This window comes from Spea bombifrons, chromosome 11, assembly GCF_027358695.1.
Source record: "Spea bombifrons isolate aSpeBom1 chromosome 11, aSpeBom1.2.pri, whole genome shotgun sequence".
NCBI lineage: Eukaryota > Metazoa > Chordata > Amphibia > Anura > Pelobatidae > Spea > Spea bombifrons.
In genome coordinates, this window is record NC_071097.1 from 26,722,222 (window position 1) to 26,844,117 (window position 121,896).

The following is a 121,896-nucleotide window of genomic DNA, read 5'->3' on the forward strand; positions in this document are numbered from 1 at the left end:
TTCATTCCAATCTTCTAGCTTGCCTTCCTCCCAAACAAACACACCAAATAAATCAATTGGAGTGAATTAAACCCAGAACCTCAAAAACAAAATCCAACATCTCAACCATTGCACCACAAATAACAGGTATAAGGCCCTACAGAAACAATCCTTTAGTTTTTACAGTCCTTTAGTTAGCCTGACTCCCGAACAAATGCACTAAATAAAGAAGGGTGGCTTGTAAGGGCAAAGACAAGATGGCTTATGTTTTGGTCTATGTGCTTACTTAAAAACAAAAAAAAACAGACACAGACACAGCCTTAGGAAATTGAACTCAAGACCTCAAGTCCAACACCTTAGCCATTAGGCTACAGGCAATGGATGCAAGGTTGAGGAAAACAATCGTTTAGTTTTTCACCCCAATACAGTCCTTCTAAACAAGCACACTAAATAAACTAAAGAATGGTGACTTGTAGAGGTAGAGACAAGATGGCTTAAATTTTGGTCTACGTGGTGATCCACGTAAAAAATAAGCCTTAGCGAATCTATGTGCTTACTTAAAAACAAAACAGACAGCTTAGGGGAATTGAACTCAGGATCTAAAGCCACGAAGATCAACAACTTAGCCATTAGGCCACAGAGACAGGGCATAAGGGTTGGAGAAAAATAATCTGTTAGTTTTTCACCCCAATACGGTGCTTTAGCTGGTCAGACTTCCAAACAAATACACTAAATAAACTAAAGAATGGTGGCTTGTAGGGGTAGAGACAAGATGGCTTAAATTTTGGTCTACATGGTAATTCACGTAAAAAATAAGCCTTAACGAATCTATGTACTTACTTAAAAACAAAACAGTCGCAGTTGGAGCCTAGGGGAATTGAACTCATGTCCTCAAGACAACAAACCTAACACCTTAGCCATTAGGCTACAGAAACTGGACATATGTGGGTTAGAAAAATGATCATTTAGTTTTTCACCCCAGTCCTATAGCTGGCCTGACTTCCAAACAAACACACTAAATAAACAAAAGAATGGTGGCTTGTACGGGCAGAGACAAGATGGTCTACGTGGTGAGCCTTAGGGTAATCATCTCTGACCTGGAGTAGTGGTTAAGGTGTTGGACTTCCATTCGGTTGTTTGTGAGTTCAAATCCGGCTACAGCCATGGCAAAACCGGTAAACTAACCATGTTGCAATTACATTGTTGCCCATAAATTCAACTCATTATTAATGATTCCTTTAACAATTTAATAATTCATAATAATTAATAAATAATAATAAAGTGCCAATAAATCTCCATGATTGTTGTCAGCCCCCCTGATTGGCTGAGCCTAGTCGGCTGACTCCAGCAACCAATCAGCAGCCAGCCCAGGTTCGCCTCTCCCTGATTGGTCAGCCCTGGTCAGGTGACACCATCCGCCAATCAGGAGGCTAGGGCTGAGGGGCAGCCCCTGATTGGCTGAGCCTAGTCAGCTGACTCCAGCAACCAATCAAAAGCCAGAGCCGGTTCGCCTCTCCCTGATTGGTCAGCCCTGGTCAGGTGACACCACCCGCCAATCAGGAGGCTAGGGCTGAGGGGCAGCCCCTGATTGGCTGAGCCTAGTCAGCTGACTCCAGCAACCAATCAGCAGCCAGCCCAGGTTCGCCTCTCCCTGATTGGTCAGCCCTGGTCAGGTGACACCACCCGCCAATCAGGAGGCTAGGGCTGAGGGGCAGCCCCTGATTGGCTGAGCCTAGTCAGCTGACTCCAGCAACCAATCAGCAGCCAGCCCAGGTTCGCCTCTCCCTGATTGGTCAGCCCTGGTCAGGTGACACCACCCACCAATCAGGAGGCTAGGGCTGAGGGGCAGCCCATGATTGGCTGAGCCTAGTCAGCTGACTCCAGCAACCAATCAGCAGCCAGCCCAGGTTCGCCTCTCCCTGATTGGTCAGCCCTGGTCAGGTGACACCACCCACCAATCAGGAGGCTAGGGCTGAGGGGCAGCCCATGATTGGCTGAGCCTAGTCAGCTGACTCCAGCAACCAATCAGCAGCCAGCCCAGGTTCGCCTCTCCCTGATTGGTCAGCCCTGGTCAGGTGACACCATCCGCCAATCAGGAGGCTAGGGCTGAGGGCAGCCCCTGATTGGCTGAGCCTAGTCACCTGACTCCAGCAACCAATCAGCAGCCAGCCCAGGTTCGCCTCTCTCTGATTGGTCAGCCCTGGTCAGGTGACACCATCTGCCAATCAGGAGGCTAGGGCTGATAGGCAGCCCCTGATTGGCTGAGCCTAGTCAGCTGACTCCAGCAACCAATCAGCAGCCAGCCCAGGTTCGCCTCTCCCTGATTGGTCAGCCCTGGTCAGGTGACACCACCCGCCAATCAGGAGGCTAGGGCTGAGGGACAGCCCCTGATTGGCTGAGCCTAGTCAGCTGACTCCAGCAACCAATCAGCAGCCAGCCCAGGTTCGCCTCTCTCTGATTGGTCAGCCCTGGTCAGGTGACACCATCTGCCAATCAGGAGGCTAGGGCTGAGGGGCAGCCCCTGATTGGCTGAGCCTAGTCAGCTGACTCCAGCAACCAATCAGCAGCCAGGGCCGGTTCCCCTCTCCCTCATTGGGGGAGTGTTGGTGACACTCACATATTTATCAGTGTATAAACCATACAATGGTTCAAATTTGATCTAACATGATACTTACGGGCATTTTGGATTTTCTTATGTTTCAAATCTGTACTTTGATTACATACCTATGCTATAATGAACAAAACATTGTATAATTATTAATAAACGATAAATAAATATAAATATTAATAAACGAAAGAAGGGTAGCATGTACACTACAGACACTAGCAAACCTGTCCCCTGCAAACAATCCATTGGTTTTTTACTTCATTCCAATCTTCTAGCTTGCCTTCCTCCCAAACAAACACACCAAATAAATCAATTGGAGTGAATTAAACCCAGAACCTCAAAAACAAAATCCAACATCTCAACCATTGCACCACAAATAACAGGTATAAGGCCCTACAGAAACAATCCTTTAGTTTTTACAGTCCTTTAGTTAGCCTGACTCCCGAACAAATGCACTAAATAAAGAAGGGTGGCTTGTAAGGGCAAAGACAAGATGGCTTATGTTTTGGTCTATGTGCTTACTTAAAAACAAAAAAAAACAGACACAGACACAGCCTTAGGAAATTGAACTCAAGACCTCAAGTCCAACACCTTAGCCATTAGGCTACAGGCAATGGATGCAAGGTTGAGGAAAACAATCGTTTAGTTTTTCACCCCAATACAGTCCTTCTAAACAAGCACACTAAATAAACTAAAGAATGGTGACTTGTAGAGGTAGAGACAAGATGGCTTAAATTTTGGTCTACGTGGTGATCCACGTAAAAAATAAGCCTTAGCGAATCTATGTGCTTACTTAAAAACAAAACAGACAGCTTAGGGGAATTGAACTCAGGATCTAAAGCCACGAAGATCAACAACTTAGCCATTAGGCCACAGAGACAGGGCATAAGGGTTGGAGAAAAATAATCTGTTAGTTTTTCACCCCAATACGGTGCTTTAGCTGGTCAGACTTCCAAACAAATACACTAAATAAACTAAAGAATGGTGGCTTGTAGGGGTAGAGACAAGATGGCTTAAATTTTGGTCTACATGGTAATTCACGTAAAAAATAAGCCTTAACGAATCTATGTACTTACTTAAAAACAAAACAGTCGCAGTTGGAGCCTAGGGGAATTGAACTCATGTCCTCAAGACAACAAACCTAACACCTTAGCCATTAGGCTACAGAAACTGGACATATGTGGGTTAGAAAAATGATCATTTAGTTTTTCACCCCAGTCCTATAGCTGGCCTGACTTCCAAACAAACACACTAAATAAACAAAAGAATGGTGGCTTGTACGGGCAGAGACAAGATGGTCTACGTGGTGAGCCTTAGGGTATTCATCTCTGACCTGGAGTAGTGGTTAAGGTGTTGGACTTCCGTTCCGTTGATCGTGAGTTCAAATCCGGCTACATCCATGGCAAAACCGGTAAGCTAACCATGTTGCAATTACATTGTTGCCCATAAATTCAACTCATTATTAATGATTCCTTTAATAATTCATAATAATTAATAAATAATAATAAAGTGCCAATAAATCTCCATGATTGGTGTCAGCCCCCCTGATTGGCTGAGCCTAGTCGGCTGACTCCAGCAACCAATCAGCAGCCAGCCCAGGTTCGCCTCTCCCTGATTGGTCAGCCCTGGTCAGGTGACACCACCCGCCAATCAGGAGGCTAGGGCTGAGGGGCAGCCCCTGATTGGCTGAGCCTAGTCAGCTGACTCCAGCAACCAATCAAAAGCCAGGGCCGGTTCGCCTCTCCCTGATTGGTCAGCCCTGGTCAGGTGACACCACCCGCCAATCAGGAGGCTGGGGCTGAGGGGCAGCCCCTGATTGGCTGAGCCTAGTCAGCTGACTCCAGCAACCAATCAGCAGCCAGCCCAGGTTCGCCTCTCTCTGATTGGTCAGCCCTGGTCAGGTGACACCATCTACCAATCAGGAGGCTAGGGCTGAGGGGCAGCCCCTGATTGGCTGAGCCTAGTCAGCTGACTCCAGCAACCAATCAGCAGCCAGCCCAGGTTCGCCTCTCCCTGATTGGTCAGCCCTGGTCAGGTGACACCACCCACCAATCAGGAGGCTAGGGCTGAGGGGCAGCCCCTGATTGGCTGAGCCTAGTCAGCTGACTCCAGCAACCAATCAGCAGCCAGCCCAGGTTCGCCTCTCCCTGATTGGTCAGCCCTGGTCAGGTGATACCACCCACCAATCAGGAGGCTAGGGCTGAGGGGCAGCTCTTGATTGGCTGAGCCTAGTCAGCTGACTCCAGCAACCAATCAGCAGCCAGCCCAGGTTCGCCTCTCCCTGATTGGTCAGCCCCGGTCAGGTGACACCATCCGCCAATCAGGAGGCTAGGGCTGAGGAGCAGCCCCTGATTGGCTGAGCCTAGTCACCTGACTCCAGCAACCAATCAGCAGCCAGCCCAGGTTCGCCTCTCTCTGATTGGTCAGCCCTGGTCAGGTGACACCATGTGCCAATCAGGAGGCTAGGGCTGAGGGGCAGCCCCTGATTGGCTGAGCCTAGTCAGCTGACTCCAGCAACCAATCAGCAGCCAGCCCAGGTTCGCCTCTCCCTGATTGGTCAGCCCTGGTCAGGTGACACCATCTACCAATCAGGAGGCTAGGGCTGAGGGGCAGCCCCTGATTGGATGAGCCTAGTCAGTTGACTCCAGCAACCAATCAGCAGCCAGCCCAGGTTCGCCTCTCCCTGATTGGTCAGCCCTGGTCAGGTGACACCACCCACCAATCAGGAGGCTAGGGCTGAGGGGCAGCCCCTGATTGGCTGAGCCTAGTCAGCTGACTCCAGCAATCAATCAGCAGACAGCCCAGGTTCGCCTCTCCCTGATTGGTCAGCTCTGGTCAGGTGATACCACCCACCAATCAGGAGGCTAGGGCTGAGGGGCAGCTCTTGATTGGCTGAGCCTAGTCAGCTGACTCCAGCAACCAATCAGCAGCCAGCCCAGGTTCGCCTCTCTCTGATTGGTCAGCCCTGGTCAGGTGACACCATCCGCCAATCAGGAGGCTAGGGCTGATAGGCAGCCCCTGATTGGCTGAGCCTAGTCAGCTGACTCCAGCAACCAATCAGCAGCCAGCCCAGGTTCGCCTCTCCCTGATTGGTCAGCCCTGGTCAGGTGACACCACCCGCCAATCAGGAGGCTAGGGCTGAGGGACAGCCCCTGATTGGCTGAGCCTAGTCAGCTGACTCCGGCAACCAATCAGCAGCCAGCCCAGGTTCGCCTCTCCCTCATTGGGGGAGTGTTGGTGACACTCACATATTTATCAGTGTATAAACCATACAATGGTTCAAATTTGATCTAACATGCTACTTACGGGCATTTTGGATTTTCTTATGTTTCAAATCTGTACTTTGATTACATACCTATGCTATAGTGAACAAAACATTGTATAATTATTAATAAACGATAAATAAATATAAATATTAATAAACGAAAGAAGGGTAGCATGTACACTACAGACACTAGCAAACCTGTCCCCTGCAAACAATCCATTGGTTTTTTACTTCATTACAATCTTCTAGCTTGCCTTCCTCCCAAACAAACACACCAAATAAATCAATTGGAGTGAATTAAACCCAGAACCTCAAAAACAAAATCCAACATCTCAACCATTGCACCACAAATAACAGGTATAAGGCCCTACAGAAACAATCCTTTAGTTTTTACAGTCCTTTAGTTAGCCTGACTCCCGAACAAATGCACTAAATAAAGAAGGGTGGCTTGTAAGGGCAAAGACAAGATGGCTTATGTTTTGGTCTATGTGCTTACTTAAAAACAAAAAAAAACAGACACAGCCTTAGGGAATTGAACTCAAGACCTCAAGTCCAACACCTTAGCCATTAGGCTACAGGCAATGGATGCAAGTTTGAGGAAAAACAATCGTTTAGTTTTTCACCCCAATACAGTCCTTCTAAACAAGCACACTAAATAAACTAAAGAATGGTGACTTGTAGAGGTAGAGACAAGATGGCTTAAATTTTGGTCTACGTGGTAATCCACGTAAAAAATAAGCCTTAGCGAATCTATGTGCTTACTTAAAAACAGAACAGACAGCTTAGGGGAATTGAACTCAGGACCTCAAGCCACGAAGATCAACAACTTAGCCATTAGGCCACAGAGACAAGGCATAAGGAGTGGAGAAAAATAATCTGTTAGTTTTTCACCCCAATACGGTGCTTTAGCTGGTCAGACTTCCAAACAAATACACTAAATAAACTAAAGAATGGTGGCTTGTAGGGGTAGAGACAAGATGGCTTAAATTTTGGTCTACATGGTAATTCACGTAAAAAATAAGCCGTAACGAATCTATGTACTTACTTAAAAACAAAACAGTCGCAGTTGGAGCCTAGGTGAATTGAACTCATGTCCTCAAGACACCAAGCCAAACACCTTAGCCGTTAGGCTACAGAAACTGGACATATGTGGGTTGGAAAAATGATCATTTAGTTTTTTACCCCAGTCCTATAGCTGGCCTGACTTCCAAACAAACAAACTAAATAAACAAAAGAATGGTGGCTTGTACGGGCAGAGACAAGATGGTCTACGTGGTGAGCCTTAGGGTAATCATCTCTGACCTGGAGTAGTGGTTAAGGTGTTGGACTTCCATTCCGTTGTTTGTGAGTTCAAATCCGGCTACAGCCATGGCAAAACCGGTAAACTATAAATGTTGCAATTATATTGTTGCCCATAAATTCAACTCATTATTAATGATTCCTTTAACAATTTAATAATTCATAATAATTAATAAATAATAATAAAGTGCCAATAAATCTCCATGATTGGTGTCAGCCCCCCTGATTGGCTGAGCCTAGTCGGCTGACTCCAGCAACCAATCAGCAGCCAGCCCAGGTTCGCCTCTCCCTGATTGGTCAGCCCTGGTCAGGTGACACCATCCGCCAATCAGGAGGCTAGGGCTGAGGGGCAGCCCCTGATTGGCTGAGCCTAGTCAGCTGACTCCAGCAACCAATCAAAAGCCAGAGCCGGTTCGCCTCTCCCTGATTGGTCAGCCCTGGTCAGGTGACACCACCCGCCAATCAGGAGGCTAGGGCTGAGGGGCAGCCCCTGATTGGCTGAGCCTAGTCAGCTGACTCCAGCAACCAATCAGCAGCCAGCCCAGGTTCGCCTCTCCCTGATTGGTCAGCCCTGGTCAGGTGACACCACCCGCCAATCAGGAGGCTAGGGCTGAGGGGCAGCCCCTGATTGGCTGAGCCTAGTCAGCTGACTCCAGCAACCAATCAGCAGCCAGCCCAGGTTCGCCTCTCCCTGATTGGTCAGCCCTGGTCAGGTGACACCACCCACCAATCAGGAGGCTAGGGCTGAGGGGCAGCCCATGATTGGCTGAGCCTAGTCAGCTGACTCCAGCAACCAATCAGCAGCCAGCCCAGGTTCGCCTCTCCCTGATTGGTCAGCCCTGGTCAGGTGACACCACCCACCAATCAGGAGGCTAGGGCTGAGGGGCAGCCCATGATTGGCTGAGCCTAGTCAGCTGACTCCAGCAACCAATCAGCAGCCAGCCCAGGTTCGCCTCTCTCTGATTGGTCAGCCCTGGTCAGGTGACACCATCTGCCAATCAGGAGGCTAGGGCTGAGGGCAGCCCCTGATTGGCTGAGCCTAGTCACCTGACTCCAGCAACCAATCAGCAGCCAGCCCAGGTTCGCCTCTCCCTGATTGGTCAGCCCTGGTCAGGTGACACCACCCGCCAATCAGGAGGCTAGGGCTGAGGGACAGCCCCTGATTGGCTGAGCCTAGTCAGCTGACTCCAGCAACCAATCAGCAGCCAGCCCAGGTTCGCCTCTCTCTGATTGGTCAGCCCTGGTCAGGTGACACCATCTGCCAATCAGGAGGCTAGGGCTGAGGGGCAGCCCCTGATTGGCTGAGCCTAGTCAGCTGACTCCAGCAACCAATCAGCAGCCAGGGCCGGTTCCCCTCTCCCTCATTGGGGGAGTGTTGGTGACACTCACATATTTATCAGTGTATAAACCATACAATGGTTCAAATTTGATCTAACATGATACTTACGGGCATTTTGGATTTTCTTATGTTTCAAATCTGTACTTTGATTACATACCTATGCTATAATGAACAAAACATTGTATAATTATTAATAAACGATAAATAAATATAAATATTAATAAACGAAAGAAGGGTAGCATGTACACTACAGACACTAGCAAACCTGTCCCCTGCAAACAATCCATTGGTTTTTTACTTCATTCCAATCTTCTAGCTTGCCTTCCTCCCAAACAAACACACCAAATAAATCAATTGGAGTGAATTAAACCCAGAACCTCAAAAACAAAATCCAACATCTCAACCATTGCACCACAAATAACAGGTATAAGGCCCTACAGAAACAATCCTTTAGTTTTTACAGTCCTTTAGTTAGCCTGACTCCCGAACAAATGCACTAAATAAAGAAGGGTGGCTTGTAAGGGCAAAGACAAGATGGCTTATGTTTTGGTCTATGTGCTTACTTAAAAACAAAAAAAAACAGACACAGACACAGCCTTAGGAAATTGAACTCAAGACCTCAAGTCCAACACCTTAGCCATTAGGCTACAGGCAATGGATGCAAGGTAGAGGAAAACAATCGTTTAGTTTTTCACCCCAATACAGTCCTTCTAAACAAGCACACTAAATAAACTAAAGAATGGTGACTTGTAGAGGTAGAGACAAGATGGCTTAAATTTTGGTCTACGTGGTGATCCACGTAAAAAATAAGCCTTAGCGAATCTATGTGCTTACTTAAAAACAAAACAGACAGCTTAGGGGAATTGAACTCAGGATCTAAAGCCACGAAGATCAACAACTTAGCCATTAGGCCACAGAGACAGGGCGTAAGGGTTGGAGAAAAATAATCTGTTAGTTTTTCACCCCAATACGGTGCTTTAGCTGGTCAGACTTCCAAACAAATACACTAAATAAACTAAAGAATCGTGGCTTGTAGGGGTAGAGACAAGATGGCTTAAATTTTGGTCTACATGGTAATTCACGTAAAAAATAAGCCTTAACGAATCTATGTACTTACTTAAAAACAAAACAGTCGCAGTTGGAGCCTAGGGGAATTGAACTCATGTCCTCAAGACAACAAACCTAACACCTTAGCCATTAGGCTACAGAAACTGGACATATGTGGGTTAGAAAAATGATCATTTAGTTTTTTACCCCAGTCCTATAGCTGGCCTGACTTCCAAACAAACACACTAAATAAACAAAAGAATGGTGGCTTGTACGGGCAGAGACAAGATGGTCTACGTGGTGAGCCTAAGGGTATTCATCTCTGACCTGGAGTAGTGGTTAAGGTGTTGGACTTCCGTTCCGTTGATCGTGAGTTCAAATCCGGCTACATCCATGGCAAAACCGGTAAGCTAACCATGTTGCAATTACATTGTTGCCCATAAATTCAACTCATTATTAATGATTCCTTTAATAATTCATAATAATTAATAAATAATAATAAAGTGCCAATAAATCTCCATGATTGGTGTCAGCCCCCCTGATTGGCTGAGCCTAGTCGGCTGACTCCAGCAACCAATCAGCAGCCAGCCCAGGTTCGCCTCTCCCTGATTGGTCAGCCCTGGTCAGGTGACACCACCCGCCAATCAGGAGGCTAGGGCTGAGGGGCAGCCCCTGATTGGCTGAGCCTAGTCAGCTGACTCCAGCAACCAATCAAAAGCCAGGGCCGGTTCGCCTCTCCCTGATTGGTCAGCCCTGGTCAGGTGACACCACCCGCCAATCAGGAGGCTGGGGCTGAGGGGCAGCCCCTGATTGGCTGAGCCTAGTCAGCTGACTCCAGCAACCAATCAGCAGCCAGCCCAGGTTCGCCTCTCTCTGATTGGTCAGCCCTGGTCAGGTGACACCATCTACCAATCAGGAGGCTAGGGCTGAGGGGCAGCCCCTGATTGGCTGAGCCTAGTCAGCTGACTCCAGCAACCAATCAGCAGCCAGCCCAGGTTCGCCTCTCCCTGATTGGTCAGCCCTGGTCAGGTGACACCACCCACCAATCAGGAGGCTAGGGCTGAGGGGCAGCCCCTGATTGGCTGAGCCTAGTCAGCTGACTCCAGCAACCAATCAGCAGCCAGCCCAGGTTCGCCTCTCCCTGATTGGTCAGCCCTGGTCAGGTGATACCACCCACCAATCAGGAGGCTAGGGCTGAGGGGCAGCTCTTGATTGGCTGAGCCTAGTCAGCTGACTCCAGCAACCAATCAGCAGCCAGCCCAGGTTCGCCTCTCCCTGATTGGTCAGCCCCGGTCAGGTGACACCATCCGCCAATCAGGAGGCTAGGGCTGAGGAGCAGCCCCTGATTGGCTGAGCCTAGTCACCTGACTCCAGCAACCAATCAGCAGCCAGCCCAGGTTCGCCTCTCTCTGATTGGTCAGCCCTGGTCAGGTGACACCATGTGCCAATCAGGAGGCTAGGGCTGAGGGGCAGCCCCTGATTGGCTGAGCCTAGTCAGCTGACTCCAGCAACCAATCAGCAGCCAGCCCAGGTTCGCCTCTCCCTGATTGGTCAGCCCTGGTCAGGTGACACCATCTACCAATCAGGAGGCTAGGGCTGAGGGGCAGCCCCTGATTGGATGAGCCTAGTCAGTTGACTCCAGCAACCAATCAGCAGCCAGCCCAGGTTCGCCTCTCCCTGATTGGTCAGCCCTGGTCAGGTGACACCACCCACCAATCAGGAGGCTAGGGCTGAGGGGCAGCCCCTGATTGGCTGAGCCTAGTCAGCTGACTCCAGCAATCAATCAGCAGACAGCCCAGGTTCGCCTCTCCCTGATTGGTCAGCTCTGGTCAGGTGATACCACCCACCAATCAGGAGGCTAGGGCTGAGGGGCAGCTCTTGATTGGCTGAGCCTAGTCAGCTGACTCCAGCAACCAATCAGCAGCCAGCCCAGGTTCGCCTCTCTCTGATTGGTCAGCCCTGGTCAGGTGACACCATCCGCCAATCAGGAGGCTAGGGCTGATAGGCAGCCCCTGATTGGCTGAGCCTAGTCAGCTGACTCCAGCAACCAATCAGCAGCCAGCCCAGGTTCGCCTCTCCCTGATTGGTCAGCCCTGGTCAGGTGACACCACCCGCCAATCAGGAGGCTAGGGCTGAGGGACAGCCCCTGATTGGCTGAGCCTAGTCAGCTGACTCCGGCAACCAATCAGCAGCCAGCCCAGGTTCGCCTCTCCCTCATTGGGGGAGTGTTGGTGACACTCACATATTTATCAGTGTATAAACCATACAATGGTTCAAATTTGATCTAACATGCTACTTACGGGCATTTTGGATTTTCTTATGTTTCAAATCTGTACTTTGATTACATACCTATGCTATAGTGAACAAAACATTGTATAATTATTAATAAACGATAAATAAATATAAATATTAATAAACGAAAGAAGGGTAGCATGTACACTACAGACACTAGCAAACCTGTCCCCTGCAAACAATCCATTGGTTTTTTACTTCATTACAATCTTCTAGCTTGCCTTCCTCCCAAACAAACACACCAAATAAATCAATTGGAGTGAATTAAACCCAGAACCTCAAAAACAAAATCCAACATCTCAACCATTGCACCACAAATAACAGGTATAAGGCCCTACAGAAACAATCCTTTAGTTTTTACAGTCCTTTAGTTAGCCTGACTCCCGAACAAATGCACTAAATAAAGAAGGGTGGCTTGTAAGGGCAAAGACAAGATGGCTTATGTTTTGGTCTATGTGCTTACTTAAAAACAAAAAAAAACAGACACAGCCTTAGGGAATTGAACTCAAGACCTCAAGTCCAACACCTTAGCCATTAGGCTACAGGCAATGGATGCAAGTTTGAGGAAAAACAATCGTTTAGTTTTTCACCCCAATACAGTCCTTCTAAACAAGCACACTAAATAAACTAAAGAATGGTGACTTGTAGAGGTAGAGACAAGATGGCTTAAATTTTGGTCTACGTGGTAATCCACGTAAAAAATAAGCCTTAGCGAATCTATGTGCTTACTTAAAAACAGAACAGACAGCTTAGGGGAATTGAACTCAGGACCTCAAGCCACGAAGATCAACAACTTAGCCATTAGGCCACAGAGACAAGGCATAAGGAGTGGAGAAAAATAATCTGTTAGTTTTTCACCCCAATACGGTGCTTTAGCTGGTCAGACTTCCAAACAAATACACTAAATAAACTAAAGAATGGTGGCTTGTAGGGGTAGAGACAAGATGGCTTAAATTTTGGTCTACATGGTAATTCACGTAAAAAATAAGCCGTAACGAATCTATGTACTTACTTAAAAACAAAACAGTCGCAGTTGGAGCCTAGGTGAATTGAACTCATGTCCTCAAGACACCAAGCCAAACACCTTAGCCGTTAGGCTACAGAAACTGGACATATGTGGGTTGGAAAAATGATCATTTAGTTTTTTACCCCAGTCCTATAGCTGGCCTGACTTCCAAACAAACAAACTAAATAAACAAAAGAATGGTGGCTTGTACGGGCAGAGACAAGATGGTCTACGTGGTGAGCCTTAGGGTAATCATCTCTGACCTGGAGTAGTGGTTAAGGTGTTGGACTTCCATTCCGTTGTTTGTGAGTTCAAATCCGGCTACAGCCATGGCAAAACCGGTAAACTATAAATGTTGCAATTATATTGTTGCCCATAAATTCAACTCATTATTAATGATTCCTTTAACAATTTAATAATTCATAATAATTAATAAATAATAATAAAGTGCCAATAAATCTCCATGATTGGTGTCAGCCCCCCTGATTGGCTGAGCCTAGTCGGCTGACTCCAGCAACCAATCAGCAGCCAGCCCAGGTTCGCCTCTCCCTGATTGGTCAGCCCTGGTCAGGTGACACCATCCGCCAATCAGGAGGCTAGGGCTGAGGGGCAGCCCCTGATTGGCTGAGCCTAGTCAGCTGACTCCAGCAACCAATCAAAAGCCAGAGCCGGTTCGCCTCTCCCTGATTGGTCAGCCCTGGTCAGGTGACACCACCCGCCAATCAGGAGGCTAGGGCTGAGGGGCAGCCCCTGATTGGCTGAGCCTAGTCAGCTGACTCCAGCAACCAATCAGCAGCCAGCCCAGGTTCGCCTCTCCCTGATTGGTCAGCCCTGGTCAGGTGACACCACCCGCCAATCAGGAGGCTAGGGCTGAGGGGCAGCCCCTGATTGGCTGAGCCTAGTCAGCTGACTCCAGCAACCAATCAGCAGCCAGCCCAGGTTCGCCTCTCCCTGATTGGTCAGCCCTGGTCAGGTGACACCACCCACCAATCAGGAGGCTAGGGCTGAGGGGCAGCCCATGATTGGCTGAGCCTAGTCAGCTGACTCCAGCAACCAATCAGCAGCCAGCCCAGGTTCGCCTCTCCCTGATTGGTCAGCCCTGGTCAGGTGACACCACCCACCAATCAGGAGGCTAGGGCTGAGGGGCAGCCCATGATTGGCTGAGCCTAGTCAGCTGACTCCAGCAACCAATCAGCAGCCAGCCCAGGTTCGCCTCTCTCTGATTGGTCAGCCCTGGTCAGGTGACACCATCTGCCAATCAGGAGGCTAGGGCTGAGGGCAGCCCCTGATTGGCTGAGCCTAGTCACCTGACTCCAGCAACCAATCAGCAGCCAGCCCAGGTTCGCCTCTCCCTGATTGGTCAGCCCTGGTCAGGTGACACCACCCGCCAATCAGGAGGCTAGGGCTGAGGGACAGCCCCTGATTGGCTGAGCCTAGTCAGCTGACTCCAGCAACCAATCAGCAGCCAGCCCAGGTTCGCCTCTCTCTGATTGGTCAGCCCTGGTCAGGTGACACCATCTGCCAATCAGGAGGCTAGGGCTGAGGGGCAGCCCCTGATTGGCTGAGCCTAGTCAGCTGACTCCAGCAACCAATCAGCAGCCAGGGCCGGTTCCCCTCTCCCTCATTGGGGGAGTGTTGGTGACACTCACATATTTATCAGTGTATAAACCATACAATGGTTCAAATTTGATCTAACATGATACTTACGGGCATTTTGGATTTTCTTATGTTTCAAATCTGTACTTTGATTACATACCTATGCTATAATGAACAAAACATTGTATAATTATTAATAAACGATAAATAAATATAAATATTAATAAACGAAAGAAGGGTAGCATGTACACTACAGACACTAGCAAACCTGTCCCCTGCAAACAATCCATTGGTTTTTTACTTCATTCCAATCTTCTAGCTTGCCTTCCTCCCAAACAAACACACCAAATAAATCAATTGGAGTGAATTAAACCCAGAACCTCAAAAACAAAATCCAACATCTCAACCATTGCACCACAAATAACAGGTATAAGGCCCTACAGAAACAATCCTTTAGTTTTTACAGTCCTTTAGTTAGCCTGACTCCCGAACAAATGCACTAAATAAAGAAGGGTGGCTTGTAAGGGCAAAGACAAGATGGCTTATGTTTTGGTCTATGTGCTTACTTAAAAACAAAAAAAAACAGACACAGACACAGCCTTAGGAAATTGAACTCAAGACCTCAAGTCCAACACCTTAGCCATTAGGCTACAGGCAATGGATGCAAGGTAGAGGAAAACAATCGTTTAGTTTTTCACCCCAATACAGTCCTTCTAAACAAGCACACTAAATAAACTAAAGAATGGTGACTTGTAGAGGTAGAGACAAGATGGCTTAAATTTTGGTCTACGTGGTGATCCACGTAAAAAATAAGCCTTAGCGAATCTATGTGCTTACTTAAAAACAAAACAGACAGCTTAGGGGAATTGAACTCAGGATCTAAAGCCACGAAGATCAACAACTTAGCCATTAGGCCACAGAGACAGGGCGTAAGGGTTGGAGAAAAATAATCTGTTAGTTTTTCACCCCAATACGGTGCTTTAGCTGGTCAGACTTCCAAACAAATACACTAAATAAACTAAAGAATCGTGGCTTGTAGGGGTAGAGACAAGATGGCTTAAATTTTGGTCTACATGGTAATTCACGTAAAAAATAAGCCTTAACGAATCTATGTACTTACTTAAAAACAAAACAGTCGCAGTTGGAGCCTAGGGGAATTGAACTCATGTCCTCAAGACAACAAACCTAACACCTTAGCCATTAGGCTACAGAAACTGGACATATGTGGGTTAGAAAAATGATCATTTAGTTTTTTACCCCAGTCCTATAGCTGGCCTGACTTCCAAACAAACACACTAAATAAACAAAAGAATGGTGGCTTGTACGGGCAGAGACAAGATGGTCTACGTGGTGAGCCTAAGGGTATTCATCTCTGACCTGGAGTAGTGGTTAAGGTGTTGGACTTCCGTTCCGTTGATCGTGAGTTCAAATCCGGCTACATCCATGGCAAAACCGGTAAGCTAACCATGTTGCAATTACATTGTTGCCCATAAATTCAACTCATTATTAATGATTCCTTTAACAATTTAATAATTCATAATAATTAATAAATAATAATAAAGTGCCAATAAATCTCCATGATTGGTGTCAGCCCCCCTGATTGGCTGAGCCTAGTCGGCTGACTCCAGCAACCAATCAGCAGCCAGCCCAGGTTCGCCTCTCCCTGATTGGTCAGCCCTGGTCAGGTGACACCATCCGCCAATCAGGAGGCTAGGGCTGAGGGGCAGCCCCTGATTGGCTGAGCCTAGTCAGCTGACTCCAGCAACCAATCAAAAGCCAGGGCCGGTTCGCCTCTCCCTGATTGGTCAGCCCTGGTCAGGTGACACCACCCGCCAATCAGGAGGCTAGGGCTGAGGGGCAGCCCCTGATTGGCTGAGCCTAGTCAGCTGACTCCAGCAACCAATCAGCAGCCAGCCCAGGTTCGCCTCTCTCTGATTGGTCAGCCCTGGTCAGGTGACACCATCTACCAATCAGGAGGCTAGGGCTGAGGGGCAGCCCCTGATTGGCTGAGCCTCCAGCAACCAATCAGCAGCCCTGGTCAGGTGACACCATCTACCAATCAGGAGGCTAGGGCTGAGGGGCAGCCCCTGATTGGCTGAGACTCCAGCAACCAATCAGCAGCCAGCCCAGGTTTGCCTCTCCCTGATTGGTCAGCCCTGGTCAGGTGACACCACCCACCAATCAGGAGGCTAGGGCTGAGGGGCAGCCCCTGATTGGCTGAGCCTAGTCAGCTGACTCCAGCAACCAATCAGCAGCCAGCCCAGGTTCGCCTCTCCCTGATTGGTCAGCCCTGGTCAGGTGATACCACCCACCAATCAGGAGGCTAGGGCTGAGGGGCAGCTCTTGATTGGCTGAGCCTAGTCAGCTGACTCCAGCAACCAATCAGCAGCCAGCCCAGGTTCGCCTCTCCCTGATTGGTCAGCCCCGGTCAGGTGACACCATCCGCCAATCAGGAGGCTAGGGCTGAGGGGCAGCCCCTGATTGGCTGAGCCTAGTCACCTGACTCCAGCAACCAATCAGCAGCCAGCCCAGGTTCGCCTCTCTCTGATTGGTCAGCCCTGGTCAGGTGACACCATGTGCCAATCAGGAGGCTAGGGCTGAGGGGCAGCCCCTGATTGGCTGAGCCTAGTCAGCTGACTCCAGCAACCAATCAGCAGCCAGCCCAGGTTCGCCTCTCCCTGATTGGTCAGCCCTGGTCAGGTGACACCATCTACCAATCAGGAGGCTAGGGCTGAGGGGCAGCCCCTGATTGGATGAGCCTAGTCAGCTGACTCCAGCAACCAATCAGCAGCCAGCCCAGGTTCGCCTCTCCCTGATTGGTCAGCCCTGGTCAGGTGACACCACCCACCAATCAGGAGGCTAGGGCTGAGGGGCAGCCCCTGATTGGCTGAGCCTAGTCAGCTGACTCCAGCAACCAATCAGCAGCCAGCCCAGGTTCGCCTCTCCCTGATTGGTCAGCCCTGGTCAGGTGATACCACCCACCAATCAGGAGGCTAGGGCTGAGGGGCAGCTCTTGATTGGCTGAGCCTAGTCAGCTGACTCCAGCAACCAATCAGCAGCCAGCCCAGGTTCGCCTCTCTCTGATTGGTCAGCCCTGGTCAGGTGACACCATCTGCCAATCAGGAGGCTAGGGCTAATAGGCAGCCCCTGATTGGCTGAGCCTAGTCAGCTGACTCCAGCAACCAATCAGCAGCCAGCCCAGGTTCGCCTCTCCCTGATTGGTCAGCCCTGGTCAGGTGACACCACCCGCCAATCAGGAGGCTAGGGCTGAGGGACAGCCCCTGATTGGCTGAGCCTAGTCAGCTGACTCCGGCAACCAATCAGCAGCCAGCCCAGGTTCGCCTCTCTCTGATTGGTCAGCCCTGGTCAGGTGACACCATGTGCCAATCAGGAGGCTAGGGCTGAGGGGCAGCCCCTGATTGGCTGAGCCTAGTCAGCTGACTCCAGCAACCAATCAGCAGCCAGCCCAGGTTCGCCTCTCCCTGATTGGTCAGCCCTGGTCAGGTGACACCATCCGCCAATCAGGGGGCTAGGGCTGAGGGGCAGCCCCTGATTGGCTGAGCCTAGTCAGCTGACTCCAGCAACCAATCAGCAGCCAGCCCAGGTTCGCCTCTCCCTGATTGGTCAGCCCTGGTCAGGTGACACCACCCGCCAATCAGGAGGCTAGGGCTGAGGGGCAGCCCCTGATTGGCTGAGCCTAGTCAGCTGACTCCAGCAACCAATCAGCAGCCAGCCCAGGTTCGCCTCTCTCTGATTGGTCAGCCCTGGTCAGGTGACACCATGTGCCAATCAGGAGGCTAGGGCTGAGGGGCAGCCCCTGATTGGCTGAGCCTAGTCAGCTGACTCCAGCAACCAATCAGCAGCCAGCCCAGGTTCGCCTCTCCCTGATTGGTCAGCCCTGGTCAGGTGACACCATCTACCAATCAGGAGGCTAGGGCTGAGGGGCAGCCCCTGATTGGATGAGCCTAGTCAGCTGACTCCAGCAACCAATCAGCAGCCAGCCCAGGTTCGCCTCTCCCTGATTGGTCAGCCCTGGTCAGGTGACACCACCCACCAATCAGGAGGCTAGGGCTGAGGGGCAGCCCCTGATTGGCTGAGCCTAGTCAGCTGACTCCAGCAACCAATCAGCAGCCAGCCCAGGTTCGCCTCTCCCTGATTGGTCAGCCCTGGTCAGGTGACACCACCCGCCAATCAGGAGGCTAGGGCTGAGGGACAGCCCCTGATTGGCTGAGCCTAGTCAGCTGACTCCAGCAACCAATCAGCAGCCAGGGCCGGTTCCCCTCTCCCTCATTGGGGGAGTGTTGGTGACACTCACATATTTATCAGTGTATAAACCATACAATGGTTCAAATTTGATCTAACATGGTACTTACGGGCATTTTGGATTTTCTTATGTTTCAAATCTGTACTTTGATTACATACCTATGCTATAGTGAACAAAACATTGTATAATTATTAATAAACGATAAATAAATATAAATATTAATAAACGAAAGAAGGGTAGCATGTACACTACAGACACTAGCAAACCTGTCCCCTGCAAACAATCCATTGGTTTTTTACTTCATTCCAATCTTCTAGCTTGCCTTCCTCCCAAACAAACACACCAAATAAATCAATTGGAGTGAATTAAACCCAGAACCAGGGGCGTACCTAGAGTATTTGGCACCCGGGGCGGATCCTGTAAGTGGCACCCCCCCACACCCAAATGTAAAGACATCTACAAAATTACCGTATTTGCTCGATTATAAGACGACCCCGATTATAAGACGACCCCCCAAAATCTGAATATTAATTTAGGAAAAAAAGAAAAAGCCTGATTATAAGATGACCCCATAGGAAAAAAGTTTTACCAGTAAATGTTAATTCATGTAAACTATTTGTTTGTTTTTAATTTCCTTTTATTTACCAACCTGCCCTCCAGTTATGCACATCTGCCCCCAGGCATGCCTTATACCCTCCCTATATGCCACTCTGTCCCATGATATGCCTTTTAACCCCCTATATGCCACTCTGGCATATAGGGGGTTAAAAGGCATATCATGGGACAGAGTGGCATATAGGGGGACACTTACATACTCAGACACTACCCACCCAGACACTTACCTACCCACTGAGACACTTACACTTCCCTACCCACCCAGACACTTCCCTACCCACCCAGACACTTACCTACCCACCCAGACACTTACCTACCCACTGAGACACTTACACTTCCCTACCCACCCAGACACTTACCTACCCACTGAGACACTTACACTTCCCTACCCACCCAGACACTTACCTACCCACCCAGACACTTACACTTACCTACCCACCCAGACACTTACCTACCCACCCAGACACTTACACTTACCTACCCACCCAGACACTTACCTACCCACCCAGACACTTACACTTACCTACCCACCCAGACACTTACCTACCCACCCAGACACTTACACTTACCTACCCACCCAGACACTTACCTACCCACCCAGACACTTACACTTACCTACCCACCCAGACACTTAACTACCCACTCAGGCACTTCACTCACCGTGATGCCTCAGCAGGCGCTTGCTGCAGCTCCCACGGGATTTCAGCATGACGCTATGTGACCCCGCTAGGCCCCGCCTCCTCCAGAAAATTGAAGAGGTCTGTGCAGGGACAGCGCGGTACCGCCGGGTTCCGGTCTTCTGGAGGAATCTCCCCAACCGGCTCTGCTTCCCCACAGTGGGCGGGCTATCCCGGGAAGGTATGCGCTTATGCAACCTCGGCTGCTGCCGGCACTTTCGCCGGCGCTCGGTGATAGACGCCGGCAGCAGCTGAGGTTACCATACAGGAGGATCCAGGTCCCCTGCAGCGATGCGGGGGATCTGGATCTTAGTCTAATAGTCAGACCTCATTTGAGGTCTGATTAGAAGACGACCCCGATTACAAGACGAGGGTTATTTTTCAGAGCATTTGCTCTGAAAAAAACCTCGTCTTATAATCGAGCAAATACGGTATGTTGGCAAGAATATTTATTGCACCAATTTGTAAACTGTGTGTCAACTGTAAACAACCAGAAATCTGAAAAAATAAATTAATAACTTATGAGTAAAATAAATACATTTAAATAACATTTACTGAACATATAATCGTGCTTTCTTTAATAACCCTCCAAAAAAAACAGCGTCCACATTGCCCACATAGAACCTGACCAGCACCCAAATTACACAGACATAGGACGTGCCATCTTTGCCCCCAAACAGCCCAGCATGAGTCAGCATTGTTCCCAAACAGCCGAGTGTACGCCATCTTTGTCCCATGAACACGCTACCTGTGCCATCTTTGTCCCATAAACACCCTGCCTGTGCCATCTTTGCCTTTTTGACAAATCAGCTATACACCTATGATTAACACAAACACTTTTACAGTCACTCACTAATTCACTTTCATTCACACAATTCATTCACACAATCGTTTATTCTTTCACACAAATTATTTACACATATTCATTGATGCATTCTCACAAATTCATTAATTCTCTCACTCATTCACACAATTCATCCACACATTAATCCATTCATTTTCGCTCTCTCATTCTGACTCTTTATTTCAATATTCTTGCTACCCTCCTTTCTCCCTATCTACCCATTCTCACCCCTTCTGCCCTATCTACCCCTTCTCACTCCCTTCTCCCTATCTACCCCCTATCCCCCCCGTCTCACTCCCTTCTCCCTATCTACCCCCTCCTAACTATCTACCCTCTCCCCCCTTTGAAGTTCACTTACCTTTCAGGAGTCCTGCGGTGGGGGTGCAAGGCCTCTGTCTCCCAGCTCTGCCACTGTATGGAACAGTATAGAGTGATGGGAGTTATGATGTACTTTAGAGCAGAATTATATAATGAAAAAGACATTGGAAATGGTACAGCATAACACCCATCACTCTCACACATTTACCAATCCACACTTACCATTCCACAGATTCCACACATACCAATCCACACTTACCAATCCACAGATTCCACACATACCAATCCACACATACCAATCCACAGATTCCACACATACCAATCCACACTTACCAATCCACAGATTCCACGCATACCAATCCACACATACCAATCCACACATACCAATCCACAGATTCCACGCATACCAATCCACAGATTCCACACATACCAATCCACAGATTCCACACATACCAATCCACACATACCAATCCACACTTACCAATCCACGCTTACCAATCCATACTTACCAATCCAGATTCCACACATACCAATCCACACATACCAATCCACAGATTCCACACATACCAATCCACTCTCACTGAATGATTTCCTACCTTTCCTCTTTTCTTCTTGCAGCAGTCAGCTCCTTTTCTTCCTCTTCGCTCCTCTTCTTCTGTCTTCTTCCGGTTCAGAGGGCACGGACGGCGGTGGGCGCGGCTTCAGTGTTGCTTCAGCAGCAGTTACTTGCCGCGCGGATCGCGAGGGAGCGGTATCGGAGGTCTTTAACAGACCTCCGGCTCCCTTGAGTGATTTTAAGCCGGTTCAAGGGAACCGGCTTAAAATCACTCAAGGGAGCCGGAGGTCTGTTAAAGACCTCCGATACCGCTCCCTTGCGAGCCTTCTCCTCCAGCGGCGGACATTACTGTCCATCTCTGGAGGGGTGCCGGGTGCCGGCAAGTTGGCACACCCCTGATGAGCGGCACCCGGTGCGGACCGCCCCCCCGCCCCCCGCTAGGTACGCTACTGCCCAGAACCTCAAAAACAAAATCCAACATCTCAACCATTGCACCACAAATAACAGGTATAAGGCCCTACAGAAACAATCCTTTAGTTTTTACAGTCCTTTAGTTAGCCTGACTCCCGAACAAATGCACTAAATAAAGAAGGGTGGCTTGTAAGGGCAAAGACAAGATGGCTTATGTTTTGGTCTATGTGCTTACTTAAAAACAAAAAAAAACAGACACAGACACAGACACAGACACAGACACAGCCTTAGGGAATTGAACTCAAGACCTCAAGTCCAACACCTTAGCCATTAGGCTACAGGCAATGGATGCAAGTTTGAGGAAAACAATCGTTTAGTTTTTCACCCCAATACAGTCCTTCTAAACAAGCACACTAAATAAACTAAAGAATGGTGACTTGTAGAGGTAGAGACAAGATGGCTTAAATTTTGGTCTACGTGGTGATCCACGTAAAAAATAAGCCTTAGCGAATCTATGTGCTTACTTAAAAACAAAACAGACAGCTTAGGGGAATTGAACTCAGGACCTCAAGCCATGAAGATCATCAACTTAGCCATTAGGCCACAGAGACAGGGCATGAGGGTTGGAGAAAAATAATCTGTTAGTTTTTCACCCCAATACGGTGCTTTAGCTGGTCAGACTTCCAAACAAATACACTAAATAAACTAAAGAATGGTGGCTTGTAGGGGTAGAGACAAGATGGCTTAAATTTTGGTCTACATGGTAATTCACGTAAAAAATAAGCCTTAACGAATCTATGTACTTACTTAAAAACAAAACAGTCGCAGTTGGAGCCTAGGGGAATTGAACTCATGTCCTCAAGACAACAAACCAAACACCTTAGCCATTAGGCTACAGAAACTGGACATATGTGGGTTAGAAAAATGATCATTTAGTTTTTCACCCCAGTCCTATAGCTGGCCTGACTTCCAAACAAACACACTAAATAAACAAAAGAATGGTGGCTTGTACGGGCAGAGACAAGATGGTCTACGTGGTGAGCCTTAGGGTATTCATCTCTGACCTGGAGTAGTGGTTAAGGTGTTGGACTTCCATTCCGTTGTTTGTGAGTTCAAATCTGGCTACATCCATGGCAAAACCGGTAAGCTAACCATGTTGCAATTACATTGTTGCCCATAAATTCAACTCATTATTAATGATTCCTTTAACAATTTAATAATTCATAATAATTAATAAATAATAATAAAGTGCCAATAAATCTCCCTGATTGGTGTCAGCCCTCCCTGATTGGCTGAGCCTAGTCGGCTGACTCCAGCAACCAATCAGCAGCCAGCCCAGGTTCGCCTCTCCCTGATTGGTCAGCCCTGGTCAGGTGACACCATCCGCCAATCAGGAGGCTAGGGCTGAGGGGCAGCCCCTGATTGGCTGAGCCTAGTCAGCTGACTCCAGCAACCAATCAAAAGCCAGGGCCGGTTCGCCTCTCCCTGATTGGTCAGCCCTGGTCAGGTGACACCACCCGCCAATCAGGAGGCTAGGGCTGAGGGGCAGCCCCTGATTGGCTGAGCCTAGTCAGCTGACTCCAGCAACCAATCAGCAGCCAGCCCAGGTTCGCCTCTCTCTGATTGGTCAGCCCTGGTCAGGTGACACCATCTACCAATCAGGAGGCTAGGGCTGAGGGGCAGGCCCTGATTGGATGAGCCTAGTCAGCTGACTCCAGCAACCAATCAGCAGCCAGCCCAGGTTCGCCTCTCCCTGATTGGTCAGCCCTGGTCAGGTGACACCACCCACCAATCAGGAGGCTAGGGCTGAGGGGCAGCCCCTGATTGGCTGAGCCTAGTCAGCTGACTCCAGCAACCAATCAGCAGCCAGCCCAGGTTCGCCTCTCCCTGATTGGTCAGCCCTGGTCAGGTGATACCACCCACCAATCAGGAGGCTAGGGCTGAGGGGCAGCTCTTGATTGGCTGAGCCTAGTCAGCTGACTCCAGCAACCAATCAGCAGCCAGCCCAGGTTCGCCTCTCCCTGATTGGTCAGCCCCGGTCAGGTGACACCATCCGCCAATCAGGAGGCTAGGGCTGAGGGGCAGCCCCTGATTGGCTGAGCCTAGTCACCTGACTCCAGCATCCAATCAGCAGCCAGCCCAGGTTCGCCTCTCTCTGATTGGTCAGCCCTGGTCAGGTGACACCATCCGCCAATCAGGAGGCTAGGGCTGATAGGCAGCACCTGATTGGCTGAGCCTAGTCAGCTGACTCCAGCAACCAATCAGCAGCCAGCCCAGGTTCGCCTCTCCCTGATTGGTCAGCCCTGGTCAGGTGACACCACCCGCCAATCAGGAGGCTAGGGCTGAGGGACAGCCCCTGATTGGCTGAGCCTAGTCAGCTGACTCCAGCAACCAATCAGCAGCCAGCCCAGGTTCGCCTCTCTGTGATTGGTCAGCCCTGGTCAGGTGACACCATGTGCCAATCAGGAGGCTAGGGCTGAGGGGCAGCCCCTGATTGGCTGAGCCTAGTCAGCTGACTCCAGCAACCAATCAGCAGCCAGGGCCGGTTCCCCTCTCCCTCATTGGGGGAGTGTTGGTGACACTCACATATTTATCAGTGTATAAACCATACAATGGTTCAAATTTGATCTAACATGGTACTTACGGGCATTTTGGATTTTCTTATGTTTCAAATCTGTACTTTGATTACATACCTATGCTATAGTGAACAAAACATTGTATAATTATTAATAAACGATAAATAAATATAAATATTAATAAACGAAAGAAGGGTAGCATGTACACTACAGACACTAGCAAACCTGTCCCCTGCAAACAATCCATTGGTTTTTTTCTTCATTCCAATCTTCTAGCTTGCCTTCCTCCCAAACAAACACACCAAATAAATCAATTGGAGTGAATTAAACCCAGAACCTCAAAAACAAAATCCAACATCTCAACCATTGCACCACAAATAACAGGTATAAGGCCCTACAGAAACAATCCTTTAGTTTTTACAGTCCTTTAGTTAGCCTGACTCCCGAACAAATGCACTAAATAAAGAAGGGTGGCTTGTAAGGGCAAAGACAAGATGGCTTATGTTTTGGTCTATGTGCTTACTTAAAAACAAAAAAAACCAGACACAGACACAGCCTTAGGGAATTGAACTCAAGACCTCAAGTCCAACACCTTAGCCATTAGGCTACAGGCAATGGATGCAAGTTTGAGGAAAACAATCGTTTAGTTTTTCACCCCAATACAGTCCTTCTAAACAAGCACACTAAATAAACTAAAGAATGGTGACTTGTAGAGGTAGAGACAAGATGGCTTAAATTTTGGTCTACGTGGTGATCCACGTAAAAAATAAGCCTTAGCGAATCTATGTGCTTACTTAACCCCTTAACGACAATCCACGTACATGTACGGGGTTGCCGTGCAACGCGATAACGACAATGCCCGTACATGTACGTGGTAACGTTATTTGCCGTTTACCACGGCGTTTTCGCCGCGATCGGCGGCATCGCGGTTTTCCTGGAAGCCTCACAAGTGAGGCTATCCAGGCAAACAAAAAAAAAAGGTTTTGCAACCTTCCGATCTCCGCAATTCACGGAGATCGGCGGTTGAAACAACAGACCGGCGATGCAAATCACCGGTCTGTTAAACACGCCCCTCGAGCCCGATTCAAATCGGGTAAGAGGCATTCCAGGCTGCTTCTACATTGAGGCATGCCTGCAATGCCCCAGAGGGGGCTTCACAACCTCCCGATCGCTGTGATTCACAGTGAATCACGGCGATCGGTGGGTTAAACGACAGACCAGTGACTGAAATCACTGGTCTGTCAACCCCCCCCCCGAACCCGATGCAAATCGGGTGAGGGGCATTCCAGGCTGCCTCTTCATTGAGGCAAGCCTGCAATGCTCAGGGGGGGCTTCACAACCTCCCGATCGCCGTGATTCACAGTGAATCACGGCGATCGGTGGGTTAAACGACAGACCAGTGACTGAAATCACTGGTCTGTCAACCCCCCCCCCCGAACCCGATGCAAATCGGGTGAGGGGCATTCCAGGCTGCCTCTTCATTGAGGCAAGCCTGCAATGCTCAGGGGGGGGCTTCACAACCTCCCGATCGCCGTGATTCACAGTGAATCACGGCGATCCGTGGGTTAAACGACAGACCAGTGACTGAAATCACTGGTCTGTCAAACCCCCCCCCCCCCCGAACCCGATGCAAATCGGGTGAGGGGCATTCCAGGCTGCCTCTTCATTGAGGCAAGCCTGCAATGCTCCGGGGGGGGGGATTCACAACTTCCCGATCCCCGTGATTCACAGTGAATCACGGCGATCGGTGGGTTAAACCACAGACCAGTGACCTGGTCTGTCAATCACTCACCCCCCATTCCAGCCTGCCTCTTCATTGAGGCAATGACGTTTTTTAACTATACACTGAGGTTGTGTAGCCTCAGAGGGGGCTACACAGCCTCAGTGTATTGTAAAAAAAAAATAAAAAAAAAATTAAATTTAAAAAATTTTTTTTTTTTTTAAAAAAATAAAAAAAATAAAATATATATATATATATATATATATATATATATATAGTTACATGTAAAAAAAAGTCACGAAAAAAGTGCAAATAGGTAGATATGTATGTTTTTTTTATACACAATTAGCGCTACATACAATTAGCGCTGTATCTTCCCAAAAAAATCCCACACGCAAAGAGTTAAAATATTGGCATTATAAATGCCCATAGTGTGCCTAGTTTTAAAAAATTATGATTTGATGGGGTAAATTGAATTGGCCGGCTTCAAAGATGTCCCCAGTATGGGACGTGGGCACAGAGTGACCAGATGTATAAATGGCAAAAATATACACACCTCACAAAGGTGGCCTTTTACCTCCCAAATAACCCAACAAACCCCTGTATGTGGGGTATCGCTGCGCTCAGGAGATGTTACTGAACACATATTGGGGGGGTGTTTGACACTGACATATACCAGGAGCGGTACATTTATACCTGAAGTACAATGTGTGTGAAAAAAATACAAAAAAAAATTACTACCGTAAAGTTTGACAAAGGCTAGTGGTAGAATTAGTGCATGGAAAGGGTTAAAATACCAGCATTTCAAATACCTTGGGGTGTCTAGTTTTTAAATATATATGGTTTGATGGGGTCAATTGCATTGGCCGGCTTCAAAGATACCCGAAATAGCACATGTGGCAGAATGACTAACTTTGGGGAAAAAATTGTTTTGAAATAGCAAAACGCTACCTGTACTTATTGCCCCAAAACGTGCAGAAAAAAGCAAAAAAACATAAAAACATTGGGTATTTCTAAACTCAGGACAAATAGTCGAATCTATTTAGCAGGTTTTATCATTAGTTTTTGCAGATGAGTAAAAGTTTTTTGGTTTAAAAAGTGAAAGAAAGTAATTTTTTAACAAAAAATCACCATATTTTATCATTTTTTGTATAGTAAATTAGATGGTATGATAAAAATAATGGTATCTAAAGAAAGCCCTGTTTGTCCTGAAAAAAACAATATATAATATGTGTGGGAGCACGAAATGAGAAAGAAGAAAATCACAGCTAAACAATAACACTGAAAAACGTTAAAATAGCCATTGTCCCACAATATACTACGAGTAAAAACCCCTATTGTCCTTAAGGGGTTAAAAACAAAACAGACAGCTTAGGGGAATTGAACTCAGGACCTCAAGCCATGAAGATCAACAACTTAGCCATTAGGCCACAGAGACAGGGCATAAGGGTTGGAGAAAAATAATCTGTTAGTTTTGCACCCCAATACGGTGCTTTAGCTGGTCAGACTTCCAAACAAATACACTAAATAAACTAAAGAATGGTGGCTTGTAGGGGTAGAGACAAGATGGCTTAAATTTTGGTCTACATGGTAATTCACGTAAAAAATAAGCCTTAACGAATCTATGTACTTACTTAAAAAGAAAACAGTCGCAGTTGGAGCCTAGGGGAATTGAACTCATGTCCTCAAGACAACAAACCAAACACCTTAGCCATTAGGCTACAGAAACTGGACATATGTTGGTTAGAAAAATGATCATTTAGTTTTTCACCCCAGTCCTATAGCTGGCCTGACTTCCAAACAAACACACTAAATAAACAAAAGAATGGTGGCTTGTACGGGCAGAGACAAGATGGTCTACGTGGTGAGCCTTAGGGTATTCATCTCTGACCTGGAGTAGTGGTTAAGGTGTTGGACTTCCATTCCGTTGTTCGTGAGTTCAAATCCGGCTACATCCATGGCAAAACCGGTAAGCTAACCATGTTGCAATTACATTGTTGCCCATAAATTCAACTCATTATTAATGATTCCTTTAACAATTTAATAATTCATAATAATTAATAAATAATAATAAAGTGCCCTGAATCTCCCTGATTGGTGTCAGCCCCCCCTGGTCTAGTCTAGTCGGCTGACTCCAGCAACCAATCAGCAGCCAGCCCAGGTTCGCCTCTCCCTGATTGGTCAGCCCTGGTCAGGTGACACCACCCACCAATCAGGAGGCTAGGGCTGAGGGGCAGCCCCTGATTGGCTGAGCCTAGTCAGCTGACTCCAGCAACCAATCAGCAGCCAGCCCAGGTTCGCCTCTCCCTGATTGGTCAGCCCTGGTCAGGTGACACCACCCACCAATCAGGAGGCTAGGGCTGAGGGGCAGCCCCTGATTGGCTGAGCCTAGTCAGCTGACTCCAGCAACCAATCAGCAGCCAGCCCAGGTTCGCCTCTCCCTGATTGGTCAGCCCTGGTCAGGTGACACCACCCGCCAATCAGGAGGCTAGGGCTGAGGGGCAGCCCCTGATTGGCTGAGCCTAGTCAGCTGACTCCAGCAACCAATCAGCAGCCAGCCCAGGTTCGCCTCTCCCTGATTGGTCAGCCCTGGTCAGGTGACACCACCCACCAATCAGGAGGCTAGGGCTGAGGGGCAGCCCCTGATTGGCTGAGCCTAGTCAGCTGACTCCAGCAACCAATCAGCAGCCAGCCCAGGTTCGCCTCTCCCTGATTGGTCAGCCCTGGTCAGGTGATACCACCCACCAATCAGGAGGCTAGGGCTGAGGGGCAGCTCTTGATTGGCTGAGCCTAGTCAGCTGACTCCAGCAACCAATCAGCAGCCAGCCCTGGTTCGCCTCTCCCTGATTGGTCAGCCCTGGTCAGGTGACACCATCCGCCAATCAGGAGGCTAGGGCTGAGGGCAGCCCCTGATTGGCTGAGCCTAGTCACCTGACTCCAGCAACCAATCAGCAGCCAGCCCTGGTTCGCCTCTCCCTGATTGGTCAGCCCTGGTCAGGTGACACCATCCGCCAATCAGGAGGCTAGGGCTGAGGGCAGCCCCTGATTGGCTGAGCCTAGTCACCTGACTCCAGCAACCAATCAGCAGCCAGCCCAGGTTCGCCTCTCCCTGATTGGTCAGCCCTGGTCAGGTGACACCACCCGCCAATCAGGAGGCTAGGGCTGAGGGACAGCCCCTGATTGGCTGAGCCTAGTCAGCTGACTCCAGCAACCAATCAGCAGCCAGCCCAGGTTCGCCTCTCTCTGATTGGTCAGCCCTGGTCAGGTGACACCATCTACCAATCAGGAGGCTAGGGCTGAGGGGCAGCCCCTGATTGGATGAGCCTAGTCAGCTGACTCCAGCAACCAATCAGCAGCCAGCCCAGGTTCACCTCTCTCTGATTGGTCAGGCCTGGTCAGGTGACACCACCCACCAATCAGGAGGCTAGGGCTGAGGGGCAGCCCCTGATTGGCTGAGCCTAGTCACCTGACTCTAGCAACCAATCAGCAGCCGGCCCAGGTTCACCTCTCTCTGATTGTGAACTCAGGATCTCAAGCAGCCTAGTCCAACACCTTACTCATTACACTACAGACACTAGCAAACCTGTCCCCTGCAAACTATTTTTTTACCTCATTGCAATCTTGTAGCTTGCCTTCCTCCCGAACAAACACACCAAATAAATCAATTGAGTGAATTGATCCCAGAACCTCAAAAACTAAATCTAACATCTCAACCATTGCGCCACAGAGAACAGATATAACAGAAACAATCCTTTAGTTTTTACAGTCCTTTAGCTAGCCTGACTCCCACAAATGCACTAAATAAACTAAAGAAGGGTGGCTTGTAAGGGCAAAGACAAGATGGCTTATGTTTTGGTCTATGTGCTTACTTAAAAAAAAAGAAGAAACAGCAGACACAGTTGAAGCCTTGGGGAATTGAACTCAGAACCTCGAGAATCAAAGCCCAATACCTTATCCATTACGCTACAGAGACCAGACATAAGTGCTCCGAGAAACAATCCTTTAGTTTATACCCCAATACAGTCCCTTAGCTGGCCTGACTTCCAAACAAACACACTAAATAAACTAAAGAATGGTGGCTTGTAGGGGCAGAGACAAAATGGCTTAAGTCTTGGTCTACGTGGTGAAAAATAAGCCTCAGGGAATTGAACCCAGAACCTCAAGCATCACCTAAACAAAAATCACGCTAATACCTAAAGCAATACGCTACAGAGACAGCTGCATTCTGGTATATCTGGCTTGGAGTTGTGGTTAAGGTATTGGACTTCCACCCCATTGCTCGTAAGCTCGAATCCTATGCCAGTAATGTCGGGCGTAAACTTTCCATGGCAAAAGTGGTGGTTGAAACTATGTTGGAATTACTTTGGTGCCCGTAAATTCAAGAAGCAAAAATAAAGTAGTCTCTCATTTTTAATGATTTATTTAACAATTGGCTAAGCCTAGTCAGCTGACTCCAGCAACCAATCAGCAGCCAGCTCTGGTGGTGCTGGACTGTCTGGGCAGGGCGGAGATATGTGGGTGTGATTTATGACCGTTTAAACTGTATATAAGACCGTGTCTTTTTTCGTTGCCATCTTTTCCACGTGTGTCTTCACTCCTCGCGGGGAGCTGGGGACAGCAATGGAGAGGTGGCTCTGATGTCAGTAGAGGTGGCGGGGCCTCAATTTGTAATGCAGATGCATAGTGTAGGGCAGGGCTTGTGGCATCATTAGTGATATCATGTTGAACAGCCACTATAAATACCCAGACAGCCCTAATGCCAGTGCTCAGTAATTTTGACAAACCTAGTGCCAGTCAGTCTGGTACTTTTTGTGTTCACTGAGCTCCCCCCTGTCCTCTGATTTGCTTTAGTGCTTGACCAGATTAACCTTTTGCCGGCTGCCTTCCTTATGACCTGTATTGTATCTGATTAACCCTTTGCTTGCTGCCTACCTCTGTGACTTTTTATTGATCCTGACAACTCTTTTGCTTGCTGCCTACCTCTGTGACCCTGATTGACTACTGGCCATTCCATTATTGGCTTCATAACTTTCGGGAGTACCTATTTCCTTATTTTCTACACTGCATTTTGGGTTCCTATCTGCTATTTTTAATTTAGGAATGGAATTTACTGCCCGGTGCTCACATTCACTCTCTCACACTGTCTAAATGTTTTCCTACCTTATCTGCAATGTGCTATCTTTGTCCGCATCCCTGCAGACATAACCTAGCGGGAACTCCAGCTAAAATGGTGTTTGTGGTGATGTCCTCCCACCAATACTCCAACCCGGGAGAGGATGTCACAGAAAGCACCATAATTTTGCCCCCACTTGAACTGATTGTGATTGCCCTGAAGTCCTCTCCCCCAATTGGAGGATCGAGGAGAGCACGTCGTTGCAAGCACTGCCATATTGCCCTCAGTTAAAGTGTCAGGGTCCCCGTTTAAGACCCCAACAAAGTCACTCACCTGAATACGCGCTAACCACGAGTGCCAGGTCCCGCGTCGCGTCCTTTGCTTCCTCCTCATCTGCCTCCCGCATGGATGCTTCTGGACGCACGCCCTCACCAAACTTTATTCGTCCCCAAATGGAGACGGAGGGGAACGCACTCGGATGACGTCACGCACCGGGGCTTTCGCCTGCCCTCCTGACTCTACTTTGTGTTTCACTTGCCACTTGGTGCTTATTTGGGTTGTGATTTCCTACATTCCATACTCCACTGAAAATACGTCGGCGCTTTTGGTGATGTCCTCTCCCTCAATTGGATGATAGGGGAGAGGACATCACAGCACGCGCTGCCATTTTTGGCAGAAATTGGTTGTATCCACGGAGAAGGGAAAAGATGCAGAATTGCCGGCAGAAGGGGTTGGCAGAGAAGGTAGGGAAACATCTAGAAAGAGTGAATGAGCATGTGAGTGAATGTGGACCTATGAATTTCGAATGAAAATTCAGAGCTTTTTGCTTCATTTTCATCCGATTCGCACAAATTGCCAAAAATTACAAAAATTCTGTAAACTTTTGATTTGTATAAATCCAAATGCACAAGTCTAATAACTAATATATATGCATCATGCTCTTATGCATGTAAACAGGGGAATGATTGCCCTGTAACTATTTACTTACTTGCGCCTGTCAACTTACTTACTTTGCCTGTCTATCCTCACAGCAATAGTATTATTTTACTTGGTACATCCATAAACATGTTTGAGTGGACATGTCCCTGCCGTTACACAGGAGACCAGGCTGTCTTATGGCAGTCTGAACTCTTCTTGTCAGCATAAGCTAGACTTGTGCATTCGTCTTCAGGCGAACATGAAAACGAACACGAAGAGTGCGTTTTCGTGTTCGTTCCGAAGACACGTTGAAGAGAAGACAGTGCCTGTAAAACGTAGGCGAAGACGAAGACTCACACACGAAGAATCTTCGCCTTCGTCTACTAATCTCCCCGGTCCCTTCCCCATCTAGCCTACCTTGACTGAAGCGGAAATCCGCAGGTTCGTCGCCAGGGGTTACAGGGCAGTGCGAGTGAGCCTATTGGTCACCTGCAGGGTCTTCCTCTGGCATCAGCCAATGGTTGATGCTAGAGGAAGACCCTACAGGTGACCAATAGGCTCACTCGCACGGCCTTTTTAACCCCTGCGATGCTGCGTTGGATAACGGGAGCAGAAATCCGTAGGGTAAAGGGCTGTGCAAGCGACCAATAGGCTCACTCGCACGGCCCCTTATCACTAGTTGCTATGCAGAAAAGAAAAAAACCTGGGACCCTGCTGCAACAGTTAAAAGTCCGTGCCAGCGACCAACAAAGTCGCTGGTACTGACAGTTAACTGACACAGTGGGGACACCAGTGGTCTCCCCGCTGTGTCAGTTAAATGTCCGTGCCAGCGACCAACAAAGTCGCTGGTACGGACATTTAACTTAGCATAATAACTTATTATAATTCCGGACAGAATACTGCCCTCTATTGGTTCGATACATTGAGTAGCTTAATACGTTATTATGCTACTCAATGTAAAACCAATTGCAACAGTTAAATGTCCGCACTTGCGGACATTAATTCTGTCGAACTTGCAAACTCTTTTTTCTATTTATTTTGTTTTTTTTTTGTATTAAACCATTACACGGAAGGATCATGGGAATATATTTTATTTGAATAAATACAAATGAGCACACTGCCACATATGGCTAATATATCTTCGGACAGAATGCTGGCCTCTGTTGGTTTTACATTGAGTAGCATAATATTCTGCCCGAGAATATATTAGCTAAATATGGTGGTGTGCTCATTGGTTGCCAGCAGGAGGCCCCCTGCTGGCGACCAATAGAGTTGCTGATACGCACATTTAAACTACTGGCGCCAGAGCTGCTGCGGTACGCGTTAACCCCGTATTAACCCCGTAACCGGAAAAAACGAAGAAAAAACGAATATTCGCCCAAAGAGAAGACAGGAACGACGAAGACGAAGAGCCACCTGGTGCCCAAGTCTAGCATAAGCCAGCATCACTGTATTTCTGCCAACAAATCGCACCTCTAGTACACCACTATAATATGAAAGCATGTGATCAGGCTTTGCAAGAGAGACCCCATCCAGAGTCCAGACCCTGCTTGGATCTCTGATTGCTTGCTCTGCTGGCTAGTCCCACACATTGCAATCAGCAATACAGGAAAAAACAACAAAAAATATATAAAAAAACAAAATTCCAAAGGGATCTCTATCCATGTTGCACTGGGAAGTGTACAAAAAAATATTCCAAATATTCCTTAACCCTACTTCTACAAGTAAACAAAAAATGTATAATTGGTGTGGGTACATCAAAAATGGAAAAGGGAAATTAGGGCTTAAATTACAAAAACCTCCTGTATGTAAAGCCCCCAGTCCTGAATAGGTTAAGGGCTATTAACAGCACACATTTACTTTGTATTCTTTTTTTTGTATTGGTGGCTTCAGACAACGTCCGCTGCAGCCGGAAGGAGGTGTGGCTAGCAGCGGGGGTTGTCTGCGTCCGTCGCGTATACCTTCCCCGACTGTCACGGGTGCGGGGAACTCTGATCTCTGACAGCCGGGGAAAGTATACGCGACGGACGCGTACAAACCCCCGCTGCCAACTCCACCTCCTTCCGGCTGCAGCGGAAGGCGACGTCAACCCGCTGCCCCGGCTGGAAGCACCGGTAAGAGAGGGCTGAGAGGTGAGAGAGGGATGAGAGGGGTGAGAGAGTGTGTGTGTGTTAGTTAAATGGGGGTATAGGGTGTGTGTGTGTGTGTGTGTTAAATGGGGGCATAGGGCATTTCTGGAGTGGTGTTAAGGGGGCATTTAATAGAGCACTCTGCCTCCTGAAATGCCTTATACCTCCCTATATGGCACTCTGCCCCATAATATGCATTTTAACCCCCTAAATGCCAGAGTGGCATATAGGGGTATAAGGCATTTCTGGAGGCAGAGTGCTCTATACAATGCCTTTTAACTCCCTTAATGCCACTCTGCCTCCTGAAATGCCTTATACCTCCCTATATGCCACTCTGCCCCATAATATGCATTTTAACCCCCTAAATGCCAGAATGGGATATAGGGGTATAAGGCATTTCTGGAGGCAGAGTGGCACATAGGGGGTCAAAAGACATACCATGGGGCACAGTGGCATATAGAGGGTTAAAAGGCATATCATGGGCCACAGTGCCATATTGGAGTGGCAAGCCTGGGGGCAGATGTGTGTAACTGGGGGACAGGTTGGAAAATACAAGAAATAAAAACAAAAAAAATATTTTTCTCAATCATAGCTTTTATTAAAAAAAATAGTTTACATGAATTAACATTTACTGGTAAAACTTTTTTCCTTTGGGGTCGTCTTATATTCAGGCTTTTTCTTTTTTTCCTAAGTTAATATTCAGATTTTGGGGGGTCGTCTTATAATCAGGATCGTCTTATAATCAAGCAAATAAGGTAATTATTATTAACATCACACATTCTGCACTGCAATAACATGAGGCTTTGCTGGTAGTATAACTGAATACAACTCAGGAACAGTTTTTCAAGAAACTGTCCTGGCTTGTCTGTCTGCCAGTTTTGTTTTGTTTGTTTTGTTTATTTTGTGCTCTACAAAAATATGAGACTTTACTGGTCTGATAGTGTATTACTGAAGCACAGCACACCAATAGCATTTCAGCAAATTACACACTGCACATGCACAGTCCCGTGAACAATATTTTTTTAAAACTTATTTCCTTTATGCTCTACCAAAATCTGAGGCTTAGCTGTTGGTGTAAGTGTATTACTGCAACACAACTCAGGAACCAGTATTTCAGGAAATGACACAATGCGTGTGCACAGTCCCCTGCCCTGGTCTGCCTAATTTGTGCACAAAATGTATTTATTTATGTTGTGCTCTACAAAAATGAGAGGCTTTACTGGTAGTGTAAGTGTATTAATGAAACACAAATCAGGAACAATGTTTGAAGAAATGGCTTCTAATGTTAAAATTTAAAAAGAGCCCTAAAATAGAAAAATGAAACAAAAAGCCTTCTGCTGCAATTCCGGTAGGACAATATGCTGTACAGCTCCTATGAAAAGCCATTACAGTTTGTTTCTGGATCTAATAAAGATAAAAAAAAACATTGAAGTAATTTCTAATCACTGCTTACAGATAACGCTATATAAAACAATAAATAATAATAATAATAATTTCCCCTGCATATTATTACATTTATATAAATATTAGGACATTTTTACAATGTTTTATCAAGTCAGGTTAGTGGGGTCACACATTAGCAGAAGAGCAAATTCTGTTTGTGCTGCAATTAAATGTTTTAATGTACAGTTAATTGGCTTCATATTGGAAAAATGGCCTATTCTGCATGATTTTTATTTGCACATGATTTAGCAAAGTGATTTCCATCAAACTATAGGAAGCACTATGTGAGGGAGTAAGCATGTCTTACCTGCATATTGTCTAAGGTATGTGAGTAGGTAGAAACATACCTTGACTGTAATTTTAAAATTTATATTATCCTTACAAATATTTTTATATGTAATAAAATGACAGGATTGTAACAACTCAGGGTCCAGTGTTTGTAAACCACTTAAATGGGTTAGTAGAATCTGTGGCAATCCTCAGCTGTAGGGCTCCCAAAAGTAAACCAAGCCAACCCCCAATCTATAATGTCCCCCAGGCCTCAACCGTCCTAGTATCGCTTCATCTCGGTATGCCCTCTATTTCTTCCTACCATTGAATTAACATGCATTGACCTTTCTTTGGGGACAAAGATAAGTTGCTGTAGGCTTGGGCCCTGGGTAGTTACCTCATTTGCCCTGCCCTAATGGTGGAGCCCAGAAATGAGTACTTATAAAGGTTTTAACCTTGCTTGCAGAGGTTTGCTAAAACCTACTTTGATGTATTTTGGATACGGCTTTATAAAAAATGTAAGTATTTAGGCGTATATTAATATATATAATGTTGTAAAAGTGGATGCACAGCTATTGCCACCACATTATTTTGTCCAGTTACTTGTAGCCAAGAGCAGGTGCTTCGTCTCTCTTGTCTGTGGCCTTGTAGCTCATTTTTGTTTAAACATTGATCTTCAGTATAAGAATCATCTCATAATCCCTTTCAATGAGTTTAGGGTTCATTTCAGTTAATCACATATGATCCTTATTAGATGTGGCATCAAGGTGCTTTATCTTATTACACTGCTCTTTCGCTAGTAATTCTACCAGAAGACTGCCTGACAAAGCATAGCAAATAAAGGTATTTCATATATATGCATTATTTTAAATTCTAAATCAATATACCGACTCTTGTGATAACACCATGACAATATCCTTACAAAGTTAAAGGGGAATTTCTGAAAAAGTAATATATCTTTTTTAGCATAAAATAAAGTGCCATTCATAGTAATGTATATAAGCATTGAAGAAACCCTGTCTTAATTTCATTTTCTTTTATTTTCTGTCGTGATATTATGGGTGATTTTCTCTGCTCAAACACCATGTGAGCTGATTCTTCCTGGTAGTGTTAAAAATGTCCTGCTTGCTTAATGAAATCCTCTCCTCTATGCGCTTATATCAGGGTGGTGAACATCCACGTCATTTGGCCTGGCCCAGGGAAAAAAGGGCAGCAACCAAGGTCACAACTGTGACTGGGCCTCCCCGCAATAACTTCCGCAGGGGACCGCTGCTTACCTTTGCGCTGCTTGTACTGCCCAGAGGGAGCAGATCTTGCTCCATTGTTTCTTCCTCTGGGTGGTAAAAGAGAAGTTGTTCGCACAGGGTGCAGGTAACAAGAGGGAAGCAGCAGCCCCTGCGGAAGTCTGCGTGTATCCAAATGGCCCTTGGCATAAAAATGGTTCCCCACCCGTGACTTATATTATCCAGAATGTCAACACATACAAATAGCTAATGTGCTGCTGCTTGAAAACTTTATATCATGTAAAAGCTAGAATGAGGTAAGAAGAGTTTGATTAGATTCAAATCAAGCTGTGTTGCAAGTGGGAGGCCAACACTGGATAAGATGTTGGTCACATTCCAAAGTATGCAGGTATATCAAGAGCAAGCAAGTGTAAGTCACCCACATTTTATTATAACCATCACATTGGACATGGATACAATGCATTAGATTATGCATGGAGTCTGTGACAAGACCCAGCAGGTCCATTCTTCTAAAAAAAATATGTGAAACAGAACTGCAATTCTCATGCATAGTTAGGCTGAGAAAAGATGTGCGTCCATCAAGTTCGGCCTTTCCCATATCTGTTTATTTCTTGTTGTTGATCCCATCCTGCAAGGTCCTAACATGCTTGCACTTTGCTTTATGTAGAATACATAAGCGGGCTTTAACATCTTAATGTGACAGCTTATACACTTTATCATGAAGATCTTGCATCTTTTAGTATCATTCTTTGGAATCCTGGCAAACACAGACATGTCAAGATTACCAACTTTATTTTTCCTGCTATTTGCTTGATATCCGTTAACAACTCGGAGATTTGCAGATCATTAAAACTTGTGGCCATGTGGGGGAATTCAGTATCCCTTTCTGCACAATTATTTACAGATGAGAGAAATATAAATGTCTTAATGTCACAGCCTTCTCAAGGAAATTGTGTGTTTGTGTTTCAATTAGGTAAGATGTGAAGCACAAATGAAACAATTAATGTTTATGCTGTTTATGCTGTTTAATTTGCAAGCATACATTGAAGGGTCGTTAAGATGGAATGGAAGCTTGTACTCATATTATCCAAAAGCCATAATATATACAGTATCCACTAACCAGTTGGCTAAATTTACCTGAAGTGGTAGTTTGATACTCTTTAAAAGAAGGCCATGTGTAGTCATAAAAACTAGTGTGGTTTATGTGGTTCAGCTACCACGTCTATATGCATCAAGTCGTTTCAAGTGGGCTGTGACATCGTACATCTGTGTCCTAAATGGTACGAGTAGCTTCAAACTCACACTGGCCTCTCTGATATCGGAGATACTCATTGAGTCTCTGTTTAATGCAATGAAACAACTCTTCCAAAATGTCATCTTGCTTGCATACGAAATGTGGAGACAAGAAAGCTGGTGATATTATACGAAATTATAACCGACTACTTTTGCAACATACTTTTACATCCAGTGTTACATTGATAGCTACGTACCTGTCATCTTAGTTAAAGCTTGTATTAATTGTTGACAACCCGTTGTGTTGATATAATGTCCTGTCTGTTTTATTGTAGTGTAATTTTGTGAGCGGAGGAATGATAAAATGGAGCGGTGTACATCTGTCAAGGACCTGTTTATGTGTGCCCCAGTAACACACTCAAGTATGATATTTTAAGTTAACGTTTTTTAGGATAGTTAATATTCTTCTGCATCTATTTTCATATTAGATTCAACCTTTGGAGTGCTGCATTCACTCACTTAGAATTGTTAATTAAAGATTTTAGCGCGCAAATAAATGTTCCTACTAGCGACACCAGACTTTCTTTATGCCAGTCAAAAGCATACAAATATGTATCATTTTATTTTTGCTTAACAACAAATTAGATCCAGCGATTAACATCCATGTGTTCTGTACACATGCACCAAGATTATGAATCACAGAAAAATAGAATAATCAATGCAAAAGTAGGAGAGAAAAAAAAAGAAAGAAATCCAAACTGTATATATACATACATCATTTAGAAAGATAATAAAAATCACATGCAACACTAACACTAATAAAAGGTAACAATAATAATTTTGAAACCATTTGCTGGGCAAGCGAAACAATCTGGTGTTAAAAATAAAACAAAAAGGTAAACACAGTTTTCAAAATGATTTTTGATCAGTGTAGAAAACAAGCCTACATAAAATACATTTGAAACACAGATAATTGCAATATGCATTCTTATTTAATACATGAAAACAAAAAGTTAGTCACCTAGTGACCAAAATAGCAAACAGATCAGAACAAACATTTTCCAATCACACTTTTTTGAGATTTTTGGAATCCCATGCTTTTGTTGAAATGTAAATCCGCCTCTGTGTGTATGTATATTGCTTAGCATGAGAGGTTAATGTAAGAAAAAAGTGCACTTTTATAATGAACCGCTTAGGTGGAAGTGGGGCTCCTTTATCTATCTATTTATTTATTGATAACTCTCTGGCACTAAAACATTTGAATGGCTAATATATAGTTTAATTATATATTTTTCCCAAATAGCCTTCAAAAAACAATTTTTTTTCCATAATGGAACCACATATCATGTGTGGTTCCTTTATGGTTAACAGAGTAGCATGTAAACATTATTCCCACTCTTCTAGTTATTACTATTCTCTGGGATAAGAGGAAGACCAAATGGGCCAAATTATTTTTATTTGCCGTCACATTCTGTCTCTATTAATCCTATATCGTCTGTCTCTTTTTTTTTTTTCAAGCCTGTCCAATATTTATTTGTAGATTATTCCAAGGTCTTCTTACACATTGTATTATACGTTATACACAACCAGCTCGGTCCTCCTTAATGGAAAAACTTGCTAGTTAAGTGCTAGCCCTTAAAACCTCTATAGTAAATAAAGCCTGTTTCTTCCAGTGGATTCCACAGGGTTTCTGTATGATCACTGGCCATGCTGGCCATGAAATTGATGCAACTGCATTAATGCAACCCCAGTCATTAGAAATTAGGGAGACACGATCAATGATAATATCTGCAGCAGAATCAACAGAAAGTCTTGAAGAACAAATTTAGGGGTTCTATAACAATCTATGTCACTAAACATATACACAAAGGTGTTACAGGTGAAAAAATGCACAGGGTAAATGGGGAAGACTGTTTTTATCTGTCAATAAACACATCCCTGCTATTATTAAACGGAACAAGATAATCTAAAAAATAAATAAATGACTCCTCCACCCACTGCTCAGAGAAGAGAGCCGGGGCATTGTTGTAAGTAGATTACAATAAAAGCCAAATATGCCTTTTGAATAACGAGAGACTACTTTCAGACAGAACATTGTAATTAGTGGGTGTTTCTGAAAATAAATACATAATTTCTGAACCAGTGCCGTAATTTCACTTAAACCAACTAGGTGGCTAGATCCAAGTGGAAGGCTGGCACCCCATAGGCAGCTTTGCTAAGGGGTAATTGCTCTGTTGGGACGTTTAGCATCACTAGTGCACTGTAGTTTTCAATGGGCTAGTTGGGGAGATAAGGAAACGGCCCATTTATACTATTGAGGTTTGTGCAAAGACATCAGATGACAGCACCCTGCACAAAAAGTCAGCAGAGGAGGAAGATCTCTTGGGTATCGGGGCCACTGGAGACACTCCCCTAGGTCAAGGGACCTAAGTAAATAGATTCCTGTGCTATATATTGACTGAATTACTTTTCTTTATAAGGCAATGGAACCACATTCATGCAAAATAGACCCAGGTCTAAATAAATTTAAGAGAAGGGAAGAATAACTATAATGTAGGGCCTGCGCCTCTAAATCTGGTTAAAGGGGCAGCTATTGATTGACCTTGAGCTCATACTAGCATATTTTTTCATTAACTGCAAACAGTGAACAAATATAATTTTCACACCAGTTAATCAGAGTCACTTTACATTAAGCTGCATGTTTCAAAATATTTTAGTGCATATGTTGAGAATATCTATCTATCTATCTGCCTATCTGCCTATTGTGGGAAGCCTTTCATCCCACTGCATTAACTTTGGTGCATACAATTTTCTTGCATAATTAACTTTGGGAAAGGAGAACTGGTGTCACAAATGTTACCAGGACACATTCAATTTATCAAAACTATCTTGTGCTTGTTTGACATTTTTTTGTTCCGCTAGGGGGCGCTTGTGTATTTGGTCGGTTTCTCCAATTTGAAAATTAAAACAGAAAAAAGTTTATGATAGTGTGGTATGTCAAATGGACTTTTGGCATAAAAAAGGTGTATATGCACTCACACTTTAAATGGGATGATCAAGCCTTATATATAAATCCTCCACGGTCCACGTGTGGAGTATATGTAAAAAGAAACAGAGAAAATAAAAAACACAATGGTGTGGTATCTTAACAGTGTTCTGACACGCCAGAACAGGTGTACACTTACAGTTAGTAACTGATGTGTCTGGCTTCTAGCTCCCGTCCTTACATCCAATCGGACATTTACCTTTTATTTGTATTTTCGGTACTTTTAAAATTTATTTTATTATTTTTTAAAAAAACGTGATAGGTATATCCTATACACGTAGTGTATTTTATGGAATAGGGCACCTGCCCAGAATAAATTTATTTCCTTATACTTACCTGGTGGACCAATTTTATGTACAAAGCTGCATGTACCAACACGGGATCAGGAAGCATTGAGGAAACTAAACTGCTAGAAGCCAGACACATCAGTTACTAACTGTAAGTGTACACCTGTTCTGGCGTGTCAGAACACTGTTAAGATACCACACCATTGTGTTTTTTATTTTCTCTGTTTCTTTTTACATATACTCCACACGTGGACCGTGGAGGATTTATATATAAGGCTTGATCATCCCATTTAAAGTGTGAGTGCATATACACCTTTTTTATGCCAAAAGTCCATTTGACATACCACACTATCATAAACTTTTTTCTGTTTTAATTTTCAAATTGGAGAAACCGACCAAATACACAAGCGCCCCCTAGCGGAACAAAATTATCTTTCTAACACCAGGAGAGTGTTATTACGGGTTTAGCAGCTGTGTATCCGGTTCAAAAAAGAGAAAGGGAAGTATTCTTTCTATTATTTCTTCTTGTACACACTTTTTGACACTGGTTCTTCACAAACGCTTGTTTGACATTTGACAGCCATTAAATATAGGTCTAGCGATACTATATAACCAAACATATAAGACCAAAAGTTTCTGCATAAACAGGGCTGGGGCATGGATTTTTGACACCTAAACAAAACCTTGTTTGGCTACCCCTTGGCTTTGCCCTTTGTATTCCGCCATTGGGGTAGGAATATGGGATACACATATTTCCTACCATTAGCACACACGCCTGCCCATAAGCATGCATTCCTGTCCATACACATGTACGTTCACGATTGCCCCTTACACCTGCCCTTGCAGCCACACACTTTCTTGCCCTAACATACACTCTCAAAACGCAACTCTCTCCCCTTTTTAATTTCTTCCCAATATCTCATTATCTCTTTCTGCCATCTACCCTTTCTGCACATGTCTCCCTTTTCTCATTGCCCCCTTTATCTCTCCCCTTCTCTTTTATCCTCCTCTAGCTCATTAGCTCTCCCTTTTCTCTTTATAGCTCACCTTTCTTGTTATCTCTCCCCTTATTTTTATCTCTCTATTTTCTCCCCCTCTTCTGTTTCTTTTTATCTCTCCTGGTTATCATTCCTCCTCTTTATCCTTATGTCAGTCATTTTATCTCTCCTCTTATTATTATTATTATCTTTTATTTATATAGCGCCAACAGTTTACGCAGTGCTTAATACAATACATATATTCAAGCGGTATGACAAGAATTGACAAACTAAGCCAAATCGATACATTAGGTGGATCTATCAATCTCCTTGTTATCTTCTGTTTCTGCTGGGCATCGAAAGGGTCTAACTAGAACCACCCATGTGCAGAAAGGTCTCCAACTGTGTTTTATGGGAGTTCTATAATGTGGTGTATGGGGATTATGGCAAACTGCAGTACACAGTTGATTTAAAGTTATTCTAAAATCGGATTCAAACACAAGGCTCTCATTAAAAGTAATCTGGTACTCTGTTGTAATTTTTGCTTGGCACTTGAGAGTAAATTAAACAGCTGGCAGCGCTCCATGTAGCTTGAGCTTAAGGTTTGTAGTTAGACAATATAATTATGTGATCAGCAGAGCTTGGCTAAAGGACATCTTGGGCCATCCGCTGTAAAAAGCTCTGTCCATATTAGTGAAATTTCTAGCTGTGCACACAAAGAAATGTGACAGATAATTATGAATCTGTAACGATATATGTAGCAATATCCAGATTGAATACATTTATTTGTACTTATTGGCCACAAAGCTGCAGATTCCTTCCATACATTTTTGTTTAACCTTTTCTGTGCCAGAAGGCATTGTGAGAGTCTGCCTTACTCTGCAGCCACCCACATGACATTACACTTCTATTCCACATGTTTCAAAGTCTTACCGCGGCCTGCATCATCTTTTCTTCTAAGGTATGCAAACATGTTATATCACCAACCAAGTATGTTGTGTCTGTGTAACAGAATATTTTGGCTCTTTATAAAAATATAAATAAATAAAAGGAAAACCATTTTCAGCCCTCCCAGTGAAAATATATAAAATACCTATAATGAAATATAGTACATTATTTTTATATATTAATAAATTATTCCAGAGTAGAGCCTGAGTCAGTAAATCCATGTTTATTCACAAAAATATATTACAATGGGGAACGATTAATAATGTCTCCATGGAGATTATTTAGTTAAAAAATATATTTCCAGACTTTTAATAGCAAATCAGCTGCTAAGACAACAATTAAAGTGTTTAAATATGCATCATTATGCAATACTAGTTGGTCACATTTCAACTTGCCTACAGTAAAAATAATCACTCAATGTCCAGTTCAAGCTCATTTTTAAATAGATAAAAGTACTGGCAACGTTAGTAATCTTAAAATAGCTTTATTGTCACAAAGTATATTGAAGATTTTACTGTTTTTTTGGTGAAAAGTTATCCTAATGAGGTTTGGTATTTACACTGCTTCTAATTTATTTGGTTCTGATTATGCATCTTCCATGTCATTCACTGTTCTATAGTAAATTGGTTATCACTCATGGCAAAATGCACCTTTTTCCTTCTTTCATAATTGCTACTATCAGCATTTTAGACACATAGACGGCAGATAAGAACCTGGCCCATCTAGTCAATTTTTTTATATTTCATAGCATTTACCCTCAGGGTTTGTTTAACACGCTAGTTGCCGTTTAACACGGATAATACTACACATGCCACATTCTGTACAAAAAGTTATTCTGGTGCAAGGATTCAGAAGTGCCCCCTCCCCCATGTAATGATTCACTCAGCCAGGGCCAGCCCTACCATGGAGCAGAGTGGGGCAATTGCTCCAAGCGCCTTTTTTTTAAGCGGAAGAGAGAGAGGGCGCTGAGTGGTTTTCGCTTACCAAGTTGTCAGTATCCGCTCGGTGCCCCTCTTGCTCCTCTGCGAGCCCTCTAGCTCGGTCCTGGTGCCGGCTTGTAATGCTGAGCACCAGAAGATGACATAATTTCCGGCGCTCAGCAGTAAAGCAGCGCGCACCGTGGCAGAGCAGGGAGACTCGCCGCAGGACTGCTGCAAAGTAAGTGATGTACAAAGGGGGGGGGGTAGGTTAGATAATAGGGAGGGAGGGAGGGAGGGAGAGGAAGGGTAGATAATGACCGGCGGCAGCATTATGTCTTGGGCCGGCCCTGCACTCAGCATAAACATTTTGTTGGCTGATTTGGTAATAAAACCCCTTTTTAACACTTTTCCCATGATGCTCAGTTAACAACCTTGTTTCCAAAGCATCATGGGAAGTATACAGTAGTTCTACAGCAAATAATGTGCCACCTGTCACCCAGCCCTTGTACTGTGCAAAGGTCTGGGCATCTAACACTTTAATACGAATTCCTATGTCTGGATGGTTTCATCTTGCAAATAAATTACACCAAAAATCAGAACAAATAGCATTACAACATGGCTACTAAAGGACGGATTTGGAAAAACATTCTATTATATGTAATAAAAGCCAAACAGAAATCATACTACATTTAAATGCTTGTAAAAGCGTGTTGAAAAGTGATTAAAAAACTGTACAAGTTATATCTTCTGGTATTTAATTTTTTTTTCAATATTTATGACATAAAAAGCAAACAACAAATAGAAATTTGTATAGTCTCTGAAAATGTATGGCATTGTAATATACATCTTATGTTGTAAATAAATAAATATATACATTACTATACATAGGTCTGCTTCCCATCATGATTGGTATTTTCTGTCTTTATACAACACGGAAATGCTGCTGTGTTTAACAATTTAAGAAGAAGCACATAGCACGTTGTAATTTGGTAGTAGAGGAGAATACAAAATAAGCTTTTTTTCAAAACCAAGACGCATTAACTTACAAATATATTCTGAATATTACATGATTACACATATGAATCATTTTTTTTACGACTAAGCCCTTTACTTGAAATTTGCATAATCTGAAAATATGTCAATGAAGTCTTGTACCACTTTGTAGCAGAATTCATACTGTTCCTGGAAAAATGCAAAAGTAAAAAAAGTTAACAATATAAAAAGCAATGTAATAAATGCTAATAAATGCTGTTTTAATGGCTCGTATAATACAAAAAAGAATAGGCAATTAAGTAAATATAAACTAGACAGGGCTTCCTTTAATAGAATCGGTTGTATACTCTGAAGATGGAGGCCCCAGGTGACCCCTGGACAAGTGTCCAGCTTTTTAATATTATATTCCACACCTTGAATATAATAATGTACAGCCTGGTTTTTTTTTTAGAAAGCATTTCAACTGTGAGAGAATCTGCTCTGCAGCCTATTTTCATGAGCCAGGTCAGGGTCTCTCATCTTATAAAAAGTACACTTCTCTACTAGACTTTTTGGCTGGTCTTCTGCCTTCTCCTTTGTTTCGCATAGATCTGTTGTTTGAGTATAGATAAGGCCGGCAAAAACATTGCTAGGAATAGCTATCTTATGAAGCATATTGTCGCTTAAAGTATTTGGTCTTTTTCGATAACAAATTATTTAATTAGATCTGGAAATTGCTAATTTAGATTTAATAATTTCAATATTGTTTCATGCAATTGTGTTATTTGTGGCAAATGATGAATGGTTTGCATGTTTATACATCATTATACAGGCAACATTATTACAAAGAAGAAAAAAAGTGAATGGATGTTGCAATATTTTTGTTAATTTGCTAATGTTTAGTCAGTTTATAAATAATATACAACTTCATCTACACACCACAAAATAAGTAGAGGCAGGGAAGATTTTATATCTGAGATAATTAAGCATTTGCTTCAAGGCTCTTTAAAATGTAAATGTGCTGCTCCCTGAACCCTGCATGAGTACAATCAAACATTTGCTTTATTTGCCCAAAACATAGTAGTAACTCCTTTGTCCCTACACAACTAAGTAACGCCACTGTGGGCCTCATTACTGATTTTCACCCGGTACATAATTTATTCTGCTCCTTTGTCGGACGCTGATTCTGTCCTGGTATTCACCCACCAACCCCATCACTGTTTTGGAAAGAGGGTTTTCTAAGTGCCTTCCAGCGGTATTCAAAATAGAATACAAAATGTGTCAAATAACTTAATGGGAAAGAATAATCATTCAATTACAGATGATCCCTATGAGGTGAGAACTGAGGAACGAGACGGTACTCTGGAGTACCGTCTCATCTGAGAATTGGAGAACTGCAGAGGGTTAAATAAAAGGAGATGGTGTGAGGTAGACAATAATGCCCCGTCTCTTACCAGAGTTTGCACCATATGAGGCCTCTGCATGCGTAAACTTTTCACAGTTTGGAAAACATCAAGAAGCCCTTCGGCTTTCACTCGCTCCAAGATATTGCTGAGGGCAATGAATGTTCCTGTTCTGCCAGCACCAGCACTGCAGAAGAATATCAAAGACATTGTTAATAATGAAAACTGGTAAAAGTCTACAATAAAGAGAACCCAAGGCCAACAGCTCAATTTGTCTACTGGGACACCTTTGTTGACCTTTTTGGTATTACATTGCCTCTATACGACGTGCGTGAGGAGGAGTTTCAGGCACATACAAAACATAATCTTGCCAGACTGATGTTCACGAACAATCAGTCAGCCATGGTCTTCACGTGTAAAATAGCAATGACTGATTTCATGTTATTTATATAATGCCAAAGACATACTGGGGCTCATTGGTGGAGATATGGTCCTCATAACATACAGAAGAGTTTGATAGATCAGTTTCTACAGCTTTACTTCGATTATGACCCCATTCATGATTGTGTTACATAATGAAAACTCTGATAATTCTAAAAAAGCAGAAACTTGGTGACAGGTGAGTAGTCATAAAAATCACAAGCAGTAGATGCTGACCTGCAATGCACGACGATAGGATGATTTCCTGTTTGTTGTTGCTGTTTCTGGACGGCTGCAATCAAGTCAATCATTCCTTTCCCTTCCACGGGAATCCCTATTTCGGGCCAGCCATGAAAATGAAATTGCCGAACCAAACTGGTAATTTTTTCCTGAAATTAATATTTTTTTTCAAAATCAAATAATGTTCTTGAAGATGGCACATTTTGGAAGGTAGTGTACTGATGAAGCATGGATTATGTTTAACATTCAGGCATTATTGCGTTCTGCTTATTAAACAATCTGTTATAATCATAAACATATAAATTATATTTAAACAAATTATCCGTACAAAGAATTTTAATACAATTATATAAAGAATAAAGATTTTTGTATAAATTGTAAGAAAACATAAATTAAAAAAAATTGATTCCTCGAAAGCGAGGTGGACCTAGATGTTTGTTAGCCCCAAGTACTCCTATTGCCCTTATCCTAGCCACATCAGCTATATGTATCCCCTTGATAATAAATACATATACATATAAACTTAGTGTGTGTTGCAAGGAAAAAGCAAATGGATTACCTGGCTACATGTAACTATGAAGTCTCTCACACTTATTGTGTCTACAATACGGTCACTTTTAATTTCTATGCTGATTTCTCCATATGTTACCGAACCCTCCGAAGGCCAGTACTGACAGCATTTTTCCTGTTAAAAAAGAAAAAAAATTGCTTTATACAATTTCTCGCTTCATCCATATGCAACCATTCTCAAAGTATATATATATTGAAAACCAACTAATCCATTATTTCATTAAGATTTAAAGTATGTACCAGTAATCATATAGCAATCCACAATCTAAAGAATGATCCACTGTGTTGTTAGCTTAGAAGAATATAATTTTATATTTACACAATATTGATAAAACCTGAATTTATTTTTAAGGTAGATTTCTCTATTTTATATTATGTTGTTCATATCCAAAAAAGATTTCTATTCTACATTCTGAATAATGGCACTTATAAGTAACTACACAAAAGCAATTTATTGTTGCAGAAACTGAATTTTTATTTCAGCTAAAAATCCTGATTGCATTTAAAAGGCTACGTTGCACTCAGCATAGCGCTTGTTTGCAGTCCCAAAGCTGCTACACCGGCCTGGACTGGTCATCAGGTAAATTGGGCAAATGCTCTTTTACTTTACTGTGATAGACCTTCTGTGACATTTATTGTAACGACTTTAATCCCCAGTCTGGGCCTGCTGCCATACCTCAACTCCTACTTATGCAAACAAATCAATTTTAGGGGGAAATTGGGAAATCCTGCAGCGCATAGCAGCACCCACCAGCGCAAATTAATTTTAAGTGTTGAGGCACATCAGAGACATGGGGAGAGGACCCGCAAAGGATGTGTTTATTTTACATTAGAATTTTCTATATGTACCTGCTCTCTTTCTTGCAGCTCTGTGAGTATGACAATTGTGTGAGACTTCCATTCCCACACCATTCTCCAGAAATCTTCCACGGTGTGTGGCAAAGGTCCTTGAGTGGCAATAAAATAGTCTTTTTGTCGATAGCCCTTAAAAATAAATAAATATGATGTCTCTCTTGTGCATTCTGTATGAATTACAAAGCAACCACGTCCGTATGATGTGTGAGTAGCTTTTCATAGTGACACCAAAGTAAGATGGCTACCCTTGGCCATCATGATTTCACGTTCCATGTTCACATGTTGATTTTCTTAACCTCATGTTTGTCAGTAAGCATAATTGTTTCGATATTGGATCAAGTTTTTAATGTTTAGCTCATCGAAACAAATGGCAGCCTATGGCAGAGACAGCATTATCTAATCCATACCCAAACCACTTTAAATATAGCCCGAGGTCTGCAAGTTTTGAATATTGAAATAGTCATGTACCTTTATCTTAATACTTACATCAATAAATGAAGCATTGATATAATCTGTGTATTCTTCTCCTCTCTTCATTGAAAGAATAACTCTGTTGAAGTCATCTGAAAATAAAAGTTTATTTTGTAACTACTTAGCAGAATGATAACTCTCCATGAAGCGATAGAATAACGTTGGATACTCACATGGGATAATCTGAATCACCCTGGCTTTCTTCATGTTGGCTGGCAAATTCCCTGTTCTCATGTTCTCCTTCATTATCCGAACATTTGTTAATTTCTGATAATAGAGAAAAGGCAAAACAACCTTGAAAACGTCTTTCTTGTCTCAGGCATCCTTAATTTCCTCTGCCATGTTTCAGTATTGGACAGACATGCAGCTGAACATGTAGTTAAACTATACTGTAAAAAGAATAGCATTCGGGACACAAATGGCAGTTCCCATAATTCAATTCATAACGCAGCTTTCAAAGTATTGCTTTTCATGCCTAATGCAACTATTTACCAAATGATAAAAAAAATACTAGATTTAACAGTTAACCCCTTAAGGACAACAGGTTGTCCTTTAACCCATTAATGACAATGCATTGTGAGCCTGTACATGTACGGGCATTGTCGTGAAGGGGTTAAAAAGTATACCATTTGTGTAATGTTGATAAATGAAAAGAAAGTAGTTTTGAGTAGTAACTTTTTGATGACATGATAATTCCTTTTTTCAGGAAGCTGACATTTTGCTCAGCTATAAACTGTTTGTCATTGCCATGATTTGTCTTTTTGCGTTTGCCAGCATCTTTCTTTTTTGTCCCATGCTGTCTGCTGTCTCTGTCTGTGTCCCTGTGTCTTATTTGTGTCCCTCAGAAGTGTTTCATTACTTACTTTAAATTCTTGTTCAAGCCCGATTTTTTCAAAATGTGGCGCTGGGCTGTAGAGAGTTTGGAGATGCTTTTCCAAAGAGGCCACATCAAGTTCTGTGTCGCCATAGAGGTAGTACTCCAATAAGGCTTGATAAATGAATGAATACTGCATCTAAAATGAAAAAAAAGGTTTGCAAATGCATATTCATGTAAATAAACCATCTGTATAATACTTAAAAACACAAGGTTCTCCTGCTGATAATGTACGAAAAGATTATTTTCTTATCGGACCAGCAGCTTTGTGCTTTGGCTTATTGTCCTGCGATGTGTGCTCTTTATTGGCAGTGTATATTTGTTTCTTTCATTACTATTAATGAGCTAGCAGATAAAACCCACTATTTTTATCAAGAGAGCTTGCCAGATTCTAAGGATATAGTCCCTGCGTAACGCTTATTTAGAACACAGTGAATTGTTGTAATAGAAACCAATGCTAATTTTGTGTTTCCATATTGAATTACATATATGTTTCGTTGTATCAAGTAATGTAATACCATAGCAAATATGAGCATGCAATGAACAAATGTGTCTCTGATCTTGGATGGAGCCTTTCTGATAAAATTGCTACCACAGATGAGACTATACTTCACTTTAAAACGGTTAGAAATCAATAGGTCTCAGCATTAGCAACACTTTGGACTATTAATTAGTGATTTAATAGCCTGTTGTGGGTTTGACCACTGAACATTGATTCTAGATGCATCAAGGAGAGAGTGTAAAATCAGATACGAAGCAAAAATAATTTTATAGGACTTGTTCCTAGTATTATGTTGTATAACATTGTATTCTATGGTGGAAACGTTCTATTAAAGAATGGTCGCTTGCACCACTTAGAAACGTAGAACTGTCTCTGTAGTAGGTGAATTTTGCTAATTACGTTGATTTTATAACAGTGAAACTTACTTCAGTTTGAACCATCTGAGGACGCTGATTCCGGATTTTGCTAACAAAATCATAGACGTCAACCTTCTTTTCTTCATTCATCATGTCAATTATGGCATCTATCACAATAAAGGTGCCTGTTCGTCCTACACCAGCACTAGATGTAAGAAACATATTTGAAGTTTATAGGGCCATGTAATATCCATTTGTTGTCAACAACAGAACAGTTTTGTTCATCCAAAAATACTGCCAACCATTTTTTCCCCATGATCCCTAACCTTGAATGTGCTTATGCTTATGTATTAATGCTTCACATCTGTGGATCCAGCACATTTCTGCAAAATTCTAGAATCATAACCAAAATGATTGCCTCTCTAGACAACTGAATTCCATTCCAATGATCTAGAGCCAAGTTGTTTTGAATTAAATGTAGATTTCTGTGGACAGCAGCTGGGACGGTACTTGTTATCTATCCATAATGGACAATAATTTATTAATGTAACATACTCTTATTTTGGAACAAACAATTTCATGCCTAATGATGCTTTAATCAATATTTGCTGTCTTGAGAAAGGCATCTGGGAGAATAAAGAGACAGGAGGCTCTTCAGAAGTTGGTCTTGTTTTCATAGTGCCTGCTAAAGTGATTGTATTTCTAGATAATAACCACCAGGTGGGGTGACTGTGCCATCATTTTTTTTATTTATTTTTCTTGTGAAAGGAAAGGGATTGGTATCCTGTGTCTTATATCCACAATACCCCTTTTTCCTTTCTTTACACTGTTTTAATATATATATTGGTGGCCCAAATTGACCTTTCCAAGGAAATACACATCAGGATCACAATTTATTAGAGAATGGACTCAACATACTGTAACATAAACATGCTTGTAAGTCAGGCAGTAACCTGTTTGCGAATGTTTAATTTACCACTTGTTTTAATTAAATAAATGTAATACTTAATACTTCACACATGGCTACAAGGGGCCAATATCCAAGTCATTATGCAATATTCCTAATTGTGGTCACCTTAATCAGATGATTCACATGTTTCCCCAAATATCAGACCCATTTCAAACGGGTTTATGCACTAAAGGGACAGTTTGTAGAAAAGCTGAGGTTTCAACACTCTTGCTACACTATTCTTTATGAAGGGCCAAGTTTCTCCAGCAAGAAGGGCTGAGCTGGCCCCGTAAAATGCATAATTTAATAGCTAGGGAGATATTGGACAAACCTCATAATTTGCATAATGCAGGGCCCGTCAAGCTCTCCCTGCAGCAGAAGCTTATTGTGGATGGGCTTTCATAATGTATACTGAAGTCAAGTGAATGAAAGCTTAACATAGCAAGGACCATTTAGTGTCTTAAAGCATCCAGTTTGAGACGGGGCCGTCTTGGTAATCTGTGTGATTTATGTGTTTTTAGCCAGTGCCATGTTTGGTATATTGGAAGGAAGGAAATGTGCCAATGAACCGAATGGGGAATGCAAGTGAAAAAAGGAGAGGAAAAATAATAAGGAATAATAGGAATAACACAAAAGCCACTTGTCCAGCAGGCGCGTGCACCAATAATAGGGCAGGCACATGCGAACACCAGCTGGACAATGAGACAACAAGAGAATATATTCAGCCAGCATTGACAAAGTAACAAAGAACTGCTTTCTCTACTTCGTCTGTTCTTTGTTCTTCTCTTATCAAACAACTAGTCTGAAACACCAACATACTCATAGGTTTCTTTCCCCCCTTTCCTGGAATTTGGCATTGAATAATTAATAAAGCACATATCAATCTTAATGGTCAGTGTTAATGTAAATGAGAAGGTAAGATGTTTATTATTATATTATATGCTTATATTCCCAAAAAGGTGTAAAACATTATATACAACCGTCAGCTTACATAACAACGCAAGTGGTTATCTGAATACTCTAAGAAGACTGTTTCAGCAAAAAAAGTGTATAAGTTAGTTATCTGTTGTGACAAACACTGTGAGGCTGATGGCAAGGTCGAGCCTATGGGAGATAACGAAATGCTGATGGAACGTTTTACCTTGTGCATTCAACAAAGACGTTGAATGTAAATACACAGTTTAAAAGCAAGAACATGCATAGCAATGTTCATGTTTCAACCATGTAAGATGTCAGACATCTCCTTACCATGTATCAGAAGTAATTGATTAAACACATTAACAGATGGAAGGATGTGGGCTATAATGGAAATATATAAGATCAGCTTGCACACTGTATATTGATTTTAGTGGGTGAAGAGATATACCGTATCGTTATGCTTCTAGGGTGGATGTGAACAGCAGTCATTTTCAATGAGAAATTGAGTCATGTAGTCAAAGAAAAAGTCCCTGTATGAATAGTTTCACATGGTGTCTGACAAGAGGAAAGGGGGAATGCTTGCAAGAGCACAATGGTATGTACCTTATTGCACAATACTGGTTACCTTGTAAATGTGAGAACATTTATACATGCAAGAGAATGCTTTATGTATCAATAGTAAGTGTACTTACCAACATACATTGTATCCCTATTAATATTTTCAATAATTAATTAAAAATGTCTAACCTATGTCTAAGCTATGATTAAGTCTCATCCATACAAAAAGAGATGGGACTGAGCTGTTAGCTGAGTTAAATACGTTCAAGTGTAAAAACAGACTTTTACCACACACAAGGCATTAAGTAACGAACTAGCATTCAGTTAAGGCTACCAAAGGAGTTAAAAGCACAGCCAAGTGTGGGATAAAGGTGATGGCTATGGGGACATGGGGAGAGGACAGTGTGGGACTACATTTCATGGTACTTCACTATAGACTCTCCACTCCCTGAGTACCTATAGCAATCCACTTTATCCATACTGTAAAGGGGTACTCTAGCCATTGTTCAAATGATAGTGGAGTAGTCCTTTTACATTTTCATGTGGCCCTTGGAAAGATTTTGCAGAATCCACCCATATGCATTTGCCTCTCTCCACGTCCCCACCAGCTCCTAGGCCTGCAAGAGAGGTGTTTTAAGCAGCCATCAAAAAGTGGCACAAACAGCAGGACCATGTAGGAGTTCTTTGTTTTTATTGTTTTAACGAGTTGAAGAATGTACCTTAAACTACTTAAAAAGGACTTTATTATGCCATCTTTGTTGCCGGGACTGCATGGACACTGGGGCATGCGGTTTCTCTTAGTTCCGGGACTGTATAGTTTACGATTGTTACTGTTAAATTCTGGGCACACAACCCAGTTTCTTCAATTTCATTTTAGATGGAAGAGGCAACGGGTATTTATGTAAGGATACAGTTAGAAAGTATAAGAACTGCACAGTACTTACCTGCAGTGGACAATGATGGGTCCAGCATGAGCTGGATTTAGTGATTTCACTTTCTTTAGGAATTTCAGCATGCCGATTGGCGTGAAGGGCACTCCGAAGTCAGGCCAGCTGGTAAAATGCAGCTGTGTTATCAGCCTGGGAGCTTTGCATCCATCATGCACCTGTTTAATAAGATTTATAAATTAAGAAAAATATTAGAACATAGATCAGCAAAAGAATAGACCTATTGCAGGTATACCGTTTTATTTTGACCTAATGCCACAAATGTTAAAACTTTATTTTTTTGTGGGTAGTTGTAGTTTAATATATTCACAAATATCTATACAAACTTTAAATTATCTTAAAGCAGCGTTTAAAGTGATGCAAAAATGTAAAGACGTACAGGTTGTATGCAGAACTTGCGGACTGTGTAGTCTACGAGTACTATCACATCTTCGACAGAGACTCTTATATTTCCATACAGCCAACAGCCTTGGTCAGGCCAGTACTGGTAGCATTTTTCCTGTAACAAGAAGAATGAGATACAAGAAAAATAATGTTAAAATAACCAATATTATTACAATTCAACATTTTATTGCAAATTTCTTTGTTACACCAAATTCATAATTTCATGCTCTTGGAATCTTTCTGAAAGAATTTCTGTGAATACTAAACAGAACTTTTATTTAGCTTTTGTACATTTGTTTTTCTTTTCGAAATAAATAATATAAGTATATATATCAAATGGGAGGGGCACTTGAGATAAACATTGAGAAACTTTGTAAGGAATCCCCTGCAGCATATCTAAACCTGTATTAGTTTGCTTCAATTACAGCATAGTTTCCGAATGGACAGTTTGGTTGAAGATAATCACCAGTAGCAGGGCTTAGGTACCAACCAATATTTAATTTCTTTTCAGGTAGCTTGAGAATGGCAACATGCAAATATAATGTCAATACATAATCTAGCTGGGGATGCTGTCATTGTGAGACAGTTCACCTAATATTGGTAGAGATGCAGTATGTCAGGATGATACATGTGAGTGGATCCCATCAGCGGTCCCACCCAGGACCTACATCCAAAGCTGCAGACCAAGATATGATATCAGATCCTAGAGTTCTGCTTCAGAGGGACAGTACACATGGAACCGGGTACAACATTCTATGGTGGCTGTTCCATAGTGTAATTTGGCCAGTTGTAACCGGCCAATTGAGCAGAAATGCACAGGTGAGCCCAATTTCCCAAACTGTAGCTGGATGTCCTGAGTGGCTGTCTTTATGAAGTTAACAAGTATGCTACTCTAGTGTTGTATACATATGTTACTATAAAACGTTATACGTTTCATAATCACATTTAAGATCATTGGAATGATATTATATATATGACAGGCGGGTATTTTAATTTCACAGGTGATATTTATCATATGGATATCCTAACCGGTTTCCACCATCGAGTACCTAGAAGTCTCACTCCCTTATCTTTCATTTGTGACTCACTAGATTGTGGTGGAATCCTTTTAGTTAGCTTTTGTGCTATTTTTTCCTGTGAAATGCTTAATTTGGTTCTTGCGCAGCACCTCTATTTTGTTTATTATTTGTTCTTTTAAGTGGTTCTTTTTCTCTTTTGCTGAATTGGAGTATTTATTTTTTCCCAATTTTTGGGGTTGTATGGGATTTATTATTAAAAGGTACGTTTTAAATTTGGTCATAGCATAACTCTAGGCTTTCTCTCTTTAAAAATAAGCAGCTGCAACAAGAGTTGCTGGTCAAACAATCCGTACGAGAAAGCTAGTACGCCAATCTATATTAATCTTTCGGCTACTAAAAGTTGACAAAAAAGCAATTGGGTTTTTGCTTTCTTCTTGTGGCGGTGAGACTGATAAATATTGTTGTCCAGGAAGAAGATTTTGATGATATGCTGTCTTGAAAGTGTGAATTCACAGCCAAGCTTCAGTAGTATAAAAATATGAAGCATAATTCTGCAGTGTCTGAAGTCAGAGTGCAAATATTTCACAAAGCCAAAAAAAGAGCATCTCCCCGCATGTATAACGCGTTGTTTTTGGTTTGTTTGGTTCCATTTTGTCTGGTATCCTACGTTCCCAATCGCGGATAAAACCATTTAATCAATAATTAAGAAGTTGGATCATATGTACTTTTGTGAGGTTTCCATGCATATACTAATATTTGTAAACAACATTCTTGCTCAACCACAAGTTAGCAACATTCAGCATTCCAGCCGCCATTACAAATAGAATTGGGCATCATGGGAATTTATATAGTAATGGTTTTCGAAGGACATTAATAGGGTACAGTACAAAATAAATAAGTGATAAATTGAGATTTTTTTTTTTATTGTTGTGTAATGTAGGCCTACACCACAACTGTAAACGGTATATTTTACAAGAAATAGCAAGGATGATGCAAGAGACAAAATAACCGTGGATTTGCTAACACAAGCTATGAGTCATGTCAGTGAAGAATAATTCCTGTCACTCCGCTCCTAGCTACAATACTTGGGCTTTAAAACATTCTTTATTAAATGAAACATCATTGCAGAAATGACCAATATACCCAATCCCTTACTCTGATTCAGTATACTATTTAGCTTAGCTTTTGTATTTGTAGTACCATAAACTAGGGATGCACCGATATATCGGCCGAAAAGGGCATTATCAGCAAAATGCCAAAAAAATAATCGTCTGCAGGGGCTGGGCTGCTTACTTGTGGCTATTTTATTTTTTTTAAGGGGTCATTTTCGGTTTCAGTTTCGGCCAAGTGAATCCTGAAATTTCGGTTTCAGTCCCCAATTTTCATTTCGGTGCACGTTTACCATAAACCCCAATTTACCTCTTTTCTTTCTTTCAGGTTGGTGAGCATGACTATTGTAGCTGATTTTTGCTCCCAAATCATTCTCCAGAAGTCGTTGACAGTATCTTGTTTTGGGCCTGTTTGAGAGAGAATTGAAGGGTCATTACAGTCAATAATAACATGAAAACATGAGTTTAGGAAAATGAATTTGATACAATCTGTGTTTTCTCAATCTTTCTTACTTTTAAGCACTTATTATATTAAGTGTGTCATCAGCCCTTTGGTTCTTATAGGGTTAAATAGTTTCCATTAAGAGATAAGATAATTACCTTGAGCAGCTATAAATTTATTCTTTTCCTTATAGCCCTAGAAAATAAAACAGGTATTTTGAAAAGTTATGAAAGTTGGTTTACAAAGGTAAACAGAACATGTGGATAACGTGCAATAACGAAAAAGGCTCTGTTGCCAGAGCTCACGCCTTACATCTATGTACGAAGCGTTAATGTAGTCTGAACACGGCACTCCTTCAGCTGTTGTTAAAATAACTCTGGAGTGGTCATCTAAAAACAAAAGAGTCATTAGAATTCAGGTATTCCTCCTAAGATTCAAATGATTTTCACCCTACCCACGTCAAAATTATTTGAGCATGCTGATTTTGAACACAGTTTATAAATAATGTAACTGAATTGATTACATTATTGATTTAGACTATTAATTATGTGGCTTACTGGGCCAAGCAAACAACACAAAAGCCAGTGACACTTAACCTGTAGGAAGCCAACTCAAAACATATTCCTAAATTGCCATGACAAATGCACTGTACTAGTTTTAATCTCATTTAACCTGAATTCGACCCATCATGAAGAAGCAAGACTTGGTTAAACTCTCAATCACAGGCTGACGAACCCAACTGCCAACACTTTTGCAAACAGCTATAGAAATCACTCTAAAGTTGAAATGTTTTATCAGATTATGGATGGGATCTCATAGTTCTAGGCTAGTTCCTGTATTCATGTTTGTCTGTCTCTTACGTTTCTTGCCTGGTCTCCCTATCCCTTGCTTGTTATGTTTCAGCCATATTCTCTGCTTAGCTTCATCTCTCCCAGCCTGCAGCATCCCGCACATGAGTCTTGTGCTATGTCTCATGCCTGTTCCAGGGTGCCTGCAGGATTTACCTTCATTCTGGTCTATATCCGCTGCTATATTTGGGCGCTGGTATCTGCTGCACAACCCTAGATGCTCAACACCTGGGTGAGTGCCGTTTGTCCCGCACCAGGCCCTGTCCTGAGACTCCGCTACTGCATACTGAACTCCTGAACTCCATCTTCGGGCGCGCTGGGTCATTACAGTGGTCCGTATGGACCCAGTTCCCTGACAGAGGGTGAGTCTAAAGGTACTATATATCTGGATCTGTGCATCTTATGCCATTTCTTCTGCAAAGTAAATATTTCCTTATGTGTATTAAGTCACTAACAAGACTAGGCAGGCCTTTAAAAACTGCACATTTCGATTTACTTTTCAGATTAAATGCTACCTTTTGCACTGATTAACAAACTACATATAAACATCAGAAAAACACCACCCTCCCGATCTTTTGCCAGTTTTAATATCGGTTAAATGAAAATATAGATCATTTTTCAAAAAAAAAAATCATCACTCATTAACTAATATGTTAATATTTGTAGGAGCACACTATTTCCTCATCATTATAAAACATTAAGACCTCAGATTTCATGAAATTTAGAATAATGCCATCCTGATAATTATTTATCTTTATTTAGAAATAACAGCCACATTAAAGCTAATTTCACCAAGCTTTATAATCTTCTATTAATGAAAGTGTCACAGATTATGCAGATCTGTTTAATGTGTTTTTAGCGAGATTGTGAATATGAAGATTTAACATATTCAACAATTAAAATATTTAATTGTTGCCCTTTTAGGTACCTACATTTTGTGTACCAAATTACATGCTTGTCATTTAAACAGTCGCTTGCGGCGGATCTAGCTAGCTTCTTTTTAATTGACCTCACAACTGACAAACAATTTCCACAATGTCTACACTGTTAAAGGGTGTAGAAATACACATTTTTTTCCTTCTCAAGCATTAGTGACATTGTTACATTGTTTCTTGCTTGTGATATTCTAGTAGAGTACATTGCAGTGTATACAGGGGGAGATTTTAATCCCAGTTGGCCTTGGCATAAAACGACAGGTACCTAGTGCTATGGAATCTGCTGGCACTCTGCAGCATTACATTTGTACATTACATTGTATTTTATTTATAGAGTGCCTGCAGCTTCCATAGCGCTGTTATAAAAAGGATGTGAAAACAACATAAATAAAATATAATATAATACATATCTACATAAACTTAAATAAAATGATTCTTTTTTTTCCAAACGGAACATTAGAAGGAAAGGTGATATGTTATAATTGTAACATTCTAAACTGTACTCCAGCACATTCTAAATCAGAAGACTCTGCTAGCACATAAATCATTCCCTTATAGTTAATTAATTTATGACCTTATGTTGGTATAAGGGAACTCTGAACGGAAGTTCCAAACAATGGGATGTTCCTTTTAAAACCTTTCAACAGGACTTTTTTTAATTTTTTTTTTAACCTTGCCCAATATGTGAGGCAAACTAGCCAAGGTTCATGGTTTCTTCAATGGTTCTGGTTGCTCCAGGCAGATTGTGACTCTTACATAAATAATCACTTGGTAAGAAATTATGTTGATATCTAAGCTTTTTAAAAATATTTTTATTGTTGAAGAACTTACAGGGAAGTATATTGGGATATCGGTTCTTCTCTTTGCTTTCTTCCTTATTTGCCACTTCAAGTGATCCATGTATATTACCGGGTGGTAATGACTGTTGAAAAACAAAATAAATTTGCATTATCCACCAACCTTATTGTCACCTTCTAGAATAAAGAAACAGTTTTCCTCCAGTTATGGGAGCCAATAGCAATGAGTTGGGCAGTAGATTCATATTAGGGAACCATTTGATCTTTCAAATACAATATATTTACACCAACAAGAAACATTTGGATACTTAAGCTTACGTTCCAAAGTTAACACTTGTTACAATCATTTGTACATAGGGTTAAAAAACACTTTGTCAGTACAACACATTAAGAAATGTCTCTTATTTTCCCTTGAAAACATGAAACTTACATTATACTCCTCTCGAAACAGTTTTCCATCATCTGCTGATCTTATCCGGACCTCTTCTTCCAAATTCTCCACTGGAATTGGAAAATACTTCTTGAAGACAGTGGGGGAATTGCTGAGCAACATCACTCTTTGTTGTTCTATCAGAGAGAAATAAGAAAACACAAATTATATACAATATTTTATTGGGCTAATTAAATGTGGAATTATGCTTCTTCTACACAAATCAGTTACAGATTGTACTAATGTTTGTAGGATCAGCTAGGTTAACTTTACAGAGCGTGGTTGTCAGCTAACTCACATATCATTGGAATTCTAAATTAATTTAAGGTATTTATAGGGTTTTTGTTGACAATTTTAGGAGTGGGTTCTAATAAAACAGATATATCGCCCAATATTTATTTACTCAGTTTTCTGAATACTCATTTTTAATATGATCAAATGCTAAAATAAACACTTTTCATGCTTGCCAACCAGTTCACACTGTTTGGTGTGACCACCCACAAATATTTGTTATAAAAAAACACTTTTTTATAAAAAAAAATATAATAATATCTTGATAATGTCTGGCAAAATAAAAGAAAGAAAAAAAGCATATAATTAGGTACAAAAAAACCCCAACTGTTTAGGCGATAGCAGGCACCTTTGTCAAGAAACTTGTTCTCAGTCTTGTAAACACAAAGCCAAAATTGTGAAATTCTTTGGAAAGATAATTGTCAGATGTCTATTATTATATAGAGGAAGAGGAATTTGTATATGAATGTAACATGTTTCCTGTCCTATTGGTGACAAAAAATATTTTCTTTTTTTTTTTTGCTGAACCCTAACTCTGACCCAATACATTGAGTTGTACCTGTTAAGAATAACTACACATTTCAGACTTATTTTGTGTGATAAAGAACATTTCTCTGTTTCACTCGACAGAGCCCTTCTTTTTCACAAACTGTTACTCTAACTCTCAGTACGTGATCTTTCGAAATAATTCAGAAATGAGCAACTCTTAGAAACGGGAAGTGGTTAATCCCCTTTTACTCCTGTGTCCTGATTAACACAACCCTTAAACTCACAATCTTGTCTTAATGTGGGAATAGCTTAAATCTCCAGAAATTTGACAGCTACCTGACTAGAAGCTTCACCTTAAAAATATCTAAAGTCTATGTTGCAGACAAGTCAACTGGTTTGTAACAAAAGTGATATTGCATTTTTCTTAGTGATATCATGTCTCATTTTCTGGCTTATGTCCTTTCAAACTTGACTGACTGAAGGAGAACCTGTCAAGGCAGATACTAGTATATTTATATAGCAATATACGAGGAACAAAATGTTTTCATGCAGTTATGTACCTATGTTAAATCTCTTTAATCTCTAAACATCAGTTTCTACAGCTCCATGGTTACAATCAAGTTAGATTTCAGTAACCTTAACATAATACAAGTTGGAACCTGGACTCTGAATACAATGGAAGAACTGGCCACGTTCAGCCCTTGGGGCAGGCGAATCCACAGGAAGGGTTTAATAGAACATCAGCAAAATGTCCATCAATTCAGCATCAATGACAAAGACGTAATAAATCTAAACATTGTTTAGGAAGCATACGGAAGGGATATGGCCGAGACTGAAATGCTGTCTAAGGGAGCTGGTTGCATCCAGTTTTAGGCTCACGTAGGTCCGTGTGTGGCTGATCAATTCTTCAGATCACAACAGTCACAGGTCTATTATCCTAAAGCCCTCTTTCATTTAATTAAAATGTTAGGTATGGAACAAACGAGGAATACCGATAATAATGAATAATATCAGTTCTGAAGGCAGTTGGAGAGACAGGACAGATGTAAAAAAGGGCTGGAATTCAAACAGGTATAATGTTATCCTAAATATAAGACAGCCATCATATATATATCTGCCATCAAATTCTATTTTTTGGACTCTATGTCCCTTCGCAGACTAGAACTTTAGAACATTAAAACATTAACACCTTGATTCTGATTCTATGTGTTACCGGAAAATGTCATCCTTAGCCAAAAGCAGGTGCAGCCACATTTTATTTAACAACGAAAACACTCGACTATATCATTTTTTTCAACTAATTTTGATAAAATGAAGTACAGTTTCTGGCTTACCAGTTGAACCACAAATTCCACCATCATGGGCTAATACATACACACTTACATAATATGAATACAACACACCAGATTTACGTACCTTGTTCTTCTAAGATTCCATTGGGCATCTTCTTATCACTGGAGTTAACATCTGCTTTTCTGTGTTTTCTGGACCTTAAAATAAGCAGTGCACACTTTTAAAAAGGACAATTTGGGGAGTTGTTCATTTTTTCCAGTAAACTCATATCTCCCTCTCAGATAAAGGAACGTCATTTCTTATCACTTCTCGGTTTATTTCATTTGAAGCAATCCTGCTTTTTTGTGGTTCCTCCACAGCAGCATTTCAATAACACATACTCATGTTTTCCTTTACATAAATTATTTGTGTTACATTAGAATAACTGTAAAAGATGCATTTTACAATATTTCAAAATATACAGGGAACATTAATATAGCCACATTGATCCAAGAGAAGATGGAATCTTCAGATGAAGGCTCCATCTTATTATTATTATTTATTGTTTTATATAGCGCCATCAAATTCCATAGCGCTGTACAATGGGTAGACAGGACATAACAAGTAGCCATATGAAGAAGAAACCTCTGACATGCTCAAAGCAAGGTAACCATTAGTGTTCCCTATATACAGTCTAGTTAGTACTGCTAAGCGGGTAGACTTGCAACCTGACGTTTACCTAAAATGTCATGGACATCACAAGGCTATATTAGCATTATTGTTATATTGCAGCACAAATTTTGGTGCTTCTTAAGTTAATAGGGAGACTTAAGCAACTAAAATACAGAGCACATCTACATACAGAGTATTAAATGTATCATAAAATACATACGACAGTATTTATGAAAGAGCTGCTCCACTTATTAATTACACCTTTTAGTATGTTACACAAATATACCTGAGCAGATCTATCATTTTATTCTTTACTTTGACAGGTAAATCACATACAAATAATGCATTGCAGACACGTATTCAGTTTTAGAACAGCAACCTGCAGTATCACAGCCTGCATTTGTGTCACGTGACAAGTGCCTTATAAATAAGGCAAAATTATCTTTCTTTAATTTATTGGACATTCAACGGTACAAGCAATGGTGTTTTAATGCTGTATTTAGTTCTAAAAAGATTACATTTTGCTTATTAGGTGAAATAGCCCATTTATGCATCCCAAGTTATAATTTAGCTTTATGCATTATCTTTGAATGCCAACTTCAGCTGGCTGCAGAGATTCATGACTTCATGTTCCAATGGGCTTTAGGTTGTTAGAGGATGCCATATCTGCCCCAAACAATGATGTCATGTAATCTAGTTGCAGGAAGCAATGCTGAACTTTGGGGGAGCTGCTCTACGTCAGGCTTAGACTGGCTCCAAAGCTAGGTTACATCACTGATGACCAGATCGGGGTACTTTGATGGACTAAGTAAGTTTGCAGGGACATAGTTTACCATATCTCTATCTATAAGGTAAACTACCATTTTCATTAACAATGAATGAGATAATACTCCGTATAATAGTGCAAACTGAAAATATATTAATATTTACATTTAGAAATGTTGTTGGTCACCCAATTTGGGGCTAACACTCACCAAACAATGAATTATTATTGTTAAAGAGATATCAGCGCATACAATGAGATTATATAAATCCACATATACATCTTTAGCCTTTACAGCTTAAAACATGTTTTTTGTATGTTGTTCATGAGTACAAGAACCTTACACAGCGTGTGCCGTCGTTACCTTAATAGGTATCCACCCAGGAGGATGAGAAGGAAGCACACAATCAGAGGAACCAATACCGAGGTAATCAAAGAACCTGTGTCCTTCTCAGGAGAGTTTGTAGAAGCTGTAGATTGAACAACAAATAAAACAGGTACAGTTATAGAATTACATTTTCATTCTGAATCGCGCACACGTTAAAATTCACTTCATCTAGAACAAGCACATCCAGTTAAACCCCTCCTGTATGAATTTAGTTTCTTTATACCTACATTATTGTGAATTTCTTATTCAATACTTATTTGTAGGTTGTTCAGTGAGCACCCCATGAGTATTATTTCTTCCATGTTTTAGTAGCTTATAATGCGTTGCAGTATAATATGTTAAAGACACAGCAAATCAGAAATACATATTCCTAAAATACATTCTTTAACATTCTTCTCATATTGAAACATTCTTTTTGTTCAATTTAAGACTACCATTTATCTCGAGAATATAATCTGAAGCACAAATTCAGAATGTTCTGCAATCTGTGCAATATTAACACATAAGGTTGCCTAGGTGACAAAAAATATGTGTGAGTATTTTGCTTTAAAAGAAAATTTCAGTAAAGCACGACTCCTCATGTACACGATTTGCGGTATTAATATTTTCTATATTTGTGTGTACTTCTGATATATTTTATATTACACTGGCTACATTTTGGTGGCTTGTTTAACCTGGAGTATAAAACTTAAAAGCAGAACTGGTTGTAGCTAAATCCACCAGCACCTTTGGTGTTCTCGCTTCTCCACTTATTGGTTTACTTTTGTTTTTTTCAGGACCTGTTAATGTTCGGTGGCAAGAGTAAAGGACTCTGCCAAAAGTGAGTAATGCATTACCTTTCTTACCACTGTAGAGTTCAAAAGAATCATTAAACCACCTTTTTTACAGTTTTGCCAATGATCTGGTCTGCTCTACATGTCTTAGAGGGATCGGTGAACAATTGCTCTCTTATCGGCGAACAGGCCACAGGCCTCCAAGAGCAACTCTTCCCAACATAAACATTTCTTTTCAGTGTACCCCATATTTTTCAGCTGACCCCTTATCACTTTTAGCACTCTTTGTGTTGTTGTTTTTTTGGTGTTGCCGTGAAGAGGATGATTGCATGCTGGGGAGCACGTGGGGGCCCAAGCAAATGCTTGCCCAGGGTCCAATAAATATTAAAGATGGCCCTGGCTCCTAGGCATACTACAGGTCACCTAAGTTTGCATTAAATAACACCTTGTTTGTACATTAGCCCCATAATGTTTCCCTTCTGCTAATCCTAGCATCTCTCAATTCTGTCACAGATTATTACGTAAATCGAACATTAAAATGAGAATAACAACTAAAAAATGTTATTTTTTTTAATCTTAGTGACTTCTTTTCAATCAATAAAAAATCTCATTATGTGAAAACTGGGTGGGAGGACATGAGTTATTATTTTATCAATGTACCTAACAATGGTTTGCTCAGATTGCCCGATAATGTAGCTAGGAAGAGATGCCAAATAAATGTGTGTGTGGGAGGAAGTTTGCTGCAAGGGCTGTGTGAAAAGCAGATGTGCACAGACACAGATACCAGGTTGATTTATGGATTGGTAACTGTACAGAATAGATTTTTTTCAATATTTAAACATTCTGACACCATACCTTTTCCCGTGCTTACCATGCTAATAGTATATAATATTAAGATAGATTATGAGTAAAGTGTGCATAATGCATTTAAATTGCTGTAGCTGAAAAAAGTAGACCCGTAACACCCGTAGACCCGTATCTTACAATAAAACACGTTCTTACTTGGTGAGATGGTGTAAGCTGGTGTTGTTCCATTTAATTCTGTAGCCAGGACTCCATAAAGCGTGATGCCAAAGTAGACAGTTAGTGATAAGAGATGTCCTGTCATGGTTTTCTAGAGGGAAACAAAGAAACTAGAATAAATATGCATTGTCTTTAACATTGTAAGTCCCAAAGCAGAGTCAAAAAGCAGTATAAGCAGTTCACAAATTCTTCAGCCCTCCAAACACAGTCAGAGCCTGGGAGCACAGGTAGAACATGGGTGAGGGCACTTCTATAAACGGAACATTTGTTATTCATGGCACCACTAAGAGTGTGGAAAAATCTTTGTGTGCTCTAAATTTGTGTATCCAGTCCTGAAGTCTAGTGGCATTAAATCTGAATCCAAAATAGTGCATTTTATTTTGTGATGTAGAATCCATTTATCACAGAGTGAAGGCTATTTTAATAATTATCAAAAGAATGGCCGCCATCTGTAAATTTTGAACAATCAAATTGGGATCATCAGCAAGGCCAAGTTCTTGGTGTGTCGTAAATATTGCTGTACAAGTGTACAATTATAACCATTGCTATACCCAGAAGAACAGATAATACTCATCTTTAGGACAATATTCTATTCTTGTATAAAAACTCAGATACATATATAATACACTAACCATTTACTATTATTGATAATAATAAATATATATTTATATAGCAAAAACAAATTACATAATGTTTTACAATAATTAAAATGAAAAGACACAAATGCATTTCAGTTTTCCTATCTTTTAGACCAATATGGCAAATTTTGCAATGCCTGTACATTGGAGGATGTATTATTTACTTACTGATGCAGCATCTAGTAAAAAAAAATATCTAGAGCTTAGTACATGGAAGCTCCATTCAGACAATAGATGATTATACCCATTCTCATTGCCTAAATATGGACTTAATGGTCTATCACCTGACGCTTTCTTACATTCTGGCACATTACCAAGAAAGCTTCTGCTACTGCTTAAGACTTCACTGTCTGTCATATACTCCAAAATGCAGTTTATTTTGTTTTAAAAAACAAAAACAAAGCTGTGTAGACTGGGAATACACATAAAGAAAATGGGTGACATGGGCAAAAGATTAAGTGTGAACAGAAGTCCATCAAACCGCACACCTGACTAGTGGTACCACTGTAAAGAAATCACTCGATGTGAATTTCTCATATGAAATTCTGCCTCAGAAGGGGCAAACATGGCACTAAATAAAGTTTCTATTAGACTTGTGCATTTGTATTTGGGCGAACATGAAAACGAACACAAAGGGTGCGTTTTCTTTGTTCAGCCCGAATACAGAAGTTTCTTCGAACATGGTGGCGGCAAAACATACACGAAGAGGAAGACACACAACACGAAGAATCATCATTGTGTTCATCATTCTACTAATCTCCTTGGTCCCGCTCCCATCTAGCTTACCTTATCTACGCAGCATTGCAGGAGTTGACGGGAGCGGAAATCCGTAGGTTCGCGCGAGGAATTAAAGGTCCGTGCGAGCGACTCTATTGGGCCCCTGCCGGCGACCAATAGAGTCACTCTTATGGACCTTTAACTCCTGAAGGTGAAACTCCGCCTGGGGAGACCATCGGTCTCCCCACTCCAGGAGTTAAGGGTCTGTACAAGCTACCAATAGAGTCGCTGGTACAGACCTTTAACTCCTGACAGTGGAACTTGGCCCTGACCATTGGTCTCCCTGCTCCAAGAGTTAAAGGTCCAGATGCACTTCATTGGTTGATGGCAGAGGAGGCCCCTGCCGGCGACCAATAGAGTTGCTTGTACGGACCTTTAAAATCCTAGCTCCAAAGCTGCTGTGTAGTGCGTACCGTGTTAACCCCATATTAACCCCTTTTAAAAAAAAAAAGACAAAAAACGAAGAAAAAACAAAGACGAAGAATGTACCCGAACCAAACACAGGAACAGGCAAGTATTTTTTTTCTCATGAAGACGAACACGAAGAGTTGGCCAGCGCCCAAGTCTAGTTTCTATGAAGTTAGATCTGATTCTATCCAGTATAAAAACTATGTAACTGGACGTTTTTGACAAACTTCTGACCACACTATGTTCGTTTCATTTGAGAGTGTCTAAGCATCAAATTGAATGTACATTGTATCCCACCACCATAAGGAACTGCAAAATATGCTTATTTTTCATAAATAAATCACATCTAAACTCTTAAGATGCTCCTATTTATAGAGGCACTTCTTGTTTACAATTTCTCCCTCAAACAAGCCACTTGCTTTTAATATCTGAAAGTAAATTGAAATTACTGGCACTGCTTAATGGATAAAACAAAGGACCCACAAATGAGCCCTCTCCCACAGCTGGCGCTTTAAAGTCACCACAGATTTCCAAAAGAAAAGAAATGTTGTTCTCAAGACAAAATGTTTCAGATTCAAACTGCCTCCTGTTCAGTGTCTCTGTATTTTGCGGAGGAACATGAAACAAGATAGCTCTGTTTATCAAATCCATGAATACCATTTCTATTCAATATTATGAAAGCATTTGGAGTTGAAACTTTAAGCAATACAGTGTGAGCTAAAAAATGTAAAGTATTAGTATTGGAGGGGGAGAGAGGGAAAGAATGGAGACACAGAATGAAAACTGGAAAGGAAAGGAGGAAGGAAGGAAGAGTGATAAAACGTCATTGTTCGAAAAGTCAAGCACATAGTATGTTCAGTATGTCTATGTAAGAAGAGAAAAACAAAGAGGAGGATAGAAAGACAAGAGATGGACAGAAAGAAAGAGATACACTCTATAAAAACCAATGAGTCTGCAATCTGAATGTGAGATCAGACACAATATTATTTTCCTCAAGGAGACAGAGCACAAACCCTCCTCCAGTGGGGGCAGGAAGGAAAATAAGACTGTTTAGATAAGTTTTTCCCTTTACTGAACAAGGAGCAAAACTATATTTGTCTTGGACAGTAATACAATTGTTGTCCTGTTACTAAATATATTGGTAACAGAGAAACAGACACAACTATACAAACAAAATGAAAAAAAAAAAAATATATATATATATATATTTTTTGTGTATACATACACACACATTTAATATTTTCTATATCTTTATAGAATACGGAATAACTTGATGTGCTTGCATTTTTTTTTCATGTGTACAGCTACCCGACACTATAAGACTAAAGTTATGTGGACACCTGACCATCACACCTATATGAACTTGTTGGGACAGCCCAATCCAATACCTGGATGTTAATATGGAGTTGCCCCCTCCACCCTTTGCAGCTTTAATAGCCTCCAATTTTCAGAGAAGGTTTTCCACAAGATTTTGGAGTCTGTTTCTGTGGAAATGTGTGGCCATTCAGCCAAAAGAGCATTTGTGAGGACAAGAAGGACTGGCTTGCAATGGTCGTTCCTATTCATCAGAAAGGTTTACAGTTTGGTTAAGGTCAGGGCTCTGGTTAAGGTCAGGGCTCTGTGCGGGCCACTTTAGTTCCGCCACACCAAATTGTCTTTAAGTACCTTGCTTAGTGCACAGGAGCACAGTCATCCATGGGACTTCCCCAAAGTGGTACCACAAGGTTGAAAGCATACAATTGCCTAAATGTCTTTGTATGGTGTAGTATTAACATTACCCTTCACTAGAACTATGGGGCCCAAACCCTGAAAAACAGCCAATTATCCCTCCTCAATCAAACTTTACAGAAGACACAATGCATTCCGGTTGGTAGCGTTCTACTGGCATCTGCAAACCCAGATTCATCCATCAGACTTCTAGATGAAGTGAAGCGTGGTTTATCGCGTCAGAGACCCATCTTTCCACCGCTCCAGCATTCAGTGGCAGTGTGTTTTACACCACTCAATACTTAGCATCGTGCAATATGATTTTCAGCTTGAGTGCAGCTTCAGTGTGCGTGGTTTGTGGCTTTGTGGCTGAGCTGTTACGTACTCAAACACTTCCACTTCACAATAAAAACACTTATAGCAGACAGGGGCAAATCTATCAGGGCAGAAATTTCACAAAAAGGTAGAATCCTGTGCTTGATTTTTACACCCATTACCAATGAGTGAGGCTGAAGCACCTAAACTCAATAATTAGGAGGGGTGTCCACATACTTTTGGTCATATAGTGTACATATGAATAGGCAATAGGGTAAGACTGCCAAAAAAGCCATCTGGCTTTTTCTAGAAGCCTTTTCATATGGCTTGTATACTTTGGTCATAAGTGTAAAACAGACTAAATATCATCCTCTTATCTTAATGCATGGGGAAGGTATCCAACAGGCCTATATATCTAAAGTGTTGGCAGAGAGTTACCTGCAATGAATGTCTCCGGGAACCATTACGTCAGATATCGGTGCTATTAGCATTTTGCATTTATGGAACAATCAATGGGTAGGAGAACAGAGATCTCACATTTGCTAAACCACCAGGTAAATGGGTTGTAGGTAGTGTTACCAAGGGCTTGTATTTGACCGCTCTTTAAACTGTCAAGCCGGTTTGATAACCTATGTTTAGTGTGTAATTAACCTCTAATGCTAAATGCAAAACGTGCATGTGTATTTAACCTTTACATTACCGGAATGCAAACTTTTGAGAGTGTGGTGGCACAATGTAAACAAAATGTGCCAAGTGGATGAGTTTGTGCGTCGGCATCAAATTTGTGATGCAGGACACTAAGGCAATGTTTTTAATATGCTTTGTTGAGACCAGTTTTTTTCTGTTTTCCAGCCATGGTAGTTCAGCCTAGTCCAGAGAAATGTAATGGAAAGCTGCTTTGTGCTAGCCAGGTGCCTCTTGAATACAGGGGTAACTAGACAAATGCCTGCACTGTGTGTATATATATATATATATATATATATATATATATATATATATATATATATATATATATACTCTATAATGGAAAAAAGGCTTATCCACACCCAGTTTTCCAAAGAGTCTTTGTTTAGCAACGTAGATCCCATTTTAATTTGAAGATATTACATGCTGCCAAGTATTGTAAAAAGAAAAATCTAATTCCAGGGGAAGAAAAGGAAACCTAATCTAATTGACTTTTACATAATTCTCCAGCAACTCAGCTCATTAAAGCAATGTCAGATCTTCTGTTGACTGTTCTTCAAATTAGTACAGTTCAAATGGCTTTCACTGTCAGAACTGGATTTAATGTGTGTTTATTCAGTATCATGCTTAGTCTTTTCCTTTTCCACTTATAAGAGTATAACTCTGCAATGAGCATTGCCCTTTCCATTAGGTTGAACATGGAATAAATATAAAAAATAGGCCAGCAGGTATTTGTTCTTGATACAAGCACATTTTTCTTGTATCACAGTAACATGCAAGTGTGTTTAAATGGACACTCCAGTATAAAAAGAAGCATACTGAAAGGACTTCTTAAGGACATGACATCTGGGACATACTACTGAAATCAATGGAAGGACTTTCTGTGCTTTAGTACAGGGATCTTGTTAGGCCCCCTGGAGTGTTCACCAAGGCAGTGTTAGAGTTGACTGGTGGTAGGTATATCACTCACCAGAAGATACGTTTGACCGAACATATCTCTTGCACATGACTAGGTGGCTAATACATATAGGGGGGATTCTGCAGAATGATGGCTGGAGTGTTCCATTTATCTTTCAAACACAATAGGAGTGAGCATAACTTTGCTTTCCAATGTGATGCACCACATCAACAGGGTATTTATACAATACATGTCCTCTTGCTGCTCCCATGCACAGAAACGTCTGTGAGCATATAGTCATATTACAAAGCACATGGTCATTATCTCATTACTAATCTCACAGCTTCTATCTACCAGCCTTTTTCTTTCCATATTTTGTATTTTATTTTCATTACTTCTCAGCAGGCAGCTTCAATAAATATCTGCATATTTTAAGTTAATGAAACAGATTTCTGTTCCATCTGGATGGAAGGTCACAGATGGGAACTAAAGCTGTGTACTCAACATATTGGTTGTATTATATATTCATTAATTCTGAGTCATTAATTACTTATTTCAATGTTTCCTTAACTCATCCTCCATTGTCCACATGTCTGCACATAACCTAAAAGCCATCTATAATCTCAGGAACAATTTTTCTTCTACATTTTTTTAAATTACCTCTAGGGACAGTTTAATAGGTCATACCATGTAGATGAAAAGTTATATGGACCATGAAGGGCCATGTCATGAGCTCAACATATACCATCACAGGAATTACTGGTCTGCCAATAAACACGGCCTGATATATAAGCATATATTCACTTATCTACGCAGCTCCTAAGACTAAGCTAGTGATTCTTTATTGCAATGTTCAACTGTCATGTAATAAAAATGTGAATTACTGTGTTTATTAGTTCATGTAGTTATATCAACAGATATTGGAATATAAATCTACTCTCGTGAATGTCAAAGCAAGAAGCAAAAACAAGTGAGGAAAATGTTCCCCTGCCCTTGAAATTTCTTCAGCATTCTGAAAAGATAACCAACAAATCTATTCGTATTCTGAGAAGCAAACTGTTTATATACTGTTTTGTCATGAGAACCAGCGGTCTTCCTTCTCAGGTCCTACAAAGCTCCCAGGCAGTAGAGGGTTGTAGAGAAAGCAACATAGCTCCTTTGTTATCAGCTTTTCCCAAGCAAGTGCTGTTTTATTAGGGACAAAACCATGTCTTTTTATAAACACCAGAACAATGGGAAGGTGATCCAAATTAGGGTTTGGAACAGATTTGTCTATAAACAGAGAGACAATGTCTTTGGGGACTGCAACACAGTCATGTTGGAATAGACATGGGCCTTCTCCAAACTGTTCCCACTAAGTTGGACGCATAACATTGTCCAACATGCCTTGGTATGCTGAAGCATTAGGATTTCCCTTTTACTCGAAGTAAGGGCTTAGCTCAAACCCTGATTTCAAGATTAAGATGTGTGTCCCAATACTTTTGCCCATATAGTGGCACACGCAGCAAGGGTCCCTAAATACATGGTTGGATGAGTTTGGTGTGGAAGTACTTGACTGGCCGGCACAGAGCCCTATACTCAACTCCACTGAACACATTTGGGATGAACTGGAACGGAGATTGCGAGCCAGGTCTTCTTGGCCAACATCAGTGTCTGACCTCACAAATGCTCTACTGGATGAATGGGCAAAAATTCCCACAGAAACACTCGTGGACCTTGTGGAAAGCCTTCCCAGAAGAGTGGAAGCTGTTATTGGTGCAAAGGGGAGGCCATATTAAATGGTCAGGTGTCCATATAGTATATTCTGCTACATCTGGTAAATCTTTGTGAAAAGTATATTGATATCAACATTGTAAGACAAAATCTGGTGATTTTTTATGTGATTTATTAACATAGGCAGTGATTATTAATAAAGAATCCTGTGGTATAAACACTGAACGACTGAACTCAAGCTTCACATTACTATCACTATTAAAAACGGGCTGCCAATTAATTAGCACTTCAGGATAAAATATCTTATGTACCATAGTTGCTAATTAATCTGCACCAAGTTTATATCTTTCATTTTTTATATAGATGAGAGAAGTAATATTAAAATTCAAAGAGAAAAAAAGTATCTCTCATTTGGGAGTAGGTAAAAAACAGAAGGGCCAGTAAAATGTTAAAGAAAAACGCTGGTGTCTGACTAAGCCACAATTTAATAAGAGAGGTCAAATCAATTTAGATCAAGGTTATTGAGATGAGCCATGCATGATATGCTCAAAGCCCAGAACAGACTGTTAATGCACAGCCAAGTGCACTGCTGCTGAACTTGCTAGAAGACGATAACCAGATTACTATAATTACATGTATATGTTTAATTATAAATTATATAATACACAGAATCAGTGGCTTGGGTTACAAATAATTTGGTTTTATTTTGCAATATGAGAATAAAAATAAATATGAATACAGATTTTCAAGTTAATGATTTTGATAACCAATTATGGTTGCAAGTATAAAACATCCAGTAGATAGATAGATAGATGATAGATAGATAGATAGATAGATAGATAGATAGATAGATAGATAGATAGATAGATAGATAGATAGATAGATAGATCTGCATATTGCAGAACGCTCCAAACCATACACAATATCTTATTCTAAGATTTCCGGACACATTTTTTTAAATATTTTTATTATATACTATTTTCCTGTGTGCATACTAAACATTCCCTTTTTGTGTTGTAACAATATTCCAGGAAGATAAATTAGGAAGTGTAGGAAGTGCGTAAGCATAAATTCGGACCCTGAATTGAATCAGTTTATACAATTATTGTTTGTACATGTGGTACGTTAAACTTAAAAAACAAAAAAAAAATCATGGTTCAACCTTTGTTAATGTATTTTGCTGAGATGCATACAAAGGAAATGCGAGTACACCCAGCAAAACAAAAAAAAGCTAGATAATTTCCCATCAAGAATTTCCAGCTTGACCAAAATAGCAAACTGAATTCACACTGTATTAATTATTTTCCAATATTTTCAAGGCTGTTTTCTGGGGAAGCACAGAGGTGCAAAGTGAGAACTAAGTCATGAGTGACTTAGGAAAGCCAAGAAAAAAAAGAATTTAAAGCGTTATAAGATGTAGCTAGATGATCGGGGAAGTGGAAAGGAAAGAGGAGCTGATTAAACAGATTGCCTGACAACTTTGGGACCCAACTTGGTCGGGGGACCCATAGCTGCTGCTGCCACCAAGGCTAATATGGAAGCTGGTTGCCTTCTGGAAATGGCCAGCAACCACAGAAAATTTCCTAGCAGCCCACCACATCCTCATTAGCCAGCACTGAAGTATCAGAGAGTGGGAGTTTGGTAAGGTCACATAACATAATCCTATACAACTAAGGTGTGAATGGTTGAGTGTTTTGTATGGCTGAGTGTGGTATGTGTATATGGTTGTATTATATGGGGTCGTATCTAAATGTTTCACCTAGGACCGCCAAAAACCTATAGCCTCTGGACCTTGGTAGGATGAAGGCCCCATAGACTACTTACACATTTCCACAAACTTAACTTCTGCTACACTAAATTATCATATAGCCTGATATAGGCTATATAGATTATTCCATCTTGCTGAGATTGCAAGAGTACGATACCATGTTTTACCTGGCCTGGACATTTCTGCTAGCAACGATTATTGACAGGAAGAAAGGTATGTGTCATCCGTAGCTATAGGACATTATAATCATTGCATGGCATGACTTTTTCCTTAGTGCTATAACATGAAAACCCAGCCTGGGGACAAGGACGTATTTTTCTAAATCAACATAAACATCTAACTTATAAGAGTTATATTTGGTAACAATGAGACTCGTGTTTCTTAAAGGCCACATTATGCCACACTGACTTAACTTAATACTGCCTTGAAAATGTTAAACAAAGAGCAAAAATACAAATGTGTCCCAAATGTGTTGCCATGAGTTGCATTTTGCTTTGAAGCTTTTACTATTTTATCCAATAAACAGAAGCCAACTTTTAAAGTTTTTAATGCTATTTCTACAACCATCTGCCTAGTTTCTCTTAAAGTTAGTATGCAGAATACCAGGCTGTGATAGTATGCATTCTAAATGTGATGCTACACACTTCGGTGCATTTAAGACAAGCAGATCATATGGTTATTCAGCTGTACCAAGCTGTGTTCATGTGTCTTTTCCTATTATTGCCAAGACTTGGGATATATATAGTTAGCAAAATAAATGATCAGGATTTTGGTCATGAAAACAAATGCTGAAGCCGTGACCGAGCAGAGTTTCCCTCGGGCTGCCACGGGTAACAGAAACCAATTTTAGCAGACCCAACAATGTCATAATAAATTACTCGCTTCTTGTAAGCAAATATTATTTTAATAAACCCCCCTGAACTTGCAGTCAATGTGCACAAAGTGTTTTCATTTACATGAAAAGGATTTATATTTTCCAGACACATATAAACTCCAGTTAAGCGGCTGTGGCAGAAAAACCATGTCTGGCCTGGTCTGATTAGAAATCAAAGATCCCCAGCTTTTATATGTAGTTCCATGTTTTGCCACAAGGGGCAAGAGCGATGTCTTTGTACAGCACTACTGACCTAGCTCCAACAGTCCTGAGCTCTTTCTTCTCTCTAAGCAGTAATGTTTGGCCAGTTGGTTTTTGTATATGTAAAATATACAACTCACACTTTGCAGAAAAATGTAATGCTGACCTCTCTTTAATATTTTTTTTAGAGATAATAAAAAAAAAGATGAGGGCAAGAGCATTTGTTAAAGATTGAGATTAATATTGATTTGTTAATTTCCTGCCCCCTCTGTTCTTACCCAACAGAGCTAGTCTGCCCCAAAACTCTCTCTTCTAGTCTGCCCCTCCACCCACTCTTAACCCTTAAGCCTTAACACCCTTAACCACTCCAAAAAAAGGTCTACCTGGGGGAGCCATTACATTCTTTTGTATTTTAGGAACAAGTGACTTTAGGATATATAGTGGCAAAAAAAAGAAAGTGAACCCTTTGGAATTACCAGCATTTATGTATCAATTAGTCTTAAAATATGATCTGATCTTCATCTAATTTACAATAATAAACAAATTATTGTATACATCATTCAAACATTCACTGCAGGGGTTGGAAAAAGTATGTGAAACCCTAGCCTAACCATTTCAACAAAAGTTAATTGGAATCAAGTGTTAGCAAACCAATCAATGAAACTAGGCTGGAGGTGTGTTTTAGAGCTAATTTGACATAAAAACACTCAAACATTCAAGTTTGATGTCCACAGTTAGAAAAATTGTTTATAAATAGAGACGAATCAGTTCTCTGGCTACCCTCCCTAGAAGTGGCTGCCCAGCCAAGATGACTGCAACGGCACAACACAGAATGCTCAATGATGTAAAAAAGAACCCTAGAGTAACAGCTAAAAGCTGGAAGGAATCATTGGAACTGGTTAATATCTCTGTTCATAAATCTAACATATGTAAAACATTGAGCAGATGTGGAGTCCATGGCAGGAAGCCACTGGTCTCCAATTTACATCACTGTTCGTCTGAAGTTTGCCAAAGGGCACCTTAACACTACACAACGCTATGGGAAAATGTGTTGTGGACTGATTAAACTAAGGTTGAATTTTTCAGGAAGAACAAGCAGTATTACATATGGTGTAAAAATGGCACTGCATACATGAAAACATCATCCCAATGGTGGAGGGAGCATCAAGATTTTGGACTACTTTGCTGCTTCAGGGCTTGGGCAGCTTGCTATCATCGCGGGGGCAATAAATTCCCAAGTTTATCAAGGTACCATACAGGATAATGTCAGAATGGCGGTCCACCACCTGAAGCTCAGTAGAAGTTGTGTAATGCAGCAATGGCCCTAAACATCAATGTAAATCTACTACTTAATGGTTTAAAAAAAGAAAATCTGCCTTTTGGAGTGGCCCAGTCAGGGTATTGCTGCCAAAGGAGGTTCGACCAGTTATTAAATCCAAGGGTTCACTTACTTTTTCCGCCAGCACTCTGGATATTTAATGGTCGTCCTCAACAGAGACATGAACGATTATCATTGTTTATGTTTTATTAGCTTTAGAGCATTGTGTTTGTCAATTACAAAGGGTTCACTTTCTTTTTTCTTGCCACTATAGCATTTTAATACAATTACATGTTTAACTGATCAAAATTCCCATTGTTTTGCCCTTATCAAAAAACTGGAGTGGGATTGAGTTGAATTGGCAGCAAGATTTACAGAACAACAGAAAATAACACACTAAACTATTTTTACCATTACAAAAAATTATGAAACCATTCAAATAGATTAAATAATGCCCTTAAGAGATAGTAGACACCCCTTAATTACCTGCCTTTGCTCATTTCCTCTTATGCGCCTTTTCTAATCTGAGCCAACTTTGTACATACATACCACAGAGCCGAATTATCACTGAGCATCCAACAAATGCGCCTTTGAACACATGATTGCAAATGTATGCAATTGCTAATAAATCCAGTGACATGTCAGCCCTATGGAATAACGAGGTACTGACCACCCTTGAAAGGGGATGTAAGGTGACGATATCCCCAGTAAAACACAATTATTCAGCTAATTAAAATATGAACTACAGAGTGGGGGATAAAGCCTTATGAGACATGGACGTTTACTGAGGAAGTGCTTACCCTGAGTTGAGATAAAAAAATCAAATTCAAGGAATAAAACACTTTGAGGTTTCGCAATAAGAGGATAGATTGTTTAAGCCATTCCTATCTGCTATGTTCTATGTAAAAGTCAACTGACGGCACTACATAGCTTCTAAATGACTCACTGTAGGGTGCCGCTGGATTAGGTAATTCAATAGTACCTACTTCTAAAGTACAAGGAATATTTCTTATCATCATTATAGAAAAGGTTTTCCTCTGAAGCAAATTATTATTATTATGAAATTTCCTAGAGCTGTAAATCGGGATCCCAGGGCTACAATATATGCTTTTGAGTGATTCCTGTTGATTCACTCTATTACTATCATTCATAACAGAAAACTCACTTTAATAGACTGCACTTTTCTTCCTCTCTGGATATTCAATTATTAACCCATAAATTCATGCAACTATTAATCAAAACAGAAGTGGAGTAAGTCCTTTCTCGTTTACATTAAATTAATAAACAGGTAAAAATGTAAATATTTAAAATGAAAAATTAAGGTAGTAATTGTATAATTCCTAGCCAGAATTTAGTTGGTCAAAGGCCATCATGGGACTCATAGTTCAACCTCAGATACAACACCCAGAATTTATGTATCAGGCATAAGGAATAGAAGTTTTATGAAGCTGGTTTCTCACTGATTAATGTAGGCAATTGTCTAGGGGGCCTTAAAGACACCTCTAGAATGCTGCAGAATTCTAACAAATGTATAGACACTGGGGAGATCACAAGACATTTAGTAAAAACAGCAACATATTCGATCCTTTCACCCTTATCTGCATCCCTGGTTTGTTATAGACTACACCAGGTTTGATGTTACTGCAACTATTTTTATCCAGTGGACTGCTGGTGGGCTGCTGGCCATATGCCTGGCCGCACGCTATGTGAGCTTCTGGCTTCACATATCCAGCCTCTGGTCTTAAAGTGCTAGGGACAACTTGTGATTGCCTCTTCAGTCCTGTATGGGGATATGTGCATTACCATGGGAATGCTGAGTTCAGGGATGTGACATACCCCATTGCTCAATAGGAAGAAGACCCAGCAGAGAAGGAGGTCCTCCACGGTTCAGTAGGTCAGACCTAAGCCAACCTCCATAAATATGGCACTGAAATCACCAAGATGTTTTTTCACATATAAAGATTAAAATGTATCTTTTCCAGATAATGTCAGATACATTTGATTTATTACAGACATCTGCAGCTCTGAAATCTTCCGCAATACCGAGAACAGAAATACCGAAAAACAGACAATTTTTTTATAAAAAAATATTCTACTTGAATTAGAGATAAAGGTGCCAATCACCATGGGACCATGAAACGTGAGCATAACTCTGTGGTCCACCAATAGCCAAAGGTCAAATGACTACTTTTTTCCTGCTGACACATTTATAACTGGGGTTCACAAAAAATGTAGTCCTGTATACAACAAAACAATCTTAACACATTAAATAGCTGCTTTACCTGTTTGATTCCTCTGAAGAATTTAATTTACAACCCTTCCATAAATCACTGTGACTGCACATCTCAGTTGCCCTACGTACACCTTAACTTGTATGTTTAATAGGTAACGGCTCATTTTTTATAGTAATGGGAATTGTGCATCCTCATCTGTCAGTATCACCTTTACTTCAGCAAATTACCAGGCAGCCATACCTAGGACCAATAAGGTAATTAATCAAGTGCTAGAAGAAGAAGCAGAACCATAGAGGAGAGATTCTAAGACATGCTTCACTACCCTGCATTTCATGTCATCAGTCACATTTGCGTTTCTGCATCTGTTTCTCTCTCTCTGCAAATAAATCCATGCCAAAAACATGGATACTGCAGATTTCTTCATGTTGACTTTGTGCATTTTCTTTAGAAAAACATATTCTTATGAATCTGGTTTTTAGTTGTATATACAATATCCTGATTACATCAACATTCCTATCTACCATGAACCTCCACTTAAACAATTGTTCTGTTAATTAAAAATTTCCAACCAAACTATCAGTATTAAAGTACCCCAGAGAATGCACCCTCTATTGACAACTAATACTGGCCGTTCAGAGTACATGGATTGTGCTCGGTTAACGTATGTATGAAGCATGAGTTCAAGGGTATTTTAGGTTAATTTCAATATTTCTTCTAATCCACCAACACCAATGGCTAACATGATATCATTTTACCATCCATGCCAGAACTAATGCATCAAACATTTGTGGTCTTATAAAGCTGGACTTTTCCACTCTGCTCTTGGGCAATGGTTATCTGCCATAAGACCTACTTATCGACCGAAACAGATTCGTAATGTTTCAGTTTATACCGTAATGAGTGGTAGTGTAACTATCGCTTATAACAACGTCTGCATATTATTGCGTTGCTGTCGATAAAGCAGTTAACGCTCAGAGAATGTTAAATATGAGATCACTACATGGAAAAGCTTTTAAACACTGAGTTTCCTGTGTCAATAACACACCTTCGATTTCTGTATTTTTTTTGAAAAAACACAATGAATAACGGAACATGAAAGGGCAAATGCTCTCTGTCTGTCCATGGTTAGTGACCTAATTCCAGTAAAACTTCCCTTAGGGTGTAAAGCAGGAATTAGGAAAGCTGACATGTCTCCTAGAGAATGAGGTCTATTCTAAACAAAATGTTTCTAATCAATAGAAGCCAGTTCCCACAATCCCTTTGTTCTTTAAAGGGTTCAGGTTTATAGAAAGTTCCATTTTTAACCGATCTCCCAGTGCAATTAATTTAGGATCTGATAATCATTAGGCCGATTACCCGACTGTGTTTACATATAGCTTGAAAATGTGTGTGACACAGATAAGACAAACTTTTTTAATTTTTATTTATTTAAAATATTTGTGAACTGTTTGGTGCAGTTCAACAAAAATAATATACATTTTAATTAAGTATTCTGATCTGACCTTGTCTAAAAAGACTTTTTGAATAATATACTTCAGATATCTAGTTATTCACCTACTGCAAACAATGAAAAAATACATTAAATGCTAGTATTTTGTTATTTTTGTGTTTTTCCATTGATGTAATTTTAGTGCCACAATTTTATTCAAATCAGAACAACCTAAGACCTGTATGTAGCCCATGCTACCAAAATCCCAAGTGCCCCTCTTACAAGGAATAGTCACTTAAGGATCTAAATATTTCAGTCCCTCTTTTCTCCCCTGATGCCCCTTTTTGTAGGGGTGTATCATAGTGTCCTACCGCCCTAACAGTCACAATAAATTGTATAAAAACAATACAAAACGTGTTAATATATTGCATATACATATCCTCTAGATTGTAAGCTCGTTTGAGCAGGGCCCTTCTCACCTGTTGTCTCTGTAAGTCAAATTGTTATGTTACATACTACTTATGTCCTGTCTACCCATTGTACAGCACTACGGCATTTGATGGCGCTATATAAAACAATAAATAATAATAATAAGTAAATACATTAAAATAAATACAAAATAAAATACAATATGTGTCTTCTAAATCCCTTGCTCAAATATATAGATATCAGTAGATCACAAAGTCACACAAAAATGTATTGATAGTCCCTCTGCCCTAGCCCTGCATTTAGCAGGCCCAGAACTGGCCATCTGGCACACCGGCTTGATACTTGCAGCTTCCACTGCGTGAGGGTAACAACGTAACGTGCAGCTGCACTTATACCCCTGTCTGCTGCACATACACTATTTGGTGGTCACTGGGCTTAAAGTGCCAGGGCTGTCTAGTCATGCTTCCTAAAACCACAGGGTCCCTCTTCAGCTATGGGAGGTATGCTTTATACATTCACATAGCGTGATGTAAAGTGAGTGCATGCTAAGAACAATCAAAAGGAATTTACACTCATGGTGGTGCTAGGAGCTAACCTGCATGGTGGTCCGCTGAGCAAGAACATTCAATGATCTAAATAATTTCCTGGTATCTCTCTAACATACCCAGACATGTAATTTAAAACCATTGCATTTAAACATTTACTTGTTCAACTTGCGGTGATTATCCCAAAAGGAGTTCCATTCAACTGTTGCGTGTTCTCTAAGGAGAAATTGACCATTTACTCATCTAGAACTAATTACACAGCTGTTATGCATTCTGATTGCAGAAAGATATAGCCCCCAAGGAGATTTTTCTGAAAATACAACATATAGCTGCAAATATATATAAATTAAATTAAAAACCAAATGGATGGCTATGGTACTGCATTGATGATGATGTCATACAATCAAACATTGGATTGTATGATATAACATTATATCATTCATATTTAGTAGTACATAAAATATTTGTATTTTTGTAGTGTATACGATTACAGCAAACTAACAAGATACATTTTACATTTTATTTCTATGGTTTATTTAATTCCGTATTTAGTTTTCTACATTTCAGGACGGAAATTGCAGGTTGCACTCAACATTAGGGTTTCTGTTAATTTCACATTGTTAAATACATTTTGTTATTGCTGATATGTTAATAAGTTGTGTACTACAGGAATGGAAAATAATGGGAATCGTGTATTTAATGAAACAGCATGGAGGTGTCACAGATCCACACAGATCTGCTAACCCAAAATGGAAAGAGTCCTCTAATTAAAGAGGCGTTAAAGCAGTAATCCTAAGCACTAAATAAACATATGTGACTGTCTTTCAAATTCCTACTGAATAATGTATATGTATTAAAGAAACAGCCACTATGTATAACATGAGAGGATAGATTTTAATTCTGACGCTCAGAATTTACATGATTTTTCTTCACCATTATGTTTATTGGTTATGGACACCTTTGTGGGGGGTGAAGAACAGGTAAAGCATTCAGCACAGGGAATTGACTAGATAATGCTGGCTCTGCCACAGGCTGCCACCATTCCCAGTTTCCATGAGATGAACTTTTAATGAAAACCAAATATAAAAGAATTACACTGATTGAGAAACACTTTGAGGATTTAAAAATACCGTATTGGCCCGAATATAGGACGCACTCCCCCCCCACACTTTAAGTTTTTAAAGTGGGGCTGCGGCCTATAATCAGGGTTTAGCGCAGGGACGCACAGCTCGTAATAGCACCAAACTTTAATGGTGCGGCCTATAATCGAATGCGGCCTATAATCGAGCCAATACGGTATATAGAGCTATGCTAAAAGCAGTGACGGCAAAATATACATTTTTAATTCATTCATATGTATCGTGTAAAACAAATGATCATGAACAATTGGCAAATGTTAAATATTAAAGTAAAACTTTGAGAAACAAATTTAATTGCATATGAAGAACAAACATGTAAAGTCCTAAGCGCTCAGGGAAGAGTGGGCCCACAAGGTAGAAGAAGTTGTGTTATACTGTGATGGTTAACTAAAAGGCATCAACGACTATGTTGTCTAAGACCAATAAGGCAATAACCATTGTTTGTGTAAAGATATCCGTGCTGGGAAGTCACAAGTGAAACTATGCAGCTGTCATGTCCTCCTTTTCAAAAGTATATTAAAAGGAGATCTGCTACTATTTCTGCAGATTTATTACCTGTTCTAATTTTGCTATTTTGTACATTCATATTAGGATATCAGGGCGCGCACACTAATGGGACTGTTGGCGGGTACTGTTTAGTAGTGCTTCTACTAACCAAGTACACCTAGAAGTAAACCTTAACATGTATTTATGTATGTAATATTATTGCAGAAATGCCAATACAATAAATATGTGTTTGTGTATATAATATATGTATGTATTAGAAAGGCTATGGAGCTGTCCTCTTAACTTTCTCTTCTCAGCATCTGATCAACTATCCTCACGTGATTGTTTGTGATTGTTTCAGGCAGCCTTTGTAAGAATAGGCAAAAGGGAGAAAATATCAGGGCAGGCAATTGATTAGATCATTCCGGCCCTGACATCCTGAGATACACATCTCAAGTTCTCTCTGGTGGACTCCAAACAAAATGCCCAGGCTGATTATTGTTCAAATTAATTAACGTAATAATGCCAACAGCTGCGGCAGCAGGAGTTTTCATTTAGTATGAATTAAACATCCTGAAAGCACTTCCTCCAACCAACAAAAAGGTTTGCCGTATCGCCTTGCATTACTTGGTCTAAATATATATTAATCATGTCCTTTACAGGTTGTGGCTGGCAATATGTAAAAATTACAAGTGTCTAGGACAACATGGCCAATATGGGAAACCCTATACATAAATATTAGGCAGACAGACTCTGCTCTGGGCAACTGTCAATAGCATAAATTTTAAATTCTAAATTTAAATTTCATAAAATAAATCAGCCCGCTACCCTAGATCAGCCTGTCTTACCATCTCACTTTAAGGTTTATCTCAGCAATTGTTTCACTTTCTGGATCGTTGCTAGCTGTGCACTGTTGTCTTTAAAACCAAGCAGCCACTATTAATTATTAAACGATGTGTGTTTACTCAGCAAAGATTCAGGCTAATGAGAATCATTTTAGCTGGAGGTCTTCCTGTTGTTTGTCTGATGCGATGTTATGATGCAGTCAGTGCTCCTTAAGAATTAACCCCTTAAGGACAATGGGCGGTTCCTAAACCCATTGAAAACAATGCATTTTTTGAGCCCGTACATGTACGGGCTTTGTCATTAAGGGGTTAAATAAAAACAACTCCCTTACCTGTGATTACAAAATCTAGCAACCTGTCTGTTTTTTTTTAAAACAAATATGAAACTTGAATCTGAATGAAATAAAAACTAAAATATCCAACTCTGTTTATCTGACTCTCAGACTATCCATTTCTATTGAGTCAGCATCTGCCATGAATGTGGTACCTCCTGCATAGCCCGAACAGGGTCAACTCACCCCTTCTTGCTGGAGAAACTTGCCAGCGTTGGACCTTCATAATGAATAGTTATGACAACGTGTTGACAACTCTCCTTTTTTGGCCGTTGTTGCTTCATTGTACCCCTCTTACCTTTATCTTTTTAGTTACTGGAGTAATGCAGTGGATGTACATATAAGCATGAGGCAAGAGACGCTAGGTGGTGTGCCCAATGTCAGGAGGGTGCCATGCTGCCTGGAGCTAAGTAAACAAGCAGCATTTCTTATGGAAACACTTTACAGATCTCAGAGGAAAAGTGAAGCAAACTGAAAAAAAGAATACCATAGTCTTTAAATTATAAGTGATTTAATTAATATGTTTTAATTATTTATCTTTAATTATTCATGGATTATGCTATTCCCTATAGCAGTGGTTGATCTTAATTTATGACAACAATAACTAAAGAATGCAAGCACTGATTTAATGCATGTTAATGAACAGAAATGGAGTTTACCTTAAAGCATTAAGCTGAACAGTCACACTTTCTATGATATCCTACATACAATAATTATTTAAAATGAGGAAAAACTCTTCCTTCCATGTCAAAAGATATCTCTAGACAGGACCCATACTGAATAAAGGAGCAGATGCAGAAAGTGATGATAATTACACTTCTAATTGTGATTTAAAATAAAGACAACATACATTTATGAATAGCGTCAGGCATCATAAACTGAAGAGCAAGCAGATTTTTAACACTATGAACATCAGCATGAAAGGAAGGCAACTTGACAGTCCAATAATGTCATAATTATATGGCAGTTTTGTATCTTTTCTTCTTCATTTAAGTGGTAGAATGATAATATACTATAGACTTATGGTGTCTGGCATCCAACTATATTCATTTGTACGCCTCTAAACCCAATCTGAGTCCTGTGAAAATTATAAAAGTGATGGAAAAGTATAAAAATAAATAACAAAAAAAGGGATACTCCAGCCATTGTATGCACTTTAATGCATATGATAGCTGAGTTGCCTCTTTACATTTTCATGGTGTCCCCCTTGCCCCCATATGTACCGTATTTGCCGTGTTTCCTCACTCTGATTTTGGAGAAAAATATATTTAATTTTCAGTAATAATGACGGCTTGGGATGTTCAGGTATATTGATAAAAAAAGAAGAATTAGCATTTTGCTTACTCTGAGAGCAAGAATCATCAGATTTAATGAGTCTACTCACAGTACAGGATATTTGAGGGTAAATGCTGCTTTTATGAGTTACAATAAACACATAATTCTACTGTATGCGCTTTCTAATGTTAGGTACATGTATTTGAGCTATGAATTATAAATCCAATTAACGTTTTGTTAACCCTGCAAGAAACATCTGACCTAACCTCCAAAGCAGAGTAGTACATTGTGCTTAAACAAGCATGGCGTCTAAATCTCCAACATGTTTCCAAGGGATTATGACAACATTCTTGCAAAGGAAAGGTCCATTTAATTAAGTGGGTGTTAATTCCAGTGAAATGAGATGTTCTACAATTCCGTTTATTGTAGTCTACAAATCTGATCATTACATGATATGGGGCAACAGATGAGACAAAGATGTTGAGTCACCGGCCTATATTCTAAAAGAAGCAAAATAAAAACAGGTTATATGAAATATAATGAGATTATGTTTTACCAACACAACTGGTATAAATGGCAAGCAGCCTCTTAATATTAAGTATAAGGCAGCCATGCCCTGAATTGGTGAAGACTTTTGTGCTTTAATTTCATCAGTTTTTATAAAATATAAAGGCTACTCCTTATGCATATCAGTTGAAATCCTGCAATTTCCATAACAAATAAATCCATGTAATTGTGTTCAGAACATCTGATTTCTCCTAACTGGCCCAAGGAGCTGTAAAATCGATGAAGGTATGCGCTGTTGCAGCAAAGACCTCCATGTAGCTCATATGTGACCACCTCATAACATTAGCGTTGCAAGGTGGTCATTCTGATAAGGCAGATAGGGGGCCGTGTCCACTTCGGTGGCTAGCCTTGCCCCACCCCACATCTTGCTACACTTTTTCCTGTCACTCATGCTTTTTTCTATATAACCTAGCATCCTTTATACTATAATTATAGAGAAAACATATTTTGAGATCTGGATCAATCTAAAGGGCTAAACCTTGCATAACGACGTGACATTACACAGTGGCATTTGCTTTAACTCTTAATGGTAAGATTTGTTTCTTTGCGGTATTCCACTTCTCTGTTCATGACACTCCTTACATGCTCTCACATCCTTATTGTTGAGGGGTTCCTGCTATAACTTCCTGAAAAGTCAGTTTCTTGTGTTCCTCTTTCAGTGTTAGTCAAACACACTCTGAATGTAATCATTTCCTGACACTCAGTCAGGGGTGGATTAATGACTGGGCGAATACACTCTAAGATCCAGTCCAGGAAGGGCTAACCGGGGGCCACGATGACTGAATAAGCTTAAAAATATAACTGATACATCACAACTTCTATGTGTTATTACACAAACCAACATATTAGATTGAGTGGGTTCCTGCAGACCGGTCTTCTACTAGTATTACAGTGTCTTATACAGAAAAGCCTAATCCTGGCCACCTTCTGTTATTTTAGAGAGCTCCACGATACGCTATAACTTATTCAGATCAATGAGTGATGTCATCTGTTTTCTGTTGTTTATTAGAACAGGATCACTGAATATTTTTTTTCTTTTAGTATAGTTTGGTGGACTATAGTCAAGATTGCCTTATATTAACAAGAATACTGTAATATCATTTGCAGAATCCCAATAGATATCTGCCACTTCAATGAGTTTTATTTGGTTAATGTTTCCACCACTTAGTGTCTTCCATTGTTGTTGGCATCATCAGTATAAGGCGAAATATACGGTATATTCACATATCATCAGTATTTGCATAAGGACCACACATTAACCATTTAAAGTAACAGTGAAGTATTTTTTTTTACATGACGTGGTTCATGTGAGGACTTACAGTCTTCCAAATTTTGATACAGCCCCATAAGCCTTCTTAGCTTAGGACAGATGCCAGCAGGCTGGGTTCAACCCTAAATCATACCGCTAGGAGAGAAAGCACCGGGATTATGTGAAATCGTGCCCCAAATGCCTGTACATGCGTGCACAGCATAGGAGACACGAAAGCACTGCCTGTCATGCAGGATCTGGTTAACTAAGTAGAACACCTCACATTTATTTATTATTATTATTTATTGTTTTATATAGTTCATAACAGTTGAGGAGGGCCCTGCTCAGACGAGCTTACAATTATTCAATAATGAATGAATACCTTCACTGAGGCCTTAGCAACGGGCAAAAACCTGAAGCCTTACTTCCCCTTTAAGAAATGAGTTTAAAGCCCTCCTGAGCCCTTCTGCTTGGAATATTAGTCTCTCCATTTCTCTCTCTGCATCTGAAGTAAAATAAGAAATCAGATTGTGAAGAAGTTCCCATTTCCTTCTACTTCCTGTTCTGCACAAGTAATGGAAAAAAAAATCAGCCGTGGGAAGCACTGTGGCCCAGTGACATGAAATCTGCTGGGGAAAAAGCAGTCCTTTATTTAAGTAGGCACAGTAATACCAAAGGTCATGGAAAAAGAGTTTGTATGCATTCGTCACATGTGATCAGGGCAACAAAACCAGATGGCAAGAAGCATTTCCCTTAAATATGTGCGACAGTAAGTAGTGGCTTTGTCCTGGGTAGATGGAGGCTGGCTTGAGAAATCACACCATGCCAGTACCTACAAATGTGAAGATTTGGGCTGGGCTTTTCAGGTGCTACTGGCATAAAACTCCCATCACTGTCAGCCATACCTATAAGTTTCCCTGGGCTGTTCCCCCCAAATCTCTCTTCTTCCTGGTCTACAAAGAATAAGGGGCAGAGTTCAGCTTGAGCGACAGGGCTAGCCATGGGTGGCAAGTGTACTCAAAAGGTAGAAACAGGTAGGAGGTTTTCAAAGCTTATCTACACTTATTGGCATAGTAACGCATAGTGAGCAGGGGGTCATGGCTTGGTGTCCAAGTCTCCCAGAGGGTATATTTAAATTCTTTTTATCCCTCCAAACAGGAGATGGGAGTGGGGGTTATATGTGGCAATATGCTCTTCTCTGGTTTATTTTATTACCTTCTGCCCCACCACACACATAGGTTGGGCGAAGATAGGGGCAACCCCAGGCATCCCCTTTTGTTAATAAGGAGTCCTGGGGAACTCTGTTCCAGCCTAAATTTTCAACTTGCAGGTTAATTGATTTCTGAGTTTCCTGCTTATTTGGGTTGATTTTTAGTTGACGTTTTAGTGAACTTGTAAGATGCAGCAGTAAACTCACAACTTTTTTTCTACTTCCGGCCCTGGCTCTGACAACTTTTCGGTTATACCCTGATATTGTACCCAATATTATATCAGTTAATCTTTGGAAGCATTTGCTTGGAGGGTTAACAGCACTAGCAGACATTAAGCAACATCTGTGGATATCTGAACAGCACATAAAAGGCTAGTAATGGATCTCACGTGGATCAGTACAAGATGTTGGGAGTTTTAGCAAAGGCCCATCAGCTTTAGAATGCCAGAAAACATTTCACAGCTGCTTAGCACATCCTCTGTTCTGAAATAAAATACTATGTGATATATTTGAACATAGGTTAGTCAGAAGTCAAAATGTTTATTCTAATATTTAAATTACTATTTGAAGTTTGGATTCTTTGAAGTGTTTAGTAGGATCTGAAGCTTTGAAGCATTTTCCCATAGGACAGTTTCTGTTTAAGAAGACATGAAAAGCTTAGCTTTTAGTGTTTTTTTTTCAATAAAGAATATCACGAGATAAGCTCAACCATGTTTTTTTTCTAACTTTTTGGGGATAATGATGCTTTTCCAACAGAAGCAGAAATATATAGGAACAAAAAATGCTTATTCAATACTTTACAATGTGATCCATACTGTGTAATTTATATTTCATAAAGACGAACCATTTCCGTTGTTCTGTTATTTTTCCTTTTAAATATTGGTTATGGTAGATACACTTTAGCTAAACAGCTTTTCTTTGATTTTCAGCAAAGTAGACACCAAGTATAATATGATGTAGGTCAATATGCTCAGTTAGTGTGACTGATGTAACCGCAGGTTTCTTTCAGCTTCACTCGCTGTTCTGTCTCCAAGTCAAGTGGAAACTGCGTATCCTCTTCTGCCCTTTGCAGAAAAATCTAATCTCTGTGTTTGTTAAAAGAATACAATTTACATGAGTTAACATGATATATTAAAAGCTCCACTGAAAAAAAATATTTAAAAGCATAGTGAAGCCTCACACAAAAAAAATGAAAGGTGCATTTTTAAAGCAATTTTTTTGTATTTTTTTAAAGCAGTTGTTACCACTAAATTAAGTATTAAGTAGATTACCTGTTTTTATGAAACCCAAAAAAGTAAAATGAGAAAGAAATCTCTGGAGGCATGAGATGGAAAAACATGCTCAGGTTGTTTTTAATACCAGGTATAAGTGTATTGATTTTTCTTTATAGACCAGGAAGGCTGGTTTCTACAATTAAGAAACCACTATCACAGAAGCACTCTAGAGATTCGTCCTTTTCACTCAATGACCAGTCCAGAAACAGTCCTACCTCCATGGCGTATACTTATCTCTCATTTTATACTCAACTCACAGAGTACTTAATTTTGTGTTTCTTTATATTTAACTTGGAGACAGTTCAGAGCAGACCAGTCCAAGATGGGTGAGTTAGGCTAATAGCGTCTGAAAGCAACATGGAATTCAAAAATAATTAGAAAAATCCAATAAACATCTCTCACGCTTCTAATGTATACATTAATTTAGTATCACACATGTACTGTAAGATCAGGTAGCATGCAGATGTACATAAGATAGCCATCTGTGTTATAAGATTGTAACATAAACTTGTGTGTTACTGCAAGGGAGGATTATTGGAATCCCTCCAAAGCTTAGACTGGAATTGCAACATTTTGTTATTTTGATGACTATTTTCTTGTATATAAATGTAGAGGATGGAGATGACAGTTTCATTTACAGAAAATCTAGATTTATATTGTTTGGAGAATAATGTATCTTAAAAAAAACTATAATTCTTTTTTTAATCTCAGCCTTTACTAAAAACAATTTTTTTTGTATATAGTTCTACAAAGATGGATATGATTTCTAATGCAAGAGGGTGATCTAAATGAGCTAATAATTTTATACAACTGGCGGCACTTGTTGTGTCACAACTGCACAACTTTTGTGAACAAGAAACCTTAACACTTTGCCATCATCATTGGTGTGTTCTGGCTTGACTAGGTTGGGGATGATGGATCCAGGAGAGTGACTGCCCCTGTGATGTATTACCAGGTACAGAATGACCTTTTGCGAGAAAGGGATCCTTCATGGTGAATAGTTTAAAGAGCTCTACCTTCTAACTGACCTCCTTACACTTTGGAGGTGTGAGTTGAGCTAGCACAGACCTCCACAGTATTTCTCCCCTTCTCGCTGACCTTTCATGGTACTGAAATATGGCTTCATATACATGGGCTCTGCACAGAGTGTGCACAGAGCAGAGAGGATTGGCACCTTCTGGCCCAAAGGGCAAATAAATCCAAGTAGCCCTCCCGCCCCTGCCCCTTTGTACCTAACACATAGAAAAACACACACCTTCCATGAAGCCTGTCTTTAGAGCTGTCTACACAGAGGTGTGAGCTACCAAGCTACTACTGCGGATTTATGTAATGTTGGATTGCATGACCCCACTGCACTCTCCCCTTTGCAAGTAGGCTGACCAGGCCTGTTTGAAGAACTGGGACCAGCCCAGGGGGCCAACCCCTCCCCCTCCCCCCCCACACACACTGAACCAGCCCAACCATGGCATAGGTAAGGTAGGTTCTGGAGGGCAACTGGGAACATTGGTATATTTGTTCAAAAATAAGAGATTTGAAGCGTTTACTTGGTTTTCTAAATGAAAATTTACACTTAAAAGTTGCTGTTGCACCTACCTTGAAATCAACAATTTTTAAACTGAATACAGCATTGCTCCTAATACTGTCCAAAGCCGTTAAATAATTAAGTATAATACAGCCTCATTCAAAAGTATTGTCAGTTCATCTCCTGTTAAAAGAAGTCTACCTAAACATTTTGAGCTGCTAGACGTGCAGATTTTTCTCCAGGAAAGCATGAGGGATCGTAAATGTACACAAACTTACTTTTAGCCACTACGGCTACATCACGGCAACTACAGAGGCTGCATTTATCTTTATAGGAATAAAATAATCTATTAACTGGCTGTATTTCACTGGGAATATAAGATGATATAAATGGTTTACATTTTAAATGAGGTTTAATCGTGAAATCTACAACACAAACCACATTTTCTTATTGTGGTTGGGGGATGAGTCACATTAATGACCATAGCAGTCTTTGTCGGATGCAGCCTCTTCCTGTGTTTACAACAAACTTGCATGATCTCAAACGACTGGCTTTCTTCATAAATCCTCCTTATGAATCAACCCACGACCCTAGTCTATCAGCCTCCTTATCTCTCCTTCATCCTCCTATCCAGAACCCTTTCTTTTCACTCTCTTCAATTCAATATACCACCCCAAACCACGCTTTCATTTGTTTTTTCTCCTTCTCCATATTTCAGTTTCATTCCTCTCCACATCCACCAACTGGTCCCATTGGTGCTACCGTGGCATTGTTTATTGTTTTTTATTTATGTATACAAGATAATAAGTCTGCATCAATCAAGATGCTTAATTTAAAAAAATAAGCAACATTAGAAGAGAAAAAATATAAAACAGTTTGTGCAATGTATTAATTAGTTATAATCTGAACAGAAATACTATAAATGTAAAAGTATGACATACCGGTAGTAATAATAATTATAATAACTTAATGGAAACCCTAAAGAAACTATTTAAAAATCACCATGCTTATAAAATGTAAATATTTTGAAATAGCACAATAAAAACCTTCCATCAAGTAAATTAATAATAAACTAATATTTAAGAAAACTATAAAAAAATATAAGAAACTTTGGTTTAGAATTCACAGTCCAGGTGACCATATACCAGTAATGTATCTATAAATATCCAGCTAATCTCAAGACTACATTAACATTTATACACATAACCAAGATCCATAGGTGAGACCGCAGATATAATGTGCTGCATGTGGTTGAATAAACTTGCATTCAGTCCTACTGTCATGTAGAGTTGCCCATAAATAATGCAGATAGGGGAGCTCAGTTAGATAAATCAAATATACAATCAGTACTGAACCTGATGTATATGGTTGAGAAAACACATTGGCCACATCTACATTAGGCACTACACACAGTTAAAATCACCCACAGATGCCAGCTACTAGACACACACTGAGTAGGTACTTACAGCAAGTGTACAAGTACACAGCAGCACAGTACACAAGACTAAGCAGACTCTCACACATTGGTGTCTATATCAGATATAAAAAAAAAATACTTTTTAAAATGTAGACCCTGCAATACAGTAATCTTCTAAACACACTTTATATTAAATACATAATATACATTTACAGCACAATCTCAGCGTTCTACATAAGTATCCCCAAGGAGACATTTCATTTTAGACATCACCCAGGGAGTGCAAATAAATCTAAAACATGCATTAGGTACTCCATACAAAGCAATTCTGGTGCAAAGTACTAAAAGTGGAGCAATCAGAATAAACATTCCATTGGTTACTATGGTGATTGCAGTGATTTTAACAATCTGCACCAGAATTACTCTGTAATAAAGACAGATTGGTCTGCCCACACATACATTAGATAGCATATGTTTATGATTGAGCAGAGGTAAGGAGGTGTATGTATAAAATGCAATACTGCAGCAAAATGGAAAGTAGCAGGGACATGCCATTGGTTGCTAGAGTAACTGCGCCACATTTAATACTTTGCACCAGACTATGTCTGTGTACACAACCCCCATGGTGGCATAGAAACTGGTAATTACTGAACCTAATTTCATATTGTAGTGTAATCTATTCCCTGTGGTATTCAGTCTGAGAAAGTGAACACAGCCCATTTATTGACACATGTGACGCTTTGATTTGTTGTGTGCTGAGTGTTTAGCATTGAACTAGCACCTACTAGCCATAAAGCTCCACATTTTAATGTCATGCAAGGTACTGGTGGAGGAAGGGTTAATAATTTGTATTAGAAAACCACTGTATTTAAATAGGCTGCTGCAGAACCTCTTCGGACGTCATGATTTCTCCATTTAAGTTAACTGATGTTTTGCATTCCATGCCAAGAGGTTGTGCAGCACCTGCTGCTTATGACTCCCAGAAGGCTGGGTGGACTGGGTGGTTCTCATGTCTCTCCATCTGACCAGAAGAAGCTTGGTGAGTACAGATGACCCCACATCTAAGCTAATCTGGGTCCTCTGCCCTGACAAAATGCTGTCAACCACTTCCTTATCCATAGAGCCGCCATTCCTGGCTGAGGGGTGGCATGGCAGGGTAACCTTCGTGGCAGGGTGCTGCACCAATCTCATCACGCTAAGCTATGCTTCAGGTAAATGACAGGACAAGTTGCTTACTTTTGAGCTGCACTGCGCCTCCGTGTCGCTTGTCACTGCGTGTCATGCATCACACCGGCGCTGGCTCTGCGCTGCGCTTCCTGGGGCCAGCACTGCTCTCCTCTCAGCACCAATGCACCTCATTTCCCGAGCGATATTACTCAAGCATCGGAATGAAGAACCACCTCCCTCCCATGTGCTGGAACGCAGCAATCAGCCACAGAATTCCACAGACGTCCTGACACTCTCTCTAACGCGGAGGGGCTTAGGAATGAGTCAGAAGGAGGCTGCTGTCCGGCCACCTAAATGTCCAACCCTGACCACGCAGATTACTATACGAGATGCAAAGTGTCTCCTACACAAGATGCTGCGTTCCTCCTCCACAGGAGCTGGGGGTGTGTTGGCTGCTCCCCTGATTGAGTGTGAAGCTCCCCCTGTCACTGCAAGGCAGGCCAATTCACATCCAGTCTATTCCAATACATTGTAGCAGGGACAAGCCCCTGGTCTGTGATTGGATTCCTTATCCTACTGTACAGGTCTCTTAGTCCCACCCAGATGTCTCTCCACCCCAGATGTCTCTCCACACATCCTGCCTCTTTGCATCTCAGACCCTCCACTGACTCTCCCACAACTCTGTGTACCAGGAAAACACATTACATGCTTCCATCTGCAAGGATTAGTTTACCAAGCACACTGCAAACACTGTATTGTCATTGCTTCATTCATTCACTTGCTGCTTTCCTGCATGTTTTATGACTCAAGGAATAATAATCTCTCGGGTTAATCATAAAGCCAAGAATTACCTGGGCTGTACTTCCTTATTTGTTAATATATAACTTAAGAAATCACTTTCACTTACATGCCAGGAATTGCTGGTAGATTTAGCTTCCTTTCAGTTTTTCTGCATTTCTGATGCATGATCTACATCACTACATGGCCACACCAGCTCATTTTTTTTTTTAACATTTAAAGTAAACAAATGAAACCAAGAGTAGTCCTCTATATAGTGTAATAAAACCTGCTCCTTATTAATGAGGATAAATAATGATCCACATTCTAAGATCAGGTTAAGACTCCTGCCCCTATGGTGTGCATATAAAGTGTCTATCTCTAGTTCTGTAGTTTTATTACAATAAAGGAGGCAGTAAATTAACAGCAACGTTATAATTGCCACTATACAAATGACAGTAGCATTAACACATGTTAAGACTTACTGGTTCAGAAGGAGGAAATGGACCTGCTCTTTTTAACAATCTGTCAGGGTAAGGATTTTATTGTAGCAATGGTGTGTAGAGGTCAGTGATGTGGAGATCTCAAAGTTAGGGAAGTCATGTGGTTTCTTCAGTAAAAGTGGAGTGTATGTATCTCCAAATAAGTTGGGTTTAGTGAAGTTAGAGTAGGAGATATTCTCACTTACCTGGGCAGGGAATTCTGGAGAATAGGTACAGCACAAAACCCTGGGTACATAAGCCAGAGTGGATGTTGGAGGGGGGCCATGGGGAAAATAAGACACAGACAAGTTGTTTGGGGCAATGATGGCACAGACAAGCTGTTTGGGGCAATGATGGCACGGATAAGCTGTTTGAGGGGAGTGAGAAGCTAGGGGCAAAGATGGCACAAACAGGTTGTTTGGGGGTTAGGATGGCACTAATAAGCTGCTTGAGGCAAAGGCACTCACAAGCTTTCTCAGGCCCAATACCCTGATTTTTATTGTGGTGTAATTTCCAGGCAATACTCCTCCTGATCCAACATCAAACAATGGAGCGCATATACATGGGGGAACAAAAACAAATAACAATAGTGTAATAAGTAAAATAAATGATAATTTAATGGGGTGTAAGTTCCACTCACAAATGGGCTGGATACAAGGAGCTCATCAAACGGACTCTGATATGAAAGATCTTGCAGGCTGTAAAACCAAGGAGAACCGAAATGGTGCAGTATCCTCAGAACCACAACGAAAAAATAGCAAATTGCACTTACAAAGTGGAAGTAGCACAACTCAAAGAGTAATGTGCAAATGCTAAATTAAACAGGTCATCCGGTAAACAGCCAAAAATTCTTCAATTTATTAATCTCATTTGTCTCGACGCGTTTCGCCGATAGCACGTCGGCTTCTTCAGGAGACAATTAAAACAAATAATAAAATCAAATAAAAATGAATAAAACACTCCTCCTGAACCAACAAAGGTAGGTTGTGTGTGTGTGTGTAAGTGTAAATAAATATGTGTATGTAAGGATGCTGCTGTATGTGTATGTAAGTTTTTGTTGTTAAGTATGTTACTGTTGGTTTGTAAGTATGTCACTATGGGTGTGGGCATGTTACTGTATGTCTGTATGTAATTATGTTAGTGTATGTGTGGATGTTAGTGTGTGTAAAAATACTGTATGTTACTGTACGTCTGTGTAAGTACATATGTTAGTTTGTGTATGTAAGTATTTTACTGTGTGTAAGTATGTTAGTATGTGTTTAAGTATGGTACTGTATGTGTATATGTGAAAGAGCAGCTTAAGGCATTGCAGGACACTAGATAAAGTCTGCATGCTGGTACAGGATCCTGCAGATGTGAGCGAACTTGAGTGGCAGCAAGGTGGTGGAAAAAGTTGCAGATAAGGTAGAGTGCATTTTGAAAAAAAAAATAGCTTGTATGCGTCATCTTTGTCCCTAAATAGCTTGTCTGTATCACCTTTGTCTCCAAACAGCTTGTCACTTTCCCCAAAAAAGACCTGTCTGTGCCACCTGTGCCCCAAAACAGCTTACGTGTTCCTTCTTCGTCCCAAAACAGCTTGTCAGTGCCCAAAACAGATTGTCTGTGCCATCTTTGTATCCAAACAGCTTGTCAGTACCCCTAAAACCTTGTCTGTGCCCCCAAACAGCTTGCCTGTACTATTGTTTTCCACCTAACAGCTTGTCAGTAGCCTCAAACTGCCTGCCTGTGCCATCTTTGCCCCAAACAGCAGGAAGAGAAAATCCTGGTGGTGTGTGTGGGATCATCTGGGGTGGGGGGCACAGACCATTTGTCCTTTAAGGGGCTTACAATACAATACATAAATTCAAGAGGTCTGGCAAGACGAGAATTGATAGACTAAGACAAACTGATACATTAGGTGGAGAGGCCCTGCTAGCAAGCTTACAATCTTGAGGGAATTGGGTGACAAACATAAGGAAAAGAGAGGTTGTGTGGTGGTTGTATCGGTGACAAGGAAGTTCTAGCAGCTAAGGTGGTGTGGCTTCTCAGAAGAAGCGAGTTTTGAGATGTTTCTTGAATGTTAGGGTGAATGCTGAAGGTTCGGTGGAAGTAGATTCCAGAAATATTGGGCAGCCTGAGTGAAATCTTGCAGACGGGAAAAGAAAGAGGTGATGAGTGAGGAGGAGAGCCTTAGCCCATGGGAAGAACGCAAGGATCGAGTAGGAGAATATTTGCTTATGGGGGAAGAAATGTATGGAAGAGCATTGTTCTGGAGGGCCTTATATGTTAGTACCAGCATTTTAAATTTAATTCTAAAGGTAATAGGGAGCCAGTGGAGGATTTCACAGAGTGGGGAAGCAGAAGAGGAGTGGCATGAATGGAACATAAGCCTAGCAGCAGCATTTAGGTCAGACTGCACAGGAGAGAATCGAGACAGTGGAGTGTCAACCAGAAGAGTGTTGTGGTAGTCAAAGTGGAAAATAATAAGTGAATGAACCAGAGTGAGGGATGAAGGAGAGGTTGGACTCAAGGATGACCCCAAGGCATCGGGCCTGGTTAGCAGGAAAGATAGTCGTGTTGTTAATGGTGATAGAGAATTCAGGTACTGGGGTGGAGATGGAAGGAGGGAAGATTCAGTTTTAGAAAGATTAAGTTTCAGGTAGCATTGTGACATCCAGATTTGGGTATCATCTACATATAGATGGTACTGGAGGCCAAATGAGTTGATTAGTTTGCCAAGAGATGAAGTATAAAGAGAGAACAGCAGAGGGCCAAGTACTGAACCTTGGAAGTGGAAGGGCTGATTAAGTCTTGCCAGAGAATGAATGTATGGTGTTAGCATGAATATATGTGTGTTAGTATTTGGCATTAGCATGTGTGTGAGTGTCGGTGTATGATGTGATCATGAGTTTGGGTGTTAGTGTAAATGTGTGTATTGGTCCATTGGGCATTTGCACAATGTGTCTACAAGATGGCCGAGACCAGAGGCTTATAAAAAGGATGATGAAGCCGAGATGGTGATACTACAAATATGTACCATAATATGTTAAAGTTGAGTAATATAGACATTATATACACACTTAGTGCAGTTATATTTTTTTATACATAACCCCTAAAGCAAAAGGGAATTTATTTGATAATATGCTCTTCTTATGTGCTTGAAGACCGACAACAAATATATTCCTGCACCATATTCTGTATCAACCATATATTTCCTTCAAAAATTAATGTTTTCATTCAATTTTATATATTGTAAATACAATCTTATTGGGTTATAGTAAAGTGTTTTTTAAAGTGTTTTATGAGCTTCACTACCATCAGAGCTTCTGTTTTCCCTTTTTGCAAGGATACTGATCATGGACACTCACATCTTAAATCTAATAGTAAATTGGTCAAAAAGTGTCCAGAATTTAGAGTGGCAGAATTAGAGGCAGTAGAGGAAAGTGAAGTTACAACAGAAAAAAAGAGAAGACATATTTCAAAATACAAAATAAAGCTGTGTTCAATATATCCAGGGCCGGCCTTAGGGGTGTGCGACCTGTGCGACCGCACAGGGCGCCATGGTAGCAGGGGCGCCTGCTCGGGACTTAACTTAAAACATCGGTTTTGAAAAAAAAAACAAAAAACTAAGTCCCGGGCAGGGGCGCCGAGCGGTTGCTCGTGAAGTTCTCAGCAAACACTCGGCACCCCTTACTCTCCGTGACTCCGTCGCGGTGCCGGCATCTCATGTTGAGCGCCGGACTATTCCGGCGCTCAACATGAAATGCCGGCAGAGCAAGAAGACGGATGCCTCCCGCTCTCACCACAGGACTCCGGCAACAAGGTAAGGGGGGGGTGTAGTTTGAAGGGGCAGAGGGGGGGTGTAGTTTGAAGGGGGGCAGAGGGGGGGTGTAGTTTGAAGGGGCAGAGGGGGGCGTAGTTTGAAGGGGCAGAGGGGGGGTGTAGTTTGAAGGGGCAGAGGGGGGGTGTAGTCTGAAGGGGCAGAGGGGGGGTGTAGTTTGAAGGGGCAGAGGGGGGGTGTAGTTTGAAGAGGCAGAGGGGGGGTGTAGTTTGAAGAGGCAGAGGGGGGGTGTAGTTTGAAGGGGCAGAGGGGGGGTATAGTTTGAAGGGGCAGAGGGGGGGTGTAGTTTGAAGGGGCAGAGGGGTGTAATTTGAAGGGGCAGAGGGGGGTGTAGTTTGAAGGGGCAGAGGGGGGGTGTAGTTTGAAGGGGCAGAGGGGGGGTATAGTTTGAAGGGGCAGAGGGGGGATAGTGAGGGGGGGCACCAGAGGAGTAGTCCGTACAGGGCGCCACAATGCCTAAGGCCGGCTCTGAATATATCACCAGGATTCCTATCTCAGTATTCTGTCAGTATTGAACAACACAGCAAGGAGTAACCAACGTGTACACATGGTTTGCAGTTGTGACATTTGGTTTATAAACCAAGGCATGTCAATGGCCATCTTCTGCAAACAGTGACAAGAAACTTGTTCCACACACATGTACGACATTACATCGATGCATACTTTTGTTTTTATATATATGTAAGCACACTCAAACCGCTGAAAACCACTTCTCTTTTACCGCTCCGCTAAGTTTCACATTCCGAGAAAAAGCAGCTGTAGAGAAATGTAAAATATTTTACAAACCACTTTTACCTGTGTTTGAATTGTCTATATACCCCGCTCAGTCATAACATTTTGACCACTGACAGGTGAAATGAATAACACTGATAATCTGGTTATTATTATTATTATTAGTAGAAGCAGGAAAAATGGGCAAGCTTTAGATTGAAACTGATTTTTTGATGAATTTTGCTAATTTTTTGTTTTTCCTTTTTGCGCTTTGGGGTTCACGTGCCATGAAGCCTCTTTTCCCCTGATGTAGCCTCTCAAAAAAACCTGTTAACTACACCAAAACTAGGTATTTAGAGGACAGGTCTGTATTATTTAAATAGAAGGAAAATGTGCATGGAGGTCAGCAGGGGTTCTCATATGTGCCAGTAAATAGATCGGAAACAGGAAGAATTGCTTCACAAAAATGTGAACTTCACTGACATAATTGAAATATATATATATATATATATATATATATATATATATAAACATTTTTTCTGCAAATGTAGGCAAAAAGGAAACAGAACTATTTAAAATTAAATTACCTTTATTAAGTAGTTATAGTAGGTCATAGATGTTATATTCAAATGTTTTATATGAAGGATAAACATATGTGAACATTTACCCGCCAAACTTTTATATGCCATATAAACTTTACTTAAACTTTACTTTCAAATATATTTACATTAGTGAGGGTGAGATTTCATATGAATCAGATTAGATTTGTGCCGTGGTTTAGTGGTATGCCTACGCGCTTCAGTTTTACAGCTAGTAATGTAAAATATATAAACACACTGTTCCATTTGAGAGGATAGACCCTCTGTGAACTAATTCATTTTTCAGTCGCTGACGCCATCTTGTGAGTGGCGGCAACATCATTTACTTGCTGGCACTTGTGTTTGCTCTTCGGGCCGATGCAGCTGTTTAACAACAGCCCGTTATTGCATTGCACCGCAAGCCCGTACATGTATGGGCTTTGTCGTTAAGGGGTTAAGAAAAATACACCATATGCCAAGTTAACGCTTCCATATGTCTTTTTTTAACCAGCTTTTTTTTTTTTTTTTTATAAAATACCACATTGCTACCCTACCATTAATTGCGTAATCCTACTTAGCTCCATGTATTTTCTTTCCCTTATACTGCCTAATCTTACCCCCTTTTTACGGTACGGTACTAGGGGTAATCCCTGTGGATACTAGCCTAGCATTATTGTTCTTTGTGTTATCATTCATATGGTTTCTGTTTTATTGTTTGTTGTGCTAACCCCTGTCTTTAGAGGCTATAAGTTGTACTTAATTTAATGTAAAACCAAGCTATTAAATGTGCTGCACCAATAGTAAAAACATTAATTGATCTCTCTAGTATGTTAAGCAAATCAATCTTGGCAGATATTTAATCTTATTCTTTCCTCTGATTTAATGACACACAGAGACTTTAAAGAAGTTTTACCAGTTTCTATGACAATAACCACAGTGTCGGCTTTCATGCCACTTGACAATTAAGTGTTCCCTGCAAATTTACTTGATTAAAGAATAATGTGGGCATTCAACGATACTGGGAACAAGGTATCTAATCCTACATTTAGCTACCATGTGTTCATTTTAGGAGCGTAAATGGAATTTCACCTTTAACATCGCATCACAGATCATAGAATTGAGGTCACTTTAGTATGCATTGCTCTTCACCAATTTTTTTTTTACTCTTTATTTTCTTATGACATCGCATATGCATTCCAGTTTATAACCACAAATTGTAGCAGATGATTATTGCTTTCTGAGAAGTTTTCATAAATAGTGAAATACTCGGAAATAAGCTATGGCTTTCCATTGTTTGCTTTTTTTTCCATCCAATTTATCTGCTGACCAAATCAAATATTTCCTATAACCCTATGCATTATTGATATCTGAAAGGATAATATATTGTAATTCCTTTAATGGAAAAAAGGTATTCCGTCGCCCAAAGATGCCATAAAGAAAAACCTTGATGTTCATGTAAACGGAATTTATATATGTTATCTGTCTTTGCAATCTTCAAGAGAGTTTCACGTTTTGTTTGTAATCCAATAAAAATGGGTCTTAACAATTGACCTTAGGTTAATTGAGAGATAATGGGTTTTCAGAAATAATTGATAATGAATATATGGTGCTGTTCAGCCGGGTGCTATCAATATTGCCCGATAAATCTGTGTATATTAGTACATTTTACTTGGATGCCAATGTCAGCAGTGATTCCAGTTAAATTAAGAATTTAAACAGGCTGCCCTGGTGGTATTTTCTTCCCTGTCAAACTGTAATGCCTGGAGACTTTTTTTGCCCCAGGGCATCTTTCAAAACATCATGATATAATGGGAAATAATTTTCACAAACCTATTGACTCCTGACATATGACACGGAGTCTTCCTGGAAATACCAAAAATAACAAGTCCGCAACTGTTAATAATAAAAAGTATGCATTATAATAAGACTGATGACAAACTTTTGGAACGATAACACTGGAATAAAAAAAGGTAAACAACATGGTTGACAAACAACATACTATTTTAATCTATTAATTAGTAAGTTATACTTATGGAACTACATTCCATTTATATAAGTAGCTTTTTGTCTTGATATTTTTTTTACTTTTACTTTTGAAGCCTGCTGGTTTACAGAGTCTGATTAATGATTTTGCAAATATTAAGCCAAATTGGTCACAATATTATACCAAATATATTATTAAGCTTATATTTGTATACTATAGGAGTAGTGTCGTCAAGGGAAACATGGGAGATCTGGCTTTAATAAAACTGAAAAGTTCCCATTGAAAATAGAAAAATGTATAATGGTTTTCTAAGACAGAAATTAAATGTAAAAGTACCCGTGTAATTCTGATTCTTGCTAAGGGTAGGTGGGGAATGCGTTCTCAGATACTGTACTCGGAATACTATTAACTTTTCTTATTCATTTATTTAAAATAGAAGCCAAAACATGCCTGTGTCTTATGGTTAATGACATACATAACAGATGGATGCTTCATCTCCCTATATTTATTTAAATTTGTTTATCACAAATGTTACAGAAAGTACACCAATTACTCAATTGTTATTCTCGAATTTCCACTATGCTCTGCCTTTAACTTTAGGTGGCTTTAGGATTACAAATGCCAATATGAGGTATTATCTACCAGTCCCAGGCCTTTCATACTCACTTACTTTAGACATATTCCTACTTTAGGCATAATCTTATTTTAAATAAACATGAATATTCTCATTGTTTCATTGTTTGCTTATATATATATATATATATATATATATATATATATAAACTTTGCACAGAGAACAATGTTCCAACAAGGTTGCCAGAATAGACTGTAACAGCCTCTCCTTAATGACGTACATGAGATAAGTGATAGGTTATCCATAGGTTATCCATTAATCGTGTACCTTATGAAGATGTTATAAAACCTACAAATATCAAACCGACACCCAGTAAAAGTAACTACTCAGAGATCATCAAATACCAAATAGTATCTTTATGGGAAGATTTATCATCAAAAAGTACTATCATCATATAAATTAATTAAAATGTACATTGTTGCTGCAAATTGTACTTTTTCAGCTCTTTGACTCAGTTTCAGTGGTTTTATAACAGGAAAAGTTACATTGTTGCTTGGGCTTGGAAAATAAATTGTGTATTGATTGATACATCATCTACGTAAACAGTAACATTTATACTCGTACTGTAAAACAGTTTAAATAGGCAAATTTATAATAATAATAATAATAATAATAAAAAAAACCACATTTACCACTAACTTCCTGTAGTCTGCTAACAGTACAGGCACCGGAAGTGTCCACAAAGAGCTGTCAGATCCTGTCAGAGGCGTGGATCTGACACGTGTAATGGTTAAAACATTTCTATTTATATAAGAGATGTTTTATTGCACACAGGTATAAAAAAGAGTTCACGCCTCATCTGTTTCATGACCCTATGGCTGTATTATTATGTCCATAAAAATAGCGTTAAGATGACAGTTTAGAGGTAACAGTACATGAAGTGCTTTTTCAGGCAATGCATGAGTGTCTCACTTCAGCAGGAGCCGGCATCACTCGCTCACTCTCTCTCTTCTAGCTGACAGCTCTGGTGTAATCACGCAAGAGTTTGTACACCTTCACTGTTTGAATGGCTGATCATAAGATCAGGCATTCCTCTGCAGCAGATTTCACGGTTGACACCACCGGAAGGATCGAGGAGAGGAGTCGGACCAAAGATGGTCTGTCCAGACCCTGCTAGGATATCTGATCTCCCCAATACTGGATGATTGTATAAGCGACAATTAGGAGTACAGGACTGTGAAGCACTGCTTCCTCATTAATGTGTGATCAGTAAGACTGGAGAATAAGAAGGAAAAAAATGAAAATTCAATAAGGAAATAGTAATAAAAATGGAATAAAATTGAATAAAGCTATATAAACATTTATACCTCTTACTGTATTAACCTCTAACACTATTATGAATGTATGTTTAGCACTTGACATTTTCTTATCTAGTAGGCACACAAGTAACATGCCTAAGGCCCTCTGTCTCTAGGGGGGCCAGTACACTAATTGAATATCTGCAGATATCACCTCTGGCTAAATAACATTAGCTACCTTGTGCACAGGGGAGAGCCTATGGTTAGTGGTGCCAGGGTGGAGTGCTTCTTCGTGGGTTCTCTAGTAACTAAGAGACATGCACATACTTACAGGCAAACTCGAAGCAGCACCATACACTTACACACATATATAAGCTATCTCCCTCGCTCATCCCTGACACTCTAATACCGTATGCTGACATATACATGCTCACTAACATTAACACCATTTATTAACACCCCCACATGCTGACATCAAATACTAACACACATCAGAGTGCAAGGCAGCTGGACAAACTATCCATTACCTCCGACATATGGAGCACCACTACAGGCAGTGTAGGATGCCATAAGATTGACGGACACTTTAACTGCGGTGTGAAGGCAAGCCATCAGGTGAGGGTGGAGCATGAGTAGGCAGGTTAACTCCACCATTGTCTACCTCAGAATGTAGTCACCCGCTGAACCTCCACCCTGAACATGATGGAGTGGATTCTAGAGCAGTAGTGGACTCTTCGCTCCATGTCCTCTATCATTATTTGTGACTGTGTTGCCCTGGGGACCCACCTGGTCTTCATCAACTCTCAGGAGCAATGTGATACACTCATTCCCAAAGATTAGAGAAAAATGAGAGAAAGAGGGATCTGGGACAAAAAGAGGGACTGCTCTCCCTAAAGAGGACCACATGGGAGGTATACAACATCTAAGCCCCAGACAGTTTAGTCTTAGAGTGTGGCTTATTTTTCTAGAATTTTACCTCCCTTCAAATCTACTCCCCTCCTGTACATTGTTTACTTGTTTTATTCAGATGTCCCTTCTCCAGATGTAACTGGAATGAGAGTGAAGGGACGTAAACATTTTTCCTCTCATTTCGTTTGTCATTAAATCTGAAGAACATACCTCTTATGCAGTTGTATATTTTGTACTAAACAGCAACATTTGCATAAAATTATCATTTAAACATAATAGGTTTGTATACTAACCACATCATTTTAGTGTCTGTGATTACATTATCATAAAAATCCACTTTTCAAGTATAAATATCAACTGCATTGTTAATCTAGTGCACCAAACATGACCCCTACAGGCAGATCAGTAGGAGGCTGCATTTTTAAACTGGTTACAACAAACAGCGAGGGATTCCTTTATATTAAGTGTATTATTTTTATTCTTCAGAACCATACAAGTAACATCTAAAGCATATATACCACCCACATTCGAGATCAATTAAAGAATTTAAACTCTGAAAATATTGCTCTTTCGTGTAAATTCTGCCAGGATCAGCGTGTTTTTATTGGCGTGTGCACTGAACCTCCTTTATCCTTATTAAATGTTGAGGTTAACAAACCCAATATAGGGTTACAAATATCTACATTCCAAATTCTATCCTATAATGAACAATTTTATATGTAGGATCACATCTGCATGCCTCCCAAGTGTCCCTCTTCAGGAGGGAGAGTCCCTCGTTTGGCTCTAAATCCCCCAATCCCACTTTCCTCCCCGATGTCTCTCTTTTCTATTATCTCAAAATGTTAGGTGGGTATGATTGTATTTCAATGGGCTGATGACCATCTGAGGAATAAAAAAATATATACAATTACCTATACATGTGGGGTATTTATGTAATCTAGACAGGCATCTGAATATATTTTGGCGATTTTTTGTGCACTTGCACATAACCAAACAAAAAATAATAAGGCTAACTTTGGCAAAGACTGGTGGCCAAATGGTTGAATAACAAGAGCCTAGAAGCTCCCAGTAAAATATCCCAGGTTGTCTTCTTTCCAGAAATATGCACTTTTTAGGTTATTTATTGTTTAATTTGTTTGTGATTACTGTTACAAACAAAATACTAACTGTGAAAATAATGGAAAAAACAACAACTTTGAAACAGTGATGAATGCCGTCTAATATCTGCCCTATAGTTGGCACACAGATATAGTAATTCTTACATATAAGATATTTCCAAACTCAACACACTAAAATGAATATATTTTGGTCAACTCGGCTACTTTAGTCACAATCATCATAGCAAAACCATACAACAATGTGGTGCCTTTTCTCATTTTTTGATATATTATTCATACTAAGTGTTCAACTGTAGGTCTAAAAATGGTATCGACAGAATATCCGTCCTTGAAAAAATTATGTATAATTTGTATGGCTGCAGTAAAAACAAAAAGGGGATTCGTAGTTAAAAAAAAAATAGTGTAAAAACATGAAAAAAAACTCTAGGTTTGGGGGTAAAAAGGGATTAAAAATGCCTCTGACAGAAGGAGTTTCAGATCAGCAAACAAGACTCAGTTATCACTTATAATTGCGTTAACGTTTCTATACAGAGGTTTCATTCACAGTAAAACACAATCACAAATTTTGAAGGATGCTTTTCCTTTAAAAGTAGCCATATCGGATTGCATACATCCTGAGGAAGAACTGCCGTGTGCAAGAAGAATGACTCCGGATCTTCTCTTCATATTTCTCTTGAATTTTGTAACCATGGCAACAAGGTTCTAAAGATCAGGGTTCAATTACTGGGAACATTTATTGCTTCTGCTGGTTCAAGGTTCAGTTGGAAAACCAGCAACAATATTAAACCTAGTTTCACTTCCCACCCAGGAGTGCCTTACGAAGTAGCCTTGCTTATGTCTTATTGGGCAAAAAAAAATCAAACAAAGAAAATAAACACTGAAATCTGAAGATGCCATCATTATTGAAGACGTTATCATTCACTTCTGGTTTTGTTCTAAGTATTGGATCGTTTGCAGTTATTTGCACTTGTTTAGGAACGCAAGAATGGGTGACAAGCAGTGTCCACTTCAAGGGAGCAAATTATTCCGGATATGCATATATTAGATATGGCCTGTTTCAAGCGAGACATGAAAAGAAGGTCACCGAAGGTGTTGGACTTGACCAACAACCAGCGAACTTCCAAGGTAAAGTGTTCCCTTTTACTGGTCATAATGTCCATGTGTATGTGAAACCATGGCAGATTATAGAAATGGAATATAACGTCGACTTTACTACCAAACACAACATTCTGTTGTACTAAAAAAGAATTATGACATCAACATTTTTTTAATAAAATTGAAAAGCAGAAAATCAAGTTTTACTTGAAACCAAATTGTCCGTAATACATCTCATAATAATATAGGTAAACTTAACCCACCATGTTTCTGTTTGGCTGGCTTTTTTTGTATTTAATAAGCAGCCGAGTTTGAAAACCCTTTCCTCTCTCTTAACATTCTTTTCAATGTCTCGAAGGGTTTAAAAGAATGTTAAGATGTTACAATGTGCGTGATACTCCCAGGTATTGTAAGTAATGCTTAGGTATTTCCTGATTTTTTCAGTACGCTTGTGAGAAAAACCATCCATTCAATAAGCCAATAGGTAAAATAACTACTAAATATTAGATGCTACATGCAGGAATACTCGGTACATCCAGTCATCCTCTATGGCAAATGGCAATGTATACAAATTAGTATATTTAAAATTAATAATAATAATTTTTTTTTTTTACTTTCTATTCTCGTCTGTGTCAATTATTTTCAAGTTGTAGTGAAAAATAAAAGCTTTTGCTCGTCTTATTCCATGTAACATGTTCCAGAACATTATGAATTAATCTCCTAATTAAGCACATGTTTTGTTCCATCAACATTTAAGGTGTCGTTCCTCTTATACGAAACATTAATTGCATTCTCTAGCACACGGGTGTCCAACCTGCGGCCCTCCAGCTGCTGCAGGACTACATCTCCCATAATGCTCTTTCAGCTAAGGGGCTGGCTGAGTAGTATGGGAGATGTAGTCCTGCAGCAGCTGGAGGGCCCCAGGTTGGACACCCCTGCTCTTCTAGCGTGTAACACAAGTAAACCTTATGAGATTTGTCAGTTTATTGTTTTCTTTTAAGGTTAACTCCCACTAAAAACCCAAAGAAACATTTAAGAAACACTTTCAGTTTCTTTAGCAACAATCTAAAAGTGCTTGATTTTGTGTCACATGACAATAAAACAAAATAACGCAAAATATGAATCAGGCAACTTTTCATTTGGTTAGATAATTATTTTCTAGGAGGTGTTTGGGCATTCAGCATCTCGAAAGCTGCCCCTTAAAACACTTTCATTTGATCTATCTGTGATTTTTAGAGGTTTGGCGTGATGGTATCTTGTGTCTAGTGGTTTATATATGTCACTTATCTGCATTTTGTAAGAGTAATTAATTCATTTGACTATTTTCTGATTTCAGTTTTTGAAAAGCTCACTGGAAACGACGCGCAGAAAATCATCCACATACTGATAATATTGTTTCTGGTCAGCGGCCTACTGTTTTCTTTTATGGGCTCTGTGACTACTTGCTTGAACATTGTCAGCAACCCTTATTTGACGTACCTGGGCCCTATTGGTGTTTACATATGGACTTCGATAAATGGTAAGTAGACACAGAGTTTATTTATAAAGTGCTCTTACTTACAGACAGATTTTCAAGATATCAACATGGTTAACAATCTGCTGACGTAATTATTCCCTTTTGATTTTTATGAATAATACATTCACATAGCCAGAGGCAGAACTGCTATTGATGTCCGTGTAGAATGATCCCCTGAAATCCTCTTGAAGCAGATCTGTCACCTTTTCTGAAATCCAGCATTACCAAGACAGCCTATATAATGATGTTTACTGATTAAAACAATTGATCTGTAATTGATCAAAACTGATAAAAGTTTGAGGTATTATACATTCATTGTCCCTATTATTCATCTCTCCCCTGCTATTAAGATGCTGATTGTTGTTGATTGGTTCAGGCAGGCTTTGTAAGGTGGGATGAGGAGAAGGAAGGTCACTTCATGATAGGAAATTAAAGTTCTGTAACTTTTGGATTTTTTTTTTTAAATCTTTACCACGCATTTTCATACAATGTGCATTCAATATTAGTCATTTTTACCAAAGATTAAAAAAAAAACTCCAACATTTTATAGTCAGATAAGAGGGATTGTATTGTGTGTAAAGAAGTTTAACACTCCTCTTGACAAGGATGCATGAGGCCTTGACAACATACATATACTTGAGGTCAGGGAAGGGCTGGCAGTCTAAGGCCTGGGGGGGCAAGTCAAGTGAAGTGGCTCCGCCCCCTCGCACTCACCTTTCACCCCTCACGCTGCTCCAATCACTATGCGGCCATCAGACTGCTGGAAAACTTATCTAAACGGCCGCTGGGTGCTGATGCCACCGGCCGGAGCTACTTTAATCCTTTTTTTATTTATTTAATATGCCGGATCGGCTTGCCATATTAAAAATAAATAAATAAATAAATAAAGTATTAAAGTAGCGCCGGCCGGCAGCATCAGCACCCAGCGGCCGTTTAGATTCGATTTCCAACAATCTGATGGCCGCATAGTGATGGGAGGGGTGAAAGGTGAGTGCGAGGGGGCGGAGCTTTCATCCCTCACGCTGCTCCCATCACTTGGCGGCCATCGCATACGGCCGCTGGGTGCTGATGCCGCCGGCCGGCGCTGCTTTAATACTATCCCCCCCCCATTTAATAGCCGATCCGGCTTGCCATATTAAATTTTTAAAAAAAGTAGTAAAGTAGCGCCGGCCGGCGGCATCAGCACCCAGCGGCCGTTTAGATTAGATTTCTTGAGGTATATCTACCTAGTTTGTGTCATCGGAAATGGAGCTAGGTTTATTTTATTAGAAAAGGGTTGGAAAAAGTTGTAAAAAGACAAATATGGATAAAAAAATAAGATAAAATCACAGGCGTAAACTAACATATTAGTGTGGGTCACTGGTTCAATACATTGTTTAAAAATTATTTCGCATAAGATCTACTTCTTTTTTTTCCACAGGCATTTGTATTCTACTCGCAATGATTTTATTTGCATCAAACACAGAGCTTAACGGGATGCCAAAGTACCTTGCAGAAATAATAGACAATAGTGACGATAAGTATTTTGAAACTCGAAACACATATGGATACTCATACTGGCTGCTGCTCCTCAGTTTATTTTTAAATATTGGAACAATCGGCGTGATTTATTATTACCAGCACGCAAGATACAGCAAGCAGAAGGAACAAGAAAGACCACTGGAAAACGCATCCAAGGATGTGATTTTATTTTGAACAACGGATGCCAAAAGGGATGGACTGCATCTAAAAGCTGTGGGCATGACTGATTATTTAATAGCTTTTTATTGTCTTTATCACCAGCCTTTCAATAAAACAGCAGGCTTTTCAGGAGACGATTGTTCTAGCAGATAAAATTGCAGCTTTAGTGCTCATATAACAGTCTATCCTCCCATGATTACTAGATGTTAGATTTAAGAGCCTCTGTAAGTAAGAATGTATAACATTTTCCAGGGAAGCCTACAGATATTGATGACTTGGTAAAAAAAGGTCACAGAACAGCACAGCCTGAAATATATCAGGCACGTCTTTCTGTAGGATGTATCTGCTGGTGCGGACTTCTGGAAGACAGGCTCATAAACATGCTTAAGATTAATCATACACAGGCATAGTATAACATTTACTTTGGGAGGAGGTGATCATAGAGGGAGCTGATGAGTTTATAACATTTTAAAATCTGAATAGTACTATTATGTGATTCCGTATTACGGTATTGATCTTTATAATGCAAATCTGGATTGGGCCTTCAAAATAGTTGTAGTACTGTCACTAAACCATACTTATTTGACTTGAATGCCATTTGAAAGGGTTCTAACTGGGACATTTCCATTTGGTGACTCAGAGGTCCCCCCCTCCTGCTCCATATAGGTGCCCGGAGGTGACGGATCTTGGTCAGGAGGATGTGCTGTGTCTCATTTTATTCACTTTTGTCATTTGGGGTCATGTTTAAGCCAAGGTTTTTAGTTAATTATATTTGACATCGGAGATATTGGGTTAATCATCCGTTTGATTCCAAGGTAGTTTAGGAGACATTGTATTGGGATTTTAGGTTACTATATCTACTTTTCCATCACCTTTATCAATTACGGTGATACTTGAAGGTCATTTTATAATGATGTTTCCAAATTTTAACAGATTTTGTCATGTCATATACTTTTATACTTATATTTACTTAAATGCTTTTTAAACTGATATATAATTATACTTGTATAACCCCCCCTGCCCTCATACATATAACCATCTCAAACTATGCGCCCCATCATACCTCTACTGAATCTGGCATGGGGCAGAACAATAAAGAGTGTGATGGCAGGGGAGGACTAATTACTCTGTCCTGTTTTTAAAGACCGTTTTACTAATTAATCCTCAGGGATAGTTTTACGAATGTCCTAGATATTCTTGTATTCCATTATTGTGTTAGCTTGTTCTACCTCTACTGGACGTTGATTCCACATCTACTACCATTTAGGTAAAGTAGAATTTTCTCAGAAATATTATCCATAACCAATTTTGCAATTAGGGAGATGGGCTGTATGCACAGATCATTTTGCTTGCACTCCACTTTCTACTCTCTTATATCCATTTTTCTGAGCTCAATTTTATCATTTTCACATTTCAAATAATTAAGTGTCAATATAGAATTTGACAACAGATAAGAACCATTCTGCTCATCCCATGCCTGTTTAAGTTCTATCATTAACCTATACCACTTCTACTGGGAGACTGTTCTCTGGGTAAAGTAGAACTTCCTCATGTTACATCTAGTTACATCATGGTCTAGTTTTTGACCATGACCTCTTGTTTTAACATTGGCCTGCTTTCAAATAAGCTTGCCTCTTGTACTTTGTTAAATCCATCTAAGTATTTAAATGTTTCTATTGCATCTCACCCTCTCTCTTCTTTCCTCCAAGCTAAACATATTAAGAACCTTTAACCTTTCCTGATAATTTCTGTCCTATAAACTACTTACTGTTTATGTAGCTCTCCTCTGAACTAGGGTCTCCAGAACCGCATGCAATACTCCAGATGAGGCTTGACCAGAGATTTGTGAAGTGGCAGAACACCTCCTTCTCCCTGCTATGAATGCCTCTCCCTATGCAATCCGGCATCCTGCTTGCTTTTTTGAGATGCTTCATTGCATTGCAACCTTTAAGCCATCAGACTGACAATATGGTGATCCCAATGCTATATTCTGCCTGTTTTACGTCCCAAGTGCATTATTCTACATTTGTCAACGTTAAACTGCTGCTTCCACGCTCTCAACCACTTGAGAGTGGTACTAACTTAACTTATGAATAAATGTCTACCCTGTTGCACACCTTTGGATCATCTGTAAAAATACATACCATATCATTAAGATCTTTTGTAATATTACTAATAAAAATATTAAAAAGTACAGATCCCAATACTGATGCCTGTGGTACCACACTAGTAACAAGTGCTTCCTCTGAATATACCCCATTAGCAAAGTTTTATGAAATAATGTTTTAAGATTACACTTACTTGCGTTCCACACTAAGCATAGCACATATTAAAATATTCTTGTCTGGTTTCCAAAAAGCAAAAATTTGGCAACCTTACAGGAACATAACAAAGATCCTCAGACCTGAAGCTCAGCGAATTCAGGGACAAAACTCTGGTACCTAGCGAGTTTTAGGAATGCCCATAATTAGCTAATTATTAAGTGTCTTAATGTTTTGCAGTGCTGTACAATGGGCCTTAAGTACAGATATGATCAGGTCTGCAAATTAGACTCTTATTAATGGTGTCCAGACTCATGATGTCTGGCCATGACTTTAACTGTTACAATCAGCAAGAACATTCCTTGGGTTACTAAAGCCCACCTTTAAGACTTTACGGAGAATCACACAACTCTCGAGGTCTGCAGTGAAAGTTTTGTTGAACTCTGGCACCGCAGCTTCACAATAATACTTGCTACATTGCTCTGCATGTTAATTGCGTGACTTCATGCTAATTAGGGAACCCCTACAACTTTTTCAATGTAAGGTCCATTGAGGGCTAAGCTTGGCACATCCATGATATCCAGGGGGGGGCAAGTGCACTTCTTTGTTTATATGCCAGGACTACTCATTTCGAGGACCTTTCACTAACAGAGACATCTGCTCTTGCATGTTTTGTTTAAAAACAAAAACCTACAAGCTTTGTTCCTAAAGCCAAGCTCATTTCAATATTGAGACGTGCGATCGTAGTCTTTTCACTGAGCTTCCCATTAGAATGCAAATCATAAACAAAGTTTTTGCTGACTTAAACCCTTGGAGATTAGCATTTCTGAAATAAGAAGAGCTGGAAGGGAATCATAACGAAGATATTGCTTTGACATTGATCTTCTTCTTTGAACATGGAGGGTGTGTTTTGTTTTAACAGTTCTGAATTATATTTAAGAGAAAATTATTATGTAGATTGCATTTGCTTGAAAGCTTATACACCCATGACTCGCCTTTGTTAACATTAAACTTTTATTTCTTTTTACTGCATTAAATGTAATGCTTTCTAATAATAATAATGACTATTCTACTTGTCATGTATGGGGGTTTCACCTATAAGAAAATGGCATGTTTTTAACTTTCCAGCAAGGAAAACCATTACTGAAACACGCAAACAACCAAACCCCCCCCCCCAAAAAAAACAAACAAACCGTAAAATATGATGTCACAGCAAGATATTAGGAAATGGGTAATTGAGGAAAATGGTGTAGGGTGGACTGATCCATGACAATTTATCAATGTCCCACTCTGGTATACTAGAACATGTGGCATCATGTACAGCTGTGCCCGTATTACATCACTGGTGGTGTGATGTCATGGCTTGACCACATAAAATGGGGAGCTATGTAGCATTTTGTATTGTTTAGCCAGAGAACTCTGCACATTTTTGGTATACAGTTTCAGGCTTGGACTGGCCATTTGGCCCAGTGGACAGCTGCCTGACATTGCTCCATATGCCCCCGATCTTCCGCTCCAGCAGTAGATCTGGGGCTGTAGCGTGTGGCCACTGACTGTATATGCTCAGCCACATGCTACATCAGCATACAAACGTAACGTACAGCCTCTCGTATCCAGCCGCCTGCCACACTTACATCATAAGGCGGCTGCCAGACCACCCTGTAGTTGTGATTGTCCCATCACATCTGAAGCTATTGGCAGCTATGGCAATCTAGCCATATCAACTCACTTCAGTTTGCATGTGTTAATGTTAATCTGGCCTACATACAAAGTAATGACAGTATATAATAATTTGACTCTAGTCTGTCCTTTTTGAACCACTCTTTACTTCCTTGTACTTTAGGATAACTTTATGCACATCCCATTGTTTCTTAAATTCCTTTATTGATGATGATCAAGGTAGTGGTAAAAATAAACCATAAAATGGTTCTAGGAACCTGTATATTAAAAAACTGAAGGGCGTTTGGTGCCTTTTTACCCATTTTGCTTATTTTTTCTCTTGAGTGTGAATGCAAACGACAAGAACACCATGGTTTTTAATAGATTTAAATATTTTAAATACACAAAATATTTATTTAGTGTTATAACATATTTTAATGTTTTGGGATACGAATAGTGATTTTTCCCCCAGCAGTACGAAAACTCCCAACATGTAATATTTGATATTTAGTCATTTTTGCATTGTAGGCAAAGTGCCATCTCGTGGTTGGGAATAGATATCACATTGTTATACATTCCGTCACACCCAAATTACCCTAATGACAACTGTGTCTATACAGTAATATATTTAACATTGAATAATTTGCGTCGCTATAAGTAGAAATTATAAGGAAGGCAACAACTTTTAATATATATATATGTATATATATGGTTCAATGTCATCTATAACAGTTGGTGAGTTCCTTCCACTAGACATACTTTGTCGTAATTATTTAAATTATTGTTTTAGCTGAGTTCCATGTTCCATGCCTCGGTGTGACGATAAGTATGACCACCTTGGTCTAGTTCAGACCCCTCTTCTTCACCTCTCCGAGGTTATGCAGTTCCTGGAAATTAAAAAGCGAGCACACAATTGAGGACTGTCATCACAAAGCATGCAATTTTACACGTGTGTCGCAATTTAATCATCATGGTGTATGTGAAAGAATGAGTCTGGGCACGACACAGTATTTCTCTATGAAAATTCTTAGAGAAAGTGCCATTTAGTAAATATGGGCAAAAGTTTTCACCCACCTCAACTTATTAGGATTACAAGTTTCCTGCAGTTTGACTCGTTAGTATTTGGAGATTTGTAAGGGAGAAGTCTAGGCAAGCGTCTTCTGAAAACATCCAAGGACCTCAATCTAAATTTAGATTTAAATTAGAAATTTAGAAGCTCTAGGAACTCGAAGTAGACTCTGTATGTGTAAAAGTCAGGTTTGAGATGAAATAAAAGTAAGACAGGGGAGAATTTCTGGGCTTACAAAAGAAACAGGAAAAGAATCTCAGGCAGTTCTTGGAGTGCCATGTGGGAGAATGCAATGAAGCATGACTCACAGTATAAAAAGAATTATTGTTTGGAGAAATTCGCAGAATTTAGCTAATTTAGAGTCACATAATTAGCTGAGATTTCATAATCTGAAGAACAGCAAGAGAAAAAATACTAAAGAAGTCTCCAATATTAATAAATCCTGTCTAATTTGTATGAATTTGATTGGCAGTAATAACACCAGTATTGTATTTTGGGATGATGCCTAGTAATTTAATAGTCTTCCTGGGTTTTGTTAAAAGTTTTATTTTTAACCTCATGTCACCAAGTAAATGTATTAAATGTTGGCTGCATGACAGTAATATGGTGGTGGGTTTATTCAAGATTCATTTGAGTATTCGTTGAGTATTATTTTGTCTTTTAGTCAATTAATACTAATACTAATAATAATTTCATTTTCAGATATCTCCTTCTTCATTTTAATAGTGCTGCTTAAACTGTTTAATTTATCATAAATTTAAAGTAAGTGATCAGCTAATAATATCTTGTAGTGATTTTAAGGAAGAACAAGGAAAGCATCCTCATCCAAAATGTATAGAGATTTGTGATAGTGCTGTTACCATGACTTGCCAGTATCTTCCAACTTACAAATCAGGTTTCTATAAGTAGGTCCCATAAGGTTAATTTCATTTATTTATATAGCGCCAGCAGATTCCATAGCGCTGTTACAACAGAGTCAGTAGAATATAAATCAGGTTGAAGAAGACAGTCAGCTTTAATCCTTTTGCAGGAGCTTTTGGTCATTCCAGAAGCTGCAGAATCTGGTCTTTCTTTTTTTATTGGAAATCATGCAGGCTTAATATGGAGTATAGTAAATCAGCAATGGGGAAGCATTTAGTCATCCAACATAAATCATTGCGATTTTTTTCATGATACTAAATCTAATGTAATCATACCTGCTAACTTCCCAGGGCTGGTCCTAAAAGTAGGGTAAGGCTATCCCCTAATGAACAAGAGATGGGGTTGAGATCGGCAAAGCAATTGGTAGAACACAGTTCTTCCACCCGGGCAAAAAAAAAACTGCCCCCATAATCAGCTGTGATTCAATTGCCAGATAAATGTAATAGTATTTATTTTTTGGATTAGAAAAATGTCCTATAATGTAAATACAAACATTTACACATGTGTACGAAAACAAGCAATGGTGATTTCATAACTTTGTTTTCATGGTAACATGTCAAATCTGTCAAAACCAAGGTGGTGAATTCGCAAGGCATTCAATGTATACTAAAAATACATTAGTACTATTATTAATCCTAGAACCCCTATTAATAATTCCTTGGGCAATAATGTGTTTTCTATGATACATAGAACTTGACAGCAGATACAAACTATTGGGCTCATCTAGTCTGCCCATTTTTCCAATTTTCCATCAAACCATATTTGCCCCTTGGTCTTACACACAGAAAAGAACGACTGAATTTATAATTTATGTAACTTGTCTATTATTGGCCCAAGAAGAAGCAACCCTGGAAAGAACACAAGGGAAGGGATGAAAAGTCAAGATTTTAATATTTATATTTAAACTGACTTTTGGTCAATCAATGTGTAAATGTGGGAATTCCCATGGCAGAAAACAAATATGTTTTTACTTTGTAATAAAAGTTCATGGTTCTTTTTGTTAAACCACAAATTTATACCTGCAAAAAAGGCAACAAAGGAGAGTTCCATAACATTGTAATACATAGGTGAGCCGAGTTAAAGCAGAACTCGCTTGCTACTGCGATCATTCTAAATTCAAAAGAAAGCCCGTACAAATATATTCTGTAATTTTATGTGAAAGATCTTTTCATTGCTTAGTAAATGCTAACAATTACCTACCAGCTTCCCAAGTATCCTTTTTGATAGGATCAACTTAAAAAATGTAAATAACGTGTGTAATACTAACATTACCCATTGTTAACCACTAGATGGCGCAAGTGATTCACTTTTTTAATCGCTCAAAAAAAAAATGAGAATTTTTTTTTTTTTCAGTATTTTCCATTTCAGTTTTGTGGTAAATTCTGGCATTCCTCTTTTTTTTTTACACTTTATAAAACCTGCAACAGCCTCTTTATTGCAAACATCAAAATTTGTATAAAAGGTGCATTTTTTATGATTGAGTTCTCTTAATTATTTGTAACATTTTGTTAATTTCTTAGGCATAAATAAATTGCAATTAAAACTTGTTTTGGTCAAGAAGAAGGTGTCACACAGAGAATGGATAATTTCCATTGAAAGTTTTTATTTAATTTTATTTGACACTTCATATTAATCACAATGCCTTTTATGTTTTTTAGGTTGTGGGCTCCTCTTTTTGTATATGAAAGTAAGAATGGTGACCACAGATGTGAGTCCTTCCCATAGCCAATGCCAAGCCAAGGAAAGCATACTTAACATACTGTAAATATATCACTGTTGTGAGTGATGCATGTAACAGTTTTTATCTGGTGCATTGTTATACCACCCACACTTAAAGTGTGTGTATTAGTTTTAAGCTAGTCAGACTTTTTTTTTACTTCGATCAGCAGCAACCTGTGGCACGATCAGCCTTATCTAATTCATTTGCTGTCCTGATGTTCCCTACTTTATGTTAAGATGATAACCAACTGGATATATACCATAAGGTGACCTTATTAAAAAAAAGTTTAACACCCCAGGGAAGGGTATTTGTTGTGCAAGTACCCTTGAGTCCAAGCCAGGATTTGCACTAGGGGGTAAAGCCAGTTGCAGGTGACTCGCGGTAACCCAAGATTTTTTTAAAATTTTATTTCTTTAGTTGAGCCTTGGGTATTTAATAAAATAAGCGAATTGGAAATTAAGGTATTCATTACCACATAACCCAATGGTCAGGCAACAGGGTTGGAAAAAAATCTAAATGTTTAGAGAGTAACAGAAATATAAAATAAATAATGTACGATTGATGTTTTTATTATTTCTTGTGAATACGGCTGGGCAAATCTGCATTACAATAGACATAGGATGTCCTTGTTTGGAACGTAAACAAATTATAAAATCAAATTCTCAGACAAAATGCTCTGTTAATTCCTTCCTCTTCTCCAAGGCCATTGATATTAAAATGTAGACTTAAATGGCTTATTAGACAATTTTGCCTTTTGATCATCTGACAGATAATGCATTCCTTTCACAATCCAGGATCTTGCCTATAGGGATTTATCTATCCAAAGACAAATGCCACAGTTATACTTGTTGACAATTATAATTTTTAATTATCATGTAAAATACACACTCTATGACCAATTGTATGTGGACAGCTGAACATTTCACGCCTATGAGCTTGGTGGACATCTCATTCTGAAACCATGGACATTAATATTAGTGTGGAGTTTTGCAGCTATGACAGCCTCCACTCTTTTGGGTAGGCTTTCCACGAGATTTTGAAGCGTATCTGTGGGAATTTCTGCCCATTCAGCCAAATGGTCAGGCACTGAGGTTGGACAAGAAGGCCTCACTCACAATCACCATTCCAAATCATCTCAAACGTGTACAGTGGGGTTAAGGTTAGGGCTTTGTACAAAGCACTCAAGTTCCTCGACACCAAACTTGTCAAACTATACTGTTACGGCCTTGCTTTGGTGCCAAACTGGTGCCACGCAGTTGGAAGCATAGCATTGTCTAAAATGTCTTTGTATGCTGGAACTAATGAGCTAGGCCCAAGACATTATCCCTCCTCCACCAAACTTTACAGTAGGCACTATGCCTTCTCATAGGTGTTTTCTTGGCATATGCCAAATCAAGAGTCGTGCATCAGACTTTCAGACAGTGAAGTGTGATTCATCACTCCAGAGAACACGTTCACACTGCTCCAGAGTCCAGTGGCGCTGTGCTTTACACCCCTCCATCTGTCGCTGAGCATTGTGCGTAGTGATCTTTGTCTTGTGTGCAGCTGCTTGTCCATGGAAACCTATTTCATGAAGCTCCCAACAATTAGTACTTGTACTGATGTTGATGCAACAAGCTTCATCACCCAGAGGCCCTGCTCTGTGAGTGCGTGGTCTAAAGTTTTGTGGCCAAGGTTCTATCTGCGCCTTTCAGTACGACTCATTCTACAGCCAGTGTTAATCTATGGAGATAGCTGCCTATGTGCTTGATTTTATATACCTTTTCGCCGTGGGTGTTGCTGAAATACCTAAAAAATTCTGTAAAGTAAGAATGCTTTCAAAAATAGACCTGTTAATAGTTTACTTATTATTATTGAACAAAATGCATAGTGAGTGTAAAGAAGAAAAATCTAATGTCAATGTGATCAATGTTAAGGCTATATATATATTTAACAAAAAGTGCAAGGCTAGAAACAGATTATTCATCAATGAGCAATAGAAATCCATGTCACTTGACGACTTCTCCATCTTTTCTTTATCTTCCTTGTTTTCGTTTGTTTTAAGTTATTGTGCAATGTTTGATTAAGCAACGACATATAAATACCTATATTTCAGTACAGCATGGTAAAAGAAAATATTAATGATATTATATCATGTTCTATCATTGTAAGTTAATACGCATCATTATATGGAAAGTTGTTTACAATTCTTTGTTCAGTTAGTAGAACAGAGCAGAGGGTTAAAATTAATACACAGATGATTACCTCTAATTTGTTTTTGCTGTAAGAAAAGTAAAGGGAACAAAACATATTATTGTTAATGGTTTTTGTTTGGCATCATCTGCCCTATTTTTTTTTTTTTTTTTTTTAAAGAATGGGGTGATATTTTTTAAAATTGGGCAATCTGCTTATTTTGTATGATTTTAATCAATACCAATAGCCAGCTTTGCAACTTGGGTAAAATTGACTATTCATTGGTTGTTATGGACATTAGCCTGGGAGTTATCAAGTGCACTATTGCAGAAGTCAACAATAGTCCTCTGTCGTGTCAAGTAGCAGCTACTAAGGCAAGCAAATTACTAGCATGTATTAAGAGGGTTTCATTGCAAGATCAAGGAATTGAATGATGCCTCTTTACCAAACACACATAACAGGCAAAGGGGGTTATGCTTATTTTAATGCAAATAATAATACAATTAAAAAAAACAATACAA

The 121,896-nt window shown here is 40.4% G+C and overlaps 2 protein-coding genes across 2 annotated transcripts; one reads left to right on the forward strand and one right to left on the reverse strand.

Annotated features, from left to right (window-relative positions):
* Positions 1-45,678: 45,678 nt before the first annotated feature.
* Positions 45,679-95,602, reverse strand: PTPRE (protein tyrosine phosphatase receptor type E). Its single transcript, XM_053450081.1, has 20 exons — positions 95,101-95,602; positions 66,590-66,701; positions 64,791-64,896; positions 63,136-63,209; positions 60,940-61,076; positions 60,544-60,634; positions 58,242-58,318; positions 58,088-58,124; positions 57,798-57,895; positions 55,355-55,474; positions 54,973-55,133; positions 51,673-51,808; positions 50,735-50,884; positions 50,045-50,138; positions 49,887-49,963; positions 49,395-49,529; positions 48,535-48,660; positions 47,973-48,124; positions 47,367-47,502; positions 45,679-46,122 (listed from the first exon to the last, which is right to left on the reverse strand). Exons 2-20 carry the CDS (start codon positions 66,693-66,695, stop codon positions 46,048-46,050), a joined length of 2,088 nt encoding a protein of 695 aa, XP_053306056.1. The 5' UTR covers positions 66,696-66,701; positions 95,101-95,602; the 3' UTR covers positions 45,679-46,047.
* Positions 95,603-108,047: 12,445 nt separating this feature from the next.
* On the forward strand, positions 108,048-111,705 carry CLRN3 (clarin 3). Its single transcript, XM_053450247.1, has 3 exons — positions 108,048-108,407; positions 109,714-109,896; positions 111,314-111,705. The coding sequence occupies exons 1-3, from the start codon at positions 108,173-108,175 to the stop codon at positions 111,586-111,588; spliced, it is 693 nt and encodes a 230-aa protein (XP_053306222.1). The 5' UTR covers positions 108,048-108,172; the 3' UTR covers positions 111,589-111,705.
* Positions 111,706-121,896: the final 10,191 nt, after the last annotated feature.

Excerpts from the sequence above, each read along its gene's own strand:
- PTPRE (XM_053450081.1), bottom strand. The coding sequence starts at position 66,695 with ATGACAGGACATCTCTTATCACTAACTGTCTACTTTGGCATCACGCTT. Across the intron at positions 57,896-58,087 it reads TAAATTTATAGCTGCTCAAG|GCCCAAAACAAGATACTGTC; the intron begins GTAATTATCTTA and ends TCTCTCAAACAG. Across the intron at positions 49,964-50,044 it reads GGTGATTCAGATTATCCCAT|ATGACTTCAACAGAGTTATT; the intron begins GTGAGTATCCAA and ends TTTTATTTTCAG.
- CLRN3 (XM_053450247.1), top strand. The coding sequence starts at position 108,173 with ATGCCATCATTATTGAAGACGTTATCATTCACTTCTGGTTTTGTTCTA. Across the intron at positions 108,408-109,713 it reads ACAACCAGCGAACTTCCAAG|TTTTTGAAAAGCTCACTGGA; the intron begins GTAAAGTGTTCC and ends TTCTGATTTCAG. Across the intron at positions 109,897-111,313 it reads CATATGGACTTCGATAAATG|GCATTTGTATTCTACTCGCA; the intron begins GTAAGTAGACAC and ends TTTTTTCCACAG.